The sequence below is a fragment of the Lactuca serriola genome, chromosome 7, assembly GCF_051521515.1.
Source record: "Lactuca serriola cultivar US96UC23 chromosome 7, Lser_US96UC23_V15, whole genome shotgun sequence".
NCBI classification, from domain to species: Eukaryota; Viridiplantae; Streptophyta; class Magnoliopsida; order Asterales; family Asteraceae; genus Lactuca; species Lactuca serriola.
Window position 1 is genome coordinate 151,925,833 of NC_136414.1, and position 144,179 is coordinate 152,070,011.

Genomic DNA, 144,179 nt, shown 5'->3' on the forward strand with positions numbered 1-144,179 from the left:
AAAGGGGTAAATTTAAATCTTGCAATAGCATTCTAAAATTGGATCACAACTTAATTCTATTCATCTTAATTGTAGACATTTCAATTTAATACACTAATCCATAAGTATGAGAGGGATTGAACCTCTTGAGTCAACATCAAATGCGACTTCAACTTTGACGATTAGGCTTTAAGGTTTCTGTAGCTCCAGACCACCCAAATGAACACCAACATTATGGCTTCGTGAATCGGTGACAATCTTTGGTGACCACCTAGCTTTGATCTACATTTAAGCAACTCATGCACCGAAACAGAGGGGTATTCTAACAAATGCCACCAACTGCACACTTGTTGCCAGATGTCTATCAACGTTGGGCACTCGACAAAAATATGGTCCATCATTTTTGGGGATTCGTTGCATGTCCTACAAATGCTCATTGACCCAGTACCGAGTTTGTTGAGATTTTCCATAGATGGTAGCTTACCATGACAGATTCTTCAGGCCAAAATATCCATTTTCTCAGGTACAAGAGGATTCCAATACCAACTAGCAACCGATTGTAGGTGGATCGACTTGTCAATGAGATTTATGAGTATCGACTTGACCATTTAACTTATTAAATGTGTTCATACATCATGAACACGTTTAACAAGTTAAATGGTTAAATGTATACAAAAACAGAAAATTGTCTAAATATGAACAACTTTTTATAAATTTCTTAAGAATTTTTATAATTTCTTACAATATTTCTGTAACACCCGAAAGCTAGAAAGTTAATTGTGGAATTATGTTAATTTCTAGTTGAACTAGGCGAGTTGGAGGAACCAACTCGGCGAGTTGAAGATGAAGAATCGTGGATTTAATGGGTCTACTCTACGAGTTGATGAGCCTTAACTCGACGAGTAAAAGTTGGCTTGATCGCGAAGTTTAATGAGGCAACTCGATGAATTGAGGAGCCTCAACTCGGCGAGTTGGCCACTCATAAGGAAACCCTAATTTTAGTGTTTTACACCCTATTTAAACACCTTAAGTCCCAGGTGTTGGCCTCATTTCCAGCCTCCATAGCCCTTAACCTTAATCTCGAAACCCTAGAGCCTCCTTGAGTGTTGTGAGATCATGGTGGGTGTGTTTTGGTGTATATGAAGATCATTGAAAGAAGAAAAGCTTGGTGCAAAGTGGTGGTTCGAGTAGGAGCTTACAGATTTGGGTTCTTTGCTCTATTTCCAGCGTATTTTAGGTATAAAGTCCTAACCTTGCTTAATATTTGATTAGATCTCCTTATGTTGGGTTTTGTGGTGTTTTGTCCTCTTTTTGGGGATGATGTTGGAGTAAAGTCATTTTAGGGGTTATTCTTCCAAATTTGGCTTGGTTTTGGTACCCTTAAGGTTAAAGGTGCAAACTTTATGAGGATTTTGGTGTCATGCATGCATTAAGTCAACTATTAAGTCCATTCCAAGCTCAAGAGCTTCATTTAGACATGCATGAACGTAAAGTTGGCAACTTTACATGGTTTTCCAGGGCGGTCCAGATAGACTGAAGGCCTGCAAGGCGGACCAGTCATGCCGAAGGCCCAGAGAACAATCCATACAGGATGTATGCCCGGTGAGGCGATCCAGACATATTGAAGGTTCTATGAGCGGTCCAGACAGGATGTAGGCCCGGTGAGGCGGTCCATACATGTTGAAGGCTATGTATGCATGTTGTTATTTGTACATGTTATTTGCTTGAGTGTTGGTACTTTGGGGGAACTCGCTAAGCTTTGTGCTTACAGTTTTGGTTTATGGTTTTAGGTATTTCAGCTGATCGTGGAAAGGTGAAGGCGTGACCGTACATATCCTTGCGTTTTGGACTTATGATTTCTGGGAAACTCTGATAATGTGAACGTTTTGAAAACTATGTTGAAAGAGATTTTGATTTTTAAATAATGTTTTGGGAACAACGGTTTTTGTAAATACTTCTATAGAAAAAGGGTTGTTTTGATAAGTTTAAATTTATATGAAATTTTTGGGATGTTACAAGTTGGTATCAGAGCCTTGGTTTGAGTGAATTGGAGGAACACTCGTGTGAATCCAGTCTCAAACTAAGGAAAAAGATTTTCAAATAGTTTTCAAAATACTTAAGGAGGATGCGATGTGTAAGATCAGCCGGAGCCAGTAAGTAGACCCCAAAATACCATATTGTTATTTGATATTGTGATATGTTAGAACAGCATGCTAATGATAGGCTAAGGATATTCAAGAATTGCATGATAGAATTGTCTGATTATATGATGCATGATAGCCTAGGATTCTCTTTTATATGAAATTGACATCATTACTATAGTTGCTTAGTGTATGAATCATAGTTGTACATAACTAAGGTTCTATAGCCTGAGAATATTTGGTTTGGCTTTATTTCCTATTCCTTATCTGGTTGTGGGTTTAGAGTAGGACCGAGTATTCGACTGTCTATAGGATCCAATGTTACATATAGCTAGCATACGCGAGCGCTGCAGGGTTGGTGGAAGTTTCATGAGCGGGTGTAGTGTATAGTGGGCCAACGCGAGGAATGATTAGCCACTCTTGAGAAAGTGAAGGCAAAGCGAAGGTGTACTTGTGGTGATCGAAGTTGGAGATCTAGGATTTCGCGCGAGGATGTGTCTGATTTTATTGCATTTTAGTGCTATTCGACTTCTCTAATCGAATGCTGCTTGCTTTGTGCGTTGTGGAAACTCATGAGTGATGTGAGTTATCCATTAAGTGAATATGTCAGTTCACATGTGAAAAAGGTTGGATAATCTCAGAAGTAGAGGTCGTGATGAGATGGGAGGTTCTGAAGTCTCCATCTGAGATTCAAAGTTTTCTAGGATTGACAGGCTATTATTAGAGATTCATTCAGGGCTTCTCCAAGATAGTCGTACCCTTGACTCGGCTGACGAAGAAAGCCGTGGTTTTTCGTCGGGGGCTTGAGCAACAAGCAACATTTGAGACACTAAGGCAGAGACTATGTGAGGCTTCAATCCCTGCCAGAGGACGTGGAGGATTTTGTGGTATACTGCGATGCGTCCATCTAAGGGTTGGATGCAATATTGATGCAGAGAGAGCATGTTATCGCCTACGCCTCGAGGCAGCTGAAGCCTCACGAGGCGAACTACCCGGCACACGATTTGAAGTTGGGGGTTGTTGTCTTCGCCCTCAAGATTTTGCGACACTACCTCTATGGGGTCCGATGTACCATTTACACGGACCACAAGAGTTTGAGGTACCTCATGGATCAGCCGAATCTGAACATGAGGCAGTGTCGGTGGCTAGATGTGGTGAAGGATTACGATTTTGAGATCCTCTACCACTCGGGGAAGGCCAATGTTGTGGCCCACGGACTTAGTCGCAAGACAGCCCCGATTAGAGACATTTGATTGAGGATGACGGTAGTGACTCCGCTGTTAGAGCAGATCCGAGAGGCACATGTTGAGGGTTTGAAGGAGGATCGTTGGAAGTGCGAACGCATCATCGGCCAGGTGGCCTTGTTTGACAATGACACTATGACAGTCGTGGGCTGCTGACCCTGCATGGGAGGGTCTGGGTTCCGTACTAGGGCGGAGTACGGCAGATTTTAATTGATAAGGCCCAAAAATCCAGGTTTTATATCTATCATGGGGCGACGAAGATGTATAGAGATCTTCGTCCTGACTATTAGTGGCCCTGCATGAAGCGGGATGTAGCCTGGTACGTTGAGAGATGTCTGACCTGCAGGAAGGTCATGGTAGAGAACCAGAGGCCTCACGACAACACGCATCCATTGGATATCCCTACGTAGAAATGAGAATATATTACTATTGATTTCATTACAAAGCTTCCGAGGACCGCACTGGGACTGGATTCGATTTGGGTCATCGTGGATCGATTGACCAAGATCGCCCACTTCATACCAATCCAGGAGAGTATCTCGGCTGAGAAGTTGGCCCAACATCTATATTCGAGAGGTTGTAGCACGACAGGAGTGCCGGTCTCCGTAATTTCTGATAGAGATGTGTGGTTCACTTCCAGATTCTGGAAGAAGTTTCACGACGAGTTAGGTATTCGTCTGCACTTTAGCATTGCTTTTCACCCACAAACGGATGGTCAGAGCGAGCAGACCATTCATACAGTGGAGGTTATGCTGCGGGATTATGTTCTAGACTTCAGTGGTAGCTGGGATACCTACCTTCCCATGGCAGAGTTTTCCTACAAAAATAGCTAGCACGCGAGTATTCACCGTCCTCCCTTCAAAATGTTATACAAGAGGAAGTGCAGGACCCCGATATGCTGGGATGAGGTTGGACTTAGGGGCATGGGGAATACCAAAGTGGTACTTAAGACAACGGAGAGGATCCAACAGGTTCAGAGTAGGCTTTAGACTGCTCAGAGTCGGCAGAAAAGTTATTCCTACAACCCGAAATTTCTATTTTGAACAATCATTCACTTCAATAGAAATCAGAACTATTTTTGCTATCTGTTAAGCATTTTAGAGTCAGTTTAAGTGTTTTAAAGCTTAGTACTTCAAGGAATAACAGGAGGGTGGATGCCCTAGGTTCATTGTGCATCATTTTCGCAAAAACTCCAAGAGTTAGGAGTTTTCGGCCCAAATAGTGTTTGGACCGAAAACCCCCATGAGTATATATATGACACTTAGCCACATTTTTCACTTTTTCACTCTTTCAAGAACAAGAACCGAAATCCTCTCAAGTATCATTTGATTTTTCCTTCTAGATCTTTAAGATGTAAGTGTTTCTTACTCTATCTAGTTGATTCCTCCCATATTCAAGTGTTTTACATGATTTCATCCATGAAATCATTCCATTTATGTAGATCTTCAAGTGTTCTTAGTTACACCAAGAATACCAAGAACACACACTAGTGTTTTGGGCCGAAAGCACCCTTTTTTGCTTCCATATTGTAAGTATTTATCTCCTATACTTGTTATCTAGTAGGGATACTTAATTTAGAGCCTTGAAATCATCATTTTTCCAAGAAAAAAAGGAGTTTTCGGTTAGTGCATCTCCTTAAACCAAAAACCCTAAAGAAAGGTGTCTTTAAGACCTTAAGCCTTTCCTAATGCTTAGTATTAAGTCTAGAACACTTCTTTGCTTGTTGAAAGCCCTTGGAAATCACCTTATGCATCAAAGAACAAGAGTTTTTGGCCAACCTTTTGGACCGAAAACCACAAGAAACATACCACTTGGACCGAAAGCCCCCTTAAGTGGCTATACAACCCTTAGATGCAACCCTTGATACTACTAGCACTTGAATCAAAGTGTTTTTCCATATCCTTGGGTGTCTTAACTTGGTTAATTAGTTGTTAAATGACTAATTGGATACATATACGTGTTATTATATGATAAATAGGATTCGTGTGTGTGCTCAAGTCCTCACTTGACACTTAGCATCCTATATCATCCGTTCATCCAAACCACTCACTACAGGTGAGTTTATACCCCTTAATCAACCTTTGAAATGTTATTAAATGTTTTTAAATGATTTTATGGGGGGGGGGGGGAATACAGGTTGAATCATGTTAGTTATTATATCAATCACATGTGATTAATAACTAGCATGCAAATGGAATTTCTATAGTTTAAACTGTCTTACCAAACAAATGACTTCAAACTGTTATTCAAACTATTTTACAGGGCAAACTCTTTATCAAATTCACTTTTGAATACTAAACCTTTCTTTTACAGTTTTTAAACTTATATATTGTTAAAACCATTTCTACTACATATATAGTTATATAGATAAGGTTTGAAGGACTTAGGAGAGATAACCCACTTTACTTTCTGTCCTTGTTTGGTTGTGGTCTTAAAGTACCTGATTGTTTGTCCGAGTGTCGTTGAATCCTTAGTTATATATTATGTATATATGTATAAATATAAAGACTTTTATCTCAGTTCAGTACATTTAGTCATACAAACAAGTCTACTAATAAACTATAATAGGTATAGTTTAGGGTTATACTACTTACTACTTCTAGTCCAATGAAGCATACAAGAGTCAGTTCATTCATGAGTCATTACTTATTACTATGAGAACATATACAACTATACTATGATGAGAGCATATACAACTACACTATGATGAGAACATATACAACTATACTATGATGAGAACATATACAACTATACTATGATGAGAACATATACAACTATACTATGATGAGAACATATACAACGATACTATGATGAGAAAATATACAACGATACTATGATGAGAAACAATACATTACATATACAAGTATACTTTAACATAAATGTGATCCACTGTATCGGAGCACGCCTTCATTGTCATGACCCGAGTTGTAGCCAGAATCTCCTGGAGGGAGAGCGTGAGTTTGCGTATAGATCTATAATGGATTGACTATCCTACACCTTGTTGCTAGCTACAGCGGGACCTGGAGGTCTTCGGGTGCCAAATGTCATACCTTTTGACGACTTACGTTGTCGTGTTTTCCAGTCGATAGTATGGTACAATTAATCACATAATACCTTGATATAAATCCGGTTTAAGGTAGTTAGTACAACAGTAGTTCCTATAATACAACACTAAAGTACTACATTAATTTACCTTTTACATTTATTTGGTGATTACTTCACTTAAACATTAATGTACAAACTATATTTTGATAATGATAGTTACACTTGGGAAAAATTATACACTTTTACAAAAAACAAACATACAAAACAGTTGTGCCTTGGTAGAAGGCTACTTTTAGTAGAAAATATAGGATTTTCTAGGAGTTACAAACTTTTACAAACACTTACAAACATTCACATACTTTTACTACAAACTTTTACAAATTCGTACATCAAACACTATTTCAAACATTTTGATACAAACATAGACACTAAATACTTATGAACTCACCAGCTTTAATGCTGATAAACTCTTTCAAAATAACTTGTATTCTCAAGTCATAACTAGACAGGTACCGATGCCAACTTTTGAGAAGATGGAGCGCTTTCAAGACTCATCTTATATTTTGATTTATGTTTTGGTGTCTTATATACTACAGAACACGCTTGTATTAAAATTATATATTTAATGCAATGGATGATGTTGTTTACTTGCTTACTATTATACTGTGTTGTGATACTGTACATGACATCCCTCGCCCCAGAACGTTTCCATCGTTCTTGGTTTTGGGGTGTGGCAGATTGGTATCAGAGCATTGCTTATAGTGAATTAAGTATATCAACCCATAAAAGATATACTAACTATAAACACATTGAGATTAAAACACTCTGAACAAGAGTCTATACTTTTAAATAATAAAATATTTAACTAAGTATACAAGTCTGCATTCATACTAAAATCAGTGTCACAATGACAAATACAAAAGTATTACGATTGTTGAATATCACAAGTAAGCTCGGGGATGTATGGTCAGTGTAACACCTCGAGTTCAGAAGTGCAAGTTCAGGGTTCTTAGTGTAAATAAGGAAGGTCGACTCGGTGAGTCGATGGATAGACTCGGCGAGTCGAATCGTGATTCTAATCAGGTGTTAAGTGACAAACTCAGCGAGTCGGAAGTGGACTCGACGAGTTGGTGCTGAAGGGAGAAAACCCTAATTCCGGGAGTTGTGCCCTATATAAAGCACATTATAGCCACCCTTAGCCTCTTTGCTACCCATTTGAGATCCAGAAACCCTTATCTCGTGTGTGACTCCAATGTTGAGAAGATTGAAGCTTTGAAGAAGGAATTGGTGAAGAGAAGTTGGAGGAAGTTGAGGATAGCATCAAGAGAGCTTGTGGATCTGAAGTCTACATCAGTTTAGACTCATCTCTAAGGTAAGAGGACCTTACCTTAAGCTATTTCCTTGTTATTTCATCCATGGTGTGTGATTTGGGGTTCTTTAGCATGGTTGGGATCTATTTCGGGTATAGAGACTAGATATGAGGTTGCAACTTCAGATCTAGGTTGGTTTGGAGCCATGTGATCAGAAAGTGATAGCTTTGGGGCGTGATTGAGAGTGTCCTGGCCTTAAACCTTCATTTTTAGCTTGTTGGAGCTTGTTGAGCTTTGCATGCACGTAAAGTTGGAAACTTTACGTGTGAATCTGGCCCTAGGAGTCCAGATATATGTATTGGAAGCATTGGAATGACCTGAAATCGTCTGGATGAAGATGTCACTCCTGGACTCGGCGAGTCACATGGGTGCACTCGACGAGTTGTTTGAATATGTGCATGGACTCGGCGATTTGGAAGAACAACTCGGCGAGTCTGTTGAAGATTGCCTTGGACTCGGCGAGTCTGGTTCTGAAGTCCTAACCTTTTTGGTTGAGTTGTGAATCGGTGAGTCGAGGGACGACTCAGTGAGTTGAGCAGGAAGTGACTCAGAGCTTATTGGACTCGATGAGTCTTAGGGCGACTCGGCGAGTTGAGTCGTGGCATGGGAGTTTCTGAGCATAGGAACTCGACGAGTCAACGGGTTGACTCGGCGAGTAGGGTCAACCAGGAAGGTTGACTTTGACTGAGGACTTTGAGTTGGACCAAGGGTTGAGCAGTTTGACTTCCAAGGGTATTTTGGTAATTATTGGTGCTTATTGGTTTTGGTTATTTGGTAATGATCAGTGGTGGAGTTCGTGCTGGTGGTCGGAGCAGCGTGGTCATATTTCTTCAAGTCGGCAATTGCAGGTGAGTTATCCTCACTATATCGACAGGGTCTAAGGCACCAAGGCCGACCCTTTATCGGATGGAAATCCGAGTAGTTGGTATGTTATTGCTTTGCTATATGTTTGCATCCTGGTAGTTAGGATGGTATATGTTAGAGACCTGGTTAAGGTCGAAATCCTGGTATATAGGATGATGCTATGTTAGTGACCGGTTAGGTGCACATGGTATATGTTTATGTGCACATGGTATATGTTTATGTGCACATGGTTGATTGACTGGGGTTGGGTTAAGGCGGGTCCTGTTGTGTGCTGTAGGCCAACATACCCAGGGCGGACCAGATATCCCGAAGGCCCAGCGAGCGGTCCGGATAGGCTGTAGGCCCCACGAGGGCGGACCAGACGTGTCGAGGCTCGGAGAATGGACCAAGCCGACTAAAGGCCCGGTGCGGGCAGACCAGTCATACTGTAGACTTAGAGAGTGGACCAGGTGGGTTGAAGGCTCGGTGCGGGCGGACCAACCACACTGCAGACTCGATGTATATGGCTAGACTTGGAGGGTGGACCAGGTGGACTAAAGGCCCGGTGCGACGGACCAGTCACACAGTAGACCCGAAGTGCATGGTTGTTCTGTTATGATATGATATGTTATGTGTATGGTATATGTGGTTGGTATTTTTGGGGGTATCTCACTAAGCTTTCGGGCTTACAATTGTGGTTTAATGTTTCAGGTATTTCAGGAGACCGTGTCAAGGCAAAGGCGTGATCGTACCGCTCCTCATGTTTTATGTGTGGTTCTGGGAAATACTCTGATAATAAATGAACTGAAAACATTTTTCTAATGAATTAATGAAATTTGGTTGTTTTTGAAAGTTTAAATTGGTTGAAAAATCCAGGATGTTACAAGTTGGTATCAGAGCCTTGGTTTGAGTGAATTGGAGGAACATTCGTGTGAATCCAGTCTCAAATCAAGGAGAGTTTTCAAAAGAGAATTTAAAATGGTTTTCAAAATGAGTAAAGGAGGACACGGAGGTACGATCAACCGGAGCCAGTAAGTAACCCCAAAATACCATCCAAGTTATTTGATTATGTGAAATGTTAGAACAGCATGCTAGTACTAGGCTAGGGATCTTCAGGAATTGCATGATAGAATTGCCTGATTATATGATGCCTGCTAGCCTAGGGTTCCCTGTTATGTGAGGTAGTTAGCAGTTCCTCTAGAGGCGAGGATTGAGTGTTGTCGCGTATATGTTTATCGCTAGGTTGTTGTGGTGATACTTGATATAAATATGGGTAGGTGTGGAAGGTAGTATGGGCCCGTACTACTGAAAGCACAGGACCCATACGCATATCAAGGAAGTCACAACCCCTAGGGTCGGGTTGGGAGTGGGTTCCCAGGTTATTGGAGAAGCATATGATTTTTGGCGGTGTATTTCCAGTATGGTGGTTACGAGGCATGCCGGGGGTGGATCCGGGTCAGGATCGGGATCAGGAGAGGTCGGTCAGGGTGGATCAACGCCACCCGAGGTCATTGGTCGGATGAGTACGGATGAGTTGGATGCTAGGATTGTGAGATCCTGCATGATGAGATTGCTGCTATGTTCAGGGCGGAGATGCTGGAGATGTTTGGGTCGATCAAGACCGCCTTGGTTGAGTATTTTGATGAGCGTTATGCGGCTCTTGCAGATACGGCTTCCGAGGCAACTGCAGCGGCTGTAGCAGCGACAGGTGGAGGAGCCGGTCAGGGTTTTCAGTATCGGGACTTCGATAATACGAAGCCCCCTACTTTTGATGAAGTTTAGGATCCGATTGTTGATATGCGATGGTTGTCAGATGTGGAGGGATGTTTCTTCACATGTTCATGCCCTGCGTATCAGAGAGTGAAGTGTGCTCTGAACCTTTTGAGGCTCGGGGAGAAGGATTGGTGGAGGTTGACTACGGGATCTTATTCGGATGCGCAGCGGGCTGCAGTTGCATGGGATCAGTTCCGGGAGATGTTCAGTACCTGTTTTGTTCCACGGGTTGAGAGGGAGAGGTTGGCTCAGGAGTTCTTGGAACTGAGACAGGATTTAGAGTCTTTGACGGAGATCACCAGGATGTTCACTGAGAGGGCGATGTTTTGCCCTAATTTTTCTTCGGAGCAGGCTCAGATGTCTCGATATTTGAGTATGCTCAAGAGGGATATCAGGCAGTTTGTGTCTACGCAGAAGAGCGAGACTTTGCTGGAGTTGCAGGAGGCCACTCGGCAGCGTGAGTTGGAGATTGAGTTACAGTTGCAAGAGCGGAGGCAGGCCTTGGTGCACTCGCATCCAGCGCCGAAACAATCCAAGACCGTTGATTCCCGGTTGGGAGATCAGGGTAGCCACACTTGTGAGAAGTGTGGGAAGGGTCATACCAGAGTTTGTAGGTCTAGTGGTGCGTGCCGCAAGTGCGGGAGATAGGGGCATTATGCGAGGGATTGTCGGCAGTCAGCCCTGGTTCAGGATTTGAGGATTTGTTATCATTGCCATCAGGTTGGTCACATGAGGCCCAACTGTCCACAACTTGTTTCCAGGCTAGTGGAAGTTCCAACACCGACCACTTTAAGGACTACTGGTGGGGGCCAGGGTGCAGCAGAGCCTCCGAGGGCTCAGGGGCGCGCTTTTCAGCTCACAGCAGAGGAGGTCAGGGCAGAGTCGGATACGGTTGCGGGTATGTTTTCGTTTCGTGGTTGTCTGGTTATCTTGTTATTTTGTGGTGTTGTATTTTATTCGCCGTTCTACGTATTTCATGGGTTGGTTGAAAGTGATAGTAGCCAGGAGTTGTAAGTGGTTAGCATCCAAGGGATTGATGGTCATAATTTGGTTGTATGGTCTTGTTGTCGGATATAGCAATTGCGATTTGAGAAGTGTTCAGCGGAGAGTCGAACTCCCATAGAGTTCGAGATGTACGATGCTGGAGGAGTGATTTTGAGGAGGTTTCTCGTTTTAGAGGAATCAATTCATGGATAAGGGGAAAATGTTGAGTAGGGTTGTTTAAGCGATGCCGGTTGGGTCACCTGTAACGCCCGTAGATCAGGGCTAGTCAATTTAGAGACGATAAGCGTCAAAAATGACTTTTTTGGGAAATACTATTTAGAAGGAGTAAACTTAACTAAGATTTAGTTTATGTTACTAGGTTTCCGAATATATAAAGAACGTCGAAATCCGAGTTATAACGAAGAAGTTATGACTTGTCGAAGTTTCGCGACAGAACCGACACGACACAGCGCGACGTAAATAGTGAATTTACATTAGAGCGATATTTATCCAAAACAATCTAAATGATAATTGAAGTTCTCATCGATATTAGTGCAACAACAGAAAGACAGACGAAAACGGACGTCAAACGAAGGAGTTATGAGTTTATAACGGAGTTTTCCTGTCCCGGCCTACTAAAAATAATATATAAGTAATATAATTATAATATATTAAAAATAAAGTCAAAATTAGCCAATGGAATCTAAACGAGAGTTTTAGAGCATAATCTCACCTTCGCGTCGATATAAAGAACGTCGAAAACAGAGTTCGTATGCGAAAGTTATGAATTTCTGAAGTTCGGGGCGCGAAACCCCAAAATTGTCAGATACCACGACGTGGCAAGCAGTGCCACAACGTGGCCAGTCTTCTGACACCTCCGGGAGTCTCCTAAATGCAAGTTGCGATGACGCATGCAGTGACGACCAAGCCCACGACGTTGAAAAAGGTGCCACGACATGGCAAGGGCCAATTTTGCCCTATAAATAGATTTGAAGGGCCAGCCGAGTTTGGTTGCTCATTCTCTCATATCTCACCCATATTACCTCGATTTACGTGTAAAAAAGTACCCCCGAAGCCCCAGTATCATCCCGAGACCCGAAGCGAGTCCCGAAGCCCGAAGATCCTGAGAAGTGCAATTCCCGAGCCGAAGCTCTGCCCGCAAGGAGCCCGGTTTTTGTGAAGATCTTCCAGATCTACCGAAGAATACTACTTCTGCAAGTCGTAGTGCTGTCTGATCATCTTTTGGTCAAGTGAGTGTATAGTCACTTTCATCTTACACATAGATATGAAGTATTTTATAAAATACGTGCTATGTGTATATATATTGTTGTTTATATGTGTGAGTGTATAGTCCCTTTCATAAACACGTTTTTAATACAAGTATTGTTTGAATGTATTAAGTATATGTTTTGTGTGAGTGTGTAGTTACTTTCTTCTAACTCATAGATAGGAGTTATTCTCTATGAGATACGTGTTATGTGTATGTGTCTCATCTATTATTTGGAATGTGTATTGGATGAACATGCTATATAGGTTTTAAACTATGTATAAAAGTGTATATTTATATTTACAAAAATGTTGGGTAGAACATGGGTAGATGGGATAGTTGGTGACTATGGAGTTAGCGCCTATTGTATAAACCTTGGTGACTATGGAGTTAGCGCCTACTGTTAAGTAAACCTTGGTGACTATGGAGTTAGCACCTATCGTATAAACCTTGGTGACTATGGAGTTAGCGCTTATTGTATAAAACTTGGTGACTATGGAGTTAGTGCCTACTGTTAAGTAAACCTTGGTGACTATGGAGTTAGCGCCTATTGTATAAACCTTGGTGACTATGGAGTTAGTGCCTACTGTTAAGTAAACCTTGGTGACTATGGAGTTAGCGCCTATTGTATAAACCTTGGTGACTATGAAGTTAGTGCTTACTGTTAAGTAAACCTTGGTGACTATGGAGTTAGCGCCTATTGTATAAACCTTGGTGACTATGGAGTTAGTGCTTACTGTTAAGTAAACCTTGGTGACTATGGAGTTACTATGGAGTTAGCGCCTATTGTATAAACCTTGGTGACTATGGAGTTAGTGCTTACTGTTAAGTAAACCTTGGTGACTATGGAGTTACTATGGAGTTAGCGCCTATTGTATAAACCTTGGTGACTATGGAGTTAGTGCTTACTGTTAAGTAAACCTTGGTGACTATGGAGTTAGCGCCTATTGTATAAACCTTGGTGACTATGAAGTTAGCGCCTATTGTATAAGCCTTGGTGACTATGGAGTTAGCGCCTATTGTATAAGCCTTGGTGACTATGGAGTTAGCGGCTATTGTATAAACCTTGGTGACTATTGAGTTAGCGCCTATTGAGTAAACCCTGGCAACGATGTGACTTCGTGCCTATACCTCAGGTCAATCCTTAAGAATGAAGGATAGATGATTTTTAGGGTAGATCGTTAAGATAAATGGAGATAATTGGGATGGGTAATTGGGTTGATTATTTGATGATTAAATATAATAAATATATTATTGTGGGTTGAAAACCCTATATGCTCACCAGGCTCCTAAGTGTGACCCACTCAGTTTTCTTTGCATTACAGGTAATGGCACAAGAGTATAAGTTGGTGGACTTGACGTGAGATTTTGGATTATAGATCAGTAGTTATAAATAACTGTTGTAAGGTCTATTTTATACTGTTTATGCTTTTGGTCTGTATCGGAACATGACATCCCGAGATTTTGTTATTTAATGAAAATACATTTCATTAAAGAAATGCTTTGATAAATTCTTATCACATTTTGTTTTGGGAACAAATTCCGCAACCGTTTTCTTTAAACAATTACTCTGATTTATAAAACAAAGCATAAACAAATCGGTCTTTTCTGGCCGTGAAATTGGGGATGTCACAGTTGGTATCAGAGCATTAGTTTAAGCGAACTAGGAATTTGTAGGATTTCTAGACTTAAACTTAGAATGCTAAGCGATGATTGTGAGATGAGTGTCTACCATATTTTAAGACACGAGCACTAGTATATTTTAGGAATGATGCCTAAAATGCTTTTATGTGCTAAATGTTATATGTTTTCCATATATGCTATTATTTGTTCGGATCTATGGTCTGTTGCCGACCGGATTTGGAGACCTTATGTGTGTAGGATTCTAAGCGTTTGATACAATATTAGAACTAGCATGTAAACGTTTCAGAGTGATAAGGAGATTTATACATCTATCGTAAATAAAGCTTTCTTATCTTAAATTCTCGCCCGGTGCACCGAACGTCTTTTTGGATGTACAAAATGTTATGGTGAAGACTCGTAGATAATTAAGTAAATGGAGGAAATGAAAGGCTTATGATAGTGAATGACACCTATCGGAAGATATCGTAAGAGTGGTGTCTCGCCTTTAGTTTATGTTTGATAAAATAACGGAACGTTTAGAGGAGTACGGTACGTCTGAAGTACACATTTGATTGGCAGGATGATGGAACGATTGGTGTAATTCTTGTAGTTGTCCCATAATCTAGAATTTCCATCACCAATCGAGTTGAAGTATGATTGATGATAGAAGATACGCATGGAAGAAGTCCTAGTAGAGTCTAGGAAAATTTTTATGATTAATTGGACACATTCGTATGTGTATAAATTGTTTGGTGATTTTAGGACTTGGGGACTGCGAGACAATACTTGGGACGAGTATGAGTATGTGTGAATGGTAGTAGAGATCTATACTACCGGAAGCACATGACTCACGCTTGGATCATGGGAAGTCGCAAGGTTACCAAGAAGCTAGTAATTGATTCCATTTTATTCAAGTATGTCGTTACCATTGTTTCGGTAATGAATAGTAAGATGGTTGTTATTCCAACCCTAGTGGTCATATCAATTGAGTCCGACTACGATGAGAGGTCATCAGGACACGACCCATCGGTCTGTTACAATAGATAAAGGAATGTATTTATCCTAAGAAGAAGAAGAAGTTCACAATAAGCATTTATTTTGTAACTTGAAGGTTTCGATTGAAAGTCCATCATAGTAAGAAAAGCAGATGAAGGACTGAGAATCACGGTTATTACTTAGGATAGAGATATAACGTATGGATTCAGTATACGAATCATGTTTCGTTGTTGATTCCGGGACGTAATCATTCTAAGGGGAGATAATTCTAACGCCCGTAGATCAGGGCTAGTCAATTTAGAGACGATAAGCGTCAAAAATGACTTTTTTGGGAAATATTATTTAGAAGGAGTAATATTAACTAAGATTTAGTTTATGTTACGAGGTTTCCGAATATATAAAGAACGTCAAAATCCGAGTTATAACGAAGAAGTTATGACCTGTCGAAGTTTCGCGACAGAACCGGCATGACACAGCGCGACGTAAATAGTGAATTTACATTAGAGCGATATTTATCCAAAACAATCTAAATGAGAATTGAATTTCTCATCGATAGTAGTGCAACAGCGGAAAGACGGACGAAAACGGACGTCAAACGAAGGAGTTATGAGTTTATAACGGACTTTTCCTGTCCCGACCTACTAAAAATAATATATAACTAATATAATTATAATATATTAAAAATAAAGCCAAAATTAGCCAATGGAATCTAAACGAGAGTTGTAGAGCATAATCTCACCTTCGCGTCGATATAAAGAACGTCGAAAACAGAGTTCGTATGCGAAAGTTATGAATTTCTGAAGTTCGGGGCGCGAAACCCCAAAACTGTCAGATACCACGACGTGGCCAGTCTTCTGACACCTCCGGGAGTCCCCCAGATACAACTTGCGATGACGCATGCAGTGACGACCAAGCCCACGATGTGGAAAAAGATGCCACGACGTGGCAAGGGCCAATTTTGCCCTATAAATAGATTTGAAGGGCCAGCCGAGTTTGGTTGCTCATTCTCTCATCTCTCACCCATATTACCTCGATTTACGTGTAAAGAAGTACCCCCGAAGCCCTGGTATCATCCCGATACCCGAAGCGAGTCCCGAAGCCCGAAGATCCCGATAAGTGCAATTCCTGAGCCGAAGCTCTGCCCGCGAGGAGCCCGGTTTTTGTGAAGATCTTCCAGATCTACCGAAGAATACTACTTCTGCAAGTCGTAGTGCTGTCTGATCATCTTCTGATCAAGTAAGTGTATAGTCACTTTCATCTTACACATAGATATGAAGTATTTTATAAAATACGTGCTATGTGTATATATATTGTTGTTTATATGTGTGAGTGTATAGTCCCTTTCATAAACACGTTTTTAATACAAGTATTGTTTGAATGTATTAAGTATATGTTTTGTGTGAGTGTGTAGTTACTTTCTTCTAACTCATAGATAGGAGTTATTCTCTATGAGATACGTGTTATGTGTATTTGTCTCATCTATTATTTGGAATGTGTATTGGATGAACATGCTATACAGGTTTTAAACCATGTATAAAGGTGTATATTTATATCTACGAAAATGTTGGGTAGAACATGGGTAGATGGGATAGTTGGTGACTATGGAGTTAGCGCCTATTGTATAAACCTTGGTGAGTATGGAGTTAGCGCCTATTGTTAAGTAAACCTTGGTGACTATGGATTTAGCGCCTATTGTATAAACCTTAGTGACTATGGAGTTAGCGCTTATTGTATAAACCTTGGTGACTATGGAGTTAGCGCCTACTGTTAAGTAAACCTTGGTGACTATGGAGTTAGCGCCTATTGTATAAACCTTGGTGACTATGGAGTTAGTGCCTACTGTTAAGTAAACCTTGCTGACTATGGAGTTAGCGCCTATTGTATAAACCTTGGTGACTATGGAGTTAGCGCATATTGTATAAGCCTTGGTGACTATGGAGTTAGTGCCTATTGTATAAGCCTTGGTGACTATGGAGTTAGCGCCTATTGTATAAAGCTTGGTGACTATCGAGTTAGCGCCTATTGAGTAAACCCTGGCAACGATGTGACTTCGTGCCTATACCTTAGGTCAATCCTTAAAAATGAAGGATAGATGATTCTTAGGGTAGATCCTTAAGATAAATGGAGATAATGGGGATGGGTAATTGGGTTGATTATTTGATGATTAAATATAATAAATATATTATTGTGGGTTGAAAACCTTATATGCTCACCAGGCTCCCAAGCATGACCCACTCAGTTTTCTTTGCATTACAGGTAATGGCACAAGAGTATAAGTTGGTGGACTTGACGAGAGATTTTGGATTATAGATCAGTAGTTATAAATAACTGTTGTAAGGTCTATTTTATACTGTTTATGCTTTTGGTCTGTATCGGAACATGACATCCCGAGATTTTGTTATTTAATGAAAATACATTTCTTTAAAGAAATGCTTTGATAAATTCTTATCACATTTTGTTTTGGGAACAAATTCTGCAACCGTTTTCTTTAAACGATTACTCTGATTTATAAAACAAAGCATAAATAAATCAGTATTTTCTGGCCGTGAAATTGGGGATGTCACATCATTGGTGGTTGGAAATAAGTGCTCTAAGTGGGGAGAATTGGAAATTTCTCAGGAGGATCGACAAGTATTTGAGGTTGATTAGCTGTTTGGGATTCAGCAGTGTTTCAGTCAGCCAAGAGTGTGGGCTGGTATTAGTAAGTGATAGACAAATGGGGTGGGGTACAGGCCAAGGTTTTGTAGGAGGTGATTGGTTGTTGTGAGGCCTAGGATTAGGCCAGGATCTGAGTAGACGGAATGGATTTAGAGTTCGGAACCCCCAGAGGGCTAGAACAATATGTACGGGAGAGATTCCCAGGAAGGATAGTTCGGGATGATGTAGGATAGTTGAGCGGTCCGGGGAGATTTAAGGCCGGTGAGCGTACCAGTCAGGCCGAAGGCTCAGAGAACGGTCCAGACAGGCTGCAGGCCCTGGAGGGCGGTCCAGACATGCTGAAGGTTTTGAGAGTGGTCCAAATTGGTTGAAGGCCTGGTAAGGCGGTCCAGTCATGCTGAAGACTTTGTATGTGTTGATTGATCTATATGAGGAGGTGGCTTGAGTATGTTGTGATGCAATAGCAACTAGTTGGTCTGGCTCGGGGTATTGATTATGTTAGTAAAAGGTGGTGTATGGACTTCGTTAGTCCTTGTGATCAGATTCAGAGTATATGCGATGCATGGAACAGTGGTTGCTCTACAAGGGATAGTGTAGAGTAGGGTGTGAGAACCATGGCACTTGTTGTTATGGCAAGGTGTTCAAATAGGCTTCCTTGGATAAGGAAAGGGAAATGTATGTAACTCCGGGAGGGAGTGTTGGTTCACGGAAGTGAATGTAGTAGTGACAATGGATGATTGAGAGTATTTCAATTATGGTTTTTGAGCATTGTGATTGTGCCAGTGGTATGGAAGCACATCTGGATTGGGTGTCTGTTGAGGTTGCGGAAGAATTTTCGGTGGTGTAGAACCAGAGGAGTCCGGAAGGGATGCAAGGATGGAGCCTTGGATTTTCAGTATGGTTGTGATCAGGAGGTTATGTATGTAGCATTAATTCATCCTGGGGATGTCTGGAGGTATCGTCAGTAAGTCGGGTTTTTCCAGCCCGAGGGTGTTAGATCAGGTGCAATATGAGTATGGAAGTGTAGATGAGTGCTCATGGGAGCTGCTCAAGAGCTGTAGGATGTATTATCTTGACAGCACAGGAAGGAAAGAGTTGGATTCCGAAAGGAAGCGGGATGAGTCCCAACGGAGATTTCAAGAGAAGGTAACACCAGTTGAGGAAAAGGATAGTAGTTTGGTACCGGGTCAGGATCCGGTGGTTCATGGTGATATCCAATTCTGTAAGGTGCAAGTGAGTGGGTAAGTTGGAATGATGGAAGTATCATCGGGTGATACTTAGTTGATGTGGACATCATTAGAGAGAGAAACCGGTGGCTGGTTTGAAACAGTTGTCGTGACTGTGGGAGGGAAGAGCTGGACTTCATAGGGTTTGATAGCAGTGTTTGGAGGAACCTGAGTCGGTTGAGACCAGGAGCTCTATTGTGGGAGTATCATCTGGGATGCGTTGTTGCAGGCTTCGAGGACGAAGCCTAATTTAAGTGGGGGAGAATTATAACACCCCAAGTTCAGAAGTGCATGTTTAGGGTTCTTAGTGTAAATAAGGAAGGTCGACTCGGCGAGTCGATGGATAGACTTGGCGAGTCGAGTCACGATTCTGGTTAGGTGTTAAGTGACCAACTCGGCGAGTCGTAAGTGGACTCGGCGAGTTGGTGCTGAAGGGAGAAAACCCTAATTCCGGGAGTTGTGCCCTATATAAAGCACATTATAGCCACCCTTAGCCTCTTTGCTACCCATTTGAGATCCAGAAATCCTCATCTCATGTGTGACTCCAATGTTGAGAAGATTGAAGCTTTGAAGAAGGAATTGGTGAAGAGAAGTTGGAGGAAGTTGAGGATAGAATCAAGAGAGCTTGTGGATCTGAAGTCTACATTAGTTTAGACTCATATCTAAGGTAAGAGGACCTTACCTTAAGCTATTTCCTTGTTATTTCATCCATGGTGTGTGATTTGGGGTTCTTTAGCATGGTTAGGATCTATTTCGGGTATAGAGACTAGATATGAGGTTGCAACTTCAGATCTAGGTTGGTTTGGAGCCATGTGATCAGAAAGTGATAGCTTTGGGGCGTGATTGAGAGTGTCCTGGCCTTAAACCTTCATTTTTAGCTTGTTGGAGCTTGTTGAGCTTTACATGCACGTAAAGTTGGAAACTTTACGTGTGAATCTGGCCCTAGGAATGCAGATATATGTATTGGAAGCATTGGAATGACCTGAAATCGTCTGGATGAAGATGTCACTCCTGGACTCGACAAGTCACATGAGTGCACTCGACGAGTTGTATGAATATGTGCATGGACTCGGCGAGTTGGAAGAACAACTCTACGAGTCTGTTGAAGATTGCCTTGGACTCGGCGAGTCCGATTCTGAAGTCCTAACCTTTTTGGTTGAGCTGTGAATCGGTGAGTCGAGGGACGACTCGGTGAGTTGAGCAGGAAGTGACTCAGAGCTTATTGGACTCGATGAGTCTTGGGGCGACTCAACGAGTTGAGTTGTGACATGGGAGTTTCTGAGCATAGGAACTCGACAAGTCAACGGGTTGACTCGGCGAGTAGGGTCAACCAGGAAGGTTGACTTTGACTGAGGACTTTGACTTGGACCAAGGGTTGAGCAGTTTGACTTCCAAGGGTATTTTGGTAATTATTGGTGCTTATTGGTTTTGGTTATTTGGTAATGATCAGTGGTGGAGTTCGTGCTGGTGGTTGGAGCAGCGTGGTCTTATTTCTTCAAGTCAGCAATTGCAGGTGAGTTATCCTCACTATATCGACAGGGTCTAAGGCATCAAGGCCGACCCTTTATCGGATGGAAATCCGGGTAGTTGTTATGTTATTGCTTTGCTATATGTTTGCATCCTGGTAGTTAGGATGGTATATGTTAGAGACCTGGTTAAGGTCGAAATCCTGGTATATAGGATGATGCTATGTTAGTGACTGGTTAGGTCGGTATCCTGGTTAGAGTGTGCTATGTATGTGATCTGCTAAATCGGTTGGTTAGTGATGAATTGCTATATGATTATATGTTTATGTGCACATGGTTGATTGACTGGGGTTGGGTTGAGGCGGGTCCTACTTTGTGTTGTAGGCCAACATACCCAGGGCGGACCAGATATCCCGAAGGCCCAGCGAGGGGTCCAGATAGGCTGTAGGCCCCACGAGGGCGGACAAGACGTGCCGAGGCTCGGAGAGTGGACCAGGCTGACTGAAGGCCCAGTGCGGGCGGACCAGTCATACTGTAGACTCAGAGAGTGGACCAGGTGGGTTGAAGGCTCGGTGCGGGCGGACCAACCACACTGCAGACTCGATGTATATGGTTAGACTCGGAGGGTGGACCAGGTGGACTGAAGGCCCGGTGCGGCGAACCAGTGACACAGTAGACCCGAAGTGCATGGTTGTTCTGTTATGATATGATATGTTATGTGTATGGTATATGTGGTTCGTATTTTGGGGGTATCTCACTAAGCTTTCGGGCTTACAGTTGTGGTTTAATGTTTCAGGTACTTCAGGAGACCGTGGCAAGGCAAAGGCGTGATCGTATTGCTCCTCATGTTTTATGTGTGGTTCTGGGAAATACTCTGATAATAAATGAACTGAAAACCTTTTTGTAATGCATTAATGAAATTGGGTTGTTTTTGAAAAGTTTAAATTGGTTGAAAAATCCAGGATGTTACAGCCAGTCCTGGGAGTGGCATAGCTTGATCAACTATGCTGGTCCGAGGAGTGATTAGTATATGCCCTAGAATGGTTGTGATATGGCAACAAGTCTAAAAACTTACCAACACTACTACAATGAAAGCATTAGAATAGAACATAAGTTTAAAATACTATAGGAGTATTTTGTGTTACTATAATCACTTATCTGAGAACTAAAAAGGTCTCTATGAAGTAGGTCAATAGTTGTTAAGTGGATACGCTAAGGTTATATGAAATTTAGGTGGTATAGACTCAGAATCTGTGATCTTTGCTTTACTTCCTGTCCTTGTTTGGTTGTGGATTTAGAGTTAGGACCACTTATTCGAAGGTCTATCCTACTTCGATTTCATATAACTAGTATACACTACACAAGTATTGACATAACTGATAAAGATCCTCTTATAATTATCTTAAATAGTACGTCTATTTTTATAAGATTCTTATACCCCTTTTCTCGCGTAGGTATCATGGTTGGATTTCATCATGGCGACCGGTACTTTGCACACCACGACAATGCTGGCTGGATTGAAGCAGAGTCCGATGATGAGCATCAAATCCCTTTGGATGATCATCACGCAGAAGGCTTCTCGGATGGATCTGACTCCGAGCCAGAAGTCAACAACCTACCACAAGTAGGTCAAGCCCCAATTAACAACCCTCGACCAGCGTTTCAGGGTCCCACACCCTTGTGGGAAACAAACTTGAATCACTGGAGCGACGAACAAGGTCAACCCTTACCCTACAACGGGGACCAAAGCTTCTACAACATAAGCGAGGGTGGCTCGGCTGACCGAGCCCTACCCATCTTGGTCCGTAGGATTGTTCGGAATGTGGAGCAAGGTCGGGCAGCCATCGGCCGAGTAGTTGAGATTGATGCCAACATTGGTGTCAACACGGTCCGCATTCTCCATCTCGAAGAGGCGATGGAAAGAACCAGAAGGACTAATGAGAATCTATAATAACAGCTAGCTGCCTCCCGAGCTGAAGTCATAGAACTTCGAGTTCGCCAGAGAGCTCATGAGCGACACCTCCAAGAAGTGGTCCGTCAGATGGAAGACCTTAGGGTTCGCCCGAGGAATTCCCATCGCCGTTAAAAGATGTCTAGCCCGTCTTTTCTTTTGATTAAGGAATAGCCTTTCGTATCTGTGCTCTATGAAGCACTTGTCTGTAAAATATACCTATCCTTCAGTACACTATCTAGTCTTCTAAGCTGTCAAATATTTTCCCTCATATGATTTGATGTAAGACCTACTGTTAGGTCGTTTTTCCCAAACTCATTTACGTCAGTAATACCAGTAATATTGACAGTTATCTAACCTATTGGAAAAATCTGTACTCTTGTGTTTTCCTACTCTTCTGCTATGCTGCTATTTCGAAGCATACACTCATTTAACTGTTGGACTATGGAGATTTAGCCCATGGAACACACTCTTTATGCTCACAATTGATTCTAACCACCATGTACATCTTTCCTTTAAAATTATAGTTGAAGGATGCCTCCTCGCAAATTAACAAGGCGTAATCCTCCGAGTACTCCAACTCCAATACCACCTCCTCCACAATTCGATGCGGCAACTCTGAATGCTGCAGTGGCTGCAGCTGTGGCTATGGCCATGGCTCAATATCACTCCACTGATGCCAGCAGAGGTGGAACCCCTGTTAACTCTACTCAAGGTGAACTCCTTATGCGCTCGAGAGAGTGCTCCTACAAGGACTTCACTAACTGCAAGCCAAAGTCCTTCAAAGGGACTGGCGGAGTCATTGCCCTGTCACAATGGTTCGAGAAGACGGAGTCGGTCTTCGAGATTTGTTTCTGCCCTACCGCGAGTAAGGTCAAGTTTGCCGCTTGCACCTTTGAGAAGAAAGCCCTAACGTGGTGGAACAACCATGTCAAGTCACTCACTCTTGTAGTGGCAAATGACATGGGTTGGGAAACTATGAAAGACCTCATGATTGAGGAGTATTGCCCGAGGGGCGAGATCCAGAAGTTGGAACAGGAGCTTTGGAGCCTAACCATGAGAGGCTCCAACATAGTCGCGTATACCGCCAGATTCAGTGAACTGGTGGCCCTCTGTCCCAACATGGTTCCCACTGAGGGAAAGAAAATTAAAAGGTACATTTGGGGGATGGTGCCTCCATACCAGGGAAATGTCTTATCTTCACACCCTGCTACTTTCGATAGTGCCAAACGATTGGCACAGCGACTCATCGACCATGGAGTCCAATCCCCATCATCAACAACAACCCTGGCCATCTCAGAACCCTCCAAACCCGCTGATGACAAGCGGAAGTTCTGGGATGACAAGAAGAAACAAAAGCTGCCAAAAAGCAGCAGATTGTGGCGGTGCATGCTGCGATAGCACCCGCCGCTGCTACTCCGGTGAAGCAGTACGCTGGAAGTTTGCCAAAGTGCAACAAATGAAACTTCCACCCCAACGGCCCCTGCCGAGAAATGCAGTGCTCCAAATGCAACAAGAAAGGACACATTGTCCATTTCTACAAATCTCTGGCAAGGCCGATCACCCAAGTTCCCGGCGCTGGAATGGGCCAGGCTTGCTATGGATGTGGCGATGTGGGCCACTATAAAAGGGACTGCCCCAAGGCAAGAAATGCTGGTGGAGTGGGAAGATTTCTGGCTATAGGCCATAGGGAAGCAGTTGCTGACCCGACAGTGGTGACTGGTACGTTTCTCCTAGAAAACTCTTATGCGTGCATACTGTTTGATAGTGGGGCAGGAAGGAGTTTCGTGAATCATAAATTTGCACGCTTACTTAAACAACAACCACACACACTTAAAGAACCATTCACTGTAGAAATGGCTAATGGGAAATCTGAGAGCACTAATAGCATATACATAGGATGTACCCTAACTTTAGATAGCCATTCATTTCCAATCGACCTCATTCCAGTCTCGATTAAAAGCTTCGACATTATCATCGGCATGGATTGGTTGAGTATTCATCGCGCCGACATGATGTGCTACGAGAAAGCAGTCCGTCTAAACCTCCCGTCTAACGAAACTCTCATCATCTACGGCGACAAACCCGACACGAGTCTTCATATCATCTCAAGCATTCAAGCACAGAAGTATCTACGTAAGGAATATCGTGCATTCCTTGCTCATTTTGTCGATACGAGCCTAGAAACGAAAGAACTAACCGGTAGTGAGAGATTTTCCCGACATCTTTCCAGAAGAACTACTAGGATTACCTCTGCAACATCAAGTCGAGTTCAGAATCGACTTAGTCCCAGGAGCTACCCCAGTAGCCAAATCGCTCTACCGATTAGCACCAGCTGAGATGCAGGAATTATCTGGTCAACTTAACGAACTGCTCAACTAGGGCTTTATAAGACCAAGCTTCTCACCCTGGGGAGCACCAATCTTGTTCGTTAAGAAGAAAGACGGATCATTCCGTATGTGTATCGACTACAGAGAACTCAGCAAACTGACGGCCAAAAATCGTTACCCTATGCTTCGCATAGACGATTTGTTTGACCAACTGCAAGGGGCGAGTTACTTTTCCAAAATTGATCTAAGATCCGGGTATCACTAGTTACGAGTGCTAGAGGAGGATGTTCCAAAGACAGCCTTTCGAACTCGGTACGGACACTACGAGTTCGTGGTGATGCCGTTCAGATTAACCAATGCGCCCGCAGTGTTCATGGATTTAATGAATAGAGTATGTCAACCTTACTTGGATCAGTTCGTCATCGTCTTCATTGATGACATCCTGATCTACTCTCGAAGTAAGGAAGAGCATAGCGATCACCTGCGACAAGTTCAAGGAACTTTACGAATGGAGAAGCTCTTTGCGAAGTTCTCTAAATGTGAATTTTGGATCTGAAGAGTCGAATTCTTAGGACACGTGGTTAGCGAAGAGGGAATCCACGTGGACCCATCCAAAATTAAGGCCATCGAGAACTGGTCAGCACCGAAGACGCCTACAGAAATTCGTCAATTTCTAGGTCTCGCTGGCTACTACCGCAGGTTCATACAGAACTTCTCTCGGATTGCGAAACCTCTTACTACCCTGACCCATAAAGGAGTGGCCTTTGATTGGGAAGAGAAACAAGAAAAAGCATTTCAAACACTAAAGAGAGCCTTATGCACCGCATCGATACTATCCCTACCAGAAGGGATAGAAGACTTCGTTGTATACTGCGATGCATCCAACCAAGGGCTCGGTTTTGTTCTGATGCAACGAGGTAAGGTCATTGCCTATGCCTCAAGACAGCTGAAGACACACAAAGTCAACTACACCACACACAATCTTGAGCTGGGGGCAGTTTTGTTTGCCCTGAAGATCTGGAGACATTACCTGTATGGCACGAAAAGCACAATTTTTACTGACCACAAGAGTTTACACCACATATTTGATCAGAAAGAGCTCAACATGAGACAACAACGGTGGGTCGAGCTATTCAACGACTACGAATGCGAAATTCGTTATCCTCCGGGTAAAGCCAATGTAGTAGCAGACGCCCTAAGTCCTAAAGAATATTCTGGTCGAAGGGTCAAATTGTTGATAATGACTATCCATTCACACTTGTCTACACAAATTTAGGAGGCTCAGCTTGAAGCCTTGAAACCTGAAAACATGGCAGGTGAATCCCTTAGAGGAATAGGTAAGAACATAGAAGCCAAGGGTGGTTGAGCCTTATACTTCATGACCGGATCTGGACACCGAAACACGGTGGCTTCCGAGACTTGGTCATGACCGAGGCGCACAACACTCGGTATTCTGTACACCCAGGTTCGGATAAGATGAATCTGGATCTTAAGAAGTTATAATGGTGGCCTAACATGAAAGCAGAGATTGCTACCTTCGTGAGTAAATTCCTTACTTGCGCAAAGGTTAAGGTTGAATACCAAAAACCCTCCGGTTTGCTGCAACAACCAGAGATTCCATAATGGAAGTGGGAGCGGATCACTATGGATTTCATAACCAAGTTGCCCAAGACAACTGGTGGACTTGATACCATATGGGTCATCGTCGATAGATTGACCAAGTCTACACACTTCCTGCCTATCAAAGAAACTGACAAGATGGAAAAGCTTACAGGAACATACATTAGGGAAATCGTGCGACTGCATGGTGTTCCTATATCCATTATCTGCGACAGAGATAGTAGGTTCACTTCAAGGTTCTGGCAGTCACTGCAAAGTTCCCTAGGAACAAGGCTAGACATTAGCACAACCTACCATCCTCAGACAGACGGACAAAGTTAGAGGACCATCCAAACACTGGAAGATATGTTGAGAGCCTGTGTGATCGAATTTGGGAAAGCACGGGATACTCACTTACCCCTTGTCGAATTTTACTACAATAACAGTTATCACACGAGCATCAAAGCTGCTCCATTTGAAGCCCTTTATGGCCGGAAGTGCAGATCCCCTCTGTGCTGGGCTGAGGTGGGTGACACACAGTTAGCTAAAGGACGAGTTTCTGACAACACTCTCACAGGTCCGGAAATCATACGGGAGATGTAACACCGTGATTTCCAAAAACAAAATTTTCATTTAAATAATCAATTTAATATTAAAACACTTGTTTAAAATCTTATTCACATTCGAATTACAAAACATAGTTTCATTTTCGTTATAATAGAAGACCAGGATCCTCCAAAACACAACTCTTTCTTCGGTGTGTACAATCGAACCGTTGCCATCCCGCATTACTGTAAGAACCTGAAACAACATAACATAAACAACGTAAGCACGAAGCTTAGTGAGTTCCCCAATATACTTTACGCACATACGCCTTTCCAGGCCCTGACCTTCCGGTCAACATAACATTGCCTTCCGGCCCGGACCTTTCGGTCCACATAACATTGCCTTCCGGCCCGGACCTTTCGGTCCACAATATATATATCGCCTTCCGGCCCATAAGATAATTGCCTTCCGGCCCATACACATATATAACACATAACACAAATACTCTAACACATAAAGCACATACACCATATATCATACCTGACCTTTCTATCACATAATACTTTGCCTTCCGGCCCATATATAAGCATGTATATCACGCGTAGCAGCTAACTTTCCATTTATAGCATATAAACATAACACATAACATACTTGACCTTCCGGTCACACAATCAAACCCTTCCGGGTGAAGTATAGTGAGAAGACTCACCTCGCGGTCACTGGAAGATAGCAACTCCTGAAATTCCTTACACTTGATCCTCCGAGCTACAAGCTCCCTGTCACATCATATGTCTCTTATTAATACTTCTATCTTCCTCATTAGTTGTCCCTAAGAAATCACACCAGTCAACTCTAGTCAACAGTCCGCTGTCAACTCGACTGGACTCGGCGAGTTCCCTGGCGACTCGGCGAGTCTGGTCGTCCTTCATTCCTCTAAAATTCCCTTCTACTCGTCGAGTACTCTCCTTGACTCAACGAGTTACTCCTGGAAGAATCGCGGGGCCACCCCGACTCTACTCGCCGAGTCTGAAGAACAACTCGGCGAGTCCCAGTAAATCTTCAAGCTACTCGCCGAGTCTGATCATCCGACTCGGCGAGTCCACGCCATGCAGTCGATCGAACTGCTTCCTGAGATACATATTTTCCCAAATATACAAACATGGATCCTTCTGGACCTCTAAGGGTCCTAATACAAGGTTATAGACGTTGAATAACAACACAGCAATCCATCTAATCTCTAAATGGGTTTCACAAACCCTAAATCCGTGCACACTTTCACATAGCAGTAAATAATCCGAAAGGTTACCTGAATCATGCACTCTCAGTGTCCCCAAGACTCGAAACGTGATTCCCTTGCTGTCCCATTAGCCAAAACCTTCTCCTTCTTGAACAATAACTTCCTCAATTCACCAATGATCTTCAATCGTTGTTCTGGATGCCCACAACCGTTTAGGGTCCTCCTCAATCGGCCAAAAGACGTGAAATGACGACATAACCACCCTTTTATACGACCCAATACGAAACGGCTAGGGTTTCCGCTGAACAGCGTCGACTCGCCGAGTCCATACCTGGACTCGTCGAGTCCAGTCGCGAACCCGCGACCAAATCTGCGACCCTACTCGGCGAGTCTGGCTCCCACTCGCCGAGTCTCCCCTTTAAAACACCCCAAAATTGAAATTTAACAATACTTGAGATTTTGGGCTGTTACAGGAGACGACATAGAAGATCGTTTAGATTCGTGAACGATTGAAGGCCTCTAGAGACCGACAGAAAAGCTACGCAGACAAACGTAGGAAACCTTTGGAATTCCAGGTGGGAGACCGCGTTCTTTTAAAAGTCTCACCCTGGAAGGGCTTGATACGCTTCGGAAAGCGTGGGAAGCTCAATCCAAGATACAAAGGGCCTTTCAAGATTCTCGCTAGAATCGGCCATGTAGCTTACAAACTCAATCTACCCAACAAACTCAGTAACGTACATTCTACATTCCACGTCTCAAACTTGAAAAAGTGTCTGCCCGACGAGACTCTTGTAATTCCACTCGACGAGATCGAAATCAACGATAGCCTCAACTTCGTGGAAGAACCTGTAGAGATCATGGACCGTGAGGTCAAGCAGACGAAGCAAAGCCACATCCCGATAGTGAAGGTTTGCTGGAACGCTAAGCGAGGACCTGAATTCACTTGGGAGCGGGAGGATCAAATGAAACTGAAATATCCTCATCTATTTGCTTAGTTATTTGTAACTACTTATTTGCTTGAACTCTAATTCCGGGACAAAATTCCTTCTAATGGGGGGATGATGTGACAACCCGAAATTTCTATTCTAAACAATCATTCACTTCAATAGAAATCAGAACTGTTCCTGCTATCTGTTAAGCATTTTGGAGTCAGTTTAAGTGTTTTAAAGCTTAGTACTTCAAGGAATAACAGGAGAGAGGATGCCCTAGGTTCATTGTGCATCATTTTCACAAAAACTCCAAGAGTTAGGAGTTTTCGGCCCAAATAGTGTTTGGACCGAAAACCCCCATGAGTATATATATGACACTTAGCCACATTTTTCACTTTTTCACCCTTCTTTGCTTCCATATTGTAAGTATCTATCTCCTATACTTGTTATCTAGTAAGGATACTTAATTTAGAGCCTTGAAATCGACATTTTTCCAAGAACAAAAGGGGTTTTCGGTTAGTGCATCTCCTTAAACCAAAAACCCTAAAGAAAGGTGTATTTAAGACCTTAAGCCTTTCCTAATGCTTAGTATTGTGCCTAGAACACTTCTTTTCTTGTTGAAAGCCCTTGGAAATCACATTATGCATCAAAGAACAAGAGTTTTCGGCCAACCATTTGGATCGAAAACCATATGGACCGAAAACCATATGGACCGAAAACCACAAGAAACATACCACTTGGACCGAAAGCCCCCTTAAGTGGCTATACAACCCTTAGATGCAACCCTTGATACTACTAGCACTTGAATCAAAGTGTTTTTCCATATCCTAGGGTGTCCTAACTTAGTTAATTAGTGTTAAATGACTAATTGGATACATATACATGTTATTATATGATAAATAGGATCCGTGTGTGTGCTCAAGTCTTCACTTGACATTTAGCATCCTATATCATCCGTTCATCCAAACCACTCACTACTGGTGAGTTTATACCCCTTAATCAACCTTTGAAATGTTATTAAATGCTTTTATTGGGGGGGGATACAAGTTGAATCATGATAGTTATTAGATCAATCACATGTGATTAATAACTAGCATACAAATGGAATTTCTATAGTTTAAACTGTTTACCAAACAAATGACTTCAAATTGTTAGTCAATCTATTTTACAGGTCAAACTCTTTATCATATTCACTTTTGAATACTAAACCTTTCTTTTATAGCTTTTAAACTTATATATTGTTAAAACCATTTCTACTACATATGTAGTTATATAGATAAGGTTTGAAGGACTTAGGAGAGATAACCCACTTTACTTCCTGTCCGTGTTTGGTTATGGTCTTAAAGTACCCGGTTGTTTGTCCGAGTGTCGTTGAATCCTTAGTTATATATTATGTATATACGTATAGATATAAAGACTTTTATCTCAATTCATTACACTCATTCATACAAACAAGTCTACTAATAAACTATAATAGGTATAGTTTAGGGTTATACTACTTACTACTTCTAGTCCAATGAAGCATACAAGAGTCAGTTCATTCATGAGTCATTACTTATTACTATGAGAACGTATACAAGTATACTATGATGAGAACATATATAACTATACTATGATGAGAACATATGTAACTATACTATGATGAGAACATATACAACTATACTATGATGAGAACATATACAACTATACTATGATGAGAACATATACAACGATACTATGATGAGAACATACACAACTATACTATGATGAGAACATATACAACGATACTATGATGAGAAACAATACATTACATATACAAGTATACTTTAACATAAATGTGATCCACTGTATCAGAGCATGCCTTCATTGTCATGACCCGAGTTATAGCCAGAATCTCTTGGAGGGAGAGCGTGAGTTTGCGTATAGATCTATATTGGATTGACTATCCTACACCTTGCTGCTAGCTACAGCGGGACCTGCAGGTCTTCGCGTGCCAAATATCATACCTTTTGATGACTTACATTGTCGTGTTTTCCATTGGATAGTATGGTACAATTAATCACATAATACCTTGATATAAATCCGGTTTAAGGTAGTTAGTACAACAATAGTTCCTATAATACAACACTAAAGTACTACATTAATTTACGTTTTACATTTATTTGGTGATTACTTCACTTAAACATTAATGTATAAACTATATTTTGATAATGATAGTTACACTTGGGAAAAATTATACACTTTTACAAGAAACAAACATACAAAACAGTTGTGCCTTGGTAAAAGGCTACTTTTAGTAGAAAATATAGGATTTTCTAGGAGTTACAAACTTTTACAAACACTTACAAACATTCACATACTTTTACTACAAACTTTTACAAATTCGTACATCAAACACTGTTTCAAACATTTTGATACAAACATAGACACTAAATACATATGAACTCACTAGCTTTAATGCTGATAAACTCTTTCAAAATAACTTGTATTCTCAGGTCATAAGTAGACAGGTACCGATGCCAGCTTTTGAGAAGATGGAGCGCTTTCAAGACTCATCTTATATTTTGATTTATGTTTTGGTGTCTTATATACTATAGAACACGCTTGTATTGAAATTATATATTTAATGCAATGGAGGATGTTGTTTACTTGCTTACTATTATACTGTGTTGTGATACTGTACATGACGTTCTCCGCCCCAGAACGTTTCTCCCATTCTTGGTTTTGGGGTGTGACAAGTACCGAGTTTGTTGAGATTTTCCATAGATGGTAGCTTACCATGACAGATTCTTCAGGCCAAAATATCCATTCTCTCAGGTACAAGAGGATTCCAATACCAACTAGCAGCCGATTGTGGGAGGATCGACTTGTCAATGAGATTTATAAGGATCGACTTGACCATTTAACTTGTTAAATGTGTTCATACATCATGAACACATTAAACAAGTTAAATGGTTAAATGAATACAAAAATAGAAAACTGTCTAAATATGAACAACTTTTTATAAATTTCTTAAGAATTTTTTATAATTTCTTACAATATTTTTGTAACACCCAAAATCTAGAAAGTTAATTGTGGAATTATGTTAATTTCTAGTTGAACTCGGCGAGTTGGAGGAGCCAACTCGGCAAGTTGAAGATGAAGAATCGTGGATTTAATGGGTCTACTCTATGAGTTGATGAGCCTCAACTCGACGAGTAGAAGTTGGATTGATCGCGATGTTTAATGAGGCAACTCGATGAGTTGAGGAGCCTCAACTCGGCGAGTTGGCCACTCATAAGGAAACCCTAATTTTAGGGTTTTACACCCTATTTAAACACCTTAATTCCCAGGTGTTGGCCTCATTTCCAACCTCCATAGCCCCTAACCTTAATCTCGAAACCCTAGAGCCTCCTTGAGTGTTGTGAGCTCATGGTGGGTGTGTTTTGGTGTATATGAAGATCATTGAAGGAAGAAAAGCTTGGTGCAAAGTGGTGGTTCGAGTAGGAGCTTACAAATTTGGGTTCTTTGCTATATTTCCAGCATATTTCAGGTATAAAGTCCTAACCTTGCTTAATATTTGATTAGATCTCCTTATGTTGGGTTTTGTGGTGTTTTGGCCTCTTTTTGGGGATGATGTTGGAGTAAAGTCATTTTAGGGGTTGTTCTTCCAAATTTGGCTTGGTTTTGGTACCCTTGAGCTTAAAGGGGAAAACTTTATGAGGATTTTGGTGTCATGCATGCATTAAGTCAACTATTAAGTCCATTCCAAGCTAAAGAGCTTCATTTAGACTTGCATGAACGTAAAGTTGGCAACTTTACGTGGTTTTCCAGCTCAATGAATTCATATCTATGTTTTGGAATCATGACCTAATGGATTAAGTGCATAATGTGTTAAGTGTTAGGTTTCTGGTGAACTTGGCGAGTTTGTTGGATAAACTCGGCGAGTTGACTCGGTTTTCCCCGAAATTTTCAGATTGATAAAGGAACTCGGCGAGTTGGCTTGGTTTTTCCCGATCTGTGCAGATTGATGGAGAAACTCGACAAGTTGAAGGACAACTCGGTGAGTTGGGTCAACTTTGACTGTTGACTTTGACTTTTGACTTATGTCTTTAACCAAGTTTATCCCAATGGGTGTTTGTGGTGATCTAATTTGAATTTAAGGAAAATATGGGCTTAGGATAAGACCCATATGGGTTGGGTCAAATTTGGAAAATTAGGCCATTAGTGGGCCTTTATGGATCTTTTGGTTTTGGGCCTCAATTTTGGTGTATGTTGGTTTCAGGGGTAAAATGGTCATTTTACCTCAAATGTGGATTATGGATTATGGCATGCAACCCAATTTCTAATTGGGTGCATTGATTGGTATTGATAGCTCGGGAAGCCAGCAGGGCAACAACTAGGGATTTCTTTCGGGGAGCTTCTGAATTCGAGGTAAGTTTTACTCACTGTACTTATGGGTCGAAGGCATCAATGTTGGCCCTTTTAGGTTGTTATCCTGGTAGATAGGATGTTGTTATGATCTGTTAGATCGGTATCTTGGTAGATAGGATGTTGTTATGCTGTTATGATCTGTTAGATATGTATCCTGGTAGATAGGATGATGTTATGCTTATTGATCTATATGATCTATACTTGCCTGTTGTTTGATTATGTGTTTATGAGTTATGTATATGTCAACATGTGTGTGTGTGTGTGGTTGGGTTGAGGTGGTCCTGCTTTGTGCTGAAGGCCAACAGACCCAGGGCGGTCCAAATAGACTGAAGACCTGCAAGGAGGACTAGTCATGCCGAAGGCCAGAGAACAATCCAGATAGGATGTAGGCCCGGTGAGGCGATCCAAACATGTTGAAGGTTCTATGAGCGGTCTAGACAAGATGTAGGCCCGGTGAGGCGGTCCATACATGTTGAAGGCTCTGTATGCATGTTGTTATTTGCTTGGGTGTTGGTACTTTGGGGGAACTCACTAAGCTTTGTGCTTATAGTTTTTGTTTATGGTTTTAGGTATTTCAGCAGATCGTGGAAATGTGAAGGCGTGACCGTACATATCCTTGCGTTTTGGACTTATGATTTCTGGGAAACTTTGATAATGTGAACGCGTTTTGAAAACTATGTTGAAAGAGATTCTGATTTTTAAATAATGTTTTGGGAACAATGGTTTTTGTAAATACTTATATAGAAAAAGGGTTGTTTTGATAAGTTTAAATTTATATGAAATTTTTGGGATGTTACAAGTTGGTATCAGAGCCTTGGTTTGAGTGAATTGGAGGAACACTCGTGTGAATCCAGTCTCAAACTAAGGAAAAAGATTTTCAAATAGTTTTCAAAATACTTAAGGAGGATGCGATGTGTAAGATCAGCCGGAGCCAGTAAGTAGACCCCAAAATACCATATTGTTATTTGATATTGTGATATGTTAGAACAGCATGCTAATGATAGGCTAAGGATATTCAAGAATTGCATGATAGAATTGTCTGATTATATGATGCATGATAGCCTAGGATTCTCCTTTATATGAAATTGACATCATTACTATAGTTGCTTAGTGTATGAATCATAGTTGTACATAACTAAGGTTCTATAGCCTGAGAATATTTGGTTTGGCTTTATTTCCTATTCCTTATCTGGTTGTGGGTTTAGAGTAGGACCGAGTATTCGACTGTCTATAGGATCCAATGTTACATATGGCTAGCATACGCGAGTGTTGTAGGGTTGGTGGAAGTTTCATGAGCGGGTGTAGTGTATAGTGGGCCAACGCAAGGAATGTTTAGCCACTCTTGAGAGAGTGAGGGTAAGGCGAAGGTGTACTTGTGGTGATCGAAGTTGGAGATCGAGGATTTCGTGCGAGGATGTGGTGATTTTATTGCATTTTAGTGCTAGTCGGCTTCTCTACTCGAATGTTGCTTGCTTTGTGCTCTGTGGAAACTCATGAGTGATGTGAGTTATCCATTAAGTGAATATGTCAGTTCACATGTGAAAAAGGTTGGATAATCTCAGAAGTAGAGGTCATGATGAGATGGGAGGTTCCAAAGTCTCCATCTGAGATTCAAAGTTTTCTAGGATTGGCAGGCTATTATCAGAGATTCATTCAGGACTTCTCCAAGATAGTCGTACCCTTGACTCGGCTGACGAAGAAAGCCGTGGTTTTTTGCCGGGGGCTTGAGCAGCAGGCAGCATTTGAGACACTAAGGCAGAGACTATGTGAGGCTTCAGTCCCTGCCAGAGGAAGTGGAGGATTTTGTGGTATAATGTGATGCGTCCGTCTAAGGGTTTGATGCAATATTGATGCAGAGACGGCATGTTATCGTCTACGCCTCGAGGCAGCTGAAGCCTCACGAGGCGAACTACCCGACGCATGATTTGGAGTTGGAGGTTGTTGTCTTAGCCCTCAAGATTTTGCGACACTACCTCTATGGGCTCCGATGTACCATTTACACGGACTACAAGAGTTTGAGGTACCTCATGGATCAGCCGAATCTGAACATGAGGTAGCGTCGGTGGCTAGATGTGGTGAAGGATTACAATTGTGAGATCCTTTACCACCTGGGGAAGGCCAACGTTGTGGCCGACGCACTTAGTCGCAAGACAGCCCCGATCAGAGACATTTTCTTGAGGATGACGGTAATGACTCTGCTGTTGGAGAAGATTTGAGAGGCGCATGTTGAGGGTTTGAAGGAGGATCGTCGGAAGTGCGAACGCATCATTGTCCAGGTGGCCTTGTTTGACTATGACACTATGATAGTCGTGGGCTGCTGACCCTGAATGGGAGGGTCTGGGTTCCGTACTGGGGTGGAGTACGATAGATTTTAATGGATAAGGCCCACAAATCCAGGTTTTATATCTATCATGGGGCGACGAAGATGTATAGAGATCTTCGTCCTGACTATTGGTGGCCCTGCATGAAGCGGGATGTAGCCTGGTACGTTGAGAGATGTATGACCTGTTGGAAGGTCATGGTCTAGCACCAGAGGCCTCACGAAAACACGCAACCATTGGATATCCCTATCTAGAAATGAGAATATATTACTATGGATTTCATCACAAAGCTTCCAAGGACCGCACTGGGACTGGATTCGATTTAGGTCATCGTGGATCGATTGACCAAGAGCGCCCACTTCATACCAATCCAGGAGAGTATCTCGGCTGAGAAGTTGGCCCAACATATATATTCGAGAGGTTGTAGCACGACACAGAGTGCCAGTCTCTGTAATTTCTGACAGAGATGTGTGGTTCACTTCCAGATTCTGGAAGAAGTTTCACGACGAGTTGGGTATTCGTCTGCACTTTAGCATTGCTTTTCACCCACAGAAGGATGGTCAGACTGAGCGGACCATTCATACAGTGGAGGATATGTTGCGGGCTTGTGTTCTAGACTTCAATGGTAGCTGGAATACCTACCTTCCCATGGCAGAGTTTTCCTACAACAATAGCTACCACACGAATATTGACCGTCCTCCCTTCAAAATGTTGTACAAGAGGAAGTGCAGGACCCTGATATGCTGGGGTGAGGTTGGACATAGGGGTATGGGGAGTACTAAAATGGTACTCAAGACGACGGAGAGGATCCAACAGGTTCAGAGTAGGCTTTAGACTGCTCAAAGTCGGCAGAAAAGTTATGCCGACAAGCGTCGTTCGGACTTAGAGTTATAGGTCGGGGATATGGTCCTCCTGAAGGTGTCACCTTGGAAAGGTTTCATCTGATTCATGAAGCTGGGTAAGTTGGTCCCCAGGTACATTGGGCCTTTCAGGGTTGCGGCCCAGGTGGGCAAGGTGGCGTATAGACTGGATCTGCCAGCCAAACTTAGCAAGATTCACAACACTTTTCACGTATCCCAACTATGAAAGTGTCTGGTAGATGATATCCCGAACTACATCGAGCATCCAGTAGCTATGCTTGACAGGAAGTCGAAGGATCTATGGAATAAGAGGGTCGAGTTGGTGAAGGTGCAATGACAGCACCGCAAGGGCTCAAAATGGACTTGGGAGCCAGAGGATGAAATGAGAGAGCACTACCCCGAGCTTTTTTCAGACGCAGTAGCAAACTTCGAGGATGAAGTCTAGAATAACTGGGGAGATTTGTAGTGCCCGGTCACTGGTACGTACTTTAAATATGAATTTTTACATTTTTCTCTGGGACTCGGCGAGATGGAGGTCCCAACTCATCGAGTCGAGGTGAAACTTGGATGCGGGTGGAAGAACTGTGACAACTCAAAGTTTATTCCGTTATATTACCCCGTTTCCGCTAACGGAATATTCCATTTTATAAAAGTTCCGTTAATTTGGGGTCGTCAAATAAATAAATATTTATTTATTTATTTATATTTCATGTGATTATTATCATAGCAAAATAAATATAACTCGTAAATTTCATTCCATTAAATGGAATAAAGTTATATTAATACGACCATTTAACCCGGGTAAAAAGTTTAAACCTCGTTAAGCTTTAGCTTCGGGTAGTCGTATACTGGGTGCAACACCCGAGACCTATATAAGGAAAGTGGAACACTTCCTAGAACTCTTTTACCACTCAAGCTCCACTCTCTCTCTCTCTCTCTCTCTCTACTCTCTCTAACTCGTTTTCGACTCCGAAACCGCAAAATTCCACCTCCAAAACGTAAGTCCTCTTATCCTAACTTATTCTAGACATCATTGAATTGTGTTTTAACCCAAAAATCACTCATGAAAGTTGGAAAAAGGGAGTTTACGGCCTAAGAACCTCCTTAGGCTGTAAACACCTAAAATGGTGCCAAATGTCCTGATTTTCCTTCTTTCGAGCTTAGATACTAGTTGTAGAATTTACCTAGGAGTGTTTAAGCCTCAAAACAATAATTTTTAGGGTATAAAAGAGGGTTTACGGCCCAAGCACATGCTTAGGCCGTAAACACCCTCTAACCATGCAAAAATGCCCCAAAAACACTTCCAAATCATGTTTAGGCTTGAGATATGGCTTAGGGAATTTCCATTTCGAGTTTGGAACAATTAAACATCATCATTTGAGGGGCAAACTAGAGTTTACAGACCAAGCATATGCTTAGACCGTAAACTCCCCCAAACCATGTCAAATGAGAGTTTAAGTCCCCTAAATGGCCCTATACCTTCACTAGAAATTGTTGGGATTGAAACAAGGATTTTAAAATCAAAGATTTGAGGGTGCACAAGAGTTCATGGCCTAAGCCATGGGGCTTACGGCTATAAACTCCCAAGGAGTGGACTTTGGGCTGTAAACTCCAAGGGAGTAATCTCTTGGACCTTTAGACATCCCTTTGGCCTTGTATAATTCCCTAGAACCACTTCTAAATCCACATGGGACTTGAAATCATCCAAAAACACTCCTCCCATGAGTTTACGGCCGTAAACTCATGGGGGATGTGGCCTCCCAACTGTGAACTCACATAAAGTGAGTTTTAGGAGAGTAAACCCCTTATCCAAGCCATACACACCCTTAAATGTTACCCGGGACACCTCTAGCACTTAATCAAAGTGTTTTTCGCACTTTAGGATGCGTATACTTATTTAATTAGTATTATATGTACTAATTGTATGTAAACATATGTTATCATATGTTAATAGGTCACTAAGTGTGTTCAAGTCTTTACTTGACACCGAGCACCCAACCGGCACCTTCGTCGGATCCACTTACATCAGGTGAGTTCATACCCCCTGAATGAACCTTTTAAATGTTTTTACATGTTTTTATGGGGGGGAATACAAGTTAAACATGCCAATTATCATATCAATCATATGTGATTGATAACCCGCATGCACAAGGATTTATTACACTGTTAACTGTTTTACCAAGTATGATACTGTAAATGGTTCTCTAAAACGTCTTTGCTTGTTCAAAGCTTTCCTCAAATTGACTTTCGCACTGAATGTTTTATCAAAGTTTCATTTAAAACTTGTTTATGAAAGGTTTTCAAAGGATTTCTAAAGGTTTTCAAACTTATTTTACTAAAGAATACTAAGTCGTGCTTTTCTTAAGTGTAAAGATTTTCCAAAGTTTTTCATCAAAGTTTTCTTCCACGTTTTTATACTCCTACTTGTTAATAAACTACTGCTTCATTATGTTTCCACGTAATTACTGCTCCTACTTGGCTAAATACTACTACTTTGATAACACTTATACTTCTTAATACACTCTTACTTTGTGATACACTTTTACTTCGTGATACACTTTTACTTCATGATACGCTTATACTTGTTAATAGCTTCTACTTCGAGAAATACTACTACTTCGTAAACGCTTCTACTTTGTTAATACTACTACTTGGCGAACGCCCATACTTTATTACCGCTTCTACTTCACGAACCGCTCCTACTTTATTAATGCTACTACTTCGTAAATGCTTATACTTTATTAACACTTTTACTTCGAGAAACGCTTCTACTTCGTGAAACACTCCTACTTTGTTAACGCTTCTACTTCACGATGCGCTTATACTTGTTAACGCTTCTACTTCACTTATACTTGTTAATGTTTTTACTTAACAATACGCTTCTACTTCACGATACACTTCCACTTAGATACATGTATGCCTGTACATGTCTAGTTATATAAATAATGATTAAAGGACTTAGGAAGGCTAGTTCGCCCTATTTCCTTTTCTTCGTTGATATGTGGTCTGGTAGGATCGGATATCCATCCGAAGGTCGTTTGATCATTAATTATATATCATGTATACATGTATAGACATATGGGTTTACATCGGTCGGTTCAGTTATGAGTCTCTACTGCTAGTCCAACACTTACATCAGAATCCACTATTCGGGATACATCTTCAGGACACGGCCTTCTCCGTTGTCTAGTTGGTAACCAAAGTCTCTTGTAGGGAGAGCGGAAATTGTGTGTATAGATCTATACGGGATTGACACCCCCGCACCCTGACTGCTAGCTACAGTCCACGGCCTACCAAGCCAAGGGGTGACAAATGTCACATCTTTATTTTGACGCTTGCAGGGCGTCGAGTTCTCTAGTGTCTATCAGTATGGTTACGAGTATCTCGGGGTTACCTTATAATTCATGGCCTTAAGGTAACAACGCTTAACACTGTATGCTGGAAATACACACCTAGAAAACACACACCTCGGATATGCACACCTAGAAAATACACACCTCGAGTATACACACCTAGAATTACACTGTTTTAGACCTTGCTAGACGTATCATTCAATTGACGCTGTCTGAGGTCTGTATCCTCTGTTTTAGAACTTACTAGATGTATCATTCAATTGATACTGTCTGGGGTCTGTACCCACTATTTTAGACCTTGATAGACATATCATTCATTTGATCATGTATGGGGTCTGTGTCTCTTTTTTTTTTAGACCTTACTAGACGTATCATTCATTGATCCTGTCTGGGGTCTGAGTCTCTCTGTTTTAGACCTTACTAGATGTACCATTCATTTGATACCGTCTGGGGTCTGTATCTGCTTTGGTTAGACTGAGCCAGGCGTGTCGTTCATTCGATTCTCTCCTGGGGTCTATGCTTCCTTTTGCCTTAGTCAGCAGTCTTCACTGCTGAGGCATATGTTATTTTCCCTGATATTCTCCTACATTCTTTAAAATCAAACGTCATACTTTGATAATGATAACGTTAAGGGAAAAATTACTTTTTACAACATAACTCTGTCCAGTCTTGGTAGAAGACTGCTTTTAATAAGAAAATATAGGATTTTCTGGAAAGCACTCTAATACGCTGTTGATTCTAAACTACTACTTTTATTAAAGTTATTTGAATAAAATGCCACTAAATACTTATGAACTCACCATAATTTGTAAAAATGTTGATACTCACTTTCAAATAACTTGTATTCTCAGGTCAGCATTAGACAGGTACATCCCCGGAGCTCTTGATGAAGACAGTTTAGTACCAAGCTGCACCTATATTATTACTTGTATTACTTTGATGTTCTATGTAATGTAAACCATGTAAAACTATTACTATTAATGCAATGGTTGTTGTACTTTGATTACTATACTGCATATGTTGTGATACTTCACATGATGTCATCCACCCCAGAACGTTTCCGCCGTTCCGGTTTTGGGGTGTGACAAGAACCCACTCTCCGAGTCAGATGCCCTAACTCGACGGGTAGGCCTATCTGGATGAAACCCTAATTTTAAGGGTTTGCACCTTATTTGAACACCTTAAATGGCCTTCATTACAGCCTCCATCACCTCCAAACAACATTCATGAAACCCTATCCCATTTTGAAGTATTCTTGAGCCATAGTTGTGTGTTTGTGGTGATTTTGAAGCTAGAGAAGGAAGAGAAAGCTCGAAGGTTCTTGGGGAAGCAAGTAGATCCAGAGATTATGCCACTTTTCTAGCTCATTTGAGGTATAAAGTCTGTACCTTGCTTATTCCTTCCTTAGATCCCTCCATAGGGATAATTTAGGGCTTTATGGAGCATTTTATGGAACCATTAATGAGTACCAGCTTGATTGGGAGTTATAACTTCGGATCCAGAGCCTTAAAGAGACCCCATGGTATAAAGGTGCCAACTTTGTGGCCATGGGAGTCCCATGCATCATATAAACCTCTTTTTAGGACCATTTGAGCCAAATACCCCATGCATGAATGTCAAGTTTGTAACTTTATGTGTAATATGGACCCTAGGAGGTCAAATCTATGTTTGAATGCATTAAGGCCAACTGAAATCAACTAAATAGTTTTGGACATGGAGGGACTTAGCGAGTCGCTCATACGACTCGGTGAGTCTGGTCGCAGTTTCCACCAAACCTCTTCTGATAATAGGCAATATGTTGACGCGGAAGAACACTCAGCCAGCCAGTTGGGTTCATTGTGGACCTGAAGACCATGGAACTCGGCGAGTTCAAGACTAAGCCCCAACTGCATGAAGAAGAACTCGACGAGTTTATGGAGAACTCGGCAAGTCCAGGACTAGATGTGCCATCTTGCATGATGAAGGACTCGACGAGTTCAAGGACGAACTCGGTGAGTCAGTTGTAGAAGGTCCCGACATTGTTTAAAGGAGAATTTGATGAGCTATTGAAAGACTCGGCGAGTAGGGTCAAAGCTTTTAGCATTTTGAGCACTTTTGGAACTCGATGAGTTGGGGGACCAACTCGGCGAGTTGGGTCAACAAAATGTTGACCTTGACCAAAAGGTTGACTTTAACGAGGGTGTTGACCTTGACTTTGACTTTGGCCTGATTTGACCATGAAAAGGAAATTAAGCAAGATTTTTATGTGTAGGAGTTGAGAGGAGTTGATCCCGACGTCGAGGACAGTGCATGCATTTCACGATATTGAGGTGAGTTACCTTCCAGTAGAAGTGGGCCGAAGGTACCAATGTCGGCCCCCTAGTAGTTGATTATAGTCAAGAAAATTGTATGCGTGATAATTTTCTGGTATGTCACTATATATTATGAGTTATGTGTTAGCTTTTTATGATGGTATGTGATAGTAGTAGTAGGGGTGGTTAGTCCCCAGTATCGGTTGTAAGGACTGACAGGGTAAGTCAGGCACTAGAGATGCACAAAACCCGAATCCGATCCGGTTTTGCTTATGTCATCAAAAATCCAATCCGGTCAAAATCCGATCCGAATCCGGTCAAAATCCGATCCGGTTCCAACCAAAATCCGAATCCGATTCTAATCCGATTTGAAACCGGTTTAAACCGATTTTAGTGGGTTTTAATCGGATTTTGGGGCGGATTTGTATCCGATTTTTAGCGAATCCGGTTTACGATCCGGTATCAAATCCGATTTGGGATATAGGATTAGGATCCGATTGAAAATCCGGTTTGAAATCCGATCCGATCCGGTTTGGTCAAAACCGGTTTTGACCCAATCCGGTTTCGGATTGGATCCGGTTTTGAATAGTGAAATCGATTTTTGTGTGCATCTCTATCGGGCACCCCATATAGGCCTGACAATATGTTTATGCTACGTGCTTATGTGGTAGTAGTAGAGGTGAAATATTCCCCGTAACCGGTTGAGATAACCAGAGGGCAGGTCGGCACCCCATAATGGCCAGACAGGGTAGGTCGGCACCCCAGAATTGCTGGACAGGGTAGGTTGGCACACCAGAATTGCCAGACAGGGTAGGTCGGGCACCCCAGAATTTCCTGATAGTATGCTTATTATGTGGTATGATGGGGGAACTCACTAAGCTTTGTGCTTACAGTTTTCAGTTTTGTTTCAGGTACCTCTTCAACGAAGGGGAAGGAGCTGGCGTGGTAGCTACACATCACATACACATGATTTCCGCACTATGATGTTCTTGGGAATGTACTCTAATGATATTACTATTTGTATGATATGGTTTTGAGACACGTGATTATATTTTATGAAAGGATGTTAATCGGTGATGTTTTTATTTTATATGTTTTATAAACCGCTATATTAAAAATGAAATTTTTGGTCTTGAAATTTTGGATGTTACAGTCCTCTTCAAGAGCGTCGGTCCTTGTAGATGGTGCAATCACAGATGAAATCCCCATATCCCACAGGATGCGTCAGGGTGATCCATTATCACCCTTTCTTTTCATCCTAGCCATGGAAGGCCTTAACATTGCCCTCAATTCTGCCTGTGAAAAATCAACATTTCATGGTTTCAAGCTTCCAAGAGATGGGCCTTTGATCTCATATATTTTCTACGCTGATGACGCGATATTTGTCGGGGAATGGGATCGTTTATGCATTAAGAATTTGTCCCGCATCCCTAACTGTTTTAAGGTCTCGTCTAGATTGAAAGTAAATTTCTTCAAATCACATTTATTCGGGGTCAGAGTGTCAAAATCAGAATTATTGGAGATGGCTTAGGTCTTGGGATGCTTACAAGGTGTGTTTACATTCATATATTTGGGAGTTTTGGTGGGAGCAAACATGGAACTCAAGTAGAATTGGAAACTAGTTATTGATATGTTTTCGTCCATTCAAGTTGGAAGGCTTAATCCCTATCTTTTGGTGGACGTATTACACTCAACAGTTTTCCCACTTACTATATGTCCTTGTTTAAAGCCCTACGAGGAATTATTGACCACCTTGACAGACTTAGGAGATGGTTTTTTTTTGGGGTGGAAACGACCCTATAAAAAAGATACACTTGGTGGATTGGTCGAAAGTCATAACACCAATATCAAAAGGTGGGCTTGGTGTTGGATCGTTACATGCTCAAAATATAGCTCTTTTAGTTAAATGGTGGTAGACTTATGAACGAAAATGACAGCCTATGGAATAAGGTAATAATGAGCATCCATAATCTGAGAAATGGTGCAACATTTCAAAATCAGTAAGTCCCATTGAAGGTCTTGGTACTGATAAAAAAAAACTCTTCTCTCTTACTCTAGGATCACGGGTAAAAATTCTTTTTTGGAAGGATTCGTGGTGTGGTAATATTCCTTTTCAGCAAAAATATCCCAATTTGTATGCGATTGAAATGATGAAAATGTTGTTCACTGGTAGATAGACTCTCGAACAATGGTTTTTCATGGATGTGGAGATTTAAACCAATATGGATTGCCGAATCAAGCGAGTTACTTCAAATGTATAGGGATATCGATTCAATGACAATGTCGGGGGTATCCGACTTTGGGTTTCGTTTCAGGCTAAGCTCCATAGGGGAATACACAGTCAATTTGTTGAGAAAGTTAATTGAATCCAAACGGATTTCATACAAAGTTCAAAATATTTGGTGGTCAAAGACTGTCCCTCTTAAGGTTAGATGTTTCATCTGGATGGTTAATTTGGGAAGAATACCAGTGGTAGATATCTTAGCACTAAGGGGAATCAATATTCCAAACACATTTTGTCCAATGTGCAACAAGGAGAATGGATCGGTTGATCATGTTCTAGTTAAATGTGATTATGCTAAGGAGGTACAAGAATGGATATTTGGTTGGTGCGGTATAGGTGATAAATGATTCGCAAATGTGAGAAGCCTCATTGATTATGCAGCTGTCTGGAGTAATTACCCTAGGAAGAAATCTATCCTATCCACGGTGTTCTATAGTCTCATTTGGAATATTTGGCTATCCATAAATGAGAAAAACTTCACGAAACTGGGTATGTCCTCTACAAAGGTTGCGGATAATGTGATTTTGTTAGCTTTTGTTCGGTTCAAGCATAGGGGGAATGTAGATTGCTGTAACACCCTGTTTTAGGTCATTTCATAATTTGGGGGTCGTGACCCGAAGATCAAGTGTCATAAGGCTTATGGATTTGGTAACGAGAGGTTTAGACCCATTTAGATGTGGGTAATATAGAATGTGTGATCCAAGAGTTCGGTTTGTGCTTTGGAGTCAAAGGGTGAAATGGGAAAGTGACATTTCAGACTATCTCTTATGAATTATGGATTTTAGTTCAATGTGCTTTAAGTCAAAAGTAATTAGATAGGGTTGTAGAGCTCCTCAATACCTTTTTGTAGATATAAAGATCGTTGAAACCAGAGTTGAAACGAAGAAGTTATAATCGTTTGAAGTTTGGATTGTTTTGGGTTAAGCCGAGTACGTTGGGTGTACAGGGGGGAGTACGATGGGCACACTAAGGCATACTGAGTATGCTGGGCGTACCAGGAGTATGCAGGGGTATGCAATAAGTGCCTAAACCCTATTTTCGTGTTTTGGGCCCTATTTAAGCTCCTTAACTCCCCCAAAACCATTCCATTCTCAACCTCCACCTCTCCAACACCCTTACATGAAACCCTAACCTTAGTTTGAGCCTTGTGAGCTAAAAGAAGGTGTTTTTGAGTGCTTTGGAGTATGCATGGTGCACCTTGGAGAAGAAAGAACTTATTAGAGAAGTGTTGGTTGCATTGGAGCTTGTAGATCCAGACCTTCTTCACCTTGATCTATCTTTTAGAGGTATAAAGTTTGAATCTTGATGATGTATTTGTTAGATCTAGCTAGTTTTGGATGTTATGAGATTTTAGTCATTTTAGTACATAAAGTTTAGATCTTGAATGTTTGTGACCTTGTTATAGACAAAGTTGGAAACTTTATCCATCTAAACATCATTGTGATTCAGATCTAAAGGTTGGAGACTTGGTCTTACTGGATTAAGTTGAAAAATATGCATTTTGGTCCCTTTAATACTTCAAGGCTAGATCTTCGTGGTTTGGACCATTCTAATGGATAAAGTTGGAAACTTTATCCATTATAGAGCTATTAGGATCCATAAAAATGTGATCTTGATCCTTCTATTTATTCCATCTGTGTGTCATGATGTCTTGATGGATTAATAAGTTAAGGTTTTGGCTTTTGGACCTTTTCTAGACATGAAAAGCCATAAAGGTGGAAACTCTATGTCCTAGAATAATGTTGTGGGGTCAGATTTGAGTGACGGATAAAAGGACTTAAGAGATTAAGCACTTAATGGAAAAGTGTCATTTGGCTGAGTACGTTGGGCTTAACTTTGAGTACATTGGGCGTACTCGTATGGGGTCCCAACTCTGGATGGTGAGTACGTTGGGCGTACTCAGCCTAAAGTTGACTTGTTGACTTTGATTTCTGTTGACCATTGACGTTTTGACCAAGTTTGACATTGGGTCAAACTTGAGGATTTTGTGTTATTAATTAAGCTTTTATATGGTTCTGGTATTAGTGGATTTGAAAGTGTGAGCAGTGCAGAAAAAGGGATCGTGTCGTAGTGTTTCAGGGTTCTTCGCTTCATGTAAGTATTCTCTCGGTGCTCGTGATTCAAAGGCACCAATACCGGCTCACTAAATTATGTATGTAAGATGCTTGCTGTCTTTGTGACTCTTGGATGTTTGTATGAGCCTGTGTGGTAGAATAATTTTATATATGATGACCAGCTGGGTCTAGCTGTTATTATTGTATTATGTTGTTTGTATGTGACTGAGACTGCTGATACTCTCCAGGGTTGTTAATAACTTACTGGGCGTGCTATTAGTCCACTAGGCTGCTGATAGTCCTCTGGGTTGTTGATAACCCATAGCTATTTATTTGTGTTGTAATGTGTGTGGTATTTTGGGGAACTCACTATGTTTTATGCTTACGGGTTGTGGTTTACATGTTTCAAGTTTTGTTATACTAAAGGAGGGGCACAGCTCGATGGCATCGCATCAATGGGGGGTTTGTGTACTTGATAACTTTTAATGTTACTTTGATAAATGTTTTAAGATCTTGCAGTTGTGATTTAAATAAATACTTAAAGTTTTAATCAAAAAAATTTGGTTGAAATTTGAGGCGTTGCAATTTGGTATCAGAGCCTTGGTAGGAATTTAGGCATACTCTCGGGTGTGCTTGAGCTCAAATTGAGGATTTGGTAAAATTTTCTAAAAGAAATTGATTTTATAAGAAAGTTTTTTTAATAAAAAAGAGGTGTGGTGCGTGCAATTAGCCGATCTCAAGTAAGTATTTCCTAAAATACCCATGTGTGTTATATGATTGATGTTTGATGCGAGTATATGCAAATTGCATGCAAGATTAGGGCTAAGGATCTACTTAGTGTTGCATGGTAGGATGCCTGATTAGGAGAGATGCCTTTATGCCTGTTGTGTGAGCTGGTAGTGATGCATGCTAGTGATTAAAGATCTTCAGGAGCTTCTGAGGTAGGACTGCCTGTTTATGTGATGCTTTTAGTGCTAGATGCCTGGATGTTGCTTGCTTTGTGCTTTGTAGGACTCATATTGATGCAAGTTAGCTACCGCAGGAATATGTTAAGTTACATGCAGTGAGGGTTAAATAATCTTAGAGTGGTTGACTTGGCCTTATTGTGCAACTCCCGTTTGAGTCTAATTGTTATAAGGTTGAGGTTTTTAGTCGAAGGTTATCTAAGCTTTTTTGCATGTAATTGTATTCGTGAAGTAGTTAACTGACATTAGTAGAATTCCTTCAGTAGTCGAGGGCAGGGTGATGTGGTAAATGTAGGAGAGCCTAGGAAGCGCTTTAGTGTGAGTGATGCGTTGTTTAGCAGATTTTGGAGGGTATCATTATAAGGAAGTAACCTAGAGGATTCATGATGATTATAAGGAAAGTACGGATATGTATGGAAGATAGTATTAGACCCGTAGTACTGGAAGCATAGGATCCGTACTCGAATCAAGGAAAGTCCCGAAAATTCTAAAGAGCTGGTTGAGGGTAGGAACATGGTTTGGAATCTTGAATATGTTGCATCATTTTAGGTATTATTAGCTTTTCGGGTATGGTGATCCATAAAGAAGCTAGGTCGAGTGATTATTTGGGCCTTAGTGGCCATGTGCGTTGGAGTTGAATGGTGTAGACCTGGATGAGTAGTTAATTTCAAGGTCTCGGGGGGATTACTTGAGGAAGTTGTAGTCGGAGTCGCGGTACTCAAGAACGAAACGATTGGGATGAACGGCTTGAGGATTGCAACCTTGAGGTTGAGTGATCGGACGATGTATTATGATGTTATTTTCTATAACGAGGATTCTTTTCTAGTTTCCTATGTTGGAGGAAGGAGGGACCGAGCGTATGGTTACAAAGATCAGAGGACGACCTTGTAGGGGAAACCAGATGGCTACGGTATCCGCGACAAAGGTGGAAATGCACGAGAGGATTCTTGTGGTTTGATAGCCTCAAGAAAATTTCATATGTCAAAAGAGAGTCATTTTTGTGGGGATTGTATAAGATGAGGACCATGGGTATGCCTTCCTTGAGTTCAGTTAGAGTGTGTTCTGGCAGGTTGTTCCAGGTGATTAGGAGAAATGAATCGCGAACTACAACTTTTGTTGTCTATGATGTATCTCGGCTGTGAGGATGATGCCTCACGTTTTATGATTATGCCTTACGATGGAGTGAAGGTCAGGGATTCAGAGGTAAAGTGTGTGTTAGTACAATTGCTCTTAGATGAAGAATCAGTTCTATGAATGGGCTATCAGAGTTATTGCTTGTGCATTTGCACGGGGCGGCTATGACTGAGAAGTTTCTAAGGTCTTTATATGAGATTCGAAAAGTATTTGAGTTGTTGGGTCTTTATCTGGGAGATTATCTTGCGTTGTATGTTAGATATGGTATGCATCTGGCTGAGTTGATTTGAGTGGGGTTTGTTTGAAATGTCATTTTAGTGATAGTTCAAACCCAAGTAGGGGAGAACTAGGCATACTATTTGAAAGATCATCGATATGTTTGAGTTCGCGATTTCAGAAGAATGGGTTATCGGGATTTGTGGTTCGGATATGCGAGGATTTGGTTCAAGATGTTGTCAAGACGGGGTGTAAAGCAAGTTAACCTTTTATGTATGAGCTCAAGAATGCACGAGTTGTTTTTGCAATAGGAAGTTGTTGGTCAGGGAGCTCGTTGTAGTTAGTGGTTCTTTCGGGTTCGCTGATGTTTAGGTCACGAACCATTTGGGTCGCTCGGGTTGAATATCGATGTCTGAAGGATTCTTCAGCAGGGTATTGATTGCTACCTATAGTATAATATAAGCAGTGGTTGATCTGTTAATCAACTTCAGGGTTGGGTATATGTAGTCCTACATGCGTTTAATTTAGTGGAAAACTTTGGATCATCGATTTATTGTCAGTGCATTCTCGATCGTTAGTTGTTCTCATTCATCGTCTTTGGGTGGGGATGCTTCGAAGGTTTTGAGTTGTATAATTGGAGGTCAATGATCGTGAGAACCAATCATCATGTTCTGTATGGTATATCATGGATTTTGTATACGTTGCCCTGAGTTGCTGGATTATAAAATTATGGTCTATAGCAGACTCGGGTTTGTTTTGGTTGTAGGAAGAACATTGACGTGATTATCTGTCGGTTCCAATTATGGGTTTTTTGGGTTCCTTGTCATTAGTTGGGATTGTTGAAGGATGTGGAATTGTATCAAGGGAAGGTACTTTGGGATACGACAATCTTGGTCAAGAGTAGTAAAGTGCATCATCTGGTTTGGGGTGTGAGCACCCAATATCGTTTGATCATGGAATCTTAGTCCAGTAAGCTCAATGTGGTAGTGATTAGGTAGGAAGATTATGGGATTGCTAGGTGATCCAGTAATTATGAAGTTATCAGAATGTAAATGAATCCAAGTGAGGGATGGTTACTTGGGGCTGCTAGGGATAGTGCTAAGCGCGAACCAAATTAGAATTTGTGCCCATGTTAGAGATTTTGATCGGTATATCTGGAGGGAGCACCAGGGTTCCTTGAGGCTGGGAAGAATCCAAGATAGGTCGGGATTGTAAGCGTGGAGCAGACTACCGCTTGGCCGGCAGGGCCTTGAATGACTAATCAGGTGGTGCGGGTAAGATATTGTTTGATTAAGGATTAAATAGGAAGGCTAGTCAACTAGATAGCCACTTCTGCTCGTGAGAGGGTTCAGAGTTAATCAAGAAATAGTGTTCTTTGGTCAGTGATGAGCATCAAAGAAAATGATATGGATTCATTGTTAGGTTCAGGTTGAGGGTTGTGTTGGGACCTCTCTGCCTGTTATTGTTTGATAAAGGCTTTGGGGTCTGAAGCACGATCTGAAAACCTGACAAAGTTCGGTAGAACGGGGTTTTGAATCGCATAATTTTTGGTTAATGTGCAGTTGTGGGGGTGATGTAAGACTACGGAGTAGCCATAGCATTCCCCAAGCTAGTGTGTTATTGTAGGACTGATGTAATACTGCGAAGCAGCCTTATCATTCACTAGGTTGGTAGGCGGTGGTAACAGGGATGGAAGTCTATGACTTGGCTCATGGTATTCTCTAGGATGATTTAGATCATCACGAGGTTGGGTGAAGGGTTGTGAGTGGGCCTCAACATTTTTAATACCTGGGAAATCATAGGCTGGGTTAGGGCCAATGTGATGTGATAATTCAGTTCAGTTTGTTGCCATCACTGGGGTTAAGCAGAATTGGTGATCGTCGAGTATTTGTTGGTTGAGTAATCCATCATTGGGAGTGAATGACTAATGGAGTCGTGTTTGTGGATAGACCAGGACCACTTGTACCTGTTCAGTGTTTGAGTATGGAGTTGACTTTGTTTTCAATGAGGATTTTTCGGTACCGGTAAATGGTCAGGGCGTATATGTTTCGGGTATCCATAAATTTGTTTAGGATGGATAGGTTTGTGCGGTTTCGGATATGAAGTTGAGTTATTGTGGAAAATTTTTGGATTGGTTTTGCCTTCTTGGGTGTAACGATCCAATTTTCACGACCAAAAATTTCATTTTTTTTATAAATTACTTAAATTAAAACACTCGTGGGAAAACATTGTCGAATCATTACATCTCATAAAACTATGCATAATGGCTGAAATCCAAATCATAAAATAGTGATAATGTCAGAGTACAATCCCAAGGAATCCCATAGTGCGGAATCTGAGGTGTGTGTATGATGTGCAGCTACCGCGCCAGCTCTTCCCTGAAACAAAACTAAAAACTGTAAGCACAAAGCTTAGTGAGTTCCCCCATCGTACCACATACCATAAAATCACATATCATGCATATACTGTCAGACATATCTTGGTGCACGACCTAACCCTTCGGCCATGTCGACCGGATAATGCCTAGCATATCTGGGTGCTGGCCTCCCCTTTGGTCCTGTCGACCGGATACTGCCTAGCATATCTGGGTGCTGGCCTCCCCTTCGATCCTGTCGACCGGTAACCGGGGACTATTTCACCCCCTACTACTACCACATAATATCATATCACATATATCATAATCTGGATAGCATGGTTGGGTGCTAAACTACCCCCTGTGATCCTATCGACCGATAGTCGGATACTATTTCATCCCCTACTACTGTCACATAATATCGTAATATGCTAGTACATAAAACATAATAGGTAGCAGCAAGCCTAGATGAATATTACAAAGACCATCATCTCACATACAACTCCTATTAGTGGGCAGGCATTGTGGCCGTAGACCCACCGCTATTGGAAGGTAACTCACCTCCTAAGGCAGACTGTTGGAAAACTGATCGACAACTGTATGACTGCTGCTCCGGTAACCCTCCGGCTATAATCCCACAAAACACTCAGTTAGAACCCGATATCTACTCTTAGGGTAAAATGACTATTTTACCCCTAACCAAGTCCAAGTCAAAGTCAACTTCTAGTTGACACGACTCGCCGAGTTGGGCCGCCAATTCGTCAAGTCCCTAACTCATTACCCGTTCTTATCCACGTCTCTACTCGTCGACTTTAGCAACGACTCTACGAGTTCCCCTTCTATATGAACATCGAATGAACCCTCATCCGAATCGCCGATTTGTATGAACAACTCGTCGAGTTACCTTCATCTGATATCAAGTCCTATCCTTGACTCGCCGAGTTCATCTTCAACTGTAAGGAGATTGCCTTGGACTCGCCGAGTCCGTTTTTGCACTCGTCGAGTCCCATGTACTCCAGATCTAAGTCTAAGTCCAATACGTTGGGTCACTCCCTTGGACCCTCTAAAAACCCTTTTTGTGCTCAACTGGGTTCCTTCAAACCTTAACAGAAAAGAGGAGTTTTGCCTCGGACTCGCCGAGTCCCAAGAACGACTCATCGATTCGGGCATGTCCAAGTCTCATATCTCGATTTCCAGCGTACAACTCTTGACCAAAAGGTAGATCTAAGCTCCTTCAATCGTTCTAGCACGTAAAGTTACAAACTTTATGTGTATGCATGGGACATTGAGTTCAAAAGGACGTCAAATAAGCTCTTATGATGCATGGGATCTTAGATGGGTGCAAAAGCAACCCAAATCTGCCTTGTGACTCCTTCCAAGACTTAGATCTGAAGTCTTGACCCCCAACCATGTTTGCAATCATGGTTGGCTACCTCAAATGGCTCAAAAAGCCCTAAATCCTCCCCAAAAGGGATCTAACAAAAAAGAAAGAAAGGTAAAGACTTTATACCTCTCAAAGACTTCAAATGATGAACCAAACTCGAATCCTTCAGTCTCCTCTTGATCCTTCTATGCTCTTTCTTCTTCCTTGTGGTCAAAACCCACAAAAATCACTCAAAAGCCTTAGATCTAGCACCAAAACACTTAGGGTTTACTATGGAGGGTTTCTGGGAGCAATAGGGACGAGGGGTGGCTAAAAGAGATGATTAAATAGGGTGTAAACCCATAGATTAGTGTTTTGTCCGGACAACACCTACTCGCCGATTCCGAGCACAGACTCATCGAGTAGGCCATTAAATGTCTGTGTCCAATACGCTCCGACTCGATGATTTGGACCTCAACTCGCCGAGTCCAATGCCAAAATGCAAGATACTAGAATAAAATACATACCAGGAGCCAAGTGCTACATTGGGAGTCAGACATCGAGTAGGGTTTTCAGTTTCAAGCGTAGCAGTTGGACACTCATGCGCTTAGAGAAAAGTTGTGCTTTATTCTCCATTAGGACTTATGATTTCTACTATTTTGGGTTCGAAATTAGTAAGCATGGATGGTTATCGGAGTGAGGTGACTTTCCCATTCATTTTTTGATTCATGGACTTCATTCAGGATCGTTTGGTTCCACAGAACAGACAGTAAGGAATGATTTCGAGGATGAAATCTAATTTAAGTGGGTGAGAGTTGTAACAACCTATTTTGGTTCGTTTCATAATTTGGGGTCGTGACCCGAAGATCAAGTATCATAAGGCTTCAGGCTTTGGTAACGAGAGGTTTAGACCCATTTGGATGTGGGTAACATAGATTGTGTGATCCAAGAGTTCAGTTTGTGCTTTAAAGTCAAACGGTGAAATGGGAAAGTGACATTTCAAACTATCTCTTATGAATTATGGATTTTAGTTCGATGTGTTTTAAGTAAAAAGTTATTAGATAGGGTTCTATAGATCCTCAATACCTTTCCGTGGATATAAAGATCATCGAAATCGGAGTTGAAATGAAGAAGTTATGACTGTTTGAAGTTTGGACAGTTATGGGTTAAGCTGAGTACACTGGGCGTATAGGGGGGAGTACGTTGGGTGTACTAGGGCATCCTGAGTACGCACGGTGTACATGATGAGTGCCCAAACCCTATCTTTGTGTTTTGAGCCCTATTTAAGCTCCTTAACTCCCCCAAAACCATTCCATTCTCAGCCTCCACCTCTCCAACACCTTTCCATGAAACCTTAACGCTAGTTTGAGCCTTGTGAGCTAAAAAAGGTATTTTTGAGTTCTTTGGAGTATGCATGGTGCACCTTGGAGAAGAAGGAACTTCTTGGAGAAGTGTTGGTGCATTGAAGCTTGTAGATCTGGAAAAGTGTCATTTTGTTGAGTACGTCGGACATACCTTTGGGTACGTTGCGCGTACTCGTGTTGGGTCTCGATTTTGGATGGTGAGTACGCCATGTGTACGAGCTGAGTACGCTGGGCATACTCAGTTTAAAGTTGACTTGTTGACTCTGACTTCCGTTGACCGTTAACTTTTTTACCAAGTTTGCCATTAGATCAAACTTGAGGATTTTGGGTTATTAATTAAGATTTTATCTAGTTCTGGTATTAGTGGATTTGCAAGTGCGAGTAGTGTAGAAAAGGAGATCATGTCCTAATGTTTCAGGGTTCTTCGATTCAGGTGAGTCTTCTCCCGGTGCTTGTGAGTCGAAGGCACCAATACCGGCTCACTAAATTATGTATGTAGGATGCTATCTATCTTTGTGACTCTTGTATGTTTGTATGAGTATGTGTGGTAGAATAGTTGTATATGTGATGACCAACTGGTCTAGCTTTTATTATTGTGTTATGTTTGTTTATATGTGACTGAGACTGCTGATAGTCTCCAGGGTTGCTGATAAACTACCAGATGTGTTATTAGCCCACTGGGTCTGTTGATAGTCCTCATGGTTGCTGATAACCCATAGTTGTTTGTTTGTGTTGTGATGTGTGTGGTATTTTGGGAAACTCACTGAGTTTTGTGCTTACGATTTGTGGTCTACATGTTTAAGGTTTTCTTATATTAAAGGATGGGCACAACTCGATTGCATCGCATCAATGAGGGACTTGTGTACTTGATAACGTTTAATGTCACTCTGATAAATATTTTGAGATCTTGCAGTTGTGACTTAAATAAATACTTAAACTTTAATCGAAAAATTTGGGTATAAATTTGGGGCGTTACAATTGCAGAAACCAAGCAGTCTAGAGTATTTCACCTTTTTCGCATTTTCACCTTAATCGTCTGTAATGTTCTTTAAATTCCTTTCTTTGTAATTGTGGTTAGGTCATGGCTACTTGTTAATCTATGCCCTTTCTTTATATGTGACTGTCATGTACCTAAGTTTATATATAGAACCCTCGAAACAATGTAGTTTTGATCCATTTATATCCAAAAATCATGATATCGCTTTTATTATTCTTCTTTAATCATGTGACTTACTAAATCGGTCAAATTTATGTTATTTTTCTTCATTGTGTATAAGAACTTAAAACATTAAAAGTTGTGATCATTTAATCAACACTAATAAATTCTAAACAAAAACTAATAGAATAAAAGATAAAAGAAGAACATGTCATAACTCAATCAAACTTTTCACAAAATCATTGGATATAATTTTTCAATTGAAAGACAAAACGCTTGAGTTATTTTTGTTAAAAAATATTGCTTTTTTTTTTATTTTCTTTAGAAACTTCAGTAATCGTTTGCAATAAAAATATATATAATTAATCTTTTTCATTCCATAATTGAACTTAATTCAATAGTATTCTATTAAAACAAAACTAAGAGAAAATAAAAATTGGATTTGTTTTGTTTAAAACTACTTCGTTTAAAAGGTTCTATACCGAAACTTAGGTACATAACAGCTGTATATATATATATATATATATATATATATATATATATATATATATATATATATATATATATATATATATATATATATATATATATATATATATATATATATATTCTTATTTGTTGTTTAAAAAAAAGGAACATAAATATGATGAAAATATAGGATAAGAGGTGAGGTGGTGACATTGATAATGTAGTATTCATATATAAATATGTGAAATTTTATATATTCACATAGAATATTTCCTCTCATCTTAGGGCCGGTACGATGTGACGTTTTTACAGCAATAAATAAATATGTAGCCCAAATTCATTATCACATTCTCATTTGTTTTGTATTCTCAAATCAATTTACCTCTCTCTCTCTCTCTCTCTCTTGTTCTCTCTCTCTCTCTATATATATAATAATAATAATAATAATAATAATAATAATAAGAAAATATTTGATAGGAATGATAAAAAGTGCATCATTTGCATGATTTTTGCTAAACCAACATAATGAATCATTAGGTGATACAAAAATAATATGATTCACTAAAACAAATTCTGAAAAAACACATCTATGATTTTCTAAAGTTGTCAGAAAAATGAATCAAAACTTGATTCAGTAAAAAAATGAATCATTGATGTTTTTTTTTCGGATTTTTTTGTAAATCATGTTATGTATGTATCATTTAATGATTCATTTTGTTTATTTGACAAAACCACGTGAATGATATATTTCTTATCCTTCCTATCAAATATTTCTTTTTTATTTGATCTTATATATACACACACATACACACATTAGCCGTTTACCTGCACCAAACGACAGGTGCGATGTTGATTACTTTCTTATTATTTTCAACCTCATTCAGCTCAAAGGATATCAAGAAAATGTCAATGGATGTTTCAGATTACAGTTAGAAACTAATATTTATTATTTTTGAAAACATACTCATGTAATGGAGCTGAATATAGTTTTATTATAAAAACTTAGTGTGATATGGTGTGAAATAGTACATATATATAGTCTTTCATCTTTGACAATCCTAATAAAAAAACATACGGTAACACTTCAAAATAAAAAATAATAAAATAAAGTACATTTATGGTTCTTGAAAGTAGTTGATTTTTTCAACTTTTGGTACCAAAAAGAATTGGTTTACACTTCTCATCATTATTAGAGATTTTGATAACGTTTTTGATCCTTGTTTAGTTGCTTTTTAACCCTTTATTTGATTTTTTTTTTATGTTTTTTCATTATTTATTTAATTAAAATATAATATTATCATATAAGGTAAAGCCTATCACTCTTACTGTTAAAAAAAATAACATTTAAAATTACTTGATTACAAGCAAAATACAACATTAAAAAGTAGAATGAAAGTATGGAACATGATGCTAATTATATTATTTGTTTTTCACCAAAAATATGCTTAAAAAGAAAAACCAATCAAAATACATTGATAATTCTTGCAGTTAGCACCTGCTTAGGCTAAATACAAAACAAATCTAATTTGACAATTGCTCCATCTTAATCTTGTAGCATCTTTAGTTTATAGGTGGTGAAAGTATAATGTTTTAATAGAGGTCTTAATCAGATTGGTTAAGTACATGTCAACAAATGAAAAAAAAATCATGTCCCGAAACAAACTATAAGTGAAAAAAGCAACAAAAAAAAATTAATTACTAAAAATATCAGAAATTTAATTAAACTGAAAATAAACCCATGAAGCCTCAAAATATGAGCAACATTGTAGAAAGATGATCTATTAAGCTATCATGGGTGATGTAAGATCTGATCTGGAACACCCTTGGGGTTTATGGTCGTATGGCTACTGTTTTGGCAAGTTTCAAATATATGGACCATTTTACCCCCAGTTTGTTGCTCCTGGTGTGGTGTTGGTGCTTTTTGACAGATTCAATTTATTAAAACATTGGACCTTGAAAAAAAAGTAATATATGCATGGTCGCTTGCAGGAGCACATGATGGTGTAAAGATTAAAAAACATAAAATTATTTAAAACTGCACATCTCAATTTGATGGTTCCAATCAAGAATTATTTGTAAAATGTCTAAATTTACCTAAAACATGGTATAAATAGCTCTTTTTGAGACCAAATATACTTTATATTGAAATCACTTACCCTTATCTTATAAACCGAACAAAACAGCTAGTCAATGGTGCTGATACAATCTTGCAAAACGCGAAGTGATCAAACCGCTTGAAGTTTGCTCATACTGGTTTAAATCTCGATCAGGAAACTTCATATGTGTAATATCATAAAATAGATGAATCTAGTGTTGTAAAGTGAATGATGGTACCTATTGGTATGTGGGAAATTATTTATTATATTGTACGTAGGCCTGCAAAACGAACCTATAGTAGGCATCATGAAGAGTTGTAAGAGACCATGAACATCCGATTCTAATTTTAACTCTTTCAATGGTTTTAGTTTATTTAAAAACATTCGGTATTTAGTAATCAAGTACTCAAGTGTAAAAGAAAATGAAACATTACAACATAATGAATTTTTTCATCAGATAAATATAGAACGAAAGATGTACCCTTTTTTTTGCAATTCCCATTGACCATAAACATTGACCGGGTGCCCCTTATGCATATGTATTGTATAATAACACATAATCTCTTACGTAAATGGTTGTTCTTCATTTTTCCCTTTATAGAAGAACAAAAGCAAACAATCTCGATTCTTATATAAAAAATGTTACAAGTAAACATGCCATAATTGTAATCATTAAGCGGATATTAAATTTGCAAAAAAAAAAGAATAATGTTGGTGATTTTTGTGTTACCATGTCATTATATGTAAGTGGAACTAACATGTGAGCTAAGAGGTTTCATAATTTGTACTCTAATATATGTACGGGTTATTGTGGAGTGTACGCATGTATAAGATCAAATTAGAAGTTGGTTCGACGACAAGTCGGGGGTAGCGCCCCTGGGTCCGGGGTTTCCAAATGGGCGGCGCCCATTTGGCAAGGTCTAAATTGTAGTGCCCCTACGCGGTCCAAGGGTTAGAGTCCCTGGCTGGGGTCCCACTAACAAAATTCATTAGTTTTGGAAACCCTAAATCCTCTTTAAAGTCCGGATTTCCCTGACTTGCTTCCAAAGCAACCCATGCTGGCCCACCCTAAGAGAAACTCTAATCTCGTTTATTATATAAACGGATCTTCTCTATGAGAAGATATACACGAAATTCTTAAGCTCTCGTTTTCATCAAACAAACACAAAATCCTTTTAGTAATTTGGCTTACGACTTCTGTGCCTAGAATCGTAAGTGTTCTCTTGGATTATCTTAGGATGAATTTCTTGCAACCTAGGCATAGGGTAAGAATATCAGTTCGGAAAGTTTTCGCACGATCCAAGTGGTATCCAGATCTCCACTACAAACCCTATTTTTCCAATAAATAACAGGTTGCATTTATAAACAACTGAGATACTGTATTTAGCACACCCAAATCAAATCCTCATTCACCCTGTAACCATAATTCCACCTACCTGTAACCATAACTCCACCAAATTCAAATCCCTTGTTCACCCCGCATTAAGAAAACACTAACCGGTCACGATTCCACATACCAGATCATCAATGAACAAAAAATTGTATACGGATCCATTAACTTGTATGAGATAATTAAATATAGAGTAGCATTACTAGTGGTGATTGTAGCTTCTATCTAAAAAACATAGAACTTTTTTCCTTCCCTTCAAAGGTGTGGTATATAAGAGATTAAGGCAGATATATAAACGAAGGATTAAGGGTTAACTTTCAGACGTTTAGAAGCTAAAGTAGAACATAACAATAACATAGTAATATATGATCTTACAAAGGCATTATAAAGATTAGACACGATTGCAACGAACCCAACCATAGAAGTTGTTCCCTCTGGCAAAGTTAAATATGCCTAGAAATCAAAAAAGTCAAAAACTTTAGTCTTCAATTCTATACACAAACATGACCAAGAATGTACATGATTGCATATTAGTATAAATGGTTAGTATGTATTACACTTGTGGAATGGATTGCCAAATTGAAAACCTTCAAATCAAGAACAAATAAATAGGTGTGCATTTGTGAGCATAGATCGGGTGAAACTATCAGCACCTTCATTTTTTGTTACAAGCACCTTCTTTATATGGTCTGAGCTCTTCATTCCATGGCGTGATAAACAAATCATTTACACATAATATTAAACATAGGAACACACACAATTATATAGACGGTACAGAGAGAGAGAGAGAGAGAGAGAGAGAGAGAGAGAGAGACCTTTATGGCTATGGATTAGAGAGAGAGAGAGGCATCAAATAGTAAAGGGGATTGGGAAGCCGGTTGTGAAATACGATGTAAAAAGAAAGATAAAACTAACAAAAATCATATAAAATGCATAATAGGAAGTTGAAGTGTTGGAAAAATTTTCATTACAAGTTAAAAGAAAAAAATATAAACTCAGGAATCACATATATTTGTAAATAAATTCATTTTTACCTCATCAAGCCCTAGGAATCCCTGATTTTTGTCATAAACTTGCGAAATCAAAACAAAATCCAAATCAAATAAAATAAGAGGATGGAAGTGGCATTTTGAAACAAAAAAAACACCTTTCTGATCTAGTTTCACCAAATCAACTAAAATGTTTTGAGTTTGAGGATCAAGAAGGTGAAAGGGAAAAAGAGAGAAAGAGAGAGAGAGAGAGAGAGGGAGGGAGGGAGGAGAGCAACAAATGTTGGTGTAGAATGTTGTCGAATTGAGAGAGTGGATGCAAATATAAATCATATTTAGTGCTCACCTATTCAATCGGTTTTAAGATAAGGGACGACCGATTCACTTGGCAAGGTTGTTTAGTATGTTTAATGTTTAATTGACTTTTTCAATGGTTGACTGATTTTTCTGGAATGCATAAAGTTGTTGTATATGATGCTTTAAAGGTTGTACCTCTTAAAATTCAGCATTTGACCAAATTTGCTTAATAAGTAGTGTGTGTGTGTGTATGTATGTATGTGTGTGTGTGTATATATATATATATATATATCATCTTTAATAAATGAATTTTTTTTGCCACATGTCATCTTCTCCTTTATTTTGACACTTGTCATGTTGTGAGAATTTTAGAAATTTTATTTTCCACTTGTCATTTTTTAGGAATTTATATTTTCTTAAAATAAAATCCCATAAAATTGTAATGAGTTGTATGTAAAATCATCCTATTAATTTGGTAATAAATTTTCAAAAATACTTCAAATAATTCAATTTATTTTGCAAATTTTCAAAACATTACGTTTTGTTATATAAAATATTACATTATAAAATATTTCATATTTATATATTAATATTAGATTTTTATTTTTAATAAACCCGTGTAATACACGGGTCTCACACCTAGTATATATATATATATATATATATATATATATATATATATATATATATATATATATATATATATATGAAAAATTCAATAAAGAACCATTATTAATCAAGGAAACAAATAATCAATTGAAAATGTCGAAATTTAAAGCGATCAACGACAAAAGAAAAGGTTGTAGACTTTTACAATGGACGTACAAGCACCGGATTATAACAAAATCCATTTTTTTTTTGTTTAGATTTTTTAGGCAATATTTTTTATTGAAAAAAAAACCGAATATACCATTGTTCATGATTTTTCGTCCTCTTTCTATAGAGATCCATATTGATATTCAAATTTTTTTTTTCAAAAAGTGTCACTTCATTTATTTGTTTTTTGGAAAGTTAAAGCATATTTTTTATCGAAAAGATTTAATAAATATATCAAACTTTATATTTTTTGGCATTCTTTGATGTAAAAAAAACAAAATTTCAATATAATGGTTCTTTATTAAATCTCACCCTATATATATATATATATATATATATATATATATATATATATATATATATATATATATATATATATATATATATTATCAAACTAAATTATTGTCGAACAATATATTCTTTCAAGCTTCAATAAACAAGAAAAAACAAAACAACAAAGCATCTTAGGGAAATGTATTTTCACTTATGTGACTAATATTTACACTATCATTTATTGGACATGTAAGGGACAAAATTGACAAATGAAACTAAGAGGGCAACGTGTCAAATTAGTTTGCTACGTACGGGTCATGTTGAATCATAGGCGGTGTAGTTGTAAAGGTGGTAGATACAAGTCGCACAAGAAATTTTCACTTAGAGAGAATTCATGTTCACGTGGAAACATTTGTCTATAAACTGATTATCGAATAAATTGCTGAAATTGTCCGTATAGTTCGTGAATATTACATGTTTTATTCTTAGATTTTGTTTTGCATTCAGAGATCGTTCTTAGGTTTTGATTTTATTGTGTTTTTTATAATTTACATACATAAAATGACTATATTGTCCTTTATATTTTTATACCTTTTTTATTTTCTATTAATTAAAAACATAAATTAAGTGTATAGACAAGCGGGACCACTACTACCACCCAAAATAAATTTCAAATATAAAGCAAAACTGAAGAAAATCCAAATTAGGAAACATAAACTACAACACCTCTATCAAAATGGTGAAATACAATTTACAAAAACACTTGATAACCTTCACACACATATACACACTCACCCTACTGAATCAAAGTATGACAAGCACCGACGACCAAGTCGTACAAATCAACGACTCCAACCCGTAACATCCTGTTTCTGTAAGTTTCTTATTTCGGGATTGTGGACAATAAATGGATCAAGTAAATGCCTTGGACTTCAAGGGAATAGGGTTTAAAACCTATTGGATGTTGATAATAATGGTTTGTGATCCAAGCCCTTGGTTTGTGTTTTGGAGTCAAAGGGTAAAATGGGAAAAAGGATGTTTTATACTTCTTCCAAGAATTAAGGATTTTAATTCAATATGTTCTAATTTAAAAGTAATTAGATAGAATTGTGGGGCTCTTCAATACCTTTCTGTGCATATAAAGAATGCTGAAAATATAGTTGAAATGAAGAAATTATGGTTGATTGAAGTTCAAGTGGAAATTGGGGGTTTTGCCCTACGCATGGCATAAATGCTGAAATATTGGATGCGAGTTTAGTAAACTACACATGGCGTAATCGTAGCAGATCAAAACCATAATTCTTTGGTTTTGAGCCCCATTTAAGGGCTCTAACTTATGGGAAACCCTCTCATGACCAACCTCCATCACCTAAGATCATCCGTTGAGAAACCTTAGCGTCCGTTTACTTGTTTTGAGCATTGACATCATTTATGAGCTTACGTCTCTATTAGAAGGTTGAATCTTGATGGTCAAGATGATGGCAAAGTGTATAGAAGAAGAGTTCAAGTATAAATCCAACAATGTTACTTCATTTCTGGACCATTGTGAGTAAAAACTTCAAACATTCTCATTGGTTTCATAGAGCTAGTTATTTGTCATATTTGCCACTTTTTGGTCCCTTGAGCTTGTGTTTTGGGAGTTGTAAGAACTCCAACACTTTTTGAGCTATATGGAATATTCCTGGGACTTGATGGACTTGGAAAGTTGTGCTTTGGTGCTTGTTCATTAAGCCATGCAAGTTGTGGTAGCATTTTTGGTCATTTTAGTGCATAAAGTTTAGATCTTGAAAGTTTGTGGCCTTGTGATGCAACTTTATACATCAAAACATCATATTGATTCAAATATGAAGATTGGAAACATAGACTTAATGGATTAAGTAAAGAAAGAAGCATTTTTGGTCCCTTTGAAACTTAAAGACTAGATACTGTTTGTCTGGACCATCCAAATGGATACACTTGGAAACTTATACATTATAAAGCTATTATGACCAGATCTGAGCTTTGAGTGAAAGGTCTTAATGTATTAAGTGCTTAAAATTAAGTTTGGCAATAGAAACTATATGCGGGGTGTAATATGGGCCATGCCCATCGTAGCCTGATTTTCACCCGTTTTTTTTGGAAGGCTCTATGCTCTCCGTAGATCTAGGTGCACCCTATGCGTAAGTCAACTAAAGGTTGACCGTTGACTTTTTGACCTGTTTAACTTTGTATCAACTACGAAGGGTTGAGGACTTAGAAGGGAAAACTGGTCTTTTGTCTAAGTGAAGATTTATCATAGTATTTAGGCTTGCTGAGTTGGGGTATTTACCTTTATTGCTAATTAGAGTTTGGTTTCTGGATATGTTTAGTGGGAGGGACTTTAGCACCGGTAGCTCGTGTGTGAGATCTATTCGTTTACCGATCGAGGTGAGTCTTTCCACTATACTCATGGGTCGAAAGCACTAATGTCGACACACTGGATTATGTTTGTAGGATGCTAGCTATCATTGTGACTCTTGCATGTCTTTATATGTTTTATATGGGTTGGGCCCGATTATGTTTGTTATGCGTCGGGACTGATGTATGTTATGGGTTGGGCCCATTTATATAGGATGGGCATGATTATGTATGTTATAAGTTAGGCCCGATTCTGTATGTTATAGGCTGGGCCCGATTATGTATGTTATGGGTTGGTCTTGATTATATGGGTTAGGTCCAATTATATATATGTTATAGATTGGGCCCGAAGTGCATTGGCTGGGTCCGTTCGTGCTTATCGTATGGTATTTTGGGGAACTCACTAAACTTTGTGCTTATGGTTTATGGTTTAAATGTTTTCAGGTTTCTTATATTAAAGGAGGGGCGCGACTTGATTGCATCACATCCATTGGAGATTTTCGCACATAATAACTTTTGATGTTACTCTGATAAATGTTATTGAATTGAATGGTGAAAGTGCCATATTTATACATATGTATAGGCCTTGTTTTAATACATTTTAAGCTGTAATTTGGTTAATTGCAAAGATATTTGGTACTTATCATGTTTAAATTATATTTTAAAGCTAAAAATCGACATTCTCGAAGAAAATGACTGATACCGACAAAAGTTAGATACTTAGAGGAAAAGGAGCTGAAAAAGACACAAAAAGGATGTTGTTTGATATCTTGACCCCTCATCAGTATTCTATCCATATCTCATGGCTTGTAACTCCAATTAAGGCGATTCAAAATAATGCATAAACTAGACAAAATTTCGGATGATTTTCGTGTTTGTGCCTGATATGACCTTATTTAACAATATATTTTAGGTAATTATCTTAATATATTCGATTAAAATGTTATTTTTTAGATATATGATACATAATATGATTTAAAATGTTTAATTACAGTTAAAATGAGAGTTGGGATGCAAAAGCAGTAGAATGGAGCTGAAAAAGACACAGAAAGGATGTTGTTGAACAGCTTGACCGCTCGTTAGTGTTTTGACCATATCTCATGACTTGTAACTCCGATTAAGGACATTCAAAATGATCTGAAAACTAAACAAAATTTCAGTTGACTTTCGTGTTTGTGCCAAATAAATCATCCTATTAATTTGGTAATAATTTTCATAAATACTTCAAATAATTTAATTTATTTTGCAAATTTTCAAAAGATTACGTTTTTTTATATAAAATATTACATTATAAAATATTTCATATTTATATATTAATATTAAATTTTTATTTTTAATAAACCCGTGTAATACACGGGTCTCACACCAAGTATATATATATATATATATATATATATATATATATATATATATATATATATATATAATTCAATAAAGAACCATTATTAATCAAGGAAACAAATAATTAATTTAAAATGTCGAAATTTAAAGCGATCAACTACAAAAGAAAAGATTGTAGACTTTTACAATGGACGTACATGCACCGGATTATAACAAACCCCATTTTTTTCGTTTAGATTTTTTAGGCCATATTTTTTATTGAAAAGAAACCGAATATACCATTGTTCATGATTTTTCGTCCTCTTTCTATAGAGATCGATACTGATATTCAAAATGTTTTTTTTTTTCAAAAAGTCTCACTTCATTTATTTGTTTTTTGAAAAGTTAAAGCATATTTTTTATCGAAAAGATTGAATAAATATATCAAAATTTATATTTTTTGGCATTCTTTGATGTAAAAAAAACAAAATTTCAATATAATGGTTCTTTATTAAATCTCTCTCTCTCTTTCTCTCTCTCTCTCTCTCTCTATATATATATATATATATATATATATATATATATATATATATATATATATATATATATATTATCAAACTAAATTATTGTCGAACAATATATTCTTTCAAGCTTCAATAAACAAGAAAAAACAAAACAACAAAGCATATTAGGGAAATGTATTTTCACTTATGTGACTAATATTTACACTATCATTTATTGGACATGTAAGGGACAAAATTGACAAATGAAACTAGGAGGACAACGTGTCAAATTAGTTTGCTACGTACGGGTTAGGTTGAATCGTTGGCGGTGTAGTTGTAAAGGTGGTAGATACAAGTCGCACAAGAAATTTTCACTTGGAGAGAATTCATGTTCACGTGGAAACATTTGTCTATAAACTGATTATCGAATAAATTGCTGAAATTGTCCGTATAGTTCGTGAATATTACATGTTTTATTCTTAGATTTTGTTTTGCATTCAGATATCGTTCTTAGGTTTTGATTTTATTGTGTTTTATATAATTTCCATACATAAAATGACTATATTGTCCTTTATATTTTTATACCTTTTTTTTATTTTCTATTAATTAAAAACATAAATTAACTGTATAGACAAGCGGGACCACTACTACCACCCGAAATAAATTTCAAGTATAAAGCAAATCTGAAGAAAATCCAAATTAGGAACCAGAAACTACAACTCTATCAAAATGGTGAAATAGATTTTACAAAAACACTTGATAACCTTCACACACACATATGCACACTCACCCTACTGAATCAAAGTATGACAAGCACCGACGACCAAGTCGTACAAATCAACGACTCCAACCTGTAACATCCTGTTTCGGTAAGTTTCTTATTTCGGGATTGTGGACAATAAATGGATCAAGTAAATGCCTTGGACTTCAAGGGAATAGGGTTTAAACCCTATTGGATGATGATAATAATGGTTTGTGATCCAAGCCCTTGGTTTGTGTTTTGGAGTCAAAGGGTAAAATGGGAAAAAGGATGTTTTATACTTCTTCCAAGAATTAAGGATTTTAATTCAGTATGTTCTAAGTTAAAACTAATTAGATAGAATTGTGGGGCTCTTCAATACCTTTCTGTGCATATAAAGAACGCTGAAAATAGAGTTGAAATGAAGAAGTTATGGTTGATTGAAGTAGAAGTGGAAATTGGGGGTTTTGCCCTACGCATGGCATAAATGCTGAAATATTGGATGCGAGTTTAGTAAACTACACATGGCGTAATTGTAGCAGATCAAAACCATAAGTCTTTGGTTTTGAGCCCCATTTAAGGGCTCTAACTTATGGGAAACCCTCTCATGACCAACCTCCATCACCTAAGATCATCCGTTGAGAAACCTTAGCCTCCGCTTACTTGTTTTGAGCATTGACATCATTTATGAGCTTACGTCTCTATTAGAAGGTTGAATCTTGATGGTCAAGATGATGGAAAATTGTATAGAAGAAGAGTTCAAGTATAAATCCAACAATGTTACTTCATTTCTGGACCATTGTGAGTAAAAACTTCAAACTTTCTCATTGGTTTCATAGATCTAATTATTTGTCATATTTGCCACTTTTTGGTCCCTTGAGCTTGTGTTTTGGGAGTTGTAAGAACTCCAACACTTTTTGAGCTATATGGAACATTCCTGGGACTTGATGGACTTGGAAAGTTGTGCTTTGGTGCTTATTCACTAATCCATGCAAGTTGTGTTAGCATTTTTGGTCATTTTAGTGCATAAAGTTTAGATCTTGAAAGTTTGTGGCCTTGTTATGCAACTTTATACATCAAAACATCATATTGATTCAGATATGAAGATTGGAAACATAGACTTAATGGATTAAGTAAAGAAAGAAGCATTTTTTGTCCCTTTGAAACTTAAAGACTAGATACTGTTTGTATGGACCATCCAAATGGTTAAACTTGGAAACTTATACATTATAAAGCTATTATGACCAGATCTGAGCTTTGAGTGAAAGGTCTTAATGTATTAAGTGCTTAAAATTAAGTTTGGCAATAGAAACTATATGCGGGGTGTAATATGGGCCATGCCCATCGTAGCCTGATTTTCACCCGTTTTTTTTGGAAAAGGCTCTATGCTCTCCGTAGATCTAGGTGCACCCTATGCGTAAGTCAACTAAAGGTTGACCGTTGACTTTTTGACCTGTTTAACTTTGTATCAACTATGAAGGGTTGAGGACTTAGAAGGGAAAACTGGTCTTTTGTCTAAGTGAAGATTTATCATAGTATTTAGGCTTGCTGAGTTGGGGTATTTACCTTTATTGCTAATTAGAGTTTGGTTTCTGGATATGTTTAGTGGGAGGGACTTTAGCACCGGTAGCTCGTGTGTGAGATCTATTCGTTTACCGATCGAGGTGAGTCTTTCCACTATACTCATGGGTCGAAAGCACTAATGTCGACACACTGGATTATGTTTGTAGGATGCTAGCTATCATTGTGACTCTTGCATGTCTTTATATGTTTTATATGGGTTGGGCCCGATTATGTTTGTTATGCGTCGGGACTGATGTATGTTATGGGTTGGGCCCATTTATATAGGATGGGCATGATTATGTATGTTATAAGTTAGGCCCGATTCTGTATGTTATAGGCTGGGCCCGATTATGTATGTTATGGGTTGGTCTCGATTATATGGGTTAGGTCCAATTATATATATGTTATAGATTGGGCCCGAAGTGCATTGGCTGGGTCCGTTCGTGCTTATCGTATGGTAATTTGGGGAACTCACTAAACTTTGTGCTTACGGTTTATGGTTTAAATGTTTTCAGGTTTCTTATATTAAAGGAGGGGCGCGACTTGATTGCATCACATCCATTGGAGATTTTCGCACATAATAACTTTTGATGTTACTCTGATAAATGTTATTGAATTGAATGGTGAAAGTGCCATATTTATACATATTTATAGGCCTTGTATTAATACATTTTAAGCTGTAATTTGGTTAATTGAAAAGATATTTGGTACTTATGATGTTTATATTATATTTTGCAGCCAAAAATCGACATTCTCGAAGAAAATGACTGATATCGACAAAAGTTAGATACTTAGAGGAAGAGGAGCTGAAAAAGACACAAAAAGGATGTTGTTTGATATCTTGACCCCTCATCAGGATTCTATTCATGGCTTGTAACTCCAATTAAGGCGATTCAAAATAATACATAAACTAGACAAAATTTCGGATGATTTTCGTGTTTGTGCCTGATATGACCTTATTTAACTATATATTTTAGGTCATTATCTTAATATACCGATTAAAATGTTATTTTTTAGATATATGATACTTAATATGATTTAAAATGTTTAATTACAGTTAAAATGAGAGTTGGGATGCAAAAGCAGTAGAACGGAGCTGAAAAAGACACATAAAGGATGTTGTTGAACAGCTTGATCGCTCGTCAGTGTTTTGACCATATCTCATGACTTGTAACTCCGATTAAGGGCATTCAAAATGATCTGAAAACTAAACAAAATTTCAGATGACTTTCGTGTTTGTGCCAAAATATGAAATCTAACTCCCACGACGTGGTGATCACCACCACAACGTGATAAATGGAAACTTCGAGGTCATTGAGCTGATTTGGAGAATTCGAGATATCTATGAAGACCATGACGTGGTGCCTCTTAACCACGTTATGGTGGCCAAAATTTGGCAACTATATATATTCCGTACATTAGGTCGTTTACAGGAAGGTGGAGGTCTTAGGGTTACGATTGTTCACAAGGAAAACTCTCAAAGGGTTGATTTTGAAGCTAGATATTCAGTTGGAGCAAGAATTTGAAGATTCGAGCGCTATTGTATCAAGATTTCACTTTGGTTTTGCTTGTGATCATGTCTTGCATTCTTTTGGTGATGTTTTTCTGCTTTAGTTTACTAAATATGGTGTAAAAATCTTTTCTTTCACTAGGTATTGATGAAACCTTGTTGATATGCTTTGATTTCGTAAGTAAGATTAATTGAATTTGGTTTTTACTTGTGTTTGATTGATTGTTTTACCTTTCACGTGAAAGTTATGATTTTTATTGTTTATTGGTAAGTATTATTAGGATTAGATGATCATTCTATCTAAATGTACCTGAATCATATGAATCTATGATCATTAGGTTTGTATGACTAGGACTTTGATAATAAGCATAAGGTTAGATAATACTAATCAGTGACTTTGATTGTGTTAGAGAGCGTTAGATATCCATGACATGCTTAGATTGATTGTCATGATCATTGACAAGGGTAACATCCAAAATTTTCACGAAAAATTTAAACTTTTTAAACAATCCAAATCATCACTTGTTTACAAAAATAGTTTTTCAAAACATGTCTATTATCAGAGTTTTCCCAAAATCATAAACAAAACATGAGGAGGTGCACGATCAAGCCTTCGCCTTCCCGCGATCATCTGAGGTACCTAAAACATAACCCAAAACAGTAAGCGTAAAGCTTAGTGAGTTTCCCCGAAAGTACCAACCCAATACAAAACAACATAGTAATAATAAACAACATGCATACAAAGCCTTCAGTCTGATTAGAACACCCCAACAGCTGACAGTCTACCTGGTACGCTCACATAACCTTTAGCATGATTGGTACACCACACTGGACCTTCAATGCATCTGGACCGTTCTCTAGGCCTTTGTCCTGACTGGCACGCCCCATTAGCCTTCAGTCTATCCGCGATGCCTTGGGTTTGTTGGCCTTCAGCACAAAACAGGTCAGCCTCAACCCAACCAAACATACATCATGTCGACACACATATATTACAGATAATCACACAATTTACTAGTTAATAACAGGTAGACAGATCTTACATATCACTAATCATAACATCATCCCATCTAACATATCACTATAATTTTTAATCATACGCTAAATAGGATAACAATCCAAAAGGACCGATGTAACGCCCGCAGATCCGTGCTAGTCAATTAAGAGACAATAAGTGTTGAAAACGACTTTTTGATAGAATATTATTTAGAAGGATTAGTCTTAACTAAGTTGTAGTATATGTTACAAGGATTCCGTACATATAAAGAACGTTGAAATCCGAGTTATAACGAAGAAGTTATGACCTGTCGAAATTTCGCGACAGAACAGACACAACACTGTGTGACATAAATAGTGAATTATGATACAGCAATATTTGGATTTAGCAATCTAAGCAAAAGTCATAGAATAGGTTAAACCGATAGCGCGCATGAATAGAACGCCCAAATCTGACTTCGTATGAGGAAGTTATGATTTTTCGAAGTTTCGGCTTAGCAATGTACAGCCTGAAGTTCGAATATGAGATCGAGCGATATTTAGCTGAAACAATCTAAATGAGAATTGAAGATCATTTCGATTGTAGTCCAACGGTGAAAAGACAGACGAAAACGGACGACAAATGAAGAAGTTACGAGTTTATAACGGAGTTTTCCTGTCCCGGCCTACTAAAAATAATATATAAATAATATAATAGAAATAAATTCAAAATTAGCCGACGAAGTCTAAATGAATTGTATATATTGTTTTTACCTATGTGTCGATATAAAGAACGTCAAAAACGGAGTTCGTATGCGAAAGTTATGAATTTCTGAAGTTCGGGGCGCGAAACCCCAATATTGTCAGAGTTCACGACGTGAACTCAGTATTTATGACTTATGGAGCCTGAAAGACGCAACTTGCGACGATGCATGCAGTGCCAACTGAACTCACGACGTGAATATTTGAGATTCACGATGTGAATCCATAAAATCAGCCCTATAAATAGAAATCGAAGGGCAGCCGATTTAGGTTGCTACTTTATCACTCTCTCACTCCCGATACTCTTTCTAAGCCCTATTTTAACACCCTGAAGCCCCGATATCATACCGAGACACGAATCAAGTCATGAAGCCTGAAGATCCCGAGAAGAAAAGAGTTTCCGAGCCGAAGCTCTGCCTGCGAGAAGCCCGATGTGTGAAGATCTTCCAGTTTTACCGAAGAATACTACTTTACGAGTCGTAGTGTTGTCCGAGAATCATCTAATCAAGTGAGTGTATAGTCCCTTTCATAAACACGATTTTAATATAAGTATTGTTTGAATGTATTAAGTATGTGTTTGGAGTGAGAGTGTAGTTACTTTCTTCTAACACATAAATATGAAGTATTTGCTATGAAATACGTGCTATGTGTTTATATATTGCTGTTTATTTGAGATGAGTGTGGAATGGATGTTTTATATAGTTTTAAATGAGTCAAACTGTATATGTATTTTATATCTACAAATATGTTGGGTAGGACATGGGTAGATGAGATCCGTGAGTATGGATCAAATCAAGAGGTTAGTTTTAGATCCGTGAGTATTGATCAGATCAAGAGGTTAGTTTTAGATCCGTGAGTATGGATTAGACCAAGAGGTTAGTTTTAGATCCGGGAGTATGGATCAGGTAAAGAGATAATGCTTGTTATTAGTCTGGGAGTATGGATTAAGACTAAGTTAATTGTCCCTAGTCCGGGAGTATGGATTGGACACAATTATTGATCTGGGAGTATGGATCAGATCAGGATTAAGGTATAGTTAATTGTCCCTATTCCGGGAGTATGGATTTGGTACATTTATTGATTCGAGAGTATGGACCAGATCAGGAGGTTAGTTTTAGATCCGTGAGTATGGATCAGGGGAAAAGGTTAGTTTTAGATCCGTGATTATGGATCAGGTGAAAAGGTTAGATTTAGATCTGTGAGTATGTATCGGGTGAAGATGATAGTTTTAGATCAGTGAGTAGGGATTAGGTAAAGAGGAAAATTTTAGATACGAGAGTTTAGATCGTTTCGTTGTGAGGATCGATGGGGTGGGATAAGAGTTGCCTTTATATGGTGAAATTGTACAAGTTTGAATGTTATATATATATATATATATATATATATATATATATATATATATATATATATATATATATATATATATATATATATATATATATATATATATATATATGATATAACATTGTGGGATGAAAATCCTATATGCTGACCAGGCTCCCAAGCCTGACCCACTCAGTTTTCTTTGTATTACAGGTAATGGCACAAGAGTATAAGTCGGATGACTTGACGAGATATTTTGGATTATAGACCAGAATAACTGTTGTAAGGTTTGTATTGTACTGTTTATGCTTTTGGTCTGTATCAGAACACGACATCCCGAGATTTTGTTATTTAATGAAAATACATTTCTTTAAAGAAATGCTTTGATAAATTCTTATCATATGTTGTTTTGGGAACAAATTCCGCAACTGTTTTCTTTAAAAGATTACTCTGATTTTAAAACAAAGCATAAACAAGTGAAATTGGAGATGTCACAGTCGACCTTGGTGCCTTCGAACCAAAAGTATAGTGAGGAACACTCACCTCACACTGCTGAATCACACTGAAAGCCTCTGGCTGCTAGCTCACTAAAATCCCCACGCTATCACAACATAAAAGTCATCTAATCAATACTTGGATTACATTCTAAGTTAATTGTCCAATATTAGGGTAAATGGCCACTTTACCTTTTTTCCTTTGTTGGGCTAAGACCCATACCCAAATCTTAATCCAAAAGGCCCAACCACTAAATAACCATCCAAGGCCCATAATTGGCCCAAATTTTCAAATTGGGTCTAACTCCTATTTGGGCCTTACTCCAAGGTCCATACTTCACATATCTGAAAACACCCATAATCAGATGGACCAGTAAGGGCCCAAGCATCCAAGCTCAAAAGGCGGACCAAAGCTTGAAGCCCAAACTCGAAAACCCAACAGGCTGAGTACGCAGGGCGTACACAGCTGTACGCTGAGCGTCCTCCATCTTGACCAAAAAGTGATGTCGACCACCTACACCCAATGTACGCCATGGTACGCGCATCGTACGTGGTGGCCATGCACAACTTCGAAAAAGGCTTATTCCATACAGACATAACGTCCACAAACGAGATCCATATCCAAAAAGGTGCTCTTAACCATAAAATTTTCCAACTTTATGGTTATGCAGGCATCATTAAGACTCAAAACCATCCTCCTAGTTGGTCTTAACAACTAAGGACCTCTACACTTTGCATGCAAGCACCAAATTAGTCCAGAAAGCATTTTTATGACTTTACACAACTTAAATCTTCTGAAAAGGTAGCTCCTTTGGTCTTAGAGTAGCATTTACTCATCAAGTCCAAGAAAAGGGGACAAACTCATAAAACTCCATATTTCTAGATCTCAAAGATATACATGTAAATTTCAAGACTTTATACCTTATGGAGCTCCCCAAATAGATGAAATTCTCATATATACAAGCTTGAATCCCACACCAAAGCTTCTCAAAGGACCCCTTCTTCTTTCTTCAACACCAAGAACACACAAGGGCTAGGTCTACAAAAATATACTCAAAGAGGGTGGAAGCTGAAAGGGTGAAGGAAATGAGGCTATAAGGGGGACCCAATTTTCCCCTCTTCCTGAAGAGAATCACAGTTTTCCAAGGTGAGACCTTCAATAATACCATGATGCCGACCTGAAACTCCCACTCGGATCGACGCCGGTCGACATAGCTCTTCTGCCGACTCTAAGCAGTCTGCAATCTCTGCCTGATCTGTTAAATCATCTCCATCGTCTAAAGGACTACTTCGGTATGCCCCATAACTCTGTGAGCAACATTGCCCCAACAAACCGGGGTATGACATATCTGCCCATACAAGAGCTCAAAAGGTGGAGCACCAATGCTGAAGTGATAACTATTGTTGTAGGAGAACTCTGTGAGGGGTAGGTAGGAGTCCTACCTCCCACCAAAATCGATGACACAGGCATGCAACATATCCTCAAGGGTTTGTATCGCCTGCTCACTCTAGCCGTTGGTATGCAGATGATAAGTTGTGCTGAAATGCAACCTCGTGCCCAGTTGCTCATGGAAATTTTGCCAGAAGCAAGAGGTAAATCGAACATCATGGTCTGATACAATGGAGACCGGAACCCCATGGTGAGCAACAATTTTGCGAACATACACGTCGGCCAACTTCTCGGCCAAAGAACTCTCCCATACTGTCAGAAAGTGGGCACTCTTGGTCAATCGATCGACGATGACCCAAATAGTATCGGAGCCCTTTGCCGTCTGCAGCAACTTGGTGATGAAAGTCATCAAAATCTACTCCTATTTCCAAATGGGAACCTCCAGAGGATACAACTTGCCGTGCGGCCTCTGATGCGCAGCATTGACCATCCTGCAGGTCATACATCTCTTAACATACCAGACGATCTCCCTTTTCGTACACGACCACCAATAGCTCAATCTCAGATCCCGATACATTTTGGTGGCCTCCGGATGGATAGAAAAGCGAGACTTATGAGCCTCCTCCAACACAATCTGTCTAACCCCACCAGACATTGGAACCCATACCCGACCACAACGGGTCAACAATCTACGACCACCCAGAAAAAATTTGGCAATCTCACCCCTGATCCTCTCTGTCTTCCAGTTTTCTTCCCGAACACCCTTAGCCCAAGCCTCCCTAATCAATCCCAAACGCGGGGAATCCTGTAACGCCCGTAGATCAGGGCTAGTCAATTTAGAGACGTTAAGCGTCAAAAATGACTTTTTGATGGAAGATTATTTTGAAAGAATAATCTTAACTAAGTTTTAGTATATGTTACAAGGATTCCATACATATAAAGAACGCCAAAATCCGAGTTATAACGAAAAAGTTATGACTTGTCGAAGTTTCGCGACAGAACCGGCACGACGCTGAATGACGTAAAAAGTGAATTTATGTTAGATTGATATTTAGCCTTAGCGATCTAAACGAAAGTCGTAGAGTTCGTTAAACCATGAGTGTGCATAAACAGAAAGTTTGAATCTGACTTCGTATGAGGAAGTTATGATTTTTCTAAGTTTCGACTTAGCGGTATGCAGCCCGAATACTCGATTAGAGATCGAGCGGTTTTTAGCCGAAACAATCTAAACGATAATCGAAGATCTTGTTGATAGTTGTGCAACGGTAAAAAAACAGACGAAAACGGACGTCAGATGAGAAGTTATGAATTTATAACAGAGTTTTCTTGTCCCGGCCTACAAAAATAATATACTAAAAATAAAGTCAAAATTAGCCGATGGAGTCTAAACAAAAGTTGTAGATCGTAGTCTCACCTACGCGGAGATATAAAGAACGTCGAAAATGAAGCTCGTATGAGGAAGATATGAATTTTTGAAGTTTATTAAATAATTAAAGTATTTAATTTAAATATAAATTCAGATATTATCCAAAGGGGGGAGTCACCAGGCTTATCCGGGTTACGTCTGGCGTACCTAGATTTACGCCCAGCGTAATTCGAAGAATCGGCCCCTATATAAAGGGTGCGAGGGCAGCCGAGTTCCTTGCTCAATTCTTCTCCTCTCTCTCCCGTTTTACTTCGTTTTTCGTGCAAGAAATATCCTGAAGCCCCGGTATTAATCCCGAGCCCCAAAGCAAGTACCGAAGCCCCGAAGATCCCGAGAAGTAAAATTTCCGAGTCGAAGCTTTGCCCGCGAGTAGCCCGGTTTTTGTGAAGATCTTCCAGATCTATCGAAGAATACTACTTCTACAAGCCATAGTGTTGTCCGATCATCTTCTGATCAAGTGAGTGTGTGGTTACTTTCTTCTAACACATAAATATGAATTATTTGCTTTGAAATGTGTGTTATGTGTTTATATACTATTTTTTATTTGAGATAAGTGTGGAATGGATGTTTTATATGGTTTTTAAATGAGTTAAACCGTATATGTATTTTATATCTACTAATATGTTGGGTAGAACATGGGTAGATGAGATAGTTGGTATGTGATACAATGATGAGGTAAATGACGAGGTATGTAAGATGCTTAAAGAATAATATTGGTAGATACACCAAGTAGAGAATGTCATAATACTAGCAGATGCGCTTGAGAATAATATTGGTAGATGCACCAAATAGAGAATGTCATAATACTAGCACATGCGCTTATAGGATAATCCTGGCAGATGCGCTTATAGGATAATGTCGGCGGATGCGCCCAAAATAGAATGTCATAAACCTGGCAGTCGCGCCTCATAGTGTATGACGTAATCCTGGCAGAGGCGCTTAAAGGATGATGTTGGTAGATGCGCCTTATGTAGCAATAGATTTTGTGCCAATTCCTTAGGTCAATCCTTAGGAATGAATGAATGGCGGGTAGTTGAATTCTAAGGGTAAAATCCAAAGAAATAAAGAAGATAATGGGGATGGTTAATTGGGTTGATTCTTTGATGGTTGAATATAATAATTATATTATTGTGGGTTGAAAACCCTATATGCTCACCAGGCTCCTAAGCTTGACCCACTCAGTTTTCTTTTTATCATAGGTATTAATACGAAGACATATTTCACTGAGAGATTAAAGGAGATGTAAATCATTAGTGTAAATAAATGTAAGTTCTGTCTATGCTTATGTGTCTGTATCGGAACATGACATCCCGAGATTTTGTTATATAATGAAAATACATTTCTTTAAGAAATGCTTTGATAAATTCTTATCATATTTTGTTTTGGGAACAAATTCCGCATCAATTTTCATTAAACGATTACTCTGATTTTAAAAACAAAGCATAAACAAATCGGTCTTTTCTGGCCGTGAAATTGGGGATGTCACAAATCCACTAATATACTCATATACGATACCCCAACTGAAGGCCCAACCGACTTACGACTTAAAGCAGCCTCCACCACATTCACTGTGACACCCCCATTTTCTCGGCTAGAAAAGACCGATTTGTTTATGCTTTATTTGAAAATCAGAGTATAATTTTGAAGAAATATGTTGTGCAATATGTTCCCAAAAATATGATAAGTAAATGATCAAAGCTTTTCTGAAGGAATGCGATTTCATTATATTAAAAACGCTAGGATGTCATTGTCAATACAATATATAAGCATAAATAGAAGTAGTATAGGCCTTACAACGTCTATTATTCTAATGGCCTATAATCCATTGATCTCTCATCTGATCATCACTCATGTGCTCTTTTTTCACCACCTGTATACAAGAAACTAAGTGGGTCAGGCTTGGGAGCCTGGTGAGCACATAGGGTTTTCAACCCACAATAATTAAGTTTATTAATTTCATCAAATCATTCAAGCCGATTACCCGTTCCTGTTATCCTCACTTCATGTCCCTAAAGTATCTAATTTAAGGGAAATATCCTAAGGATCATCATCAGGAAGACAATACTGCTTAGGGGATTCCTCGACAATATATGTCAATAAGGTAACCATAAGGGGGATGGAGTACACCAGTGAACACGTCGTTCACAAACACCTACAAGTTGCGAGCCTGCTATCGTTCCACTAGACTGTCTAGAATAGTCCGTGGTCGTCATCTATACTCCGCTCGATGACTAAGTTAGCTCAAACATCAAGGCCACTCATCAGTTTATTTCATAGCTCATCATTTATTTCATCTACCCATCTTTCCCAACATATTGATAGGTATAAATTACATATATAGTTAAAATCAAGTAAAAACATGTATACATCGTTCATCCAACATAGATATAAGGAACACAGGTAATATGCACGTATAACACGTAATATATATTAAATACTTCATATCTATGTGTAAGATGAAAGTAACTATGCACTCACTTGTTAAAGTGATGACTCCAAACGCGGGCAGTGCTTCGCTTCTAACAATTTTATTCTCCTTCGACGAAATCTAGTATCATTATCACTAGATCACACTCTAATATATATTACGACTAATTATTAGTCTAGGTAATATTGTTTTTCTTGTATTATATAAGTGTTAAACAATACTTTTCAACCAATATGTACAGGTAGGGCCTAGACATCAAACACCGGAGGGTAGGACCATTTTGGCATTAAAGTTGTTCTAAAATCCAACAACCCCCTGCGACCTTTCAAACCAGATTCTCCATACCGCGAGCAGTTAAAATGTATTATAATAACACTTTATATTTATAATAGTTAGCACATATATTGTTTATAGGTTCATAATAACGATAATGAACTTAAACATAAGCTATACTTAAACTAGGGTAAGCATAACTTACTTACAATGGGGTTTAGCTAGGAGTCGGGCTCTGCAGGGGCAAAACTTCTGAGCCAAAATGTCTTCTTGTCGGAGCCTTCTGGCGCTCCAGGACTCACTTCTGGCACTTGGAAAGTACTAGGGAAGGGGAGGGGTTAAGAGAAGTAATTGAGAGAGAAACAATGGGAAAGGTGTGAGAAAATGACGTGATCCTCGCACCTATTTATAGGTTGGATCCTTGGTCTACACTGGGTGTAGCTTTGGAGTATGCTTCATATACAAGGCTCTACGTTGCGCGTACGAGGGCCAAGTGTCACCATCCGAAGCGAAGTCGTGGAGAGAAATCGAAGGTCATGATTCGGCCATGTGTCACCCTCGCATCCTTCCATAATTTAATGAAGTTCTAAATTTCGCAACTTTCGCGTACGAGCTCCGTTTTTGACATTCTTTATATCTACGTGTAAGTATCAAAAGGATCTACAACTTTAGTTTAATATTTGTCGGCTAATTTGGACTTTATTTTTAAACTTATATTTTAACAGGCTTAGACAGACAAAGTCCATTAAAAATTCATAACTTTGTCATCCGACGTCCGTTTTCATCTGTCTTTATATCATTGAGTTCTTATTGACGATATCTATGATTCTCATTTAGATTGTGCCTGCTAAAAATCGATCGATCTAAAATTCGATTTATGGACTGTGCACTCATATGCTAAATCTTAGAAAAATCATAACTTCCTCATACAAAGTCAGATTTGGACGTTCTTTTTATGTACGTTCTCAGTTTAAAATATAATATGACTTTTGTTTAGGTCGCTAAGGCTAAAAAGTATTTTATCGCAAACTCGATTTTTAAGATACACAACGTCGTGCCGGTTTTGTCGCAAAACTTCGACGGGTCATAACTTCTTCGTTATAAGTCAGATTTTAGCATTCCTTATATCCCCGAAATCCTTGTTGCGACCAATTCAACTTTCATCATTGATATTGGGTCTATCTATTATTTTATTTTTGATGCATATTATTATTATTATTATTATTTTATTAAATTGTTATAAGCACGTATGTCACACATAAATCACATAGATCACATAATACTCAAATAATTCTTCTTCATTACTTCAAAATAGGTTACAATTGTTGACCCTAACTATTACATCATCGTATTAATGCTTAGCCACAAACAAAGACATTATAATTATCTTTTCCTTAGGATGATTCTGTCCTAGAATCATGTATCAGCAAACAGATGTGGATAGCGATTCATCATGCCACTCTCTATTCCCCAGGTGAGCTTTGGCCCATTCGAATGTTTCCATTACACAAGCATAAGGTTGACCATCTTGCGTCATAATTTCTTCGTCTTACGGTCAACAATTGCTTCAGGCTCTTCAATTAACCTCTTATAATCATCAATCCTTAACTCCGAAAGTGGAATTATATCGGGAACTTCTCCCATGAGCTTCCTTAAATAACGCACATGGAAAATGTTATGAATACCATCCGGTTCTTCTGGCAATTCCAACTTGTAATCTTGGTTCCCAATCCTCTGAAGAACTTCGTGTTGGATTAGTGTCTAAGTCCATAACTATTTTGGAATGTACTTGACCCGATGGTGCATGGTCCTTTTGGGTTGCCTTCACCAAAGCAACTTGATTGGAGAGATAACTAGAGAGAGAGAGGTTATTATGATTTATTAATATGTTATAAGAATAATATATTAAAGGAGAAATCATATTTGTTTAATTAATATTGGTCAATAATTAATTAAGAATTAATTTTGTGGTCAAATGTAATTAATTAAACTAGAGGGGCTGAATTGTAATTATAGTGATAGTTACAAAATAAGGTAAGGATTATCTTAAGGATAGGTTGGACGAATTTGAGGTGATAGGGCCTTAGAATTCGACCATGATAAGGATTCAAGCCTTATCTTATGGGTTGCTTGGTAAGCAAGCAACTAGATAAGGATAAGGACTGAAACCCTATCTCTACACCTATATAAAACCCCTTTGGCTCATGATTTCGACCAAACCTTCCCAAGGCTTCTTAGGGACGAAATCTTATACCTCTCCTCTCTCTTTATACCTTCTCCATTTGCTCTTGGTGTTTGTAAGCCATTAGAGGAGTGACACTTGTGACTCTAAGCCTTCCAAGGTCAATTCAAGGAGGAATTGGGATTGTTATTGCTACATAACAATCAAGGTAATATCATAAACCTAATTATATGTTAATATCGATTTCCATATGCTAGAATTAGGGTTTATAGTCTTGGATTCAAAGCATGTACAATAGAGAAACCTAGATCCAAGCATTAGGGTTTGTATGAGCACATAGGATGTCTTATGACCAAAACCCATCAGTGGTATCAGAGCCTAGACTGGTTTCTATTGTATTGATGCTTGATATGTATGAAAAATTCAATTGTATGAACTTGACATATTAGGGTTTGTTGCCAATAAATCCTAGGAGGCTAAAGTTTTTTTTCGAGATTAAGGTTTGCAAACCCTAATTTGCAAGAGTTTGAATAAGATCTTCAAATCCTTTCCTTAAACCCTTAAATTTCGAAATCTAGGGTTTTTTTTTTAATCCCTTGATTTTCGAAATTAGCCTCCTCCCCAAGATAAGATCCTAAATTTTAGGGATTTGGATTATCCCATATCTTGTAATTATCCTCTAATTGTTAAATATGGTAATTATAGATTTTGCATTATCCTATCCTTATTTTCGAAATCTATAGAGATATTTAAGGGATTAGGATATCTTAAATGTATAAATGGTAATTATCCTCATGATTTAGATAATCCCTTATGATTTAATAATTAAATTAATAGTCTAATTCAAGATAATTATTAAATCAAGAGTTTTAATATTTAATTTTTTTTAATTTAAATGTCATAAATTTGAAATTTTTTAAGAAAGATTAAAACTAAATTGTTTTGAAAAGTTTCAAAACTTGCCCTCAAGTTTTGGAATTTAAATTTTGATTAATTGTTTAATTTTGATGTATATTTAAATTCTAAACCCTAATGTTTTGAAATGTTTCAAAACTTGCCCTCAAATCACACCCTTATAGTTTTATTAATTAATTAAGGTGTATAATTAAAAGAGGTTTAATAAATCCATAAAGTTTTTGGTTTAAAATTTAATTGAATGAAAAGTATAATTGTTAAATTTGACCACCTAATATTTTAAAAGTGTAAAATACACCCTATACTATATATAACATTAAAAGTCTAACACTATATATATGTATGAGTAAAAGTCAGTCTTACCGTTAGTAGGCCTCATTCACGAAGCTAGTCTATAAGGGGTGTTTAAGGAAATTGCCTATAAAATGGCGATTGAATGAGTATCCACTCTTACCCACCGCACTCTTGACTAGTGGAGGGTTGTTAGCCGAACGGGTAGGATGGGACAAAACCTTCCATTATAAGTATAATGAATTACTAAAGTAACTAAATGTTTTCATAAAATTCTCAATCTTAGTTACTTAGGCAAAAGTGAATTGATGCAATTCCATGAAATTACACTTTGTGCCCTTGCGAAGACGTTGGTGGAGCGTGTGTGGTTTACCGGAACACTAAATGGTACTAAGCAAAGGTAGCAAAGGGTGACTCAATGTTTGTCATAGTTCGGTGGAGCGTGTGTGGTTTACCGGCACATCGAATAGGTGACTGTAACATGTGAGGGCACCATGTAAGTTTGCATGGTTATTCACACCCGCTTTGTGATCCTCGGCATCCCAGTAACAAACAAGAGGGGCATATCGAGATTTAAACATGCCATTGAAAGTTCAATGAATCTCAAAGGATCTAGGAGTTTTCATAGATTTAAAACTTAAATTCTTTTTCGTGGTGGAAATTAGTGAATCGTCATTCACTTACCTTCAAATATTCTGCAATTAGGGTTACGACATCCCTCTCCCGAGTTGTAGAATATTGTGTTGGGTCCTAGCCTTAGTATCTCATTTGGGTGATTTACTAAGGACTCAATCAATCAACTAACTTGAATTCGTTTTCTCCTATTTTTGTAGATGTCAGAGTTCGACAACTATGGTTTTCCCAAATCCCGTGGAACAAGCCTTCCACATGAAGATGATATTCCACGATTCGATCGAAGAACAAGAAATCATGCTTCACTTCCTCCACCTCCTCCAATTATTCTCCCTAACCCACAAGTTCAAAGTCTTGAAAAGTTCAAGATCACTCAAGCCCTTTTGGCAAGTAAACATAAAGAAGGAAAGCCGGTGTGTGCACACGTCCTAGGGATGAAGTCACACATTGATAGGTTAAGAATGTTGGGATCCGTTGTCTGTGAGGAAATGGCTGTTGATTGGGTACTTCGGTAACTTCCTAACTCATATAGTGAGTTCGTAAGAGAGTACTATATGATGAACCGCGACGTGACCCTTATAGATCTCACCTATATGCTTATTGCTGCTGAATCAACAATGGTTTGGCGCAATAGAAAAGTAAAATTGATTGGTGAATCTGCCTTCAAGACCTGTATGGATATAGACAATGACAACGAAAGACATGCTATGATCGAAAAGTTTGATCATAAGAGAAAGGCAATGTCTGAAGTAGTTCCATGTCATGTTCCAAAAGAGTCAATTTGCTTTTATTGCCAAGAGAAAGGGCATTGGAGACGAAACTACCCCATTTACCTAAGAGATCTAAGAGATGGGAGAGTCGAAACGTATGGCTCTAATATAGGTAAAATCCATTAACTAACTCTTTTAAGCTTCTATTCTAGATTCTTAATACATAATGTGATAAGATTGCAATTGATGATTTGTAAGAAAAGAAAGGAAGCTTAAGGGAAGAAGTGAGCAAAATCTAACCGTGAAGGAATGGATTTCGATCGCATTTCTCGAAGATTAGATTCTTGAGCAACTATTTAGAGTTAGAATTAGATTGCTAAGAAAGATGTATTAGCATAGTTTTTCAATGAATTGCATTGTAAGGACAAAAATTTTCCGCAATAAAATAAATTTTGATTTTATATTATTTATTTATCCTTGCAATGGCGTATATGAAAAATTAATGTTTGGATGTTTCTTTTATTAGCAATAATGGATTTGGTTCTTATTATGGAAAGTCGAGAATTTACCAAATAAGGGAGAGTTTCTCATCGCCCAAGTTTCAATTGGACAGACACTTGGAATCATGCAACTTGGTTGCACGATGAATAAGAAATTTCATATTTGGAAATTAGACAAATTCATTGACAAAGTGTCAAGTGAAGGACTTGGTGATCGAATACACAAAGTTGCGTGTTGATCAAGTCCACCATAAGAGTAACAAAGATATTCGTCAAGATTTACTAAGGGTTTAGTAAATATGATTATACTTACAATATTAAGTGTAATTCTGAATTGATTAAAGGGTTTAGATCAATAACAGAACGAATAAGAAGAATCAAGTAGGCAGAAAGATAAAAAGTTTCTCCATTCTAAGAAGATGGGAGAGTGCCTTTTATGCTTTATGATAGGTCTTAATGATTAAGAACCATATCTCAATTGATCCTCTAAATGAGTCTTAGTACAATTGTATGTCTAAGAAGAGGAATCAAGAATTGAAGAAATGGTTAAATCAAGAAGTCAATCATACTTCGTTCCAATAACAAGTCTTAAAGTTAAGATTGTGACATTGAGTGAAAAGTATTAAAAAGGTTTGTAACATTCATCAAATGTGGAAAGTTGTGATTTCTTGGATAAGACAAAGACCAACTAGGACCAATTTATGAAGAGTTTTGATAAAAGCTACACTAACTCTTGAATATTTGTTTGTCAAGAAATGTTTTGACAAGAGAATATTATATGTTAAGGAGTCAGTGGGAGTCTTAATGGTCTTGAAAGGTTTCAAGAACAAATCAAATAAACCTTAACGATCATCACTAGCACACGAGTTGAGGTTTACAACCTATCGTGTTGACATTATTTTGTTTCTATGCCAATCCAATCGAGTTAATTATGCATGTGAGACCTATGAGTTCTCATTTGAATGCATAAAAGGCAAGGACCTTGATCAATGGAAAGTACATTGATAAGAAAAGGTGAGCTGCTTAACTACTTGGAAGACATGGTGGGCAGCTGTGCTACCATAAGGCAAGAAATCGAGATTAAGACAGTTCGATCCATATGAGTTTGAATTTGTCGTAAACTTTGGTTTTGACAAATTCACATGGATAGGAACAAATACACCATTTAAATCTAAGTGTCATAAGATTTCCTCCTTCATGAAAATGATTGTGAGGAAATGCTTTCACTAAGAAAGATTTTAAGAAGATAGTGATTGTAAAATTGCATTCTCGAATTCGATTATGGTTACGGTATCCCTTTCCATAATTTGAATTGTGAGGTTTGGCAATTAGTCTTAATTGTTTAGACACACATACGAACTATCTATGGCAAAGGTGTATAAGTTCAAGAAGCCTTGATAAAAGATTATCAAAGCATTAAGTATTAGAAACATGGACTTAAGAAATTCAATAGGTATTGTTTTTCTGAAAGTTAAGTTGTTTCTAAAATACATGTCGAAGCTAGTGGGAGCATAAGTGTTATGTTTTATAATAATCATCATGATAGTGGGAGCATAAATGTTATAATTGTATGATTATTAAGGCATGTATTGCAAGTTGGCAATATTAATTATAGAAAACAAGAGTTATACCTTGCAAAGTCGTAAGGGTTGTAAAGTTGTTTTGCTATAATTAAGGGAGAGAATATTATGCTTCATTTCAAATCTAAAGGATTAGGTTGAGAAATGTTAATAAATTTAGTCAAGGGTACATAGTGTGTTCTTAAAATTTCGATTATGATTACGACATTCCTCTTCACAATTCGAATTTTGAGAACATAGCAAATAAAACATTACGCGTCGTGTCCCATACGCTTCGGGTATAGGATCGATTGCAAATACTTTAATGTTTGACCATTATAAAATTTTCCAAATTTCGAGCGCATTTAGAGGGAAAAGGGACTAGAATTGGTTTTGACTAAAATAATTAAACAACTATCAAAGGACAATCCAAAGTTTGTCGAGGATTGGTTGCTTGTGAGTAGTTGGAAGCATGGTATTGAATGGACCATATGGACATTATTATGAATAGAAAAGATTCTATTAAGAATGAGTTGTCATATGGAAAATGTGGAAATGTTTCCATATTGGATGGACCATATCGACATCATTACAAATAGATAAGATTCTATTAAGAATGAGTTGTCATATGGAAAATATGGAAGCGTGTCCATATTGGGAATTGAATATTGAAAATCTATGACTAGATTAGAAACTTTTATGCAAAAGGATGTTCAAAGGAATGTACTTTGAGTGAGAGACATCATATCTAAGGAATTGTCTTGTAACAATCTCCAATAGAGAACTTTGTAATATCATTGGCAATAGTCTTTGTGACTTTGGTGCAGTGACATTACGAAAGGATCATTGCATAAAATGTTAGAATCTACCATATTATATAAGTGGCAAGAATTTGATATTCTTACACTTATGAAGAAGGATTTGGAGTTGTGAAATGAGAATGATTGGAAATGTGTTCAATTTGATCTATTTCACAAAAGTAAGAACCATAGGTAAACATTGTGTGCATGCTGAGAGCATGGGACAAGTGTAATAATTCAAGTAAGAAGTTGATTACCCGAAACGACAAATAATGAGTAATCGATATGGTGATAAATAAAAGGAGTTTTATTTATCCTCAAAGGGTTGAGGCCATATGGGATTAGTATTATTCTTGTGTTTCACATTTGCATGTTTTGACTTCCAGAATAATTGAATTTATTAAGAATAATCGAATTATTCAAACGGACCATAGTTAGTCATACGTTGGAAGTAAGTATGAATGAAGACTGTCATGAATTGGTTTGTAGATTGTCTAGAGCGTATTAGACATAGAAAAGGTTTGCTACAACGTTCATGAGTGCTTATGAATATGATTTGAGCATTGGATTAAACCCACACTCAAAGTTTATCCGTTCCTTTTATCCAAAGTAGGATAAAAGCGATATCTTTGGGCCCCTCGATGGTTTAGTGATGACAAACGTAAATGCTCGGCCAGGCTAGGGCTAATTTGATCTGTTCAATTAGGCAGTCGTCATAAATCGGGAATCGAGATATAGTACAAAGAGAATGATTTGAAATCATATCTCATATGATATCTAGAATGGAGGAATATATGATCCCTTATCTAAGGACACGCGCATCTGATATGATCAGAGTTGACAGCGGCTTTGGAAAGCTACGATTGCAGATCAGAATCTGAAGTCATACGCAGAATAGTTATTAGACTTATCCAAGTGGGAGACTGTTGGATTAGTGTCTAAGTCCATAACTATTTTGGTATGTACTTGACCCGATGGTGCATGGTCCTTTTGGGTTGCCTTCACCAAAGCAACTTGATTGGAGAGATAACTAGAGAGAGAGGTTATTATGATTTATTAATATGTTATAAGAATAATATATTAAAGGAGAAATCATATTTGTTTAATTAATATTGGTCAATAATTAATTAAGAATTAATTTTGTGGTCAAATGTAATTAATTAAACTAGAGGGGCTGAATTGTAATTATGTGATAGTTACAAAATAAGGTAAGGACTATCTTAAGGATAGGTTGGATGAATTTGAGGTGATAGGGCCTTAGAATTCGACCATGATAAGGATTCAAGGCTTATCTTATGGGTTGCTTGGTAAGCAAGCAACTAGATAAGGATAAGGACTAAAACCCTATCTCTACACCTATATAAACCCCCTTTGGCTCATGATTTCGACCAGACCTTCCCAAGGCTTCTTAAGGACGAAATCTTATGCCTCTCCTCTCTCTTTATACCTTCTCCATTTGCTCTTGGTGTTTATAAGCCATTAGAGGAGTGACACTTGTGACTCTAAGCCTTCCAAGGTCAATTCAAGGAGGAATTGGGATTGTTATTGCTACATAACAATCAAGGTAATATCATAAACCTAATTATATGTTAATATCGATTTCCATATGCTAGAATTAGGGTTTATAGTCTTGGATTCAAAGCATGTACAATAAAGAAACCTAGATCCAAGCATTAGGGTTTGTATGAGCACATAGGATGTCTTATGACCAAAACCCATCACTTCGAATGGTCCAATAAATCTTGGACTCAGCTTTCCTCTCTTTCCAAATCGTATAAAGTCCCTTTCATGGTGAGACTTTGAGGAATACTGAATCTCCAACTTCAAATGTCATTGGGCGTTGCTTTTTGTCAGCATAGCTCTTTTGGCGATCTTGAGCTACTAACATCCTTTCTCTAATCACTTTTAGTTATTCAGCAGTCTGATGGACTATTTCAGGGCCCATAAACTGCTTTTCTCCGGCCTCAAGCCAACAAGACGATGTACGCCACATCTGACTGTAGAAAGCTTGATAAGGTGCCATCTTAATGCTCGAATGGTAACTATTATTGTAGTAAAACTCTAGGATACATGCTCTTAACATATCTTCCAGTGTTTGTATTGTTCTTTCACTCTAACCATCAGTCTGCGGATGGTAGGCTGTACTTAAACACAACTTTGTACCCATTTCCTCTTGTAGACTTTTCCAAAATCTTGATGTGAATCGACTGTCATGATCCGACACAATTGTCAATGGAACACCATGAAGTCTTACTATCTCCTTCACGTAATCATTTAGAAGCTTATCTATAGACCATCTCTCATTGGCCGCTATGAAGTGTGCACTCTTTGTGAACCAATCCACGACTACCCAAATCATGTCGTGTCCGTTCTTCGTCCTGGGAAGTTGTAAGCCCCAAAATTGCTTGTGTATCAATCAGATCCAATTGATGGTGCGGAATCCCAATCAATTGGATGATGTCAGATCAATATAGAAGAGAATGAGAAGAAGAAGAAGAAGAAGAATCTATGATGTATTAATGAAGTTGAGTGATGCTCCTTACAATAGATTCTCTCTCACACACACTTCTTCTCTCTAACTTCCTCTCTCTTCTAGCCTTCTCTCTTCTTTTTATACACTCCCACATGCACTCCTCTATTTATATGGACCTCCAACCATACACATGTGTACAGCCGCACACCCTGTGTACGGCCATTCACAGGGTGTGCGGCCGTACACACAAACCGCAAACACATATAATATTACATAAAAATATATTTTCTTAGAAAAGCAAAGTATAAACCATATTTTTGACCCAACATTCTCCCCCTTGGTTTATAGCTTTCTTTTCTAATTGGCCCAACAAACCCCCTTGCTCTATGCACAAATTTAACAAAAATAAAATGATATCTAACTTGAAGAATGATTTGGGATCAAAGTTTTTAGACAGCATTTATCCGCTTGTCGGTACTTTTCTTATTCACGTCTTTGTCTGGTCGATCGCCGGTATTGTTGTCCACTTAAACACGAAAAATTGTGACAAAGTTAGGACATACTATAAGTGACAAGACAATGTGATCCTAAGCTCCTAGATAATATATTTGATCCTAAGTTTCTAGATACTATATCTTAAGGACCATTCAGCTGACGACGACCAGGGATATTGTTGTCCACCTAAATTGAGCAGCGAGATCTATAGACAATCTGTATGTGTTCAATTTTAAGTGTACTAGAACGTGTTTCCCACTTCCTGATATGCCCCAGCCATCAAGAACTTCCAGAGTACACCTTACACCGGGTGAGCAGACAACCATTCACAGAGAGGATAGATTCAGAATTCTATTACTTATTACTTCAGAGGGGTTGAGAAGAAGAAGGTTGCATATGCTGTGTACCAGGTCGGATTAGAAGTCACGTAAAGGAGACAACATATGGCTAACAGATAAGAAGTATTTCACATATATAACATGCAGAGAAATAGAGTTGCATATGTTGTGTACCAGGTCGGATTGGAAGTCACACAAAGGAGACAACATATGACTAACATATGGAAAGAAAGAAAATGATATTCTACAGACCTAATTTATCGGAATTTACTAGTCGCCCCATCCGACTGGAATTAAGGACAGAATCTGCACATCGAGGAAAAGTTAAACCACAGTTCCAAGTACGGGTTCAATTAATGTGACGAGTAAATTCCCATATATATCTCCCTGCTCAACCTATCCGAGCGTCGTATTTTCAGGATGAATGGATCTAACTAGGTCAAGATTTGTCAAGTCAATAAATTTCCTAAGTTCAACTCTGCCTAGTCAAGTCCATTTAGAATCTTTCGTGCCTACCGACGCATCAAACCAGAGCATAGACCCTTCAACTTCGGGTACGTTACGCAGACTCAGATTGCCTGTTATCACATGACCATATCACTTCCCAAAACAACCCCTTCAAGCCCATTCCATAACCAACATAATTTATTTTTGTTTTTCTGATTTTCTAATGTTTTTGGATTTTTATTTTTTAAATTTTTTAAAATTTTGTTTTGTTTTTATTTCTCCCCCTAAATTTGTGCATACAAGAGAAACGAAAGTAAATGCACAAATTTAAACTATCCTAAAACAAAAATTAGTCTTTAAAGCGAATCAGCTTAAGAAAAAATCAGGAGTACAGAGAAGAAAACTCATACCGTAAGTCATCGATTGAATTTGCATCTAGAACAGCACGCGCAATCTCAGAACAGATCCGAAAATTCTTCATGTCATTAAGCACAAACCCCGTGATTGATCACTTCCTTTCTTCCCTTCCCGCAAAGGACACATACTCTCAAACAAATGTCTGAATGTTGTACAATTGAGAGATGTCCCCTATCAAGTGCCAGGAACAGCCACTACCAACAAACCAAAGTCTGATGATATGCCTCCATAGCTGCTCCGACACGGAGCGGGATCCGTTGGTCTTTGGAACCCAGTCCATTTTGAAACTGGGTTGACCTTTGTAATCCTTGCACGGTACTCTCTCCCATGACATATCCTGTTTATCACAAACAGAAGATGTAAAAATATTAGAAGCATTAGATGATTTGGGAGATTGAGCCTTGGGAACCCATTTGTATTTGGGTTTAACCCATTTCTTTTTCGATCTGATGGGTGGCTCAGCACTTGATTTTGAAGTTGATGTCGGCCGTTGAGATGACATTGATTTTGGCTTCAAGAGAGCATCTCTTGGATTTGGCTTCTTAGCCGACATTCCCTTCTTGACCTTGGGATTTAGATTCTTGGCCTTGTGGGTTTGATTCTTGGCCTTCTGTGTATTCTAGTCACCATTGTCTGAACGTGACCTAGAGGGGTTTCTTTTAGAAAATCTCCCTCTTGGCGCGTTCTGCCAGCCTTGTGTGTAGTAGGGAACGTATGCGCGATTTGGACAATTTCTGGCAATGTGTCCAGGTGTTCCACAGTGAAATCATGTCTTTTTCTTCACTGTGGAGTTGTTTCTTCCTGCCCCTGGTGGCGTGTCCATGCCCTTTCTCTTGTTCTTCCCACATGCACACTTGCAACAAGAACTCTGTTGCGTTGGAATTGGTGGCCTGTATTTCTCAACGACAGGTTGATCAGAAGCTGTTGAGTTCGAAGCAACAGATTCAGAGTTCAAGGAGACGTTGGTTTGTTCAATGGTGTTCTCCTTGTTCTCATCCTCTGCTATTTTACCTGCACATAAAGTAGAAGCATTAGTATCTTCAACTTGAATACCTCTTGACACAAATCCAGCTGGTTTGCCATATCGAAGATGTGTCTCCCTATCAATTTCATCCTATGTCATAGGGATGGATGTTTAGTTATGATTGAAAGGTGGAGGAACACTATCATACCCTAGACCCTTGTTTTGGTTTTCTTTGAATTTTAATTGGGTTTCATATAAGGACTCGACTGTCTTACTTGACACAGTGTAATTTTTGAAACTAACATCTGTTTTTCCACACTTTATTTTCAAACCGTCAAGTTCTTCAGTTACAGCATCAAGTTTTTTCTTAATGTGATCATAATTTTTACACTTGTTGCTGTAATCTTCTTGTAATTTCCGGAAATCCTTGATTTTGGTCTCTAATTGAGTTTTTAACGGTTTCTGTCCTTTCCTAAGAGTATAGCCTTCGTATTTGAGGTCCTCATTTTCTCTTTTTAATAAATCAATTTGTTCGCGAAGAAATTCAATCGTAGCTTTACAAGATGGAGTACATGAAACTTCATTTACCGGAATTGATGTGGAACTCATTTTTTTTAAACTTTTTTTATATATTTTTAATTGCCCTTTGACTTAAAAACCGAGAAAGTCAACCTTAAAAGTCAAATTTAAAAAGTCAAACTTAAAAGTCAAACCGAAAAGCCAAATTTGAAAAATTAAAAGTCAAACGAGAAAGTCAAAGGTCAAATTTTAAGAGTCAAAGTCAAAATTTTAAGGTTTAAAAGAAAAAGTTAAAATTTAAAAAATAAAATTTTGAATTTTTGGGCTGATTTTGTCAAATTGTGAAAGTTTGGAACCGAATGGGAGTCTTTAAGAATAAAAAACCGGAATTAAATAACAAGAATCAGGCTAGAAGAGATGGTAAGGCGCTTGGTTGTTGGACCAAGGGACCCGTGTTCGAATCTTGGCAACCCCAATTCCCATTTCGTTTTTTTTTAAATGCCAAGCTGTTGTGCGAATGGATGCGAAGCGAGTTTGTAATGCGATGACGAGAGCGAGGGCCGCACACACCAAGCTGTATACTCCGAGCCGCATGCCTTCAACATATTCGCGAAAAAAAAACGACGTTTACAACCTTTTTTGCTCTAAAACTCGATCAAAAACTCGTTTTTATGAAAAATGCAAAGAAGTAACCCCCCTTATTTTTGCGAGATCTATCCAAAAATGCTATTATCTTTTCAAAATAAGATCAACTAAGCTCCAGATCTGAAAAAATTGATTGATACAACCAAGCTCTGATACCAATTGTAAGTCCCCAAAATTGCTTGTGTATCAATCAAATCCAATTGATGGTGCGGAATCCCAATCAATTGGATGATGTCAGATCAATATAGAAGAGAATTAGAATTAGAAGAAGATGAATCTATGATGTATTAATGAAATTGAGTGATGCTCCTTACAATAGATTCTCTCTCACACACAATTCTTCTCTCTAACTTTCTCTCTCTTCTAGCCTTCTCTCTTCTTTTTATACACTCCCACATGCACTCCTCTATTTATATGGACCTCCAACCATACACATGTGTATAGCCGCACAGCCTGTGTACGACCGTTCACAGGGTGTGCGGCCGTACACACAAACCGCAAACACATACAATACTACATAAAAATATATTTTCCTAGAAAAGCAAAGTAGAAACCATATTTTTGACCCAACAGAAGTTTAGTCACAAAATCCATGGTGATGTCTTCCCATTTACACATGGGTATAGGTAAAGGTTCTAAACTCCCATATGGTTTCTGATGTTGTGCTTTAACTCTCGCACATGTTACACAATTTTCCACATACTTTACAACATCGAGCTTCATTGTCGGCCACCAGTAGTAAGGTTTTAGATCCCTATACATCTTAGTGCTGCGGGATGAATCGAGTACATTGTCCTGTGAGCTTCTTCCATCAGAAGGTCTCTTATTCCTCCCATCTTAGGTACCCAAATTCTATCTTGGAATACCTTCAATCTTTGATTGTTTGTACCGAATTCCAGCGTTTTGCCTAAACGTTCTTCCTTTTGGTCATTTTTCTCCAAAGCTTCTTCCTAATCTCTCTTAATGCTTTCCACAATTTTCGAGACAACTTCTATTATTAATGCTCTTGGCCTTTTTCTTTCCAGTTTACTTTTTGACTTAGAGCATCAACTACAACATTTGCTTTACTAGGGTGGTAAAGTATCTCATAGTCGTAATCCTTAAGTAACTCTATCCAACGTCATTGTCTCATATTCAATTCCTTTTGATAAAAGAGATACTGGAGACTTTTATGATTAGTGAAGAGTTTGAACTTGTGCCATAAAGATAATGCCTCCATATATTTAATGCGAATACTACCATTGCCAACTCTAAATCATGAGTGGGGTAGTTCTTCTCGTTCTCTTTCAATTGTCGAGATGCATATTCTATCACCTTCTCTCTCTAGGTCAGAACACAACCTAACCTAACTCCAAATGCATCACTATATGAAAAATTTTCAACTCCTTCAAGTTAAAAAGAATCGGTGCTTCACACAACTTCTTCTTTAATTTATTAAATGCTTCTTCATATGTCTCACTCCATGTATATGTTGTCCATGGAGTAGCTATTGAAGAAAAGCCTTGGATAAATCTTCGGTAATATCCAACTAATCCTAGAAAGCTTCAAATCTCAGTGGGACGTTTTGGTCGTTCCCATTTCATCACAGCTTCAATCTTTTTTGGATCAAACATTACTCCTTCTAGGTTAACCACATGACCCAAGAATTGGACTTCTTGAATCCAAAAATCACATTTGGAGAACTTTTCATACAGCTTATCCTTGTTTAGAACTTTTAATACTTCTCGCAGGTGCTTGCCATGCTCCTACTGGCTCTTTGAGTAAATCAGAATGTCATCTATGAACACTATTACAAATTTATCAAGGAAAGGCTTACAAACCCTGTTCATTAAATCCATAAATGCTGCTGGAGCATTGGTTAGTACAAATGACATAACCAAGAACTCATAGTGTTTGTATCTTGTTTTGAATGCAGTCTTGTCAATATATTGCTCTCTCACCTTCAGCTGACGATATCCTGACCTGAGATCGATCTTTGGGAAATAGCTAGAACCTTGCAGCTGATCGAACAGGTCACATTTCTTGGCAATGGATACTTTTTTTTCACCGTTTCCTTGTTCAACTCTCTATAATCTATGCACATCTTCATGCTTCCATCATTCTTCTTCATGAATAATGCCAGATCTCCCCAGGGTGATGAACTAGGCCTAATGAAACCATTGTCCAACAGCTCCTGAAGTTGCATTATAAGCTCATTTATCTCTGTCGGTGCTAATCGGTATGGTGCTTTCGCTATTGGTGTCGATCCTGGCAACAAATCTATTCGAAACTCTACTTGTATATCAGGGGGCAATGCGCAAAGCAAACTCCATCTTGTCTGTGATGAGTATACAAATGTCTTCATAAATAAGATGGAGTTTGCTCTACTCAGCCTAAAACATGCTGGAACTAGAACACCACTGGTCTTCTTTGTATCTCTATCTTCTCCTTCTTTACATTGATCACAAATGCCAAGTATGATGTGCATCCTTTAGACAAACATTTTCTAGATTTCATCAGGGAAATGATTCTAGAATTCACTCTACATTTGTCCCCGTACACCATAAATGACTCTCTTCCAGGTGGGTTTACTCTCACCATCTTCTTCTTGCATAGTATCATGACATCATTTGCACTAAGCCAATTCATTCCTAGTACGATGTCGAAACCGTTCAACTCAATAAGTAACATCTCCTTGATGAATTTATTCCCATTTAATTCGATGACGATTTTTTTAATGCAGTCGCTAACATGTATGAATTTTCGACTGACAACTTCTACAACTAGAGCATTATCAAGTTTATCTAGGCAATGCTAGTCTTCCACCAAATATATGGGATATAAAGGAGTAATTTTCACCAAAGTCAAACAATACATTGGCAAGCAATCCATTTATAAGAAAGGTACCTGAAGTGACATCTGCTTCATTCCTTACTGTTTCCAGGGTCATTTGGAATGCTCTAGCCTTTGGCCTCGGTGGAATGTTAGACCTTGTCGCCTCTTTATTCTTTTGACAATCCTTAGCAATATGCCCTTCTTCATTGCATCCGTAACATACCCTCTTATTGGCTGTACACTCGTTGGTGTAATGCTCAGTCTTTCCACACTTGCAGCAAGTCACCTCCCCATCACATTTTTTAGAGTGCTTGTTTTTTCACTTCTCGCACCATCTTGCTTCATCTCACCCTCCTCCACATTTCTTGGAACATGAATTTGAGAATTTTCTTTTTCTTGTTGGACCTTGATGATCCTTCAAATATCCTTTTCTTGCCAACTTCGACCTTGTTGGCGGCTTTACTCTTGATTATCACTTCAACAGACTTAACAGCCCAGATGACTGCCTCAAGAGTAGGTGCCTAGCGTACTGGAACAACATACTCCAATGGTAGTCCCTTTGTATACTCATCGATTTTCGTTAGCTCATCGGGGACAATGCGCAAAGCAAACTCCATCTTATCTGTGAAGGCATTGGTATACTCTCAATCGACATGTCGCCCTTCTTCAACGTCATACATTGGTTTTCTAGTTCCAACATGTTTTAGGCTGAGCAAAACTTGCGTTTAAAGTGGACCAAGAACTCTGCCCATGTTAGTTTTAGTGGCTCATTGTGGCTTATGGTCTTCCCCAAAGTGTTCCACCAACGAACATCACCACCTCTAAACTAACACACTACATAAGTGGTTTGTATTTTGCCATTGCAACCACACGTTATTAAAGCTAGCTCCGTTTCAGATATCCAATCCATAAACCCGATTGGATCTTCTTTCCCAGTAAAAGTTGATGGTTTGCAAGTCGTGAAGTCTTTATACTTGCATCTGTTCCTTTCAATCCCTTCGTCTTGGTTATTTCTTCTAACTACTGGCGGTTCGGCTTGGCCAACGGTTCTACTATAGTTTCCTTCTTCTGAATGACCCTCATTCAGTTCAGGTTGTTCAAAAGGCACAATAGGATTATACATATTCTGTTAAAGTAGACGCCTTGTTTCCTCCATCTGATAATCCAACATCATTTGAATCATTGCATGTACTCCTGCCATCGTGATGGCTCGGGTGCAGCCGCTACCTCTGGTTCATGCTCAATCATAGGCCGCTGATTAACATTAGCATTTCCATTAGCATTTCCGAATCCGCTTTGGGTTCTTTCCATGTTGATCTATACACCAAAGAAGGTGAATTTAGATATTTATTTACGATAGATGTTTAATCCTCCTTGTTACTCCAAAAAGTTACATGCTAGTTCTAATATTGTAGTTGAATGTTTAGAAATTTGAACACGTAAAGTTTCCAGATCCGGTCGGCAACAGACCATATATCTGACCAAATAATATCATACAAGGCATCTTTATAGTTATAACATAAATCATTTAGCACATAAAAGCAATTTAGGCATCTTTACTAAAATAAGCTAGTGCTCGTGTCTAAAATATAGCAGACACTCGTCTCACAACCATCGCTCAACATTCTAAGTTTAAGTGTAGAAATCCTACAAATTCCTAGTTTGCTTAAACTAATGCTTTGATACCAACTGTGACATCCCCATTTTCTCGACCATAAAAGACCGATTTGTTTATGCTTTATTTGAAAATCAGAGTATACTTTTGAAGAAATATGTTGCGGAATTTGTTCCCAAAAATATCATAAGTAAATTATCAAAGCATTCGTGAAGGTATGTGGTTTCATCATATTTAAAATATTGGGATGTCATTGTCAATACAATACATAAGCATAAACAGAAATAGTACAAGCCTTACAACATTTATTATTCTAATGGCCTATAATCCATTGATCTCTCATTAGATCATCACTTCTGTGCTCTGTTGCCACTACCTGTATATAAGAAACTAAGTGGGTCATGCTTGGGAGCCCGATGATCACATGGGGTTTTAAACCCACTATTAAGTTTATTATTTTCGTCAAATCATTCAACCATATTACCTGTTCCCGTTATCCTCACTTCATGTCCCTAAAGCATCTAATTTAAGGGACCTATCCTAAGGATCATCATCGGGAATACAATACTTCTCAGGGGATTCCTCAACAATATATGTCATTAAGGCAACCATGAGGGGGATGGAGTACACCAAAGAACATATCGTTCACAAACACCTACAGGTTGTGAGTGTAACGCCCGAATTCTGGTATGTATTTTAAAATCAAATTATTCATTTTTGCAAAGGGACTCGACAAGTTGGAGGCCCAAACTCGTCAAGTAGGAATGGAATTTGGACGCGGGACTTGAAGTCTACTCGACGAGTTGAGAGCCTCAACTCGACGAGCAGGGCTGCCACAGTGAAACCCTATTTTCAGGGTTTTGCACCCTACTTAAACACCTTAACCTTCAAAGGTTGGCCTCATTTGCAACCTCCATCACTCTAAACCCTAGCCATGAAACCCTAATTCACCTTTGAGTGTTCTTGAGCCATTTTTGTGTGTTCTTGGTGATTTTGAAGCTTGAGAAGGAAGGAGAAGCTTGAGGATTCAAGAGGAAGCCAGTAGATCTGGAAGGTAAGCTGCATTTCTGACTCATTTGAGGTATAAAGTTGATACCTTGGCTTTCCATTGCTTAGATCTTCATTTAGGGTTGTATTTTGTTACTTTTGGGCCATATTGAAGTTATTTAAGGGATTTGAGTGTATCATGAAGTTGTGACTTTAGATCTAGGCACTCATATGCTTATAAGGCATAAAGTTGCTAGCTTTATTAAGCCTTGGCCCTTCCCCATGACCTAGACCTCTTACATAGCTTAGTTTTGGTGTTTCTAGCTTCATGACACCATGCATGAATGTAAAGTTAGCAACTTTATGTGGTAACTTAGTCCTAGGGGCCAGATCTATGGTTTGGAAGCATTGAACTTGATTGGAAGTGACTGAATGAATTTAGACCAAGGGAGACTCGACGAGTTGTTCATCCAACTCGACAAGTTGGGTCGTGGTCCCCCAACCAAATCTGTTACTGAGCAAACTCGTTAAGTCTAGGAGATGACTCAACGATTCGGCCATGGTTTTGGGTTTTGAAGATTGAAGAACTCGACAAGTTCAAGGAGGAACTCGGCGAGTTGAGAGGGAAATATCCCGACTTTGTTATGAGGAGGAACTCGAAGAGCTGGATCGAGATTTCCATGATTTTATGGATCATGGAACTCGACTAGTTGATGGACCAACTCGGCAAGTTGAGTCAACCAGGATGTTGACTTTGACTTTGATCATTGACCAAAGTTGACCTTTAGAAGGGTTATGAGTATGAATAGGGTAATGAAAGGAAATGCTTATGTGTAGGAGTCTGAGAGGGATTGATTTCAGAATAGGAGCTTTTACATCTATTTCCCAGTTATCGAGGTGAGTTACATTCCAGTAGAAGTTGGTCAAAGGCATTAATGTCGACCCACTAGTAGTTTATTATAGTTGAGATGATTGTCTTTGTGGTAATTGTCTGGTCTGCAACTATATGTTATGCTTTAGGTACTAGTATGCTATGTTATTATATGGTAGTGGTAAGGGTAAAATAGTCCCCGTAGCCGGTTGAAATAAGTTGGAGGGTAGGTCGGGCACCTAGATATGCCTGGCAGGGTACGTTGAGCACCCATATATGCTTGGCAGGGGTAGGTCAGGCACCCCGATATACCTGACAAGGGAAGGTTGAGCACCTAGATATGCTCAGCAGGGTAGGCCGGGCACCCAAATATGCCTGGGAACATGTTTATTGTATGGTACGTGGTATGATGGAGGAACTCAGTAAGCTTTGTGCTTACAGTTTTCAGTTTTTGTTTCAGGTCCTTATTCAAAGGGAAAGGAACCGACACAATAACAGCGCATCGCACACATGATTTTACGCACATGAGATTCTTGGAATTTGTACGCTGACATTATTTTCCTATGATATGTTTTTGAGATGGTTGACTTATGCTTTTCATGACATGAGATAACATTGATGGCATTTTCAGTAATCTGTTTTATGAATCTTTAAAATTAAAATGATTTTTTTGGTCTTGAAATTTAGGATGTTACAGCGAGCCTGCTAGCGTTCCATTAGACTGTCTAGAATAGTCTGTGGTCGTCATCTATACACCACAAACATACTTTTTACGATACAAAACGTTGTGCCGGTTGTCACACCCCAAAACCATGAACGGCGGAAACGTTCTGGGGTGGAGGATGTCATGTACAGTATCACAAAAATGAATAATAGTAAACAAGCAACAACATCATCCATTGCATTAATAATATAATTTCATACATGTGTGTTCTGTCAAGTTATATAGACACCAAAATATACATATCAAAATAAAAGACGAGTCTTGAACGAACTCCATCTTCTCAAAACCTGGCACCTGTACTTTTCTACTGGTGACCTAAGAATACAAGTTATTTTGAAAGCGAGTATCAGCTTTAAAGCTGGTGAGATCATAAGTATATTAATGTCTGTGTTTGTATGAAAGCATTTGTAAGATGTTTTGTAAGATGTTTTGTAAGATGTTTTGTACAATGTTTTGTAAAATGTTTGAACTCTCCTAGAAAACCCTATGTTTCCTACTAATGGTAGCCTTCTACCAAGGCATCTAGTGTCTGTGTGTATGTCTCTTGTAAGAGTGTGTATTATCCCAAATCCAACTATCATTAACCAAAATATAGTTTTTACATTACCGTACATCGTGTGAATATTCACGAAGTGAATGTAATAGGAAAATATCGTAGTATTGTAGTATTTGTAATAAGTGACTACTGCTATACTAATTACCTAAAAAAAACAGAAGGCATTTAAAGTAACATGTGATCAACCTATATCCTTCTACTGACTCTAGTAAAACGATGATGTAAGACGCCGTAAGAAATGACATTTGGCACCCGTAGACTTGCAAGTCCCACTGTAGCGAGCAGTATAGATCTATACGCAAACTCATACGCTCCCCAATTAAGGAGATTCAGGATACAAAAACGGTCATGATAGGAAGTGCCATGACCCGTCTAATGGTTCACATAACTACATGAATGTACATGTAATGAATGTGCTAACTGCAAAGTGTACTCTTTCTCTGTCTAACCTGTATGTACTGAAATGTTCTGCGTGTGCTAGCTGTAATGTATGTTCTCTCTATCTAGAATGTGTAGCAATGTACTGTATGTACTACTCGCTCATGAATGAACTAACTCATTGTATGTTTCATTGTTCTAGTAATAGTATTAGTATCTCCCTATGCTACCCCTATGGTGGCTTACTAGTAATGTAATTTGTACGCATGAACATGGAAGTATACCCTTGCTACCCAAGGGTATTGAATTGATCGGAAGAACCTTTATGTCTATATATGTATACATAATATATAACTAATATATAGACGACCTTCAGACGGATAACTGATGCCCTACAGCCACATCCCAACGAGGAAAAGGAGATAAAGCGAGTTGGCCTTCCTAAGCCCTTTAAACATTGCTTATATAACTATACATACATAGGCATGCATTTGATAATAAGTATAAAAGAGTTTAAGTAAAAGTATTTGATAAGTAAAAGAGTTTGCAAAACAGTTTGATAAACAAATTGAACAGTAAGAAAACCACTGGTTTTGTAGTTATTAATCACATGTGATTGATGTAATAACTATAAGTATTTAACTTGTATTCCCCCCCCCCCATAAAAGCATTTAAAACATTTAAACCATTGATTAAGGGGTATGAACTCACCTGTAGTGAGTGGTATGGATGAACTAAAGATGTAGGATTGCTAGGTGTCAAGTGAAGTCTTGAACACACTCTATGATCCTAGTTAACATATAATATCACATATATGTATCCAATTAGTCTTTAAACAACTAATAAACAAAGTCAAGACACCCTAGGACATGTTAAACACCTTATACAAGTGTTATAAGTCCCACAGATTGCATCTAAGTGTTGTAGGGAAAGGCTAGTGTGTTTGGGGTTCAAGGAAAACTCCATTAGGGAATTTACGGTTTTGTGGTCACTAAAAAAAGGGTTTACAGTCGTAAGCTCACCCACTTGTTGACCATTTGATTTTTGAAGCCTTAAGAGTCCCTAGAAGCTTTTCTACTTGATGTATGTGATCATGGAAGGTACTAGGGCACCATTTCACTCCTAATTGGAGTTTACGGTCCCTAAACCATTTTCCTTTGGGTTTACTACCGTAAACCCATAAGGTTTATGGTATTTAGGGCTTTTCAAGTCCTTAGCTCATCAAGGTAATAGTCTAGGATAGATTCAAGGCATAAGGAATAAATATGGGACATTTATACACCCTTTGGCGTGTTTACAGTTTTGGGAGATCCCCAAACCGTAAACACATATAAATGAGTGTTTTCTTGTGCTTTTTATGTGACAAACACATCAAGGAAGGATCTATACTTGTTACAAAGGCTTGTGATGGACTAAAGCACCCTAAGGCACCTTAACTTGGTGTTTACGGTTCAAGAACTTCTTGAACCGTGAACACCTAGTTCTTGGTGTTCTTGGGTGATTTCCTTGATGTAAAGATGTATATCAAGCTTTATAAGACTCTAGGATAGAAGTACTTACTTTGTGGAAGCTTGAAATGAGCTAAAAGTCAAAGAACACTAGTATGTGTTCTTGGTGAAAAGGAAGAATCAACCTTTTTGGAATGATTTCACGGTTAGAAGTGTGTTAAAACACTAGATCTAAGCATATAATCACTTAAGGAAGCTAGAAACACTTACCAGATTGAAGATCTTGAAAATCTTTTTGGATGATACTTGAGAGAGAATGGGTTTTGGATCTTGAGAAGTTTTGGAAAAAGTGTAAATAATGACAAGATTATATATATATATATATATATATATATATATATATATATATATATATATACTCTCATATTTATGGTTTGTGTCAGAAAATATTTTATTCAAGCAGTAAACTCTAATTTCTTAGAGTTTTGGAATAACTACATTGCACAATAACCCTAGTGCATCCTTTCTCCTGTTATCACTAAAGTGTGAAATCCTGAAATACTCAAACTTACTCTAAAAAGTATGAAAATTGACAGCAACTGTTCTGACTTCTATTGACTTGATATGTTTGCACATAATAGAAATTTCAGGTTGTCACACCAGTTTTGTAGCAAAACTTCGACGGGTCATAACTTCTTCGTTACAAGTCGGATTTCAATGTTTCTTATATCCCCGAAATCCTTGTTGCGACCACTTCAACTTTATTCATAGATATTTGGTTAATCTATTGTTTTATTTTTGACGAATATTTTTATTATTATTCTATCACATTGTTATAAGCATGTATATCGCATATTAATCATATAAATCATATAATACTCAAATAATTTTTTCTTCATTACTTCAAAATAGGTTATAATTGTTGACCCTAACTATTACATTATCATACTAATGCTTAGCCAGAAACGCGGGCGTTACATTCTCTTTACCCAGACGGCAAAGGATCTCACTGTCATAATCCTTGACTACATCCAGCCACTTGTCATGCCTCATGTTCAGGTTCGACTGATCCATAATATGTCTTAGGCTCTTGTGATCCGTGTAGATAGTACAACGAACCCCATAAAGATTGTGTAATGCCCTTGTTTCTATGCTAAACATTAATTTAATTTTGTAATAGTTAGGGTCAACACTTATAACCTACTTTGAAATAATAAATATGAATTATTTGAATATTATGTGATTTTATGTGCCTTATACTTAATTATAAGATATAATAAGTTAAGAATAAAAATATGCGTCAAAAATAAAATAATAGATAAGTCCAATATCTATGAAGAAAGTTGTAGTGGTCGCGACAAGGATTCCGTAGATATAAAGAATGTTGAAATCCGAGTTATAACGAAGAAGATATGACCTGTCGAAGTTTCGTGTCAAAACCGGCACGAAACTAGGAATCGTAAAAACTGAGTTTATGATTACCTACTTTTTATCCTTAGGGGTCTAAATGAAAGTTGTAGAGTGCGTCTCCACCTATGCGTGGATATAAAGAACGTCAAAAACAGAGTTCGTATGCAAAAGTTATGAGCTTCCGAAGATACAGTTGTCTAAGAGCAGGCCATGTGTCAGAAACCCTAATTTGACCGGACTCACGACGTGAGCCTCTTTTCTCATGACGTGAGGAGTCAAAACACCACATTTTGAAGCTAGAAGTCTACAAAACGATAACTCAAAAGCTCACGACGTGAGTAATGAATTCTCACAACGTGAGGAGTAAAACAGACACTATTCAAGCCTAGAACGCAAATGTTGAAGCTACGAGGTGATTTAGCCATGGCTCACGATGTGAGCAATGAATTCTCACGACGTGAATGGGCCGAAATCAGCCTATAAATATCAAGTTCGACCTCATTCACTTCTTACACCAAATCTTCCTTCTCTCTCTCATTTTCTGAAGTCGTTCCGCGTCCCGAGCCCGACGATCACGAGTCGTTGACCATTTTTAGATTCTATCTACTCCCGCTACTAAAGTGAGTGCATATTTATTTTCATCTTACGCATATATATGAAGTATTTTATATAAATTACATGCTATGTGTGCATATTGTCTGTATACTTGTTATCTATGTTAGACGAACACTATTATACATGTTTTAAATGATTTAAACTGTATATGTATTTTATATCTACAAATATGTTGGGGTAAAACATGGGTAGATGAAATAGTTGGTGTGTGATGAAATAAAATGATGAGAGGCCTCGATGTTGTTGTTGATCCAGTCATCTAGCAGAGTATAGATGACAACCACAGACTATTCTAGACAGTCAAGTGGAACGCTAGCAGGCCCGCAACCTGTAGGTGTTTGTGAATGATGTGTTCACTGGTGTACTGTATCCCCCTCATGGTTGCCTTACTGACATTTATTGTTGAAGAAACCCCTTAGCAGTAATGTCCATCCCGATGATAATCCTTAGGCTAGATCCCTTACGATAGGTGTTTTAGGGACGTAAAGCGAGGATAACGGGAATGGGTAATTGGGTTATTGTTGGTTGATGAAATTAATAAACTTATTTATTGCGGGTTGAAAACCCTATGTGCTCACCAGGCTCCCAAGCCTGACCCACTCAGTTTTCTCATATACAGGTTGTGGAAAGAGAGCACAGGAGTGAGGATCTGATGAGAGATCAATGGATTATAGGCTACTAGAATAAATAGATATTATAATGCCTATGTTTTTTATGTTTATGCTTTTGATCTGTATTAAAAATGATATCCCAAAGTTTTTAATATAATACATTTCTAAGGAAATGCTTTGATAAATTCTTTTTCATATTTTTTTTGGGAAGAAATTCCGCATTATATTTCTTTAAAAATATACTCTGATTTTCAAATAAAGAATAAACAAATTGGTCTTTTCTGGCCGTGATTTTGGGGATGTCACAGATTGTGCCTACAAATCTTAAGGGAAAAAACCACTGCCCCAACTCTAGATCATGCATGAGATATCGCGTCTCGTGTGGCTTCAGTTGTCGTGAAGAATAAGGTATCACCTGTCCTCTCTGCATCAGGACCGCCCTCAAACTAGTGATGGATGCATCATAGAAAACCAAAACAATCCTCAATTCCCTCTGGAAGGGTAAAAACTGACACCTCACATAGTCTCTGCCGAAGGATCTCAAATGTTGTCTGCTACTTAGGACCACATCAGAAATCCACCCGCTTCCTCATCAGACGAGTGAGGGGTACTGCAATCTTAGAGGAATCCTGAATGAATCTCCGATAGTACCCTGCCAAACCCAAGAAACTCCTGATATTTGAGGGACATTTCAGAACCTCCCAATACATCACAACCTCGATCTTGACCGGATCGACCAAAATCCCATCCTGGTTAAGGAGATGTCCAAGGAATTGCACCTCTCTTAACCAAAACTTGCATTTTAAGAATTTAGCATAAAGATGTTCTCACCTCAAAACCCCCAGAAGCTCGCGGAGGTGCTCCTCACGTTGCTCTCTGTTCTTGGAATATACCAAGATGTCATCAACGAATACAATAATTGAACCATCGAGCATCGGCATGCACACTCGATTCGTCAAATCCATAAATACTGCAGGTGCATTGGTGAGCCCAAATGGAATCACCACGAACTTGGAATGTCTATAACGAGTCGGGAATGTGTTCTTCTCCATGTCCTCCTCTCTCACCCTGAACTGATGATACCCGAACCTCAGATCTATCTTAGAGAACCAAGATGCATCCTGCAACTGATCATAGAGGTCATCAATCCGCGGAAGAGGATAACGTTACTTCACCGTTAACTTGTTCAACTTCCGATAATCAATGCACATCCGGTGTGAACCATCCTTCTTCTTGACAAACAAAATCGGTGCTCCCCACGGAGAACTGCTCGGACAAATGAACTGCTTGCCTGGAAAATCTTGCAGCTGAGATGACAACTCTGGAATCTCAGGCAGTGCTAAGCGGTACAATCATATTATCTGGTTCAAAGCATTGTACTAGGATTTTGAGGAGTGCTCAAAATCATGCCATGTGGTATTTGACAAGGTGAACTCTCTCAGAGTCTTTATCTTAAGCTCTTTATGATATGTGACAATCAATGTAATTTTTGAGTAATCCTTTAAGTTCCCATGATCAATCTATATAGATCTTTATTCCAAGAATTAGTATGTCGACTACATATAAGACTAGAATGTTACTGCGCTCCCACTTCTTTTATATAAAACATAAGAGTCATCTTGATTTATAAGTATATCACAACATGTAATTAACTTATAAGAAAAAAGATTCTTACTCAAGGATGTTAGCTTAAATCCGGAAGGATTTTCATTCATGTATGTTTTCTCATTTGAAAACACACTTACTCTTTATATTTGTAATATACCGCGGAAGATTAATCAAGCCTATACTTGATAGTTTATGATTATATTCTGATCAATTATTGACAGGTTCAATAATAGTCGAAAAAACTTGCTAGCTCCAAACTATGATGCATTTAGTTTATCGTTCTTTAGATCATAAAGTTCTATATATCCACTTAAAAAAGAACTTTCTAATCACTTGTCTTATGGAATAACAATTTGTTGGACTAGTAGAAACTTCATCCTAAACGATCATTTTGGATAATCTACAAAAATGCAGTTAGTAGATGCTAGAGTGGTTAAGCTTATTGTCTGACATAAGCTCTAAAACTCCATACCTTTTAGATAATGATAAACCATTACATCCTTAGTTTAATGAAGGTATTTAATCCATTTGTTTGTTTGGATATATATATATATATATATATATATATATATATATACATATATATATATATATATATATATATATATATATATATATATATATATACACACACACACATATATGTTGCATTAAGAATAATTCCAAAATTTATAAAGTAAACAGTTCTTTTAAAGACATCATATAATAGATTACATGGTCTATGTTTTATCATCTTCAAAACTTGTACTATCGACATTCAACCAATGCTTGGTGAATCTATCCCACTAGGGAATACAAAGTCTACCTTGAACATCAAAAGATACGTAACACCCAAAAAATAGTCTATTTTTTTAATAATGGACAAAATAGTGATTGCAATAACATCCAATCATCTCAAATAAAAACCAATGTATTAATTGTCATAAAATAAGAGTAAAACATCAAGTGTGGAATCTAATGGTGTGTGCGATGTAGTCATCCCGAGTTCTTCCGTCTGGAACCAGAAGTACCTGAAACATAAACAGAAAACCGTAAGCACAAAGCATAGTGAGTTCCCCCAAAAATACCACATACCAATCATACAATAAGCAAATAGTGGGCCCCACTTGTCATCGGGCCCTGCCTGACATCAAGCTGAGCTCGGTAATACGGACCCCGCCCAACATACAATGACATATATCAGAATAAACACATACACATGAAAATAATCACAGAGATATATAGCATACATATATCCATCGGTCCTTGACCCAGAAAACATATAAAGACAACACATCCAAGAGTCACGGAGATAACTAGCATACTAACAACGTAATATAAACGGGCCAGCCTTAGTGCCTTCGACCGGCTAAACCCGGTAAGTAAACTCACCTCGAATGCTGAAAGATAACTGGATAAATCCCCGGCACCGGAAATCAGCTCTACTCGAACCCTAAACAGAAACAATCCCCTTAAATATCGATCAATATTTCAGAACCCCTTAAAGGTCAAACTTGTTGAAAGTCAAAGTCAATGCTCCAAGTTGACTCAACTCGCCGAGTTGTTCTTCAACTCGACGAGTTCCTTATCAATCAACAGAATCGAGAAATGCCGGTCCAACTCACCGAATTCACCCATAAACTCGTCGAGTTTCCCATTTAGCCAGTTGAATCAGGAAAAGTTGATCCAACTTGTCGAGTTCACCTATGAACTCGTCGAGTTCTTTAGGAAACACACCCCTTAATCCATTAAGTAACCATTCTTGAAACTAAAGGGTCCACCACTCAGATCTGGGATAGAATGTCGACTAGAAGAGTAAAGTTTCCAACTTTACTCTTAAGAACCATCCTAATGGGTAAAGAACCCAAACACTTAGCTTAGAAGGTTAAGGCTTAACCAATAAGTGCTTATTCATCGAGACAAAGCTCCATAATACAGATCCAGTCCTTAAAGGCTGCTCACACACGCAAAGTTTCCAACTTTACTCTCAAATAAGCATGAAAGAGGCTCAAATGATCAAAAGAAGCCATAAAATGGACTTAATGCATGCATGGAGCTCTTAAGACCATAAAGTTGACACCTTTATGCCAAAAGAGCTCAAGAGGACCATCGATCTGGAAAGATAGCACTTGGGATGACCTTCAACCCCACCAATCACCCAAACATGGCTAAAAGCCTCAAAATTAACCGAAAAAGAGATCCAAACAAATATTGAGCAAGGTTAGAACTTTCTGCCAGAAATATGCTGGAAATGAAGCAAAGAATCAAGATCTTGAAGGCTCCAACTTGAATCACCACCTTGCACCAAGCTTCTCCTTCTTCCAATGGCTTCAAATACACCAAAATACACAATCAAAGGGATCACAACACTCAAAAAGGCTTTATGGTTCGAGATTAGGGTTAGGGACTTTGGAGGCTACAAATGAGGCAAATACCTAGGACTTATGGTTTTTTAATAGGGTGCAATACCCTAAAATTAGGCTTTCTTCCTGAGCGGCCAACTCGCTGAGCTGAGACTCCTTAACTCATCGATTTTCCTCGGGAAAATCCACGGCCAAAATAACTTCAACACATCGAGTTGGGGCCTCCCACTCGATGAGTTCTTCAGGAAAAATGCAATACTTTGAATAAAATCTTACCAGAAATAAGGCGTTACAATTCTCACCCACTTCAATCATACTTCGTCCTTGAAGTCCGCCGTCTCAAACCATGGATAATGCTCCCCCGTATCCTCCTTGGGCCCCAAGTCCACTCCGACCCTTGCGGTGTAGCCACTGCACCTTCACAAGATCCACCACCTTGTTCCTCAAGGTTTTTGTCTTCCGATATAAAATTGCCACTGGATTCTCAGCATCATTCAGGTGGTCATCCACTTGAGTATCCTCCAAGGGTACAACTATGGAATCATCCACCAAACACTTCCGCAACTGCGAGACAGGGATTGTGCTATGAATCTGGCTGAGCTCGGCTAGAAGATCTAAACGATATGCAACCTGCTCCACCCGAGCCAAAACCCTGAAGGGACTGATATAACTAGGGCCCATCTTGCCCCGCTTCCTGAACCGGATGACACATTTCCAAGGTTACACCTTCAGGAGAACCATATCTCCCACCTGGAACTCCAAATCTGATTGACGCTTGTCGACATAGCTCTCCTGTCGACTCTGAGCTGTCTAAAGCCTGCTCCGAATCTACTGAATCATCTAAGTAGTCTTCAGTACCACCTCGGTACTCCCCATGACTCGCTGACCGACCTCGCCCCAACAAATTGGGGTCCTACATTTCCTCTCGTAGAGCATATCAAAAGGAGGTCAATCAATGCTAGCATGATAGCTGTTGTTATACAAAAATTCTGCTAATGGAACATACGTATCCCAACTCCCACCAAAATCCAATACGCATGCACGCAGCATATCCCCAAGGGTCTGAATCGTTCGCTCACTCTGCCCATCAGCCTGTGGATGAAAAGTTGTGCTGAAATGGAGACAAGTACCCATATCGTCATGAAATCGCTTCCAGAATCTAGAAGTAAAGCGAACATCCCGGTCTGAAACTACTGATACTGGAACACCATGATGTGCCACCACCTCTCGGACATAAATCTCGGCTAGCTTCTCTGCAGAAATACTATCCTAAATTGGGATGAAATGTGCGTTCTTGGTCAATTGATCCACAATGGTCCAAATAGAAGCCACTCTGCGCGCTGTCCTGGGAAGCTTTGTGATAAAATCCATCATGATGTCTTCCTATTTCCATAGGGGAATCTCCAACGGTTGCATCTTGCCAGGAGGTCGCTGATGCTTGGCTTTGACTTTCCTTCAAGTCAAGCACCGATCCATAAACCATGTTATATCCCGCTTCATGTAGGGCCACCAATAATCAGGGCGAAGCTCCTTATACATCTTTGTCTCCACAGGATGAATGGAGAATCTCGACTTATGGGCTTCCTCCATCAGAACTTGGCGCACACCGCCCCAATAAGGAACCTAGACCCTCCGATGCAGGGTTAACAATCTGTAACTATCATAATCGAAGGAAGCCACCTGACCCACAATCTGGTCACACTCCCGGCGCTCCTCCTTCATAGCCTCAACCTGAGCTTCTCAAATCCGTTCCAACAACGAAGCAATCACTGTCATCCTCAGGTATATATCCCTGATCGGAGTCGCGACCACCTTGCAGCTGAGAGCATCAGCCACCACATTGGCCTTCCCCAGGCGGTACATGATCTCATAATCATAATCCTTCACCACATCCAACTAACGATGCCGCCTCATATTCAGGTTTGACCGATCCATTAAATACCTCAGGCTGTTGTGGTCCGTGTAAATAGTACAACAAACCCCATAGAGGTAATGCAACCAAATCTAGAGGGAAAAAACCATAGCCCCCAGCTCCAAATCATGTGTCGGATAATTCGCCTCATGAGACTTCAGTTGCCTTGAAGCATAAGCGATCAAGCGACCCCACTGCATCAAAAGTACACCAAAACCCATGATCGATGGGTCATAATAAACCATAAAATCATCAACACCCTCTGTTAGGGTCAAAATCGGCACCTCACACAATCGCAACCTAAGAGTCTCAAATGCTGCCTGCTGATTAGGTCCCTAATGAAATGTCACCGACTTCTTGGTCAGTCGGGTCAAAGAAACAACAATCTTGGAGAAATACTGGATAAATCTCCGATAATAACCCACCAAACCAAGAAAACTCCGAATCTCAGATGGAAACCTCGGAACCTCCCACTGCATCACGACATCGACCTTAGCAAGAATGACAATAATACCCTTCTGATTGACAGTCTATCATTGCCCCATTGGACCCCATCCAATCCATCCCGATGATCACCTTCAATCCCCGCAACGGAATCAGAAACATATCGATATGAAACCTCTTCCCGAACACATTCAGGATACTCCTCCGATATACCCTTGTAGCACTCACGGTGCGATCATCTACAATGTCCACCTCAAGTGGGGAATCCAAGGTCCCCAAAGCATCCCAAAACTTCTTTCTGAGCGCAAGAGATACAAATGATCGGGTAGCCTCCGAATCAAAGAGAGTGAGTCGACAAACCATTGACCAAGAAAGTCCCTGTACAAGATCATAATAGTATAAGCATAACAATAAAATATATAAGATAGGGAAATAGATCACATACCAATCACAATGTCTGGAGCTTATCTGGCCTCCTCTGTGGTCAGCTGAAATGCGCGGCTCTTCACTACAGAAGTCTCCACCTTAACCGGGTGGCCATTAATGATCTTCATTGTGGCGGGCGCAGGCGCTGCCACTGCTCCTCCTTCTCCTGACAACCTCGGATAATAGGCCTTTTTATGACCGGTCTGGTTGTAGTGAAAACAAATCAAGCCCTTCTTGGGGCAATCCCTACTCAGGTGGCCCGGCTGGCCACACGTATAACATGATGAACCTGACGCCCGAAAGGCTCCCATATGTTGCCTGCCACATTTGGCACAACTGCCTTGGCCCTGCTGGCCTCTGCTGGAAGAATGGAGGTCTTAGGCTTCTTAGGCTGACCCACAACTGTTTAAACCTACTCTGGCTTCTGCTTCATGTGGAGCTCTAACTCAATCTCCCGTTCCCGAGCCTTCTCTACCATGTCATTCAGGGTCTTGCATCCTAAAAAACTCATGAACTGATGGAATAAAAATCGAGTATGAAATGAATCAGAGTAAATGTTTATGAATCAAATAGCAATTGAACACATGATGTAAATAAGATCTTCACTTCAGCTCAATTGCACTTTAAAGGTTTTTACAGAGAGAATAGACAATTTTGTAAAAGTTATCTAACTCTAGTAAACTATCCTATTTATAGGATACATAAATCGTTAAAAAATATACTAAGGCTAAAACACTTAAGCTTCGACTCAAACATGCCCTAGTAAAATATATTACAGACCATACGAAGAGTATACAAAAGACTTCGACTCATTACAACTAAACTACCCTTACATTCTCCCCCTTTGTAAATAGAGTTGAAGACTTTAGTTTGCAAGCAGTTGAATGGGGTACAACATTACTCTTCGTATCTCAGTATACCAAGAGATAATCTTCTTCAGTTCCTTCTTGTCTCCTTCGTTATTCTTCTTGCAATGATTCATACGAACAATCAAGTTTATATATTGCGATGTAGAATATCTTTCGACCTCACTCGCCTGGAACAAAAACCTTTTTGATTTTCCTGACTTGTCCTTCCCCGAGAAGACTAAGCCAAAAGGCTTCAAGCAGATTTCACCATCAGCATATTTCTTTAAGTCTGCTACGAAGGAGCCATGGGTGTTGTAATTTCCAGACCTTTAGCTATAGCCAACTCCACATCCGTCAATGTTAAGCATTCATAATAATTTTCAATAAAGAGTAACTCCCAGCTTGTACTCATCAGGATCTGTGTTTTGAAGATATGAAAAAGACCTTTCCTTTAGCAGTAATGCAACTTGTATAAGATCATACAAGTTCATCAAAGGAAAGTCAGCAATTGTAAACTCGCACACACTCCCATTTTCCCTGGTCACAACATACTTCATGTTTTGGACTGTGTTTTCGAAAACCACATCCTTCTTTATGCTTATGACCTTCTTTATCTTTGTTAGTGACCATACTTCTTCAGCGGGCTTCACAAGTACCGCATGAAATCTGATCTTCATTTAAGTACCTTCATCCTTCTCCTTGAACTTGCTTTCTGCTTTAAACTGAGGCATGATGAACATCATTTCGTTAATTGGAAAGTCTAACTGGCTTGCATCTGGTATTCGTGACAATGTAACTTTGTTTAGGCTTCTTTTCAAACGAATACATGTGATTGAATGCAACCTTGGCTTCAATTGTTTCATAATTGTAGTGCTTTGATGGAACACCCTTGTTCATGCCAAGAGGATCACTAGCCCTTTGAGTCATTATGCTTTGAATCATCCTCATCTTTTCCACTTCTGCCTCCTTCTCTTCTTTAGATTTTTCAATAAGTATTGACTTCCCCCTTGCCTTCGAAGCATATTCTTCTATCACTTCTTTTGCTTTCAAATCACTTCCACCAGTGCAAGTAGATTTACCAATCAGAATTCCTTTTGAAATTGGTCTTGTGATTGGCATAGTTGTAACTATTGTTGAAGAGATAGGACCAACAGTTGCTCTCACTGGCTTTGTTGTTGGGATTTCCGAAGGAAACACCTTTCCCACCACTTTCGCATCTTCGCCTCCAGCCTTCAAACCTTCGATTTTCCTTTCTCCCCCTTGCACCCCTGTACTTGTAGGTGGGGCATCCGTTATGGGAAGAAGGCTGGATATTCGCGAAAGAGGAGCCAATTGTTGAAGAAGTAAGGCTTTGAATTTAGAAAATTTATGGATAAGATCTTCAGAGGATAGCAGAGAAGACGAAGCAGGTGTTTAAGATAAGGTTTTAAGCTCCTTTAACATAGTGAAACCTCCATAAAATTCTTGTTCTCTGTTGTAGAAAGTTGAGAAATTTGAGGACTCAGACTTTCGTACAACTTGACAAACTTGGTAACTGCATCACATATGATGTCCACCTTTTGATTGAGAGATGCAAATTTGGTGCTAACATTTGCAATATCTTTCTCCATATCTTGTCTAAGCTCTTGGTGTTTATAATTAATTCACATCTTCTCTGACTTTCTTCACATCTTGAACAAATAAAACATGTATCTCCTTTGCCACCAACTTTAATTCTTTCAGGTCACCTTCAAAAGTAGATTTCTGAGCATTGACCCTCATCTCGTTACTATGATCACAAAGATCAATTTTCTCCAGGAGACGAGACTCATAATCCTTTATCATTCCTGAAACCTTTGAAGAAATCCTCCCTTCAAGCATCTTTAACAGACCATCCACTTCGAGACTGGTCACTAAATTTCCTCCCCCAAGATCAGCCTGAGATTGAAGAATTGAATTGAGCTTGGTATTCAATATCTTGAACTTTTTCATTTTCATGAGCATGTGATATGGGAAGTCAGTTTCTTCTTCATGAAATTCCAGATTTTCAAATGTCCCTCCAAAACCTTCGGACTCATGTTCAGTTTCCATGAAAGAAGAATCTTGAATTGGTGAAGTTGTGGTAGGTGGATCAGTAGATTGTGAAGAAAAAAGAGATGTGATTGGTTGTTTGATAATGTTTTCAAGGTTAGGAGAATCAGTTGTGGATGTAGTAGGAATGATAGGTGTGAGTTGTGAAGGTAAAGAAACAATAATATGTGGGGTAACATCCGAAGTTTTACCTTGGACTGTTGTATGCGAAGCATCCTCACCCATTGTGACATTTGCATCCGTATGAGATACGTTTACAAAAATGTCAAAAGTTTGTGCCTCCTCAGAAACTGACTTGGCAACTGAAGCTTCAGGTGTTATAACAGCAGTTGGTGCAGGATGAGAAGAGTCTTTCTGAAGATCGGCTTTTGGTGTTTCTGGAATTGTTTCATATTCATCAGTCGTAGACTCAGAGGAAAAAATCACCTTACTTTTCTTCTTCTTCTTTGATATGTGTTTGGCCATATCAGTTGCCCTTCTCTTCTTATAAGATGGTGAAGCAGGTGCAGGAATCTCACGAAAGAGAACTCCCTGATGCGAAACCTGTGGTTTTCAGACAACATTTGTTAGAGGTGATCGACTCTTATGTTTTGATTTCATCTTGATTCTTTGAAAGACACCAGTTTTCCAAGGAATAACTTCCTTTTGAGTTGATGGGGTATCAGCAACAACAACTTTGGGTTTAATCGGCTCGGCTTCTGTAATTGGTAACTTCTTCGGACTCTTTGTACATTTAGATTCTTTGACTGGTTTCTCAGAAGATTCAACAACAGCCTTCTTCGAACGCTTAGTCTTCGTCTCTTCTTCTCTAGCCAAAAGAACCCCAGTTTCAATAGAAGTATCGATGGTTTGTAAGTAACTGATTAGAACTGTGTTGGTAGGATCAACTCTTTTAAGCATGACATCAGGAATACGGGCAACAACTAGAAACTCTTCAGTATCATCAGTTGCATCCTTCGGACAACTATAGACATGGAACACAACCTTTTCTTCATCTGCAGGAACCAAAATCCCTTCCTTCTCATAAAAGTATTGCAGAATCAAACTCCAGTATCAAGCACACGAAATGCCATGAAGAGCATTCGTGTTCTCAATACTCTTCAAGAACTCTTTCCATAATTGAGTAGTGTAATCAACTTGAAGATCATAGTATAAGCCTGCGACCATAGCATAAACTTCCATCCTCCCTTTGTCTAACCCAACAGTTCTTCCAGTTAAAATCTTAGAAAAATGCCGAACAAAAAATTCCAAACACTTGGAAGTCCTGACTTCTTGAAATCACTTATCTTGGACAATTGGGGTTGATGACCCATGTAACAGCCCGGAATTCCAGGTAGTGTTATATTTATGATTTTGGGTGTTTTAAGAGGGGACTCGGCGAGTTGGAGCTCAGACTCGCCGAGTAGGATCGCGGATCTGGTTGCGGGTTCGCGAATGGACTTGGCGAGTCCGGATATGGACTCGGCGAGTCCGCGCTGTTTAGCGAAACTCTAACTTTCCAGGTTTGGGACATATATAAGGGGCCTTATGGCCGTCATTGTTCACCCCAGCCCTTTGAGTGAAACCCTAATTCGATTGTGAGCATCTGGAGCAAGGTAGAAGACCATTATTGATCTTGGAAGTGTTATTTTGCAAGGAAGAGGAGGCTCGGTTAAGGGAACAACAGGAGAAGCTATATTCTGAGAGTTGGGGACACAGAGCAACGTTATTCAGGTAATATTTTCGAGTTGTTCCCTTCTATGTTGATGTGTATATGGATTTAGGGTTTATTGAACCCTTTTGTGGCTAGATTGAGTGTTTCCTTAGTCCCCCATGCGATTGGAACCCTATATTGGGACCCTTGGAAGTCCAGAGTGTCCCATGCCTGAGCTTTTCGGGAATCAATGGAGGTTTTGGATTGGAATCCTTATGCCTTAGGTCAAAACGTCAATTATGAGTCATGGGGTGTATTATGAGCACCGAAATAAGGACTTTACGTGATGTACCAGTCTAGGAAGGCCAGACCTATGAATTGCCGGAGCAAATCTGACCTTAGAAAGCAGTTTGAGCAGTTGCATGGCATGGACTCGCCGAGTCCGATGAACAGACTCGGCGAGTAGCTTGAAGATTGCCTTAGAATGGTCCTGTCCGGGTTATGGGTTGGATCGGTGAGTCAAGGCGAGTTAGAAAGGGTTAACAGGTGGTCTGAGTCGAACTGGGACTCGCCGAGTTGTTCTTCAGACTCGGCGAGTTGCGTCGGGGTGGCCCCGGGATTCTTCCAGGAGGAACTCGTCGAGTCAGGGGGGATACTCGATGTGTAGAAAGGGAATCTTAGAGAATTGGTGAGAACGTCTAGACTCGCCGAGTCACCCTAGCGCTCGCCGAGTCCGGTCAAAGTTGACCGTTGACCGTTGACTAGAGTGGACCTGTGTTGACTTCTTAGGGATAGTCAACATTAGAGATATAAAGTGTTAACTAGGGGCATATGATGTTATAGGAGGATTAGAGCTCGGAGAATCGGGCACGAAGGATTCCCAGGGTTGTGAGATATCGAGACACGCGAGGTGAGTCTTCTCACTATACTTTACCTTGAGTATGTAACCAGAGTTATGTGACAAAGTATTTGTATGCTATGTATGATATGTGTTGTACTGCATTATTTCTATGTGATTTATGATGTGCCTGTTTGCAGAGTTGGAACCGAAGGGCTCCTAGAGTTAGAACCTGAGGGTTCATAGAGTTGGGTGCACGGACCCATAGAGTTATAGCCTCGAGTGGCTTATATGTGTTATATGTGTGGTATTTTGGGGAACTCACTAAGCTTCGTGCTTACAGTGTTTGTGTTATGTTGTTTCAGGTTTCTTTCAGTATCACGGGACGGCACCAGCTTGATTGTACATACCAGAGAAGGAATCATGATTTGGAGGATCCTGGTTTTCTATATAAGTGAAAATAGAGTTCCGTTTTGTAATTCGATTACGAATGAGATTTTTAAACAAGTATATTTAAGAATAAATTGATTATCTTAAACGAAAATTTGTTTTGAAATTTACGATGTTACAAGTTGGTATCAGAGCCTTGGTTTGAGGGATTCGGATGCGCCTTCGGGTAAATCTGGACTCAAACTGAGGAAGTAAGAAAAGTTTTCAAATAAATAGTTTTCTAAAAATGAATAAGAGTTCAAAGAGAAAGCAAGAAAGAGCAGTGTGTACAATCAGCCAGAGCCCGAACGGTGATTTCCCAGAATACCCTTACTTTTGTGTTATGAGATATTTATGATGCACTTTATGAGATATTATTGCATGCTAGGGACAGGCTAGGTATTTCATATCTTAGGAATAGAGTGGCCTGATTTGTGATGCCTTAGCCTAGGAATTGTTGTTATATGTGTTATGCTTTTGAGTATGTGATGAGTGAGAGTATCCAGTTAGAACCCATGAAGGGTAGAGTTACAGAGTTCAGTGGTACTTCCGAGGATGAGCTGAGAAGGTGGAGTTATCACAGAGAGGGAGTCCTATGTATTCTTCGATGCTCAAATGTTGCTTGCTTTGTGCTTTGTGGAACTCTCGATGATGGGAGTCACCTACCAAGTGAGTATGACGATATTCAGGAGGTAGATGGCTGGCATCATTAGGAGCTCTTCAGCAGCTGATAGCAAAGAAGTGGGAGGACAACGGAAGAGCCTAGGGAGTAAACCTAGCCAGATAAGTGCGCTGGTAGAGTAGAGGATTTCGCTGGGGAGCGAGCACGTGCGATGGGATTGGTGAAAGAGCAGGTCGAGCAACTACTTAGGAGCTCTGGGATGGTCCGTGTGGAAAGTATGGGTAGATGTGGCAGGTAGTATGGGCCCGTACTACTGAAAGCAGAGGACCCATACTTGATACAGGGAGTATTCTGAAGGTCCTAAGGAGCGGATTGAGGAGTGATGTTATGGTTCGAGTACCATACATCGAAGCGGATTGAGGAGTGATGTTATGGTTCGAGTACCATACATCGGAGCGGACTGAGAAGTGATGTTATGGTTTGAGTACCATACATCGGAGCGGGTTGAGGAGTGATGCTATGGTTCGGGTACCATACATCGGAGCAGATTGAGGAGTGATGTTATGGTTCGAGTACCATACATCGGAGCGGGTTGAGGAGTGATGCTATGGTTCGGGTACCATACATCGGAGCGGATTGAGGAGTGATGTTATGGTTCGAGTACCATACATCGGAGCGGATTGAGGAGTGATGTTATGGTTCGAGTACCATACATCAGAGCGGATTGAGGAGTGATGTTATGGTTCGAGTACCATACATCGGAGTGGATTGAGGAGTGATGTTATGGTCCGGGTACCATACATCGGAGCGGATTGGGGAGTGATGTTATGGTTAGGGTACCATACACCAGAGCATATTGAGAAGAGAGGTCATGGAATGAGTACCATGGGTTGTAGTGAATGAGGCTAGTGGTTCTCCGGTTATCCGGTCATGATTAAGTTCAAAGAGGCGTCCCTTGAGAGGGAGATCGAGAGCCCCTCAGAGTATTTTAGTAAGGAGTCAGCGAGAAGGGAGAATTTCGATCTGGGTTGAGCGATCAATCGATAAAGGAGATGTCACCTTCTATGATCTGGGAGGTACTGATTATGTTCGTGTGCAAAATATGAGAAGCATGATGTTTTAGTTTTGGGTTTGGGGGTAAACCCTGCAGGTCGTCATTGACGATGATTTCCCACCAGAGTATCAGGTAGCATGTGTGCCGCGAAGCAGTGATTTATCATGAGCAGATAGTCAGTTGGGACTGAGATAGTCGAGGACCACACTACACCTATTCGAGTATAGTAGGATGGATTGTAGTGGTATCAGTGGGGAGTTCAGTCGAGTCTAGCAGTGCAGAAAGTTTTTCTATCTATGTTGGGTGTTGAATATGGGAGTGGGTCCCTGTTCTTGGGATGATCCCGGTGTTGGAGCATTGGTTGATGAGTTGAGGCGAGGGGTACGATGATTTTGTGGTTCGGTCTATTAGCCAGGGATGTTATTGAGCAGTTGAGTTGTTTGGTACTAGATTGGTACGGGATTTGGAACGACTAGAGGCAGTCGTGACGAGAAGTTCTTGAGGAGTTCATCAGAGGTTCAGAGTATATGAGGTTGATTGATTTCCTTAAGGGGGGATTATCGGGCGTTGTGTAGCACTTTCCGGGGGCAGGTGCGATTTTGTTGGTAAAAATAGTTATGGGTTGGTTGTGTGTTATTTGGTGATGGTTCGAACCCTAAGTGGGGGAGAACCGAGTGCCGTATGTAAGAAAGCAGAGATTTGTCAAGAGCAGTTATAAGTGGAGTATAGAGATCTGCGGTAAGAAATCATGAGACCAGAGATGTCGGTGATCGTGGAAAGGGGTCGGAGCGAGTTAATGCGGGAAGTACTTGTTTGAGAAGGATGAATGTCTCCACGGCAGATGTTTATTGGTTAGGAATCTGGTATTGGTCAAAGTTGGGGCAAGTAGATAGAGAATGATTGGGCAGCCAACTCCCGGGGTCGGTATGCGTATCCTTGTTTGGATTTTGAGCGGCGGGAAAAAGGGTTTCAGAGAATTATCAGCATATTTCGTACTGTCAGCGTTTTCTCGTATTCCAATCGAGAAATTAGATGCACCAAAGTTGCAATGTGGGAAAAATGTAGATCTAATTATGGGGTTCAGAGGAAATGTATTATTGTGTCTATATGATGCTTGGGGCAGGAGATCAGTGGTTGTGGTAGGATCTTGTGATGTCCTGTTGGGGTATTCCAGGGTATCCAGGTACGATATCTTTATTTCGGAGTTACTCATGAATCTTGAATTGAGACGACTTGTGGTATATCACGTATCTATGGATCTAGTGGGAGCCCTTCGAGTATGGACACCCAGGGAGATTATTTGAGGGAGTGGATCTTTGCAAGGGTGGGAATTGTTATGTCGATTGCCTCCAGAGTCTGTGATGAATATTCGAGTCGAGTATGGGTAGCCGCCTATGATAGTCTGCGGAGCACGAGCTACTGGAGGCAGAGGGTGTTGTGATACTGCGGGGAGCCGTAGTACTCACTAGTCAGAGGGAGTTATGATACTGTGGGGAGCCGTAGTACTCACTAGTCAGAGGGAGTTGTGATACTGCGGGGAGCCATAGTACTCACTAGTCAGAGGGAGTTGTGATACTGCGGGGAGCCGTAGTACTCACTAGTCAGAGGGTGTTGTGATACTGCGGGGAGCCGTAGTACTCACTAGATGGCAAGAGCATGTGATGATGGAATGGTTTCCGAACAGTGTATTATGTGGAAGAGTTTTGGGCTTGAGTAGCCCTAGTATTGAGTTTTTGGAGCATGAATGTTGAACCGGGGGCGTGACTGGGGTCTCCGTCTCTGTCGGGAAATGTGGTGAGATACGCAAGGAATATGCGCAGCAGAAACCAGAGATCAGAGTTGAGACGATCCTCGGTTGGATTGTATTTTTCTCGCATGAGGAAAAGAGGATTTCGTGACTTGCGTGTCACTGGGCCGGGATAGTGGTCACGGGGAGGAAGTTAGTGGGATATTTGGATCATGATATGGGTGACCTTTGGGGGCTCAGCTGTGGAGCCAAAAGCTGACCTGGTGCTCAGTCTCGAAGAGGGATATGAGAAATGAGCTAGAGCTTATCATGATGATGTCTGAGGACACTTTAGAGAGAGTGAACGATTCAGACGCTCGAAGACATGCCTCGGGCATGTGTATTAGATTTCGGAGGAAGCTGCGGCACGTATTTATCCTTGGTTGAGTTATCCTATATCAACAGCCATCATTAGTGCATTGGTATGCCACCATTTGAGCTGTTGCATGGGAGGAGGTGTCGGACCCTCATTTGCTGGGGAAAGTGTGGTTCACGGAAGTGAAAGTAGTGGTGAGAATGGATGATTTGGAGTAAGGTGATTGAACACTGTATTTGTGACAGTGGTATGGAATGACATCATGTTGGGATGTCTGCTGAGGACGCGGTAGGGATTCCACGGGTGTAGAGCCAGGAGTCTCAGGAGGGATGCAGGAAGGGAGTCTGGGACTCCCAGCTTGATTCAGACGACAGAGCAGATTCAGCAGGTCAGACAGAGGTTATTGACCGCCCAGAGCCGACAGAAAATTTATGCAGACAGACGCCGGTCCGAGCTTGAGTTTCAGGTCGGCGACTTCGTATTCCTGAAGGTCTTTACTTGGAAAGGAGTGATTCGATTCAGGAAGAGGGGTAAGATAGGACCCCGGTATATTGGGCCTTTTCATGTGATTGCGAGGGTAGGCCGGGTGGCCTACCGTTTGGAGTTGCCAACGGAATTGAGACAGATCCACGACACTTTTCATGTGTCGCAATTGAGAAAGTGTATAGCCGATGAGTCGACAGTGGTCCCATTAGAAGACATTCAGGTGGATACGAGCCTGAATTATGCCGAGAGACCAGTGGCCATCAGAGATCGGAAGACCAAGGTTCTGAGGAATAAGGAGATACCTCTGGTGTTAGTTCAGTGGCAGCACCGGAAGGGATCGGAAATGACCTGGGAGCCGGAGCGTGAGATGCGGGAGCAACATCCGGAGCTATTTTCAGAGTGAGACTTCGAGAGCGAAGTCTAGTCCTAGTGGGGGAGAGTTGTAACAGCCCGGAATTCCAGGTAGTGTTATATTTATGATTTTGGGTGTTTTAAGAGGGGACTCGGCGAGTTGGAGCTCAGACTCGCCGAGTAGGATCGCGGATCTGGTCGCGGGTTCGCGACTGGACTCGGCGAGTCCGCGCTGTTTAGCGAAACCCTAACTTTCCAGGTTTGGGACATATATAAGGGGCCTTATGGCCGTCATTGTTCACCCCAGCCCTTTGAGTGAAACCCTAATTCGATTGTAAGCATCTGGAGCAAGGTAGAAGACCATTATTGATCTTGGAAGTGTTATTTTGAAAGGAAGAGGAGGCTCGGTTAAGGGAACAATAGGAGAAGCTATATTCTGAGAGTTGGGGACACAGAGCAACGTTATTCAGGTAATATTTTCGAGTTGTTCCCTTCTATGTTGATGTGTATATGGATTTAGGGTTTATTGAACCCTTTTGTGGCTAGATTGAGTGTTTCCTTAGTCCCCCATGCGATTGGAACCCTATATTGGGACCCTTGGAAGTCCAAAGTGTCCCATGCCTGAGCTTTTCGGGAATCAATGGAGGTTTTGGACTGGAATCCTTATGCCTTAGGTCAAAACGTCAATTATGAGTCATGGGGTGTATTATAAGCACCGAAATAAGGACTTTACGTGATGAACCAATCTAGGAAGGCCAGACCTATGAATTGCCGGAGCAGATCTGACCTTAGAAAGCAGTTTGAGCGGTTGCATGGCATGGACTCGCCGAGTCCGATGAACAGACTCGACGAGTAGCTTGAAGATTGCCTTAGAATGGTCCTGTCCGGGTTATGGGTTGGATCGGTGAATCAGGGCGAGTTAGAGAGGGTTAACAGGTGGTCTGAGTCGAACTGGGACTCGCCGAGTTGTTCTTCAGACTCGGCGAGTTGATTCGGGGTGGCCCCGCGATTCTTCCAGGAGGAACTCGTCGTGTCAGGGGGGATACTCGAGGTGTAGAAAGGGAATCTTAGAGAATTGGTGAGAACGTCTAGACTCGCCGAGTCGCCCTAGCGCTCGCCGAGTCCGGTCAAAGTTGACCGTTGACCGTTGACTAGAGTGGACCTGTGTTGACTTCTTAGGGATAGTCAACATTAGAGATATAAAGTGTTAACTAGGGGCATATGATGTTATAGGAGGATTAGAGCTCGGAGAATCGGGCACGAAGGTTTCCCAGGGTTGTGAGATATCGAGACACGCGAGGTGAGTCTTCTCACTATACTTTACCTTGAGTATGTAACCAGAGTTATGTGACAGAGTATTTGTATGCTATGTATGATATGTGTTGTACTGCATTATTTCTATGTGATTTATGTTGTGCCTGTTTGCAGAGTTGGAACCGAAGGGCTCCTAGAGTTAGAACCTGAGGGTTCACAGAGTTGGGTGCACGAACCCATAGAGTTATAGCCTCGAGTGGCTTATATGTGTTATATGTGTGGTATTTTGGGGAACTCACTAAGCTTCGTGCTTACAGTGTTTTTGTTATGTTGTTTCAGGTTTCTTTCAGTATCACGGGACGGCACCGGCTTGATTGTACATAACAGAGAAGGAGTCATGATTTGGAGGATCCTGGTTTTCTATATAAGTGAAAATAGAGTTCCGTTTTGTAATTCGATTACGAATGAGATTTTTAAACAAGTATATTTAAGAATAAATTGATTATCTTAAACGAAAATTTGTTTTGAAATTTACGGTGTTACAACCCATTTCATTTAACATGTGAACAATTTGTGGGAATGTAAAAGTGACGTATGGCGGAGAATTAGGTATATCGAGAATTTTGCAGAAAAGATTCTTTGAGAGTCTAACCTTCTTATCAGTCACTAGATTAAACATAATTGGATCCAAAGCTTTCGAGTAAGTAGCTGTTGATCCAGCTTGAGACAGCCATGAAAGAGGAACAGAGAATGAGTTGAACATGGCTTTAGATAATACAAAATATATTTTTACCACAATTGTAATGAGTCGAAGTCTTTTGTATACTCTTCGTATGGTCTGGAATATATTTTACTAGGGCATGTTTGATTCGAAGCTTAAGTGTTTTAGCCTTAGTATATTTTTTGTACGCTTTATGTATCCTATAAATAGGATAGTTTACTAGAGTTAGATAACTTATACAAAATTGTCTATTCTTTCTGTAAAAACCTTTAAAGCGTAATTGAGCTGAAGTGAAGATCTTATTTACATCGTGTGTTCAATTACTATTTGATTCATAAACATTTACTCTGATTCATTTCATACTCGATTCTTTATTCCATCAATTGGTAACAGAGCAGGAATCATTTATGTGATCTGATTTTCATTCGTTCAAAAAGTTTTTGAATCAACTTTTTGGTTCAAAAGTTTCCGTGCTTTTTGAAGTTGAAAAATTCTTTCAGATCTAAGATTGTGATTAGATTATGCTTTTGGATTGTTGAATTGAGTGATTTTCTGAAGTATCTGAATCATTTCCGATTATTTTTTTTTCAAATTCTCGTTGTTAATTCAAAATTCTCGAAAAACTTCATCTATTCATCAATGGCGAATTTCAATATCAATTCAATGACTTTTTTCTCATCTGCTTGGATCATCAACCAAAATTCCGATGTTAATTCCTAAATAGTATGATCAGTGGGTTGATCGTATGCATGATTATCTCAATGGGATTGATGAAGAGCTATGGACATGCATCAATGGATCAGTTCAACCACCTGCAAATGTTCAAACTTTGGGTTCGTCTGGAACTACTTCTGTTGTTGAAGATCAACAAACTAGACTGAAGAACAATGAAAAGAGATGCATGAGGGAGTTGAGAGGTGCTTTGCCACCTGTTTTTTACAACTACATTCGTGGTTGTAAAATAATAAAGGAGATTTGGAACACTCTTATAGAGAAGTATCAAGGAAGTGAAAAGACAAAAATAAACTCTATAAAGCAATGCCTGGTTGAATTGAAGGAGTTCAGACAGAAAGAAACAAAATCAATTGAAAGCTATTACGATTGTCTGAATGAGTTGATCTACCACAATCTCGGTAGTCTGCTACAAGTCCTGGAACTCTCTCACCAATCGTTGCACCTCGATAGATGGTGTAAACTCCTAATCAAATATCCTTATAAACTCCAGCCAATCCATGTCAGCCACACCTGCTAACCCCACCTCGCGGGTAACCTCCTCCCACCAGTCTTGAGCTCCATCCCTTAACATACAAGATGCGAACCCCACTTTTGCCGCCTCAGGGCAAAAACTCGTGGGCTGGGCATTCTCTATGTCTGCCACCCAGCGTCGACTTGTGATGGGGTTTTTGACTCCAATGGACTCAGGCACACCATACGCTTTAAACTCCTAGAACGAAGGAGCTCGGGCTCCAACCTAGTCTACTGTAATCTCGACTCGAAAATACAAGAGCCGCTCCTCCATGATCTCCATAATACCCTCCTTGATGGTCCCAAAAATCATCAGGGTAGCATCGAGAATGCCACTTGTCACCTCGGCTGCAGTAAGATCACTCAGCCTCTCATCAATGGGCTCTATGCCAGAGCCCGACCCCAGATCCCGATCCTGATCCCGAACCTCAAGTGATCGCCACCGTCCTAAACTGAAAATACCACAAAATAGAATGATAAAGATATTCAAAAAAAAAAAAGGAATCCCTCATCCTCACCGGTCTCCTTAGAGCTTCCAAGTCTAACATTGATTCGGGTACAGATCTTGTGCTTTTAGTAGTACGTGCCCAATACTACCTTCCACGCATACCTGTACCTTCCTCAAGGCTCTACCTAAAACCTCTAATTCACCCTGAAACAATAACATGACCCACAGAATACCACATACTTAGAATCCTAGGTTATCCTAAGATTTTCTTATTTCACATCAATCAAACGTAACAGGTTGCCCTATGCATGCAATTTATAAACAAATAAAATCACATAGACTTTCAAATAAGTTTCTATCCTAGACTATAATCCAAACAAGGAACAATAATAAGGCAGAATTCATCATTCTAGGATTATGCAATCCTAAACTTATACAACTTCGAAAGCATACACATAGCAAAATCCATCCAATTATCAATTTCTGAATACAACTATAGCATAACTTACATATTATGGAAACATGTACTTGAGCTCGGACGATTACGCGCATTGCACTCTCCCTTCTTCTTACAAAGAAATCAGTTTCAAGAAGTTTCTGACTTTTGATGTTTGAAAAATAATTTTACCATTCCGCCAGTTTGAGTTCCGACACACTCGAGAGTGTGCCTGAATTCCTCAAACCAAGGCTTTAATACCAATTTGTAATAGCCTAATTTTCAAATAAAATTTTCATTTAAAATAAAATCCATTTTCCTTAAATGTAAGTTCCAACCATAATGTGTTTCATAAAAAACCATTACATCGATATAATTATTCAAAAGATCAAAGTGCCCATAACAAACTGCTAAAGAGTGCATGCCGTGCCATCATGTCGGGCCCTTACCCTTAGATCCCAAAGTACCTGAAGACAACCAAAAAAATTGTAAGCTAGTGCTTAGTGAGCTTTTCCCAAAATACCCAATACACAAATTCACAGAAAACATACAGTAGATATGCAAACATAAATTTCCATGGACTCCCCCCATGGTCTTTACTTGGAATGTCATCGGCTCCCCCATGGTCTAACAACTAAGTGTCATGGGCTTCCCTATGGTCTTTACCTGGAATGCCCTGGGCTCCCCCAGAGTCTGATAACCAGGGCCATCGACTCCCCCATGGTCTTCATATAAATCATTCCATACTACTAACCATACAATACATATCAACCACTATCAACATATAAGAATATGGGACGACATTGGTGCCTTCGACCCATTAGTATGATGAGAAGACTCACCTCAGTCAGCTGAACCTGAATGCTTTTCACCTAACAGTCCGAAATTACACACTGAACCAAAATATCATAATCCTAAATTAGGATTACAACATAATCTAATTAAAGAGTCCAAAAACCTAAGCCCAAGTCCTTCCATAGTGGCCCAAAAGTCTTTCCTTAGATAATAGGCCTAAGGTCCATGATAAAACTATTAATGGGCCATATAGCCCAATAAGGCCTTACTAATACAATTATGGCCCAACTCAGAATACTAGCCCACAACTCTAAATGGGACCAGGCCCAACACTGATCAAATCACATTACACCTTGAAGCCCACACAAAGCCCAAAATCCCACTAGAGTGCATACGCCCTGCGTACCACTCCAATACGCCCAGCGTATTTGACTGAGAAGTTGTACGCGCAGTGTACAACTAGTTACACATGACATACAAATAGATTATGAACTAAACGACCATTAAGTGCTTAATACTCTAGTTCTCAACGTTCAACTTCAAATCTGGGCTTAATAAGATGTCCTAGGGCATAAAGTTGGCAACCTTATGCCCTTGCATGCCATGAATTACTGCAATAGTCCATACATTACATTAAGACATCATTTAAGACTTCTAACTTATGCATGGAGTCCAAACCATCATCAATATGACACCTTGTAACATCCCGACTCCCAGGTATTATATTTAATTAATTTATTTTCATGTTGTCAGAGCAACTCGACGAGTTGGAGACCCCAACTCACCGAGCAGAGAGTTAAATGGCCATGTGATTGTTAGAGTCTACTCGACGAGTTGGAGGACCCCTAACTCGACAAGTAGGAGATTGTGACAACCCGAAATTTCTTTCTTGTATAAGAGACCAGTTGAATCCAAGTTAGACTTATCTTGTTAGCTTTTAACACTGTTTGGGGTCTAATGGAGTGTTCTAAACCTAGTACAAATAAGGTAGGAACCTAGAAGCGGGATAAAACAATGCATATCAAGCAAAATTGGGCCAAACACTCCAAAACATGGAGTGTGCGGCCTGTACGGCCGCACACCCATCCCAGCCACACACTCTCACCTATATATACCCTACTTAGTCATTTTGAACACTTTTTCCCACTCCTTCAAGCTAGAACTCGAAATCCTCTAAAGTATCATTCCATTTTTCACTCCAATCTTCAAGCAAGTAAGTGATTCATCCCTTTATTAACTGTTACATGACCTTATCTAACCTTATTCCCTGCCATGATCCATGAAAAACACATTTTTGGTGTTAGATCTTCAAGAGCACCAAGAACACCACTAAGTTTTGGACCTTAAATCACCCTTTTATAACCTCTATAACACGTATATACTTGTTATAACTTGTTTTAGGCCAAAAACACCTGAAGATATACCTGAAAAACATCATTTCTCATGATCTTCAAGTGTGTACCGCCGCACACACCAAGTGAATGGCCGTACACACCTTGTGCAACCGCACACACCCCTTTTTAGGTCCCAAAATGGCAACAAACTTCATATAAGGCTAAGGCATGAAGAGTGAAACCTTCCTAGATGTCCCTTATAGCTTAAAATCACATTTTGACGCATTCCATAAGGAGTGTGCGGCCGCACACCAACATTTCTTGTGCATTTTGACCATACACTCCCTTGTATAGTCATATACCACTCATATACAATCTTATATGGTTGTAACACTTCATAATAAGTGTTTACTAGTCCCTAAGGTGATCCAATTCAATAATTAGTTGTTTCAAACACTAGTTACACACATATATATGTCGTGATATGGTTAATAGGATCCGTTTATGCTCAAGTCCGTGATTGACACTCAACCTCCTAAACCAATCCTACCGTCGCATCACTCACTACAGGTGAGTTCAGACCCCTTAATTAACATTTTAAATGTTTTTAAATATTTCTAAATGCTTTATGGGGGGGATACAAGTTGAACCATATTAATTGTTAGATCAATCACATGTGATTAATAACCAACATACAAATGGATTTTTCATGCTTTAAACTATTTTACCAAACAAATGACTTTAAACTGTTATCAAACTATTTTACATGTCAAACTCTTTATCAAATTCACTTTTATACTAAACCTTTCTTTTACAATTTTCAAACTTATATATTGTTAAGACCATGTCTACAAAATATATAGTTATATAAATAAGGCTTGAAGGACTTAGGAGAGATAACCCACTTTACTTCCTGTCCTCGTTTGGTTGTGGTCTTAAAGTACCCGGTTGTTTGTCCGAGCGTCGTTGAATCCTTACTTATATATTATGTGCATATGTATAGATATAAAGACTTTATCTCAGTTCAGTACATTCAATCATTCAACAAGTTTACTAATAAACTATAATAGTTATAGTTTAGAGTTATACTACTTACTACTTCTAGTTCAATGAAGCATAAAAGAGTCAGTTCATTCATGAGTCATTACTTATTACTACGAGAACATATACAACTATACTATGATGAGAACATATACAACTACACTATGATGAGAACATATACAACTATACTAGAAAGAGAACATATACAACGATACTATGAAGAGTAACAATACCTTACATATACAAGTATATGATAACATAAATGTGATCCACTATATCGGAGCATGCCTTCATTGTCATGGCCCGAGTTGTAGCCAGAATCTCCTGGAGGGGGAGCGTGAGTTTGCGTATAGATCTATACTGAATTGACTATCCTAGACCTTGTTGCTAGCTACAGCCGGACCTGCAGGTCTGCGGGTGCCAAACGTCATACCTTTTTACGACTTACAATGTCGTGCTTTCCGTCGATAGTATGGTACAATTAATCACATAATACCTTGATATAAATCCGGTTTAACGTAGTTAGTACAACAGTAGTTCCTATGATACAACACTACAATACTACATTAATTTACCCTTTACATTTATTTAGTGATCATTTCACTTAAACATTAATGTACAAACTATATTTTGATAATTATAGTTACACTTGGGAAAATTACACACTTTTACAAGAAACAAACATACAAAACAGTTGTGCCTTAGTAGAAGGCAACTTTTACTATAAAATATAGGATTTTCTAGGAGTTACAAACTTTTACAAACACTTACAAACATTCAGATACTTTTATTACGAACGTTTACAAACTCATACTTCAAACAACAGTTCAAACATTTTGATACAACCATAGACACTAAATACTTATGAACTCACCAGCTTTAATGCTGATAAATTCATTCAAAATAACTTGTATTCTCAGGTCATCAGTAGACAGGTACCGATGCCAGCTTTTGAGAAGATGGAGCGCATACAAGACTCCTCTTATATTTTGATTCATATTTTGGTGTCTTATATACTACTAAACACACTTGTATTAAAATTATTTATTAATGCAATGGATGATGTTGTTTACTTGTTTACTATTATACTGTATTGTGATACTGTACATGACGTCCTCCGCCCCAGAACGTTTCCGCCATTCTCGGTTTTGGGGTGTGACAGATTGGTATCAGAGCATCGTTTATAGTGAATCTGGTATATCATCCCATAAAAGATATACTAACTATAAACACATTGGGATTAAAACACTCTGACCAAGAGCATATACTTTTAAATAATAAAATATTAAAGAAGTATACAAGACTGCATTCATACTAAAATCAGTGTCACAATGACAAATACAAAAGTATTACGATTGTTGAATATCACAAGTAAGCTCGTGGATGTATGGTTAGTCTTGGAGGTGGCATAGCCTGATCAACTATGTTGGTCCGAGTAGTGATTAGCATATGCCCTAGAATGGTTGTGATATGGCAACAAGTCTAAAAACTTACCAACACTACTACAATGAAAGCACTAGAACAAAACATAAGTTTAAAATACTATAGGAGTATTTTGTGTTACTATAATCACTTATCTGAGAACTAAAAAGGTCTTTATCAAGTAGGTCAATAGTCGTTAAGTGCATACGTTAAGGTTATATGAAATTCAGGTGTTATAGACTAAGAATCTGTGATCTTTTCTTCACTTCTTATCCTTGTTTGGTTGTGGATTTGGAGTTAGGACCACTTATTCAAAGGACTATCCTACCTCGATTTCATATAACTAGTATACACTACACAAGTATTGACATAACTGATAAAGATCATCTTATAATTATCTTCAGTAGTATGTCTATTTTTATAAGATTCTTATATTCCTTTTTTCGCGTAGATATCATGGCTGGATTTCATCATGGCGACCCGTACTTTCCACCTCAAGGCAATGCTGGATGGCTTGAAGAAGAGCCCGAAGATGAGCATCCAATCCCTTTGGATGATCACCTCGCAGAAGGCTTCTCGGATGGATCTGACGCTGAGCTAGATGTCAACAACCTACCTCAAGAAGGTCAAGCCCCAATTAACAACCCCCAACCAACATTTCAGGGTCCCACACCCTTGTGGGCAACAAACTTAAATCGCTGGAGTGATGAGCAGGGTCAACCTTTACGCTACAACGGGGACCGAAGCTTTTACAACGTAAGCGAGGTTGGCTCGGCTGAATGAGCCCTGCCTATCATGGTTCGCAGGATTTCTCGAAATATCGAGCAAGGTCGACCAGCCATCGGCCAAATCATGGAAATTGATGCCAACTCTCGTGTCAACACGGTCCGCATTCACCGTCTCGAAGAAGAAATGGAAAGGACCAGAAGGACCAATGAGACCCTGCAGCAACAGCTGGCGGCCTCCCAAGCTGAAGTCACAGAACTTCGAGTTCGCCAGAGGGCTCATGAGCGACACCTTCAGGAGGTGGTTCGTCAGGTGGCAGATCTTAGGGTTCGCCCGAGGCATTCCCATCGCCGTTAGAAGATGTCTAGCACATCTTTTCTTTTGATTTAGGGATAGCCTTTTCTTACCTGTGCTCTAGGAAGCACTGGTCTATAAATTATTCCTGTCTTTCAGTACGCTACCTAGTCTACTAAGTCGTCAAACATTTTCCCTCATATGGTTTGATGTAAGACCTACTGTTAGGTCGTTTTTCCCAAACTCATTTACATCAGTAATACCAGTAATGTTGGCAGTTATCTAACCTGTTGGAAAAACCTGTACTCTTGTGTTCTCCTACTCTTCTGTTATATTGCTATTTCAAAACGTACACTCATTCAACTGTTGGACTATGGAGATTTAGCCCATGGAACACTCTCATAATGCTCACAATTGATTCTAACCACCATGTACATCTTTCTTTAAAACTTATAGTTGAAAGATGCCTCCTCGCAAATCAACAAGGCGTAATCCTCCACCTCCACCACCACCTCCTTCGGCAATTTATACTGTAGCCCTAAATGCTGCAGTAGTTGTGGCAGTGGCAACTGCCATGGCTCAATATCACTCCACTGATGCCAGCGGAGGTGGAACCCCTGTTAACTCTACTCAAGGTGAACTCCTTGTGCGCTTGAGAGAGTGCTCCTATAAGAACTTCACAAACTGCAAGCCAAAGCCCTTCACTGGGACTGTCGGAGTCATTGCCCTCTCGCAATGGTTCGAGAAAACGGAGTCGGTCTTCGAAATTTGTTCCTGCCCTGCCGCGAGCAAAGTTAAGTTTGCTATGTGCACTTTCGAAGGGAAAGCCCTGACATGGTGGAATAGCCATGTCAAGTCACTAACTCTCGAGGTGGCAAACGACATGGGCTGGGAAACTATGAAAGACCTCATGATTGAGGAGTACTGCCCGAGGGGCGAGATCTAGAAGTTTGAACAGGAGTTGTGGAGCCTAACCATGAGGGGCTCCAACATAGTCGCGTTGTGACATCCCCAACTTTCACGGCCAGAAAAGACCGATTTTGTTTATGCTTTGTAAAAATCAGAGTACTTCAATTCATAAAAATGTTGCGGAATTTGTTCCCAGAAAAACACGATAAATACGTTATCAAAACATTTTCAAAGAAACGTATTTTATTCATTTTAAAATGTTTGGGATGTCATCGTCAATACAGAAACATAAGCATAAACGGAACTTACATTTATTTATACTAGTGATCTACATCTCTTTAATCTCTTAGTGTAATTTGACTTTGTATCAACACCTGTGATATAAATAAACTGAGTGGGTCAGTAACACCCTGTTCTAAAATATTCATTTATGGAATTTCAGAGGCCAAGGCCAGGGGCGTTTTAGTCCTTTATTAAATTTGGAGTTATTATTCGAGAAGTTTTCGGGCCGGGTTGTGTTGTTAGAAACGTAGGGTGTCTCGTCACCTTTGTGGTCCTATTAAGTTCATGCATGAGATCTAGTCCCTTTTATGGAAGTAGAAGAGTGTTTTGAGAGTTTGGGTTGGTTTGGGCCATATAAAGTCACCAAGTCAGTGACTTTATGGATTAGGGCATGGAATAAGACCTAGATCTAAGTTTATGGCTCTTGAGTTGGAGTATTAAGCGCTTAATGGGAAGTGTCTTAACAGAGTAAGTATGCCGAGCGTAATTGCAGGTACGCCCCGCATACTCTCTAGCAAGCCAGTACGCTAAGCGTACATTAGAGTACGCCCCGCGTAACGCAGTCAGTTGGGCTTATTGCATTTTGGGCCTCGGTGTGGGCTGAGTTGAGACTTAGGGTCCTTGGGACTTACTGGGCCATCATAATTCAGTTGCTAAGGACCAAGGATTTAGCATTGGGCTTGAGTAAGGTCCAATAAAGGGCTTTGGGCCTAATAGAGCAAATTGGGCCATTGGTGGGCCTTTAGTGGGGCCATGGATGGGCTTAGAAGGAATTGGGGGTTTTTGGGTCATGTTGTGACCCATGCCATAACAGGAGTAAAATGGTCTTTTTACCTATAGGAGAATCCCTATTTCTAGTTAGTATTTTATTTCCCATGATAGCTGGGGAGCAGCCGGGACAGCAGTCGGGGATCTTTCACTCGAGTTTTCAACAGTCAGCATTTCAAGGTGAGTTTCCTTCCAGTAGGAACGGGTCTAAGGCCACAATGCCGGCCCATTTAGCTAGCAGTAGTTTTCGGACATCGGTCCGATGTAGTAGTTAGTATGTTTGATGCCTTCGTGGCTCAGACAGGATTTATGTGTTATGTGTTCCGGGCTACGGCCTGATGCAGTATGCAGTATATGTGTGTTCATGCTAGTTGATATGTTTATGTTATGTTTTGTTCAGTTAGTTCCGGACTTCAGTCCAACACAGTTAGTCCGGACTTCGGTCCGACGCAGGGGACAAGGTCCCAGTCAGTTTCCGGACTTCGGTCCGATGCAGGGGGCAACGCCCCAGTTAGTCCGGACTTTGGTCTGATGCAGAGGATAAGGTCCCAGTCAGTTTTCGGACTTTGGTCCGATGCCAGGGGCAAGGCCCCAGTTAGTCCGGACCTCGGTCCGATGCAGTGGGCAAGGCCCAGTATGTGTTTTATATGTTATTGTATGGTATGTGGTAGTTTGGGGGAGCTCACTAAGCTTCGTGCTTACGGTTTTTAGTTTTGGTTTCAGGTACTCAGTTTTCAAAAGAGGAGCTCGGAGAGATTGCAGTGCACACACCATAGTCAGTTAGCCTGGGGAATGTTTTACTCTGATAATGAGATTATGTTTTGAATTTAATACTCGAAAGTTATGTTATGACTTATGATACGTTTTTTATAAATATGGTTTTAGTAATGTTTTAAAAAGAAATTTTTAGTCATGATTTTTGGGTCATTTCAGGGTCAGGTTGGGAAACCTGGTGAGTACATAGGGTTTTCAACCCACAATAATATAATTATTATGTTTAAACAATCAAACAATCAACCCAATTACCCATCCCCATTATCTTCTTTACTCTTAAGTATTTAACCTAAGAGTCATCTATCCTGCATTCGTTTATTCCGAAGTCCCTTACTTCCAGGGTTATAGGACTGGCACTAAATCCATAGCTACCAATGTTCATTCGTAAAGCACTAATTCCATAGCTTCTATAATCTATTCATCGGGTACTAAATCCATAGCTACCAGTGTTTATCTAATAGGTACTAAGTCCATAGCTACCAATTCCTAATAGGTACTAAATCCATAGCTACCGGTGTTTGTCCAATAGGCACTAAGTCCATAGCCGCCGATGTTTATTAGGCACTAAGTCCATAGCTGCCAATGTTTACTCACATCATCTTTTATCTCTCATCATTCATCTACCCATGTCATGCCCAACATATTCGTATACATAAAATACGTATACAGTTTAAATCCTTTAAAACATGTATAAAACGTTCATCCAACATAGACAACAAGTATTCAAATGATATGCACACATAGCATGTAGTTTATATAAAATACTTCATATCTATTTGTAAGATGAAAGGGGCTATGCACTCACCTGAAAGGTGGTGACTCAGCACTCGGACAACGCTTTGATACTCTCAAAACAATTTTCCTTCGATAAAACCTAGTACCAATACCACTAGGGTTTAGTCTAACGATAAACGCGACAAATTAATTAGTCTGACTATTATTATTATTATATAAGCGTTAAATAACACTCAATATAACTCATAATAATAGCTCAAATAATTATTTTAAAGACCTAATAACATTACTATAATTATTTGAAAGTTATATTAAAAGTTGCGTAAGCGTAGCTCACTTACAGCGGATTTTTAAGAAAACCGGAACTTTATTTGGAGCAGCGTTTTGAAACCGAAAGACATTTTTTCTCGGGACTCCGGGAGCCTCAGGGCTTCCTTCGGGCGCTAGGGGATTTACCTAGGGTTTAGGGGTGGTTTGGGGTCTTAGAAAGAGAAAGAAACTAGAGAGAAAAAGAGTATTGGTGTGAAAATGTGTGAAAAATCCGGAGACCCTCGCCCCCTTTTTATAGTTGCGAGGCCTCGGACTACGCTGGGCGTAATCCTTGGCTACGCAGCGCGTACTCCTCGGATAAGGATGCCAGATGGCGAGCTTCGGATAGGGCGACGTGGCTACTCTTCGGACCAAGCAGATCGACTACGCGGGCGTTCCATCTTCGCACGCAGGGCGTACCTCTTACGCGAGGCGTTCCTCGATTAAGCTGGGCGTAACCCTTGCACCAGGTGTCATCATCCGAAACGAGGCCTTGGGCAGCAAGCAACGGTTGGGATCGTGCAACGTCAGCAATCTCGTAACAGGTCTCGCAAATTCACCTTCCGACTTCTAAAAATAATAACTTTGGCATACGAGCTCCGTTTTCGACGTTCTTTATATCCATGCGAAGGCGGGAACGTACTCTACAACTTTTGTTTAGACTTCGTCGTCTAATTTTGACTCGATTTTAAATTTTATATTATTAACAGGTCGGGACAGGATTGGTCCGTTAAGTCCTCATAACTTCTTCATCCGACGTCCGTTTTCGCCCATCTTTTTCTTGTTACGCTACTATTATCGAGATCTTAGATTCTCGTTTAGGTCATGTAGGCTAAAACCACTCGGTCTATTATTCGAATTTCGGGCTGTACACCGCTAATCCGAAACTTCGAAAAATCATAACTTCCTCATACGAAGTCAGATCTGGGCGTTCTTTTTATCGATGTTCTTAGTTTAACGTATTCTACGACTTTTGTTTATATCGCTAAGGCTAAAACTTGCTCTATCATAAATTCACTATTTACGCTTCCCGGTGTCGTGCCGGTTTCGTCGCGAAACTTCGACGAGTCATAACTTCTTCGTTATAACTCGGATTTCGGCGTTCTTTATATGTACGAAAACCACGTGAAATATTCTACAACTTGGTTAAGACTATTTATTATAAATAATCTTTTGTCGAAAAGTCATTTTCGACCCCTATTGCCTCTAAATTGACGAGCCCGGATCTACGGGCGTTGCACGCGTATACCGCCAGGTTCAGTGAACTGGTGGCCCTCTGTCCCAACATGGTCCCCACCGAGGGGAAAAAGATCGAGAGGTACATTTGGGGGCTGGTACCTCCGTATCAGGGAAATGTCAGCTTCACACCCTACTACCTTTGACAGTGCCAAACGATTGGCACATCGACTCATTGATCATGGAGTCCAATCCCCATCATCAACAACAATCCTGGCCATCTCGGAACCCTCCAAACCTGCTGACAATAAGCGGAAGTTCTGGGATGACAAGAAGAAACAACGAGCTGCCAAAAAGTAGCAAATTGTGGCGGTTCATGCCGCGATAACACCCGCTGCTGCTGTTCCGGCGAAACACTACGCTGGAAGTTTTCCAAAATGCAACAAATGCAACTTCCACCACAACGGTCCCTGCCGGGAAATGCAGTGCTCCAACTGCAACAAGAAAGGACACACTGTCTGTTTTTGCAAATCTCTGGCAAGGCCGATCACCCAAGTTCCCGGTGCTGGTGTGGGCCAGACTTATTATGGATGTGGCGAAGTGGGCCACTACAAAAGGGATTGCCCCAATGAAAGAAATGCTGGTGGAGCGGGAAGAGTTCTAGCTATAGGCCACGGAGAAGCAGTTGCTGACCCTACGATGGTGACTGGTACGTTTCTCCTCGAAAACTCTTATGCATGCATACTGTTTGATGGTGGAGCAGAGAGAAGCTTCGTAAATCATAAATTTGCTCGCCTACTTAAACAAAAACCACACACACTTAAGGAACCATTCACTATAGAAATGGCTAATGGGAAAACTGAAAGCACGAATAGCATATACAAAGGATGTACCGTAACTCTAGATAGCCATTCATTTCCAATCGACCTCATGTCGGTCGCGATTAAAAGCTTCGACGTCATCATCGGCATGGATTGGTTGAGTCTTCATCGCGACGACATTATGTGCTACGAGAAAGCAGTCCATCTAAATCTCCCAACTAACAAAACTCTCATCATCTACGACGACAATCCCAACACGAGTCTTCGTATCATCTCAAGTATTCAAGAACAGAAGTATCTACGTAAGGAATATCGTGCATTCCTTGCTCACGTTGTCGATACGAGCCTAGAAGCGAAAGATCTAAAGAACATTCTGGTAGTGAGCGACTTTCCCGACATATTTCCTCAAGAACTACCAGGATTACCTCCGCAACGACAAGTCGAGTTCATAATCGATTTAGTCCCAGGAGCTATCCCAATAGCCAAATCGCCCTACGGCTTAGCACCAACAGATATGCAGGAACTATCTGGTCAACTTAACGAACTACTCAGCAGGGGCTTTATTAGACCAAGCTTCTCACCCTGGGGAGCACCGGTCTTGTTCGTTAAGAAGAAAGACAGATCATTCCGTATGTGTATCGACTATAGAGAACTCAACAAACTGACGGTCAAAAATCATTACCCTCTGCCTCGCATAGACGATTTATTTAACCAACTGCAAGGGGCAAATTACTTTTCCAAAATTGATCTAAGACCCGAATATCACCAGTTACGAGTGCTAGAGGAGGATGTTCCAAAGACAGCATTCCGAACTCGTTACGGACACTACAAGTCCGTGGTGATGCCATTCGGATTGACCAATGCGCCCGCAGTATTCATGGATTTAATGAATAGAGTATGTTGACCTTACTTGGATCAGTTCGTCATCGTCTTCATTGATGACATCCTGATCTACTCTCGAAGTAAGGAAGAGCATGGCGATCACCTGCGACAAGTTCTAGGGACTTTACGAACGGATAAGCTGTATGCGAAGTTCTCTAAATGTGAATTTTGGATCCGAAGAGTCGAATTCTTAGGAAACGTGGTTAGCGAAGAGGGAATCTACGTGGACCCATCCAAAATTAAGGCCATTGAGAACTGGTCAGCACCGAAGACACCTACAGAAATTCGTCAATTTCTAGGTCTCGCTGGCTACTACCGCAGGTTCATACAGAACTTCTCCCGGATTGCGAAACCTCTTACTACACTGACCCAGAAAGGAGTGGCCTTTGACTGGGAAGAGAAATAAGAAAAACTGTTTCAAACGCTGAAGCGAGCCTTATGCACCGCACCGATAGTATCCCTCCCCGAAGGGATAGAAGACTTCGTTGTGTACTGCGATGCATCCAACCAGGGACTCAGTTGTGTTTTGATGCAACGAGGTAAGGTCATCGCCTATGCCTCGAGACAGCTGAAGACACACAAAGTCAACTACACCACGCACGATCTTGAGCTGGGGGCAGTTGTGTTTGCCATGAAGATCTGGAGACACTACCTGTACGGTACGAAGAGCACGATCTTTACAGACCACAAGTGCTTACAGCACATATTCGATCAGAAGGAGCTCAACATGAGACAACAACGGTGGGTCGAGCTACTCAATGACTACGAATGCGAAATTCGTTATCATCCGGCTAAAGCCAACGTAGTAGCAGACGCCCAAAGTCGGAAAGAATATTCCGGTCGAAGGATCAAATCATTGACAATAACTATCCATTCACACTTGTCTACACAAATTCAGGTGGTTCAAATTGAAGCCTTGAAACCTGAAAACATGGCGGGTGAATCCCTTAGAGGAATGGATAAAAATTTAGAAGCCAAGGGTGGAGGGGCCTTATATTTCATGGACCGGATCTGGACACCGAAACACGGTGGCTTCCGAGACTTGGTCATCACCGAGGTGCACAACACTCGGTATTCCGTCCTCCCAGGCTCAGATAAGATGTATCTGGACCTTAAAAAGTTATACTGCTGGCCTAACATGAAAGCAGATATTGCTATCTTCGTGAGTAAATGCCTTACTTGCGCAAAGGTTAAAGTCGAATACCAGAAACCCTCCGGTTTGCTGTAACAACCAGAGATTCCAGAATGGAAGTGGGAGCGGATCACTATGGATTTCATAACCAAGTTGCCCGGGACAACGGGTGGACTTGATACCATATGGGTCATCATCGACAGATTGACCAAGTCTGCACACTTCCTGTCTATCAAAGAAACTGACAAGATGGAGAAGCTTACGAGAACATATATTAGGGAAATCGTACGACTGCATGGTGTTCCTATATCCATTATCTCTGATAGAGATAGTAAGTTCACATCGAGGTTCTGGCAGTCACTACAAAGTTCCCTAGGAACGAGGCTGGACATGAGTACAGCCTACCATCCTCAGACCGATGGACAAAGTGAGAGAACCATCCAAACATTGGAAGATATGTTGAGAGCCTGTGTGATCGACTTTGGGAAGGCATGAGATACTCACTTACCCCTTGTTGAATTTTCCTACAATAACAGTTATCACACGAGTATCAAGGCTGCTCCATTCGAATCCCTCTATGGCCGAAAGTGCAGATCCCCACTGTGCTGGGCTGAGGTGGGTGACACCTAGTTAGCTAAAGGACAAGTTCCTGACAGCACCCTCACAGGTCCGAAAATCATTCAGGAAACGACAGAGAAGATCGTTCAGAGTCGTGAACAATTGAAAGCCTCTAGAGACCAACAGAAAAGCTATGCAGACAAGCGAAGGAAACCTTTGGAATTCCAGGTGGGAGACTGCGTTCTTTTGAAAGTCTCACCCTGGAAGGGCTTTATACGCTTCGGAAAGCGTGGGAAGCTCAATCCAAGATACATAGGGCCTTTCGAGATTCTCGCTATAATCGGCCCTGTAGCTTACAAACTCAATCTACCCAACGAACTTCGTAACGTACATTCTACATTCCACGTCTCAAACTTGAAAAAGTGTCTTTCCGACGAGACTCTTGTAATCCCACTCGACGAGATCGAGATCAATGAGAGCCTCAACTTCGTGGAAGAACCTGTAGAGATCATGGATCGTGAGGTCAAGCAGATGAAACAAAGCCGTATCCCTATTGTGAGGGTTCGCTGGAACGCCCGGCGAGGACCGGAGTTCACATGGAGCGCGAGGATTAGATGAAACTGAAATATCCTCACCTTTTGGCTTAGTTTTGTATCTATTTACTGCTTAAACTTTAATTTCGGGACGAAATTCCCTCTAACAGGGGGATGATGTGACAACCCGAAATTTCTTTCTTATACAAGAGACCAATTGAATCCAAGTTAGACTCATCTTGTTAGCTTTTAACACTGTTTGGGGTCTAATGGATTGTTCTAAACCTAGTACAAATAAGGTAGGAACCTAGAAGCGGGATAAAACAATTCATATCAAGCAAAATTGGGCCAAACGCTCCAAAACATGGAGTGTGCGGCCGCACACGTGAGTGTACAGCCACACACAGGTGTGTGCGGCCGCACACCCATCCCAGCCACACACTCTCACCTATATATACCCCACTTAGTCATTTTGAACACTTTTTCCCACTCCTTCAACCTAGAACTCGAAATCCTCTCAAGTATCATTCCATTTTTCACTCCAATATTCAAGCAAGTAAGTGATTCATCCCTTTATTAACTGTTACATGACATTATCTAGCCTTATTCCCTGCTATGATCCATGAAAAACACATTTTTGGTGTTAGATCTTCAAGAGCACCAAGAACACCACTAAGTTTTGGACCTTAAATCACCCTTTTCTAACCTCTATAACACGTATATACTTGTTATAACTTGTTTTAGGCCAAAAACACCTGAAGATATACCTGAAAAACGTCATTTCTCATGACCTTCAAGTGTGTACGGCCGCACACACCAAGTGTATGGCCGTACACACCTTGTGCAACCGCACACACCCCTTTTTAGGTCCCAAAATGGCAACAAACTTCATATAAGGCTAAGGCATGAAGAGTGAAAACTTCCTAGATGTCCCTTATAGCTTAAAATCACGTTTTGACGCATTCCATAAGGAGTGTGCGGCCGCACACACCTCCTGGCCGCACACCAACATTTCTTGTGCATTTTGACCATACACTCCCTTGTATAGTCATATACCACTCATATACAATCTTATATGGTTGTAACACTTCATAATAAGTGTTTACTAGTCCCTAAGGTGATCCCAATTCAATAATTAGTTGTTTCAAACACTAATTACACACACACACACACACACACACACACACATATATATATATATATATATATATATATATATATATATATATATATATATCGTGATATGGTTAATAGGATCTGTTTATGCTCAAGTCCGCGATTGACACTCAACCTCCTAAACCAATCCTACCGCCGCATCACTCACTACAGGTGAGTTCAGACCCCTTAATTAACATTTTAAATGTTTTTAAATGCTTTATGGGCAGGGGGAATACAAGTTGAACCATGTTAGTTGTTAGATCAATCACATGTGATTAATAACCAACATACAAATGGATTTTTCATGCTTTAAACTATTTTACCAAACAAATGACTTTAAACTGTTATCAAACTATTTTACATGTCAAACTCTTTATCAAATTCACTTTTATACTAAACCTTTCTTTTACAATTTTCAAACTTATATATTGTTAAGACCATGTCTACTACATATATAGTTATATAAATAAGGCTTGAAGGACTTAGGAGAGATAACCCACTTTACTTCTTGTCCTCGTTTGGTTGTGGTCTTAAAGTACCTGGTTGTTTGTCCGAGCGTCGTTGAATCCTTACATACATATTATGTGCATACGTATAGATATAAAGACTTTATCTTAGTTCAATACATTCAATCATTCAACAAGTTTACTAATAAACTATAATAGGTATAGTTTAGAGTTATACTACTTACTACTTCTAGTTCAATGAAGCATAAAAGAGTCAGTTCATTCATGAGTCATTACTTATTAGTACGAGAACATATACAACTATACTATGATGAGAACATATACAACTACACTATGATGAGAACATATACAACTATACTAGAAAGAGAACATATACAACGATACTATGAAGAGTAACAATACCTTACATATACAAGTATATGATAACATAAATGTGATCCACTATATCGGAGCATGCCTTCATTGTCATGGCCCGAGTTGTAGCCAGAATCTCCTGGAGGGGGAGCGTGAGTTTGCGTATAGATCTATACTGGATTGACTATCCTACACCTTGCTGCTAGCTACAGCCGAACCTGCAGGTCTGCGGGTGCCAAACGTCATACCTTTTTACGACTTACAATGTCGTGCTTTCCGTCGATAGTATGGTATAATTAATCACATAATACCTTGATATAAATCCGGTTTAACGTAGTTAGTACAACAGTAGTTCCTATGATACAACACTACAGTACTACATTAATTTACCCTTTACATTTATTTAGTGATCATTTCACTTAAACATTAATGTACAAACTATATTTTGATAATTATAGTTACACTTGGGAAAATTACACACTTTTACAAGAAACAAACATACAAAACAGTTGTGCCTTAGTAGAAGGCAACTTTTACTATAAAATATAGGATTTTCTAGGAGTTACAAACTTTTACAAACACTTACAAACATTCAGATACTTTTATTACGAACGTTTACAAACTCATACTTCAAACAACAGTTCAAACATTTTGATACAACCATAGACACTAAATACTTATGAACTCACCAGCTTTAATGCTGATAAATTCTTTCAAAATAACTTGTATTCTCAGGTCATCAGTAGACAGGTACCGATGCCAGCTTTTGAGAAGATAGAGCGCATACAAGACTCCTCTTATATTTTGATTCATATTTTGGTGTCTTATATACTACAGAACACACTTGTATTAAAATTATTTATTTAATGCAATGGATGATGTTGTTTACTTGTTTACTATTATACTGTGTTGTGATACTGTACATGACGTCCTCCGCCCCAGAACGTTTCCGTCGTTCTCGGTTTTGGGGTGTGACAGAGATGAGTGTGAAACCCCTAATTTTCAGGGTTTGTACCCTATTTAAAGTAACTTAAGCCTTCATTTCCGCCTCCCTTATCCTCTTGACCCTCTGTGAGAAAACCTAATCGAGTTGTATTCATTTGTGTATGTGTGTGTGTCTGTGAGAGAGAGAGAGAGAGAGAGAGATACAGATAGATAGATAGATAGAGAGAGAGAGAGAGAAAGGCTAAGATTATATTTTCTAGTGCATTTTTGGAAGGGGATTGAAGAGCAAAAGGAATGGAATGAGAATAAGCCATTGCATCCGGGTATCTATCAGTACTAGCTACTATTTGGAGGTAAAAAGCTATCACCTTGATCATTGTTTGGTTAGATCTCTTTATTAGGATTTTATGGTCATTTCAATCTTTTATTTGGGTCCTTAAGTTGTTTGAGCTTGCCATGAAATTGTGACTTCAGATCTAGACAATGTGAGGTCCCTTGGGCCTGAAGACTCGAGCTTTATCAAGCTATTAGCCAACTTTCATGCATTAAACCCTCTATAGAGCATATTTTGGCATTTTGAGACCTAGATGCCATGCATGGACGTAAAGCTTGCAACTTTACGCGATACTTCAGCCTTAGAAGGAAAAATCTAGAGTACGAGGCCTTAGCTCTGCTTAAAAACGTTTGAATGAGAGAATAACTGAAGGGACTCGACGAGTTAATGAGCCAACTCGACGGGTTGGCTAGGGTTTTCCCTAACAGTCCGGAAGCGTTACAACTCGACGAGTTGGTGAGACAACTCGACGAGTTGAGTTGTATTTTCCCGATACTTCAGAGAAAACGAAGGAACTCAACGA